The sequence below is a fragment of the Phaseolus vulgaris genome, chromosome 7 (genome assembly GCF_000499845.2).
Source record: "Phaseolus vulgaris cultivar G19833 chromosome 7, P. vulgaris v2.0, whole genome shotgun sequence".
In the NCBI taxonomy this organism is placed as follows: Eukaryota; Viridiplantae; Streptophyta; class Magnoliopsida; order Fabales; family Fabaceae; genus Phaseolus; species Phaseolus vulgaris.
The window spans coordinates 750,628-888,416 of NC_023753.2; the positions used below are offsets into that span (position 1 = coordinate 750,628).

Below are 137,789 nucleotides of genomic sequence, written 5' to 3' on the forward strand. Positions count from 1 at the left end.
AGGAGTTTGAGAGGTGTCCGAGCGAGCATACTCTATTCACCAAGATGAAAGGAGGTAAAATTCTCATTGTCAGCTTGTATGTTGATGACTTAATATTCACTGGAAATGATAGAGCTATGTGTGATGAGTTTAAGAAGTCGATGATGATGGAATTTGAGATGTCAGATTTGGGAAAAATGAAATATTTTCTTGGGGTAGAGGTGAAGCAGAGTGTTAATGGGATTTTTATTTGTCAAAAACGGTATGCTCGTGAAGTTTTAGCAAGGTTTGGAATGGAAGAAAGTAATGCTGTTAAGAATCCAATTGTGCCGGGAACGAAGCTCACAAAAGATGAGGATGGCGAGAAGGTGGATGCAACCATGTTCAAGCAATTGGTTGGGAGTCTTATGTATCTAACAGTAACCAGGCCAGATTTAATGTATGGAGTATGTCTCATAAGTCGATTCATGGCAAATCCAAGGATGTCACATTGGCTTGCTGCGAAGAGGATCTTAAGGTACTTAAAAGGTACAATGGAACTTGGAATCTTCTACAGGAAAAGTGAAAGCAGCAGTACGAGACTTATGGCATTCACGGATAGCGACTACGCCGGCGATTTGGATGATCGAAAAAGCACAACAGGCTGTGTGTTTTTGATAGGGTCTGGTGCGATTTCTTGGGCATCAAAAAAACAGCCTGTTGTTGCCCTTTCCACCACTGAGGCCGAATATATTGCTGCTGCCTTTTGTGCTTGTCAATGTGTGTGGATTAGAAGGATCTTAGAGAAGATTAGAGCTGAAGAAGAGTCTGCAACCGTCATTTATTGTGACAACAGTTCGACGATTGCTTTATCCAAACATCCAGTTCTTCATGGGAAAAGTAAGCATATTGGAGTAAGGTTTCACTATCTCAGAGAGCTGGTGAATAGCGAAACTGTTAAGCTGGAGTATTGTGCAACCAGAAACCAAGTTGCGGATATCTTTACGAAACCGTTGAAGCTGGAGCAGTTCGAGAAGCTGAGAGCATCACTTGGAATTGTTAACTTGTCTGATGTAAACTTAATTCAGGATAGTTAAGTTTAAGGGAGGGTATGTTGGAGTTTGAATTTATCTTAGTTGAATAAGTCACCTGTAGTGAAGTTTGTTTCCTAGTTTCTAGCTTTAGTGGAGTCTGTTTCCTAGTTTCTAGCTTGCTTATGTTATTTTGTTTATTTCTCCTGTAAGGCTATATAATGCCATGATCCTTGATTTAATAAATAATCACTTTCAACTTTATATTTCACATTCTTAAGGTTCTAGAATCAGATATGTGTCCCTGCCCCCCCCCCCCCCCCCCCCCCCCCCCCCTCTCTCTCATTAGCTTGAGACAGAGGGAAGAATTTTCGAGGATGTCCATAAAAAGGTTTCTTGTCTACACTTGAAACACAAATATCTCATGTAAGTTATGGATGAATGGAACATCAAATAGTAGTTGAAAATGTTGAAGATGGTTGTTGCCCCTTCAAGACATGTGTTTGATGAAGACATTTGTGTACATTTCATGTATATTTACATTTGCTTTAAGAATGTCTTAGGTAGAGTTTAGAGGTTGTTTAAGAGTAGGCTTTTTGCTGAGTAACTCACCTCTTAACCCCTGACCATGTGATAAGAGCAAGCACAAAATTTCTTAAACTGTTTTTCACATGTTTTGCAAAAAACACCTTTACTGCATAAAAATAAATATGTTCTTTTCTAAATAAACAGGTTTTTTTTAAACTGATGCTCTGGCTAAGTCTTGTGAAAATCAGATTTTGTTCATCAAGTATTTTGACTAAGTCTTCTCTCTTTCAAAACGACTGTGTTTCAATAGTTAAGTGTTTTCTGTTATCGTTTTGAAAAATAAATCTGTTCATTTGTAAATGAATAGATTCATTTTTAGTCTGGTGCAATGCTTATCTTAAACGGTTTTTCGTTTTGTCCCTGTACCAGAATGGTTGACTGAGTCTCTTTCACATAACAAATTCTCTAACTGCTTTTTGAAAATAAATCTGTTCATTTTATTTTCAATCTGTTTTTTTTATAACAGTTTTAACTGTTTTTTGAAAATCTGTTATAAGTTGTTTTTCTATAAAAAAGAAACTGTTTAAGCGATTTGTTCTATTGGTTTAAGGCAGATTTCTGCATCCTCTATCAGGTGCATTCATTTCACATTTCATTTCTTGTAAAAGTGTGGTTGTAAAGTCTTCTTGATAGGGTTTCTTGAAGAGTGTGTATGCTGAAATAGTGTTTTTCAGCAAGTGTACCAAAGTTCTTGTAGGGTTCAAGAACAGTGGTGTTTGTGGTTGTTTGAATTGTGATTTATTGAATTTCACCTTGGTTTAGGTGAAGACTGGATGTAGCTCATTGGAGTGAACCGGTATAATTGCTTTATGTTCATTCTCCCTTAATCTCTGCACTCTAATTCACGCTTATCTATTAATCTGCCAGAAATTGAATCTGTTCAATTAAAAATAAATTTGTTCTTTCTGGGCTTGTTCATACCGTTCTTATTTTCTGGAAAATCAGCTTGGTTCTGTGAAGAAGATATATGATCTGTTAAATACAACTGGAACAGGTTGATTGTGATAGGTTACCCAATTGATTGTCAAGCTAATAATTGAAACTTTATCAATTGCCTATAAAATTGAAGGTCACTGATTTGTGTGTTTCATAATATACTTCTAAAATCAGTGTATCTGGAAAATCAATCTGCATAATCTCGTGATTAACTTGGCTGATATAAACGTTTTCATACATAAACAATGCCAAAATAAATATGTTCATTTTCAAATAAATCGATTTATTTTGTGTGTACTGTGATAAATATACTAATTCTGCGAGAAACTTTTAAAAGATCAATTCACCCCTTCTTGAACTTTGACACTATTAAACCCAACAGAAAATTCATGAAGTTACCATAGAAAAAAACAAATAGTCTAAAGCTCCAATTCAACACAAAAACTTGATTAACTCCATCAAATAGTAATTGGAAATTCATGAAGTTACTATAGTAGAAAACAAATAAAGTCTAAAGCTCCAATTCAACCCAAAAACTTGATTAACCCAAATGTATGGATGATTAATGAAAATGCACATTAGGCATAAAGTCAATTGATTCTTACACAAACTAAACCTCACATAATGTAAAAAAAAAGACATTCAGGAACTTACAGAGAAATTTTTGTATTTGAATATATCAGGAAACTAAGAATATATTCAGTAACTTTTGGATATGTGACACTAATTGACAATTTATTTTAATACTAAGTTGACAATTTATTTTAATAATATATATATTATTAAAATTATAACCCATTATCCATTTATAATGGATTTTCAAAATAGTTAAATTTTTTTCTCTTCCATAATATTATAATATTCGTTAAAGAAACTAAAATCTAAAAAATATCGAAACAAAATTTCCATAAGGTTAGAAAAATGATTGTAGTTAGTTTTAAGAAGTGAGTGAAATTTAAACCTAATTCAATCTTATAAAATTGATTAGATTTGTATTCACTTATATACTATAAAATATTTTTATTATTTGTAGTTGATATGACTCTAATATACTTCTCACGTCGATGCTACGAATTTGTGTTAGATACTATATAATTATGGATAATTCGATAATGGGTAATCTAATAAACTAAACAAATTTTTGTTAAGGTAAACTACATGATTCATTTATAAAGTGCATTTTAAACATAATTTAACCTCCACCAATAAATCTATAAGATAAGTTTAATTTTGCATTTATATTATGAAATATTTTTTTGTATATGATAATGGGGAGACTAAATTTTAACCACAGAGAAAGTTATGTAAAAAAAAGAGTGATTGATACGAAAAAGTAAGTATAGATGGTGAATATAAAGAGTTAGAAACGATTATGGTGTTCCATAGACTACTTTATTCATTCATATTATTTGTTTTGTTGTTCTTGGCCATGCATGCCGTTTCACTTGCTGCTGGAGTATTTAATAAGCAATGAAATAAAACCTTCATTCATTCAACATCTATATATATATATAAGAGCTGTGAGAGAGTATATATCATTATATCTAAGTTCTAACACCATGGCTTCTTCTTCTTCCTCCTCCAAATTGACTCTGAAATTAGGGTTTCACGTACTTTAATTAATAATATTTTCTTTTATGTCAACCAAATAAATGGAAATGTAGTCTTGAACTATATAATTATAATATATTTATAATTATGATCATGAAATATTCTCTTTTTTTTTTTGTGAAACTGCCGTATGCATATGATATTGAACATTTAAAATTGGTTAAGAAATAAGGATGTGGTAGTACTAAATTGAATATGTGCGTGACTTCTTGATAATGTAAAGAGTCTTCAAATAATTAATAACCATGAATAGCAGAACCCAAAGTTCTGTTTAAATTTGACAGATAAAATAATCATTATACACTGCTAAATAACCATTCAAGACGTAGAAACGATTAAATTTTGCAGACTGCATATTTTTTTTTCTCTGTTCACGGCCATGCTTGCCGTTGAAGGTCCATATCTGCATCTATATACATAATGGCTTAACATTCACATTTCAGACACAAGTTATAAGACCTGTGAGAGACCATATATCACTGTATCTATCACCATGTCATTTTCTTCTTCTTCTTCTTCTTCCTACCAATATACTATGAAATTGCTTATCGACACTAACCGTGAGAAGGTGCTCTTCGCCGAAGCATCAAAATATGCTATCGACTCTATCTTTCGCTTCCTCTACTTCCCTATCGTCACTGTCATAGGCGTTCTCAAAGAGGGTGAAATTGTTGGCGGCATAGCCAATCTCTATAAAAGTATTGAAAATCTGGATGAAACTTACATCCAACGATACAAGCACAAGGATGTTATTTTGAAGTCGTGGTTTGTCTTCTCTGTATCAGAGATCTTCGATCTTCTTCCTTCCGACGATGACAGTTCTTGCGACATCTCCGCCACCACGCTGTTCTACAGGTGCCCGAATCACTATAATCACGTCACGTGTGATAACCGCACTCCTTGTCCTGAAAACTGTGAACTAAATATGAACGCTAAATTGAGTTTAGCTGGTGGCAATCCAAACGATCGTTTTGCCCGTGGTTTTGTGAAAGAGGTGGTGACTTACATGGTGATGGATGATTTGGTGATTCAGCCAATGTCAAGCTTACTAATTCTTGGAGACACTATAAACTTTTGGGTGTTCCGTGGTGGCCAGATAGGTCTAACACAAACACTCGTTAGGATAGACTTGATACCATATTACAAAGTGGATTTTAAGTCTAACTCAATCTCATAAAATCGGCTCAAAAGGTTTAGGTTTGCATCCACTTATATAGAATGAAAGGCTCTGATCTCTAGTCAAGGTGGGATCTCCAACACTAATTGTTTTTCTCTCTTTTCTTTCTTCATTTTTCTTATCTAACTTAATACTTCTTTTAAATGACATGTCTTATGACATTATTATGGTTCTAACCAAATTTTAAAAAAAAATATATATTTACTTTTTCAAAATTCAAACTTCATTGGATAAATTGTTGTTATGATTATAAAAATAAAAAACAAATTTTTTAAACCACATTAAAAACATTTTTGTACTTAAAAAAATAATATAGAACATTAAAAAAAAAATTTAGAGATTTTACGTTTTCACTGTGCTACATAGCCTAATTGTAAATTACTCTTCATTAATTTATGTGCTTAATATAATTTTACAGGGTATGAATATTCTGAAGGCTTCTCTGCAGTCGAAGACTCACATAGGGTTTCACACAGTTTAACTATTAATTTTCTTTTATGTCAATAACCAATGCATGGAATTGTAGTCCTCCACTATATAATTAAACGTTGAGTTCTTAAAATTGTATATGTCCTACTTCCATTTTAAAATTTATGCTCTTATAAATTGAAGAGGATAAAATATATAAACGTTGAGTTCTTAAAAATGTTATACTTATTTTATTTTGATTTGTTATTGATATGGTTTATAAAAAAATATTTAATAAATATTTAGGAAATATGCGTACTTCTTTTCCACATTTCAATTTGTATCTAAAATATTTGCTTCTAAATAACTATTAATTCAAATAATTACTGATTTCGTAATTCTGTTATCTTTTGATATTAATCTATTACTACATATCTGAAATAGGACATTAAATATATATTTCAAAATTTCATTTAAATAGGTCTTTAAATTTTAAATATTTAATAAAAATATGAAATATATAAAATTTATAAAATATTCAAAATCTTAAATAAATACAAATTTATTTAATAGTTTTAAATAGGGAATTGAGCCACAAATCTTAATAGTTTTAAATAGTATATTTTATTTAATAAATTAAATTTTAATTTTAATGAAAAGAAGAAAAAAAATGGGTAAATTCCCTATCTAGCACTATTTAGACTTTTATTTCCCTAACTAGTACCCTTTTGTTTTTATTTCCCTATCTAGCACCCTTTTGTTTTTATTTCCCTATCTAGCACCCTTTTATTTTTTATTTTCCTATCTAGCACCATTTCAAAAATAAATAAATAAATAATAATTTATTTATTTTTTGATAATTTTAATTTTGAATGCATTAAAAACTAAATATTTTTAATGTTTAAAATAGTTAGAAATATAATTAATGAATAAATAAATGAGTTTTTATAAAATAAAATAAAAATGTTTAGTTTAAAATTATTTTTTTAAGAATGAAGAAAATAAAAAATTAAACCCTACAACAACATAAAAGTTGAATCTATAAACATAAATTACTATTTATTTTTATTATTATTGATGATGTAATCATGTTAATTTCAAGTAAAAAATACATGACATAATTACAAAAAAAACAAAGTCAATTAGTATTAATTAATAGTGGATACACAAATAATATTGAAGTGTCTATCCTAAATGCAAAATCCTAAAAAAAAAACTAAAGCAAATGTTATACTTAATGCTTAAAAATGAGAAGCAAAAAATGAAAAAAAAAATCTAGAAAATAAAAACAGCAACAATAAAAAAAAAGAATGGTAGAAAAAAAATAATAACTAAAAACATAAAAGATATAAAATAAAGACAAAAAAAATTAAGATAAAGATAAAATATATAAAAATAAATCCAAATAAGATAAATATAAGAGATATAAGGCAATACTAAATAAGTATATGTTGATCATAAAAATGAAAATAAATGAAAGATGATAATTCATTTAATATTTTCTTCAATGGTACATTAAATAGTTTGTGTGAAATGAAACATAATTAATGACGAGAAGTGCAGAATCCAGTAATGTTTGGACAAATTCTTTATGTGTGTCTTGGTGTTTAACAATATGAACATTTTTTTTCCGATCATGTTGTTCTTTTATGTCCATATCAGTCCTTATTTAACTTTGTTATTTTATAATTATGTCATGTATTTTTTACTTGAAATTAACATAATTACATCATCAATAATAATAAAAATAAATACTAATTTATTTTTATATATTCAACTTTTATGTTGTTGTAGAGTTTAATTTTTTATTTTATTCATTCTTAAAAAAATAATTTTTAAACTAAACATTTTAAATTTATTACTTTTTTATTTTTATTTTGTAAAAACACATTTCTTTATTCATTAATTATATTTCTAACTATTTTAAACATTAAAAATATTTAGTTTTTAATGCATTCAAAATTAAAATTATCAAAATAAAAAATTAATTATTATTTATTTATTTATTTTTTAAATGGTGTTAGATAGGGAAATAAAAAATAAAAGAGTGCTAGATAGGAAAATAAAAACAAAAAGGTGCTAGATAGGGAAATAAAAACAAAAGGTGCTAGTTAGAGAAATAAAAGTCTAAATAGTAATAGGAATTTACCAAAAAAAAAAACTGCTTATAGATTTGTGATAATTGCTTCTAAATAACTATTAATTCAAATAATTACTGATTTCGTAATTCTGTTATCTTTTGATATTAATCTATTATTACATAACATTAAATATATATTTTAAAATTTCATTTAAATAGGACTTTAAATTTAAAATATTTTAAATTTTTTATTTAAATAGGATTTTAAATATTTGGGATTTGTATTTATTTAGGATTTTGAATATTTTAAGAATTTTAAGAATTTTATATATTTATTTAAATACAACATTAAATATTTAAAACTTATATTTATTTAAGATTTAAAAAATTATATTTTAAAATTATATTTAAAGAGAACTTCAAATGAAAACACTAATTTAGAATCTGATTGATAATATTATAATTTTGTAATAAAAAAATTCTTTCTCAAATGAAAACCAAACATAAATTAGTATTCATCAATCTATTTGAATTTTCCTACAATTTATAAAAATTTTGTTAAAGAATTTATTTATTATATTATTAAAATTGGTTGTTAGAAGAGAATATGTCTGTTACGAAACGATCTTTTTTTATATTTAGATTTTTCATCAACATTTTAAAATGTTGCTATATTTATCAATTTTAAAATGAAATACGGAACAAAAACATCTCAACGATTAACGTTAAAGAAGGGATACATGTTACAAACTTTTATTTTAAATTAAGTATACATTTAAAATATTTAATTAAGTTTTAAATATATTATAAAAGTAAACATTTTCTGTTGACTTCTTATAAAAAAAATTGTTTGATTTTCCTTTCGAACTTGTTATTTCCTTCTCCATTTTCCATTTTGTTGTTTAACTGAAAAATGTGAAGATATTGAAAAAAAAGTTGATGGATGAGTTTGAAACGAAAAGATAAAAATAATAATCATGTCCTCTTATTGATAATAAATTTGTAAAAAGAATATTTAGACACAATTAAAAATATTTTAAAATACTAAATAAAGCAAACATTTTAATAAAAAACATAAACACAATTAAGAGTTGTTATGTTCAAATAATTAATAACAATGGATTGCATATTCTTTTTACAAGAAATAAATTCTTTCTCAAATGAAAACCAAACATAAATTAGTATTCATGAATCTATTTCTTTGAGTTTATCTACCATATATAAAAAGTAAAATTTTTGTTAATAAATTTATTTATTAAATTATAACAAGGGTATATTATTTATTTAAAGAATAAAGTATATATATATATATATATATATATTAAAAAGTAAAGATTATTATATATACACGTTACTTCTAAAAATATAAGTTATTTAATTATTTTAAAATAAAAAAAATCAATAATTTAATTTATTAAAAGATGAATCATCTAAATACGGTACACTTTTATTTTTTTTTACAAAAGATTACTATGACTATAATAACTATGGAAATAAAAAATTATAATTAAATTTTAAACTTTTTTATTAAAAGTAAATATAAATAAAATAATAATAATTTCAGGATCATAATTACAAATATATTACAATTATATAGTTGAAGACTACAATTCCATGCATTTAGTTGACATAAAAGAAAATATTACTAATTAAACACTATTTCGAATTATGATTTTTGATAAAAACATCTTCGACTGCAGAGAAACTTTTAGAAGATTTACACCTGTAAAAATATTTGAACCAAATTCATTAATGAAACTTGCTATACAATCACGAAAAGAAAAAAAATAGTATTAAGAAGTAAATGTAATAATAGATTAATATTTAAAATTTTAAATATTTAATGTACTATTTAAATAAAAATCTAAAATATATAATTTATTTAAAATATTTAAAATTTTAAATAAATATAAATCTTATTTTTTTTAATCAACAAACAATAAATTAAATATAGAAAAGGAAGACAGACACCCAAATCTTATTTAATGTCTTGTTTAAATCAAAATCTGAAATATATAAAATTCTTAAAATATTTTTTTTTTATGGTTCAGACAAAATCAATTAAAATCGATTATGCATCTTACTATATTCTTACTATATTGTGTAGAAAATTGCTTAAGCTTGTTTATGTAAAGAAAATCGATTATGGTGCACTTATAAACAATCCTTAACTTGTTATAAGGAAAGAAGAATATGAAGAGTTGTTTTAATAAAGTGAAAATGGAAATAGAGTTTACAATTTCTATTTGCACCCTCTAGTTATAAGTAGACTCCTGTCTTTATTAAGTCTAAAAGCCTATGCATTTACTATTAGGACCACCCAAAATTACATTCCATGGCAATTTAATGTTTCTAAACACATGGGTGAAAAATATTCCATGGCAACTTATTGACTTAAAAAAAAAAGATTAAACGTGTGATATTTAAAAAAATATCATATTTTGGACATCTTTATTGCTACATAAATAATTTACAAAAGAAAGGAAAGAGTTATTATTGTTTATTATTTTTACACTTTAGGATTTAGGAGAAAATGCTGAAAGAGTTTAAGGAAAAATGTTGAAAAAATTTGATGACATGTAAATATGATAAATAAAATATATAGGAAAACAAAATATATTTATCATAATATAATAATTTTTTTACAAATGACGACATATTGTATTATTTTACTTTATATATTTAAAACTAAACTAACACAACCTTTCTCGCTAGTATGACACACCACAATCGTCTCAATAATCATATTTAGAGACTCCGTACATCTATCATGTTGACTCTTCTTCCTATACTCAACAACAACCATTTGCTCAATCCAAATCATTGTTAGGTTATTATCAACACACTCTATTTTCTCACATTTCCTACCAACAATTTCCAACCAGTTTCACTAGTTTTGCATACCATAAAAACATGTTTTATGCAATGTCAAACATGTTTGGTACTTCCATTATAACACCTTAATAGACATTTCGTTCAACTTCATCATCGTACTGCTATCGATGCATTCACAAGGATTTGATAGTCCATCTCGCACAAATCAACCTCCACTCATAGATGATAGTCCATAACCAACTGAATATCTGTGTTTACGACAACCTCAAAAGTTGAGAAGGAGATCATCAGGTAACACATCATTCCTAATTATCCTATTTACTTTTTTTAATCAAAACAATCATTTTATTATTTTATTTATTTGAATACAATTTATTTTACCTTGCATTTTCCCCATTTCAAACAACACAAATCACAGTATAATTAAAAAATTAATGAAATTCACAAATAATATACTAAAAACCCTAAACTTAAAGATTGACTTTCATAAAAGCCTTTCAACCTTTTTCCCATAATCATAAAGTGTAAAAAAGTAATAACGAAAACAACCAACCAACTCCTTCATTTTCATTTCTCAATTCTTCTAATAAATAATATATTTTAATTTGTTTTAGATAATAATAAAGTATTTGGTCGATAAGAGAAAGACACTTTTCGTCAATCACGCACTCACCTGAAACAAAAGCCTCCTCATTTTTTAACTAATTTTCTTATAAATTTAACTTTATTTATATATTAAATCAATTATTAAAAAAAGAAGAAGCATACCAGCACTTAACGCGTGTCACTCCAACGACTCTCACAAGGGCCTCAACGTAATTTCAACGCATATGATCCAGCTGTGAACACATTTACCAACGCCACCATGGCATGGGAATTTACCAAAACACCCTCCTTTTTTTCTTTTTCCATGCATGCCATCACAATTTCACAGCACAAACTCGCTGTAATCGTATTATCATTATTCTTCTATTATTATTATTTATTTTATTCGAAACAAAACCTCAATTTTTTTTAAAAAAAAAGAAAAAGAAAAAGAAAAAACAGAAAGCGAAGAAGAAGAAGAAGAAGAAGAAGAAGAATCGAAGAAGGGTCGTAAACTTAAAAGGAAGAAATTAAGGTGTGGTACCTCTTTTTTGACCGAGTCAAACCACACGCCGCCGCCACCTCGCAACTCACAACCACCTCGACGGCGTTCAATACGACGTCGTTTCCTCAACAGAAGAGACAGAGGAGCTCGGGCTCTGAATTCTGTTCGATCTGTTTTCCAATTCTTCGTCGCAGCGAGTTAGTTGGAGGTGTTGCTGTGATCGGATATGATGGTTTCTCGGGGGCTGTTCGGGTGGTCCCCGCCGCACATACAGCCTCTCACGCCGGTCTCCGAGGTTTCGGAGCCGCCGGAGTCGCCGTCGCCGTACCTCGACCTCGGCGCCGAGACCTCCGCCTCGCAGCCGATGGAGGTCGAGGACGAGATGGAGGAGGCCGAGGAGATGGAGCCGCCGCCCGCCGCCGTTCCTTTCTCTCGCCTCTTCGCCTGCGCCGATCGCCTCGACTGGTTTCTCATGGTCGTCGGCTCCCTCGCCGCCGCGGCGCACGGCACCGCTCTCGTCGTTTACTTGCACTACTTCGCCAAGGTTCTCTGGGTTCCTCAGCTGGGTTCGCGGGATGAGCAGTTTCGGAGGTTCAAGGAGGTTCGATTTCGTTTCGTTTTCTATCGAAACCCTAGTTGTTGTTGTACGCTGCTTCTGGATTTTAATTAGCTTCTGATAATTTGATTTCGCTTAGCTTAGGCAGTGAAATTAAGTCTTGTGTACTGTGCTATTAGTTTTTGTAGCTTTAATCTCCATGGTTGCCGTGCTGTGTGAGGTAATTGAGCAATTAACTTTCATTGAAAGCTGACCTGACTCTACTAAGCATGGCATAGCCTAGTCCTTCCCTCCTTTCTCCCTTGTTAGTTTATTCCCTTTCTATAAGGGTTTATTGTACGGGTCAGAGTAGCTCGTGGATGGATCACCCAAGTCATCAGGGGCATGATGACACTCTGTTTAGGGTTCCAACTCAGCATTGGCAATTTGGCAAAAGTGTTGCGCATATCCTCGGAATTAACCCTGTGTTTCAAATATATTTTTGCCTATCTTTCTGCAGTTATAAATTTACTTTGTTTGTGGGGTTAGATATCAACGATTTCATTAGTTGAACATTTAAAGAGTGATGCTAGAACATTAGCATGAGTAAAGGTGTTAAGAAAATGAGGAGACTGGGAATATGAAGACGTTGATTTGGGTGGCGAATTAGAGCCTGGTTTGTCCACCTGATGACTGATGAGATTCTCCAGGAGCATGCCACTTACTGGTTGGATATGAGAGACCTAGGCTAGAGCTACTTACTATTTAAAAAATTTCTTCCCTCTCATCTCAAGTTTACATAAATTGTTGATATAAGTTTCTGGGGTTATGTTGAAGGCAGGGCGAATTTTGGGTATAGGAAGGGATGGATAGGATGAATTTTTGTTTCTATTTGCCAAGAAAATTAAGTCTTGGGCGAAGGGCAAAACTTGACTAAGTTGAACAATAGGTAATAAGCAGAAGATAATAAAACATGCATTTCACCTAGGGTTTCATTGCATGACAATACTGTTAGAATTCCAAGTGAGTTTGTCCCACATTGAGTGGAATGAGCCTGAAGAGCAATATATAAGAAAGAAGACTCACATGCTCATTGCCTTAAGGTTTTGGGTTGGAAGTGGTGTCTTGACTTTCTTATATGAAATGCTCATGGCTTATTGGTGCCAAATCATCCCGACGTTTTCTTACAGAAAAAACCCTACAAACTGGATCGAACACGTGAGTAGTCGAATCTTGTATTGTTAGGATTCCTTGTATTGAAAGTCTTCTTGACAAGGGGTTTCAGGTAAGCGCATGGTTTTGAGTTGGAAGTGGTGTCTTGACTTTCTTGTATGAAATGCTCATGGCTCATTAGTACCAAATCACCCCGGCGTTTTCCGACAGAAAAAACCCTACAAATACAAAGGCACACAACTTAGAAGGGAACAATTTCTTCCATTATTCATAAATTTGATTAGTCATTTCTCTTTTCAGGTGCTATAAATACAGTAGTTCTATTAAGCAGAAAAACGTTAACACTTTTTAAATAGGATGGCTATGACTTATCCTCCTTGGAAGGAATTTTTAAACAACAAGCTAAGCCTAAATTGAACCCAAGATAATTTGCAAAGTAGACCTTGCATAGAAAGTTTCAAAATTTAACAATTATTATTGCCAAGTTGGAATATTACAATTATTGTTGCAATGCAAGTAAATAATATACACACTAGAACTTAACATTTTACAATTAAATTACTTTTGTGAGAAGTTGCACTGACAATAATTATGCAGAAGAAATTACATCATTTAGCATGGTTTAACCCACATGAATGAACAGTAGGTTTATGTTTTAAACAAGTTTCAACCAAGAATCTGAAGAGTATGGCTGTTCATTTTTGCACTGGTTAATTTAGTAGTTGAACCATATGACATCATAACTAGGAATTTAAATTATTTTTTGAGGCACATAGTTTGTAAACAAGATTTGAAAAATGGACTTATATGCTTATTTACTTATGTATTTTCTGCAGCTTGCTTTAACCATTGTTTATATTGCTGGAGGAGTTTTTGCTGCTGGTTGGATTGGTAAATTAATTTCATAGAATATTTCTTATTAGATGTTAAATTTAAGTTTAGTTCAATACTAATCTTTCTTGTTTAATAGAGGTTTCATGTTGGATTCTTACTGGAGAACGGCAGACTGCTGTGATCAGATCAAAATATGTCCAAGTATTACTTAACCAAGATATGAGTTTTTTTGATACATATGGAAATAATGGAGATATTGTGAGTCAAGTATTAAGTGATGTGCTGCTCATTCAGTCTGCTCTTAGTGAAAAGGTGCGTAGTGCTCTTGTTGTGTGTATATTCAGTATTCACTCCTTTGTAAATTTGTTATTCTTTCCAGAAAAATCTCAACTCATATTTCATACCGTGTGTATTGACTTTTGATGATGCAGGTTGGGAATTATATTCATAATATGGCAACATTCTTCAGTGGTCTTGTTATTGCTTTTATCAATTGTTGGCAGATTGCGTTGATAACATTAGCTACAGGTCCATTTATTGTTGCTGCAGGAGGAATATCAAATATATTCCTCCACAGGCTTGCCGAGAATATTCAAGATGCATATGCTGAAGCAGCCAGCATTGCTGAACAGGTTATTTATAGTTAAACTTCAATTCATTCCTGCGTTGAACCATTGATTGTAATGCACACACACACACACACACACACATATATATATATATATTCAATTCAGATGTGATTTCGATTGATTTAAATTTTAATATTTTACTAAATACCAAAAGAAAGAAAGAATTTAACGTTTGAAAGTTTCTCATATCATGTATGGGATTCTGTATCTTTCATTGTAACATAATTCATCCTGTAACTGTATTTCAATTTGGGCTGTGCAGAGGTCTTTGATGTAATCAAATTTTATGTCTTTCTTTACCATGTTATGGAAATGAGACTTGCTTGAGATTGCTGTTACTCATATAGTATCCATGTTTTGATTGAAATAGAACTTGTCAGAAAGAAAAGAGAAAAAAAATACAACTAGGGGGGTTGATAAGATATTCTTCTAAAAAGAAAATTCTTTTTTTCTTTTTTTGATCAGCAATAAAAGAAAATTCTATTGCAGTAAGATTACCCAATTTTTTTTCATATCAGCAACTTCCTTCAAGCAGACACAAGCATAATGCCAAAGAGAAGTCAGGAACATATTTTAACATATTTAAAGCCACACAAACACCCTTAAATATGCCAGCATTCTGCTGCAACTAAAAAATGCAAGGCTGAAAGCTCGGTTTTTCTGACTGCATGTTGAGCATAGGTCATCCTTATTCTTTATTCCTTCAATTAGGAATTGAAAACTAGTCACAAATTTTTGAAATGGTCCTTGAAGTAAAATGCTTCTTGATTTTTGCTAGTAATTTCTTGTTTATAATTAAGAAATAGTTGTCTCTCTTAGACAATGTAGGTTTAAGCCTAACTCAACTTCACAAAATCGGCTTGCTAGGTGCGGATTACACCAGCTTAATACTATAATTTGGTCATATCTCTAATCGATATGAGATCTTAAATAATTTTTAATTGACAGATTATACCCATCTGAGTGTCATTTAGTTCATTGTGAATGAATTTTTTTTTGAGGTCTTTATTTATCTTTAAGTTTGGAGAATCAGTTCATTTATCTGTATTTTTACTTTAATGGTTTGAATTTGGTAAAGTTCTCATTATTGGATGAATCGTTTTAGCATAATCAGTTCTGAATATATATTTTCTTGTGATGCAGGCAGTTTCCTATATAAGGACCTTGTATGCATTTACAAATGAAACATTGTCTAAATATTCATATGCAACGTCACTTCAAGCTACTCTTAGATATGGTATATTAATAAGTCTTGTTCAAGGGCTTGGCCTTGGTTTTACTTATGGGCTTGCAATATGTTCTTGTGCATTACAACTCTGGGTTGGAAGGCTCCTGGTTATACATGGAAAAGCTCATGGTGGTGAAATTATAACAGCTCTGTTTGCTGTGATTCTAAGTGGCTTGTGAGCATCATAACCAACTTATATTTTTCTCTTAATTTGTTTTACTTTTTGCTTACAATTTTTTGTTAATTTGATTAAGGGGATTGAATCAAGCAGCGACAAATTTCTACTCATTTGATCAAGGGCGAATAGCTGCCTATAGACTATTTGAGATGATTAGCCGGTCATCCTCATCCTTTAATCATGATGGCAGTGCTCCAGCTTCTGTGCAAGGAAATATAGAGTTTCGGAATGTTTACTTCAGTTATCTTTCTCGCCCTGAAATCCCTATCTTGAGTGGGTTTTATCTCACTGTTCCTGCTAAAAAGACTGTGGCACTTGTTGGAAGAAATGGCTCTGGAAAAAGTAGTATTATTCCCCTTATGGAGCGTTTCTATGATCCTACTTTAGGTAATTTTTCCCCATCATTAGTGAAAATTTGTTCTAAATCACATCTAAAACATTTTATATATATTTTCATATTTAAATAAATTTACCCATCTGTGGTTCAGGGGAAGTTCTTTTAGATGGTGAAAATATAAAGAATATGAAACTGGAATGGTTAAGGAGTCAAATAGGACTGGTTACCCAGGAACCTGCTTTACTCAGTTTGAGTATAAGAGACAACATTGCTTATGGCAGAGATACCACCATGGATCAAATTGAAGAGGCTGCTAAAATAGCTCATGCACATACCTTTATCAGCTCATTAGATAAAGGTTATGACACACAGGTGAATCTTGATTGAAATGATCATATGAAACCTATGTTGTTTTGGATGATCGTATTTCAATTATATCCTTGTTGGTATTCACCTCCTAAACTAGGGTTCTGTCTTTCAGGTTGGCAGGGCCGGTCTAGCTTTAACAGAAGAACAGAAAATAAAGCTTTCTATTGCAAGAGCTGTGCTTTTAAATCCATCCATTCTTCTTCTTGATGAGGTTACTGGTGGACTTGATTTTGAGGCTGAGAGGTCTGTTCAGGAGGCTCTGGATCTGCTAATGTTGGGACGCTCAACAATAATAATTGCTCGAAGGCTTAGTCTTATAAAGAATGCTGATTATATAGCTGTCATGGAGGATGGTCAACTTGTTGAAATGGGTACTCACGATGAGTTACTGACCCTGGATGGCTTATATGCAGAGCTTCTTCGATGTGAAGAGGCCACAAAACTTCCTAAGAGGTTTGATACCGCCTCAAATCATGCTTCAACTTTTGCCGTGCACTTTTTTGTTTGTGGAGAATATAACATGACTTTTAAAATACAGATATTGTGATGGTTGAGGCGGCATAGTCTGTTAATGTTTTACTATAATAATAAACTAATAATTGTTACACAATGGTTTGAGATCAGTGTATTTTTTATAATTTGCAAGATTTCATCATTTGCATGGTGAAAAATCACTTTTTTTTGTTCATCATCCAGGATGCCTGTTCGCAACTACAAGGAGACTGCAACTTTCCAAATTGAGAAGGATTCTTCAGAAAGTCACAGCTTCAAAGAACCTTCATCTCCTAAAATGATAAAGTCACCCTCTCTTCAGAGAGTTTCTGCCATATTTCGGCCTTCGGATGGCTTCTTTAATTCACAAGAATCACCAAAAATTCGGAGCCCACCGTCTGAGAAGATGATGGAAAATGGGCAATCTTTAGATTCAGCAGATAAGGAGCCATCAATAAAAAGGCAGGATAGTTTTGAAATGAGACTACCAGAGTTACCCAGGATTGATGTTCAATGTGTGCATCGCCAAAAGTCAAATGGCTCTGACCCAGAATCCCCTGTTTCACCTCTTTTAACATCTGATCCTAAAAATGAACGCTCCCATTCGCAGACTTTTAGCAGGCCTGATAGTCATTCTGGTGATCTTTCAGTGAAAATGACCGAAACAAAGGATGCGAGGCATCGAAAACAACCCTCAATTTGGAGGCTAGCAGAACTTAGTTTTGCAGAGTGGCTTTATGCTGTGTTAGGAAGCACAGGTGCTGCTATCTTTGGTTCTTTCAATCCCCTTCTTGCTTATGTTATTGGTCTGGTGGTGACAGATTACTATAAAATTGATGAAGAACATCACTTCCAAAGGGAGATAGACAAATGGTGCTTGATCATTGCTGGCATGGGTATTGTGACAGTTGTTGCCAACTTTTTACAGCATTTCTACTTTGGTATAATGGGGGAGAAAATGACAGAAAGAGTTAGGAGAATGATGTTCTCAGGTGTGTAGATTTGAAGTATTTATTACTTTAAAAGATAAACAATTTGGACTTCTGCCCTATACTTAAATTGTTTTAATAACATTGCAGCCATGCTTCGCAATGAAACTGGATGGTTTGATGTAGAGGAAAATAGTGCTGACAATCTATCGATGCGCTTGGCCAATGATGCTACATTTGTGCGAGCGGCTTTCAGTAACCGTCTTTCTATATTTATACAGGACAGTGCTGCAGTTATTGTTGCATTTCTCATTGGTGTTTTGCTGCACTGGCGATTAGCACTTGTGGCTTTAGCAACACTTCCAGTTCTTTGTGTGTCTGCCGTTGCCCAGGTTTGCAACTGCTTTTCTTATTTTGCCATGTAATTTTGTCAGGTTGTTGGATTGAACTTGTATTTCTTTTTTGTGTCAACAGTCAGTAAAAAAATTAAGCCTCTTGCAAAATTCTTTGTTTTTGAAATTCATATTTTCCACATCTTCGTATCAACAACAGCCATGTATTTTCGCACTAAGTGGGTTGGTCTGTTATCTTTTTTCCCATTACTGTGAATTATAAGGGATGTTAGTTGAATAATTGCTAGTGATTATGACCAATTAATATAATGTGTCTCCTTTGCCTCATGAATGTCGAGAATGCAAAAACAAATCCAAAAACCATGAAATGCCTTGGAGTCTGTGTATGTGCAAGACTAGCTAATGTATAAAAGGAAAAGGCTGATTTAGGAAAAATGGCACTGTTTCACTTTGTGTATCAGTGCATATCTCGCTCTCTTTTGTATTATTTATCTGTGTATATTTCACTGTGAAGTTAAAAACAATGTTTCATTCATGTCATCAAATACTGAAAGTAAAGCATTTAATTGTGATTGCTTTAACAAATTTTATATTGAAGTTATCTGTGGCATTGCAATAATTTCAATTATAAATGTATCTTTTTGTGCTAGAGTTATCAATGGTCTGTAATTAGTGTAATTTGGCAGTGTCTTTACTAGTTTTATTCTTAAGACAGATTTAATATTTTTCCTTTGGAAATCAAAGTTTTGTTACATTTTATTCCCTTGCAGGATCAAGGGTACCATTATTGAATGCTACTTATACCTCTTCATGGGGGTTTCATTTTCATTTATGGAAATTCTTATTTATGTCAATTTATGTTTAATTCAATTACTAAAGCTAACGGACCTGCTTTTGCTAACTTTTGTGAATGACTGTTGATAATGCTGGCTATGCATAATGATGTTTTTATTAATTTGCTTTTGTGGTTAGCATGATGCATGTGTTAAACAATCTCCTTAATCTTGCAGAAATTGTGGCTTGCTGGATTTTCAAAGGGCATACAAGAAATGCACAGAAAGGCATCTTTGGTTCTTGAAGACGCAGTTAGGAATATTTACACTGTTGTTGCATTTTGTGCTGGTAATAAGGTGATGGAACTCTACCAGTTACAGTTAAATAAAATATTTAAGAAAAGCTTTCTTCATGGAGTGGCCATTGGTTTTGCATTTGGCTTTTCACAGTTTCTGCTCTTTGCATGTAATGCTCTTCTACTTTGGTACACTGCAATATGTGTAAATAAGGAATATGTGGAGATGCCTACCGCTCTCAAGGAGTACATGGTTTTCTCATTTGCTACATTTGCCCTTGTGGAGCCTTTTGGGTTGGCTCCTTACATACTTAAGCGACGTAAATCTCTCATATCAGTGTTTGAAATTATTGATCGTGTGCCTAAGATTGATCCGGATGATAGCAAAGCAACGAAGCCACCCAATGTGTATGGGAGCATTGAGTTGAAAAATGTTGATTTTTGTTATCCTTCTCGGCCAGAAGTGTTGGTATTAAGCAATTTTAGCCTCAAAGTCAACGGAGGACAAACAATTGCTGTAGTGGGAGTTTCAGGATCAGGGAAGAGTACAGTAATATCTTTGATCGAGAGATTCTATGATCCAGTTTCTGGCCAAGTTTTGCTAGATGGGAGGGATCTAAAGCAATATAATTTGAGATGGTTGAGGAGCCACCTTGGTCTAGTTCAGCAGGAACCCATTATCTTCTCAACAACCATAAGGGAAAACATCATATATGCCAGGCATAATGCCAGTGAAGCTGAAATAAAGGAGGCTGCAAGAATAGCAAATGCGCATCACTTCATCAGTAGCTTGCCTCATGGTTATGACACTCATGTTGGGATGAGAGGTGTTGACTTAACTCCCGGACAAAAACAGAGAATTGCAATTGCAAGGGTAATTCTTAAAAATGCTCCTATTTTGTTGCTGGACGAAGCTAGTTCCTCAATTGAATCTGAGTCAAGCCGAGTGGTGCAAGAGGCTCTAGACACCCTAATAATGGGAAACAAAACCACTATTTTAATAGCACACAGAGCTGCAATGATGAGGCACGTGGACAACATAGTAGTTCTAAATGGAGGAAGGATAGTTGAGGAGGGGACCCATGATTCATTGGTGGCAAAAAATGGTCTGTATGTCCGATTAATGCAACCTCATTTTGGTAAGGCTTTGCGTCAGCACCGACTTGTTTAGAATGGGAGTATCCAACGTGAGTAGTTGCAGCTAATGTTGGTTGGTTCATGAGAATTGTTTCATAAACTACTTGAGTTGAATGACTGATGATTGCAGCACCTGATGGAACTTTCCAATGTCAGGTGGAGGCTCGCCTGTAGCAAGAATGGGAGTATTGGATCAGCACTCAGGCATTAGCAGGCATAGGAAGAGGGTGCTGTGGCAGGGATAGTGTAGGATTTGAATATAGAAATCTGGAATTTGGTTGATTTGAGTATTGAAGCTGTGTATGCGTATTCTTTTGGAGGCAAGCAGTTTAGGCTGACCCAAGGTGTTGTCTCCACGGTATATTGATTTTGTTTTCCGACGAGAGGAAGGCGGCGGAATCAACACTAATTCAGCTGAGTTACTCTTGTATTCTATTGGACTTCCTTTTCACTCTTCCACTCTCTCAAGCGTGGATCATCAACTTGTTCACTCTGTACTTTTTCTTCATTTGTGAAAATTGTAGAATACAGTCTCCAGTGTTGTAAAACCTCTGTATATACATAGCCATAGTTTAGAAGCAGTTCCTTTTAGTGTTTGAATTACACGAGTTCTTGAGTTTTTTTGTCCTTAGATTATAGATGCAGATTTCCACGTGTATTTTTGCCAACTAGTTTCATACATTCTTATAGTTGTTTATCTTAATTAATTTGCTATTTTTTGTGTTGAACTAATAAACTTACAAACAGACAATTGGAAATGTGGGATTTACATAGCTTTTAAGGAACCAATCTTCTGTTCTACATTTCGTGGGAACTCATGATTCTTAATAATCATTTTTAAGGTTCTTTTCTCCCAGAAACGTGATGTTCACAATTTGTCAGATTTGGTTTTATTTCTTCTAATAATTATACAATCTAATTAGTCTAATAGTTTCCCTGACAATTTTTTTTTAACGTTATGATTTGTCACCCCAAATCCACTTGGAGAGATTTTTCATCTGGAACAGTTTCCACAGAGATCACCGGGTAACAAGAAAAATGTCATTCTGACGATGGCTTGAAAAAAAAATACAAAACAAACCACAAAAGAGGATACAAAAATGTTTCACAAAATAGGTATAGAAGGAAAAAAGGAGAACAATTCTTCCAAAGAAAAAAATTACAAACAAACAATGCATAATTATAACCATCAAATAAGCATAAAAGATGAAGAATATATTTAGAAGAAAGGTTCAGAAAAAGCCTTGATTGAAGCGCACCCTTTGCCTTCAAAATATGATTCGTTCTTCAGCTGGCTCAATCTTTATAGGAAAAGATCCTTAAACTTATTAGGGTAGCAGAATTTTAAGGAAGATAAGTCTTTTCTCCTTGTTTTTGTATGCATCATGTGTAAACCCTAAGAAAGGCTATTAACTTAACCTTCACAAAAATAGTTGGATCTGTCAAGTTGAATTCCTGAAAAGCAGGGATCACGATGATGTAGTTTTCATCTTAAAAACCATATTCGATAACAATATATTTTTTACTCCTGAATCCTAATTATAAGAGAGGAGGAACAAATTGGGTTTGTTTGCACCACCACGTAACACGTGTCCTGCTCCATTATTGGTATTAATTAATGCTATAAAGAATACAATTATTATATTTACTCTGATATACATATATTTAAAATCAAACTTCATCTGTAGGCACATTTAAACACTTCAGATGTCAAGAAGCCTGAAAGAGTCTGCTACCACTTTAAGCTCATCTCTTACTCTTTTCCATCGCCTTTCATTGGCTCCCACAATTAAAGTGTAGTACCTTCCTGCAAAAGGTCCATGTTGTTTGTTAGTTATATAACATATATACTGAACACTGATACGATACAAATACGGAGATAATCTTAAAAATGTAGGACATAAAAATATAAATATATATATTGTATAATTATAAATTATATGAATAGACAATAAAAATTTATGTGCATAAGTTATGTTTTAATTTTTTAACAGAAAGATATTTGGTTAAAAATGATTTGTTTTTTATTTTTATAATAAAAATTTATATAATAAGTTTGAGATGTTAAAAAATTAATGTATTTCTTATTTTTAAAATAATGTTAGAACTGTACTAAAATTATTAAAAATTCAATAAATATTTTTTGAATTGGATACTACACTAATACGTATCGTACTAGTGTCGTATCCGACATGGACACCCATTTAAAACACGTGTTCGAGTCTAGTCACAAATTGAGATAGTTGGTTACTTACCATTTCCTATAGCAATTGTTGCAATGGAGGCACTGGAGTAGTTTGGTGATGTAAGTATGTATTCAAAGGTATAGTAATGTTTTCCATCTATGGTTTTCTGCATTCACAAGTCAAAAATACTTGTTACTTCACTAAGACACATACTTCATACAAAAAAAACATTGTGAAAAAGTAAAGAAGAAACCTCCTCCATGCCATTTATTGTTGGTATTTGGTTTGGTGCAGCATATCTATGCTTCACCAAAAAGTATATGACCTGGTTAAGATACAAACTGGTAAGTGTAAAGCACACTACAGAGTTCAGAAAATAACATCAGAACACACTTTTGCAGCATCACCTCTTCCATAGGACCCAAATCTCTTATGTCTTTCTTCTCTGTTGGTATAAATCTCACCCTTACATTCTGTAACTGTAGGAGTTTGTCTTTGAATGCAGAATCATGAGCCAAGAAGTCAAATTCCTAGGGAGACGAGATACATTCAAACTTGTAGAAAATTAGTTTATATATAATGATTTTGTATGGTTGTGAATAGAGTTTGTGATAAGATTAACATGGTTCTTATTTCTCACCTTCCAATCTCTGGGATATACATAAGAATACCCATCTTCATAGTCCACAAAAGCTTGGTATCTGTCTGGTTTTTCTACGGAAGAAAGGGTAATGAAACTCCAAAATTTCAGAAGACCATGCTATGACTACTCTCTCAGTTTAGCATATGAACAAAGATCCTTTTGGTGAAGTGAAACTTAATAACACAAATTATTATCACATCAGCAAGTATGAATACCTCTAGCAAATGCCAAATTTGTCAGTTGTAAATTTGCAGTTAAAGCTCCAATTCCCAACAATAGTGGTCTTCTCTGGAAGTGGCCTGAAAATCATAAAAGACATTCAACAAGTCATTTCAAAATCCAGTACTACAGAAGATAATGTTCTGATTTTTCACCAAAAACAAAAAAAACTAGGAAATAGTTCAATTTTCTGAATGCAAGCTGTTTCAGTTCTACTTATATTACTGTCTCAGCCACAGTAAATTCATTTCAGAGCAAGATTTAATGAAGAATTGAAGATAGATTTATGGTTTTTGACTTGCAAGGACATTGAATTATTCCTTGTAAAGTGAAATTGATTTGAGGTCCCAGAGTGTTGATTATCATTGATTTTGGTGTGGTTGAAATTGACATAATCTGAAGCACTTTTGCACTAGGAAAGTGAGTTTAGGTGCTTACTTTCTCCAGTGGAGGTTGTCTCCAATGCACAAAAGGCAGTGTTGTTTGGAGATGAAGTTGCAGTGTTGCAAGGCAAATGGTTTGATTGTGGCAAGTTTAGCTGAAACAGTGGAAAGCAGGGTGCATGAACAGGAGTTGAGTACAGAGAAGAACATTGTGTTAGTGAAATAGAAAGAATTTGTGTGACAGACCTTAGGGGAGAAAGAGGGTGAAATCCAAGTGAAAGAGGAGGAAGAAAGTATCATAGTTGAAAGTGGTTTAGAGCTTCACTTCTGAGATAGTGTATGCTGTACCATAGAATTTAAGCCTTTTGATGTGGCTAGAAGCCTGTGACCATATATCACAACCAAACATTTTTCTCTTTTTCATTCAACATCTCATTGGATAATTCCACTTATGCCAATGGGACAATTATTTATTGGGCATTTTTTATGCACCCCCATACATTTTTTTTTTTCTGGATCTTCATAAATATGAAATTCTCATTTTTGTCATTTCCAAATTGTTCTATCTGAAGGTTAAAAGTGTTTCTAATTATGCAATCTAGAATTAATTTTTGGTTTTCAAATTATACAATATCAAACTCATTCTTTCTAAAACAAATTTTTTAGATTCTGGAATCCGAAAGTTAGCTTTGGTTTCCAAATTATACAATATCAAAGTCATTCTTTCTAAGACAAATCTTTTTGGATTCCACAATCTGAAAATTAGCTTTCGGATTGCATAACTCAATCCATCATCTTAACTTCTTTTTCAACAATATTTATTATCGAGAAGAAAATTACCACCAACATCGAACTCCTCGCTAACAACCTTGATATCTCTCTCGCTGTCGCAACTTTCAACTTAGGACGCGACTTCAACCCCTACTCACCCATTTTTCGATGAAGAAGGTCACGTGGCTTTTGGATTGTAGATATTATGTAAATAAAAAGTTAAAATTTCAAATTATGTGATATAGAAACTTTTTAGATTGAGTAATTCATAAGAAATTTTGACTTAAGAATTATACAATCACAGAAGAAAAATTGAAAATTTTCATAATTGTGGGGTGTAGAAGAAATACATGGAGGTGCAAGAAAAAATGTCTTTATATGTTTAGAGTTAAGGTGGAGTGGGCTTGCTGAGAAGACTGTTACTTCCTGCACCTCCATATCTTCTTATGCTACTTCTATACACAACATGAAAATACATTTTTATCATTCTTGTGCCACCTCCATAGAATAACTTCCGGACTATGTAATCCGGAAACGTATTTGAAAAAATACTTCCGGATTATATAATCCAGAAGTTAAAAAAGACTTCTGAATTATGTAATCCAGAAAGTAATCATGCATCTCAAAAAAGGCTTCCGGATTATATAATCCAAAAACTAATTACAAATTTGAAAAATAACTTTCGGATTATGTAATCCAGAATACTACAGAGAGGTATTTTTGGAAATACGAAAATCTATGGAGGTGCGAGAAGAAGGTATGGAGGTGCAGGAAGAAGCAGCCTGCTGAGAAATGCTCATGATCACGAAGATGAGTTTAGGGCTTCTCAAAAAAATTGGGTGCTTCTATTTGCACCTCACCTTTTGTTTTCTCGCACGTACTGTCAATATTTTTCAGAGCTTTTGACAAAACTACCCCTTTTACAGTCAAGAGTATTTTTTTTTTATATAGAAGAAGAGAAAGAGTAGATAAAATGAGTGAAGGACCCAATCACTCATATAAATATATAGAGAGATGAATGTATATATAATCACAACTCTTATTAAATGTTACATTATTTGATTATTTTTTTCAAAATTCTAAATTTAACATGAATAATTATAATGATAAGATATCATAATTTAGTTGGAATTGAAAAAAATTACACAAGTTGGTCCTTTATTTAAATAGCATATCTATAATTGAAAATGAAACTAATACGTAAACATAGAAGAAAGTCCAACCTATTAATTTGAACACACATTTAAAAATATCATTAAAGTTTAAACCAGTAACTGTTGATACGTAAACACTTTTATATTATCAACTAATTTGAAATTATGGTTCGTAATAAAGTCAACCAATTTATCATTATTTATAATCGGACAACGATTTAAAATTATTTTACACATAACTTATTTTTCTCAGGAGAAAAAGTATTATGCAGTGACATTTGACCATCATTAGTTTTAAGATTACGTGAATGATTATGGTCGATGTAAAACTTTATTATATGTGTTGTTTATCATATAAGATTAATTCTCAAGTTTCATGGTAAATTAGAACAACACAGTCACTGAGAGATCAATTATTCATGCATGCACAAAGATTAATTTTGATGAATTAATTAAACCTTAGGGAATAACACGTACCAAGAAGATGAGTGGCTATCTCATGCATGCATGCAGTTACATGTGCATGAAATCACAGCCACAAATGTGTCAAAAGTGGAACCAGTTATTGGTATGAAGTCAGAAAAAAGTGATTCCATGCAGCAAGACCCTCTTCTTCCGTTGCATAACGTGATTCTGCACAGTATTACCGGGTACAATTGGACCGTTTCCTTAGCCTTTGGTTTTGTTATTTGAAGAGCAAACAAAGCTCACACAACACAATTTCATGCACACTCTTAACCAAACTAATAAGAAAGAAGCACACACTCACAACACAACACAACACAATTCCTTAGCTAATGGCAGTGTACAGAATTGCAATTGGGTCCCCCAGAGAGGCCAGCAATCCTGCTGCCATCAAAGCAGCAGTTGCTGAGTTCTTCTCAATGCTCATTTTTGTTTTTGCAGGGCAAGGCTCTGGCATGGCCTACAGTGAGTACCTTAACTATGTGTTTTGTTTTATCCTCTTTTTTGAATCTATCATTGTTGCTGTTATACATGGATAATATGTTATGTGCAGCATATTTTTTACTTTTATAATAATCATGTTACCTGACAACAATTTTGTCTGTTAAACTTTATAGTTGTCTGGAACGTTGTGGTTTTTTTTGCAGGGTTAAGTGGTTGTTTGGAAAGTGTTCTAGTGTATGGTTATTTTAGTTTTTTTATATGGGTTTGATATGTATGTATTGTTGGTGATAGAAAAAACTTTATAATTGACATGTTTTGTGTTTGATGGATTGTGAGGATTTTAGGATTGTATGGCATGTTTGGTGAGAAGTTGTTGTGGCAGGTAAACTTACAGGGAATGGACCTGCAACTCCTGATGGTCTTGTACTTGCATCATTGTCTCATGCATTTGGGCTATTTGTGGCGGTTTCTGTGGGGGCAAACATTTCTGGTGGCCATGTGAACCCTGCAGTCACATTTGGTGCTTTCATTGGAGGAAACATAACCCTCTTGAAAAGTATTCTCTATTGGATTGCACAGTTACTTGGTTCAGTTGTTGCTTGCTTTCTTCTCAACTACACTACTGGTGGAATGGTAAATCCAATCCTATTTCATTTTCACTTTAATCCAACAAATTGGTGACACTTTCCATGATCCAAATAGATAAGTGGATGCAAATCTCACCCAAATCAGTTTTATGAGGTTGAGTTAGACTTAAATTTCATTTCTTAATATGGTATTAGAACCATTTCGAACTTATCCTACCGATTATTTGTTGAACTTATCATACCATGAGCTATAATCATTCATAATATATAGTCTCACGCACGAGTTGGTAATCTCAGTATGAAAGAATTTGTTGAAAATCTCACATTAACTAGAGATTAAAACATTTCATAATATATAAATGGATTCAAACCTTATCTTATAAATCAGTTTTATGAGATTGAGCTAAACTTAAAACTTTTTAATAATAGTATTGATTGTGTTGTGCAGGAAACAACAGGTTTTTCTCTGTCATCTGGGGTGTCAGTGTGGAATGCACTAGTTTTTGAGATTGTGATGACTTTTGGTCTGGTGTACACAGTTTATGCCACAGCAGTGGATCCAAAGAGGGGGAATGTGGGTGTTGTGGCCCCATTAGCAATTGGGCTTGTTGTGGGTGCCAACATCTTGGTTGGTGGGGCTTTTGATGGAGCATCAATGAACCCAGCAGTTTCCTTTGGGCCAGCCCTGGTTAGCTGGTCATGGACCCATCACTGGGTCTATTGGTTTGGCCCATTCATTGGTTCAGCTGCTGCTGCCATTCTCTATGATAACATCTTCATTGGTGATGATGGTCATGAACCCCTTGCAAGTAGTGATTTCTAGATTTTTCTTTTACTTCTATTTGAAGAAATAATTTTGCTTAGAATGTTTGTAGAAAACGAAATCACAAGACTCAAATTCAATCTTGTAGTTATACACTTCAAATTCTTGTGTGGATGAAAAGGACATTCCTCTGACAAAAGGGCCAAGTAGTTTCTTCACAAAATTTTAACCAAATTAAAAACGATGGAAAATTACTTGCATTCCTTTGAATCTGCAATTACTTCTCATGCACGTCTTGTAACTATTCTTAATCTCTTTCAAATTGACGATTAAAGTATGTTTAGCCTTCTCAAAATGATGATTAAATAATTTGGAACACATTAATCAATTAACAAAAATAAATATGATTCACCTTACACTGCGTGTCTCTTGCCATATGACAGGATAACCTTAAATTCTTGTACGAGAACATTTTACTCATGAAAATGTTTTATAAAGAACAGTTTCCAAAGACTAATATCCTAAAAATATAAATATGAAATAAAATAAAGTAGGTTATTATTACAATATTTATTGTATTGGTATACCGAGTATTTTCCTTAAACATTGAAAAACTTTTTTTTTAAGTGTACTTTCTGATGAATAGTCAAAATCCGATCACGAGAAGTGAAAGATCAAGGAAGAAAACATGGTCACAAACAAAAGAAATTACCAAGTCAATAAGAAATGTTAATGTCTCAACCCCCACTACAAGAAAATCATGAAATAGAAACCCATTTTTAGAGACTAAAATAATTAGTTACAATAGTAACTAAATTAGAAACCATTTTAGAAACTAAAAAAAAAATAGTTTCTAAATTAGTTTCTATTATTGTTAAATAGTTTCTAAATTGGTATCTAATTAGCAACCAAAATTTTTGCTACCAATTTTAGAAACTAAATAATTGGTAGTTAAAACCTTGGTTGCTAATTAGATACCAATTTAGAAACTATTTAACAATAATAGAAACTAAATTAGAAACCAAACTTTTGTTTAGTTTCAAAAATGGTTTTTAATTTAGTTACTATTGCAACTAATTATTTTGGTCTCTAAAAATTGGTTTCTATTTCATGATTTTCTTGTATTGCCATGTAAAAAACAAAATATAATATATTTATTATAAGTGACTATTTTTCTTTTAAAAAGAATAAAGATATATATGTTGTTGAATTGTTTGATAAGAATGAGCCCCTTTACAAGAACAACAGAATATAATATGTTTATTATGAGTGACTAAAAAAGAAAAGGTTGAAAAGAATAAAAATATATATATGTTGTTGAATTGTTTGATAAGAATGAGCAATTTGTGTTTGTCATATGATGTTGTAGATTCTAGAAAGCAGAGAGGCTCCTAAATTCACCAGACTTGTCTTGTTTGACCATATCTGTCATTATTAATTTGGTTTCAAATGCCACAGAGAAGCTCAGAATTTTTTAGTTGTGTAATTTTTACCTTCTTGAAAACCATTGACAGAAAAAGAAAATAAGCTTTATCTGAGGTTGTGGAATAAGCACATCCACACTATTTATCTTGCTCAAATCCAATTCAGTCTTATCAATTAAGACACTGAAATAGCACATAACATTAAACGCATAGGTTGACCCTTAGAACTGAATTCAACCCAAAATAAACACCAAGACAAGACCAACAGATAGATATGCATTAGACTGGAAGATAGAACTATGCATAAATATCCACATTTCATAGCAGTGACAAAACATCAGTTCTGAGTTTTCTAACCTCATAGCCACCTACCCTTTCCATTCTCATCAACTGTTGAAACATCAGTGACTCATGGAGGATTTGTTTAGCAATCTGCCAGATGAAGTTCTAAGGTCCATAGTTTCTTTTCTGCCAAATGAATCAACACTAGAAACCAGCCTCATATCTACCAGGTGGAGAGACTTGTGGAACCAAGTCCTTGTTAGGCATGGAACCACACAAGATGTAGCTGGTGTTGTTGCTGCCTTTCTGGCTCGTTTTGAAGAGCTTGATCCACTCAAATATCCACGCAAGCTTCAATTTCACTTTGCTAAAGACTCTGCACTCTTTGCATCCATTGCAACCAACAGCAAGCTTCTTCTTGACTTCCCTGCTGGGAACAAACACCTTGAGAGGAAGTATGAACTGCAGTTCATGCTCAACAAGGATAATATCATCACACACCACACTTTCTTGGTCAAAACACTCTATTTGAAATCAGTGAGTCACTTGACAAGTTTGGTGGCTTCCTCAATCGTTTCAAGTTTGGAGCATCTTGAGAAGTTGGTAATTGTTGAGTGCACTGGATTGCAGTCTTTATTCATTGAGTCTGAATCAAAGCTTCACATGTTAACCATATTAGACTGCCCCCAATTGAAGTTTCTCCATCTTAGAACTTCCAAGCTTAAAAATTTCAGATATAGTGGACCACTTCCAAGGATTTGGCCAGAATCTCATTTCAATCTCAGGTATGCCATGCTTGATTTCAGACAAGGACCAAGCTTTTCTGACTTGAAGGCTCAAGATTTCAACCAGACTCTTTTAACAATAAAAAACTGTGAAACTCTCAGTTTGTGTGAGTGGACTTTTGAGGTATGCACATGTTCTTTCTACTATTTTCCATCAACTATTGCTGGTTTAGTGTAATTATTTGTAAGGTGTTATGTTATTAGGTTGTTCTTGTTTATTTGTAAATGGATTGAATCACCTCTCTAGTTCATTTGTATATATTGTTCATGGTTGATAAAAAAAATCAAATAAAGTGCAGAACAGTGGAAATTTTTCCTTTCATTACAGTGATTTATGAATAGAACAGTTCATGATTATACCAAATCTTGAGTATACACAACCTATAACTCCGAAAGTTTTTCTTTTTCTTGCAGACATTGATTTGGCCATCGATTTCTGCAAGTGGGAACTTCATATTCTATAAGATAAGAGAGCTATGGTGGATTCACAATCATAAGGCTGAAAACAGCATCAACTCCTTAGTCTGTTTTCTGCAATTATGCCCTGCCTTGGAGCAACTTTTTGTGATGGTACCATTGAAATCAATTGATGTTCTTGTTTTGGTATAGTCTAAACTTCAATTGGTGACTCTTTTTCTTTATCACTGTTTGAATGTAGAATGATTCTACAAGTTATTCAACTCCAGAGACCAGATCAAGTTTAATAAGAGGAACTAAATGTACAAAATTGGAGCATCTAAGAGGGATAAAGTTCATGGGATTTACAAATAGTGATGATGAAATTTCAGTGGCAAAAACATTAATTGAGCTAATCAGAGAAGACCCTCCAAAGATAGAGACATCAGATGGAAGTTGCTTTGATACTTTAACTATGGAAAATCATATGAAAAGTCAGTTCCAAAGGTTGGCTTAGCTTGAAGAAAATAGATGATGATAAATACATACATAATATACATATATATACATACATAATATATATATATATATGTATATATTTCTTTTGTTCTTTCTTGCTTTGTCTCTATATATAATAAAATTGTCATTCTTCTATCTTGTGGTAATAATTAACTAATAACTAACTGAGCATTCAAAATAAAAAAAATTAAATAGTTAAATCAATAAAAATAATTAAAAGCTGATTAAATTAAAACCTCAACAAACAGCATACTTTTGAGTGTGGAAATGTTGTTTTGTCAGATTTTACTAGGAAGATTAAACCAAACAATTGCATATTATAATTACATATATTTTAATTAATTAATATTTATTGTTATATCATAACATTTAATAGCTATATTCTATGGCCCATAGTATTCTGCACCCACGTGGTGTGAAACTGTACTCTATGTAGATGGTGAAATGTTAAAAATATCTCTGATACAGATTGATAAAGCAACTCTATTTTGAATAATAATTTAAATGTATTTTGAAATGTAAAATCGAAAATATATTATTCTGTTTCAAAATATATTAATACATTCATAAATATATTTTTAAATTTAAAAATTTATTAATATATTTTTAAATTTAAAAAATTATTAATATATTTTTAAATTAAAAAATATATTAATAAATTTTCACATTCATTTTCTAGATCCAAAATACATGGAATGCATGAATATAAAGGAGTGCAGGATGTAATAGCCTATTGTATGAGGGTGTTTCTCTCTGCACCCCAACAAATGGTTTTCAGCACCCATTATTTTCAGAAAAAACCATTTTATTCATTTTAAAAATGACTTTCAAATTATTTTTTCTGAAATATTTTTGAAATATACTTTCTGGAACACAATTTATGATTTCTGGATTTAACATTCTGAAAATTAAAAAAAATGTGTTCTGAAAAGAATATTTTGAAATGGTTTTTTATCTTCCATATTTCCTATTCTGGAAACACTTTTTTGCTTACAGAATCCTATTTCGAAATCACCCAAAATTATTCTTGGTATTTCAAAAAATGTAAGGGTGCAGGAAGAGAAATGTAGGGGTGCGGGAAGAAATACCCATGATTAGTAAAGGCCCAGACAAGTAACTCCTGGGCTTTCGAAGCCCAAAAGAACAAAAACCTGGTTCAATATACCATCCGAGTTTACGGCGTCGTTTGCCGCGTCTTCCACAAAACCCTTTTGTTTGTGATTCTGTATTGAGGGTTTGAGAGTGGAGTTGCAGCCATAAGTGGGGCTGTTGAAATGGTTCTATCAAACAGGAAACTGAAGCTTAAGCTCAGAGCTAAATTGCTCCAACAAGAAAATCATACCCACCTAGTTCCTTCATCTTCCAACTCTCTCAAAACCCTTTTGGACGCTGCCACCCACACACCCAGATTGTCCAAGCGAGACAAACTCCGAAAGCTTCGATCTTCCGAACACCCTCCAAAGGAACCCAACAAGGAAACTGAAACTGAACCAAAGGGTTCCGCCAATAAGAAAAGCAAGAAGAGAAAGAGGAAGGTAGAGGACGATGACGTGGCAAATGGGGCTCCCGATACCACACCACAGAACAACAGCACGAAGAAGAAGAAGAAGAAGAAGCTGAAGAAGAACAAGAAGAAAAAACCCAAAACCGCGGAAGAGAATGGTTCTAATGGTGCAGGGGAAACGCCAGAGGCTACAGAGTTAACCAAGACCAATACAACTACCAGGTTATTATAAAATTATTGCATTATGAATAGCACTGTTTCATGTGAGTGAGATTTTTGTTTTTTAATGTTTGTGTTGTGTGATGTGTATTCAGTCAAGACAATGTTGATGTCCCTACAAAGGTTTATGTTGGAGGAATTCCTTATTATTCAACCGAGGATGATATTCGAAGTTATTTTGAAAGCTGTGGCACCATAACTGAAGTTGATTGCATGTATTTTCCTGAAACTGGCAAGTTTAGAGGAATTGCCATTATTAGTTTTAAGGTGAGTGACGAATAATGCACCATTCTTTTATTCATTTTTCTTAATTTTACTTTCACACTGCCATTATTAGTTTTGGTATTCTTCAATTCCTTATATGGTGGGATTGATTGCAACCTACGAGGCTCCGACAGCCTACTAAATGGTGTGTCCGTATCTATGATTATAAAATTAAAGAACAAATCATTTTGAATCACCATGAGAAATATCACACAAAATACTTGTGCAAATAGATCTTTATTGTCAATTTATATAATTCATAGTTATATAATATATAGATCAGTGTCTCTAGTATTGGTGTTTGTGCTACATAGATTGCAAAAGATCCCTTGACATTTGTCTTCTTCACACTATACTAGCATGATTTTTCTTCCATCACTAGATTTGTTGTTTCTTAAGTTTATACTTCACTATAACTTACTCGCATTTTTGTGGCATTGTTCCTGCAGACCGAAGCAGCAGCTAAACGGGCATTGGCTCTTGATGGAGCTGACATGTTAGTAACACTGGCAGTTTTCTTTCTTGCTTACATGATTTACTGTTTTTTAAGCATTTCTCATGAAACACTAATTGTAACAGGGGAGGACTCTTTCTTAAAATCCAACCATATAAAACAAAGCGAGCCAACAAAGCACCGGATTTTGCTCCAGAAATTTTGGAGGGGTACAATAGATTATATGTTGGGAATTTGAAATGGGATATAACAGAGGAAGAACTGAGGAAATTCTTCAGTAATTGTGAGATAACGTCCATACGATTTGGTATGGATAAGGAGACGGGACAGTTTCGAGGGTATGCTCATGTGGATTTCAGTGATAGTCAGTCACTGAAAAGAGCACTTACATTGGACCAAATTGATTTGTCTGAGAGACCTGTCAGGATAAGTTGTGCAGTTCCTCTGAAGAAAAAACCAGGAACTCATAAAAGCTCCCCAGTTGATGGAGCTGATAATGGTGATAAATCAACTTCCTTAGGAAGTGGCAAGATGAATGGAGCTGATGGTGATAAATCAAGTTCCACAGTAAGTGGCAAGATGAAGAGGAGGACGTGCTATGAATGTGGTGAGAAAGGTCATGGTTTTTCGGATTGCCCTAAGAAACAAACAGGTGCTGCAACTACAACATAAACTCTAAACTAAAAAAGGGTCACTGTTATAGTTTCTTCTCGTAGACAGTTTGATTGTAGTTTATAGAATACAATAGTGCTGCATTCATAGTTGATCTGGTTTGATTGTAATTTATAGAACACAATAGTGCTGCATTCATAGTTGATCTGGTTTTTTCAGTTTCCTACTTCCCCTTTTCAATTTTTATCATTATTTTCCCATCTTGAAATGAAAATTCTGTGTTTATTGTTGTAAGCAAAGGAAAGTAGGAGAAGATAAAAAAGTTACAAACAGTTCAAAAAACTGTTCACCGATAGATAGACAATTTGATGCGAATCAATAGCAAATTCAAGCTTTCTTTATCCTGGTTGTATTCCTCATACTTAGATTTGTCTCCATTTGTGTGTAAATCTTATCCTTGACTAGCTTTTGCTCATTATTTCTGAGAGTTGTACTTGTAAGGAAGATGAAAATTTTATAAACCGATCAGAACTGAAGCACAGAACGTGGAGGTGATAAGCCATTCATTCAGAGAGAGAAAATCGACAGAGTGGAAGTTAGAATGGAAAACATGATTGATATTTTTTTGTAATAAATATAATTTGTAGCTTCCATTAGAATTCAGTTCATGACACGATTTGTAACTAAAATTAGTTTTACACCAAAGGGTATTGCAATTATAAGAATTGTTTCCTTCTTTTCTGCATGGTCAACTTGCCTATTGCAACTTGGTATATGTTTGAGAAAACTTAATTCAGATAAAACTGTAATTGGAATATTATGCTGAAATCTGCTAGAGATACCTATTTTATGTTGCTGCCCTGCATCATCAGCTGCCTTAATGTTTGCAGAACGTAGCAATGATTGAAAGCAGAAATATCCAAATTGCACTTTCTACATTTGAAAGGTTCTATGATTCATTTCACACATATTGAAGTCTAATACAATACAAGGTTGAAACCATAAAAGGATTCTCATTTGGGCAGAAGAGATCAATGTCCCCATTCTCTGCGGGTTGGATCTAACACTGTTTAATGAGAATGAAAATAGAAAGAAATGGAATTAAGTGGCAAAGAATGAAGAGGAAGAAAATAGATAAAAAAAGATAGAGATATTTATTCTGTAATAGGCAAAACTAGTTAGAGAGCTAGCATTGGCTGGTAGCAGAAAGTTATCAGCAGTTAGTTCATTACATCATAAATGTTCAGTAAAAGTATATGTTAAAGTAACAATGTATGTAATTTTTTAATATAAATTTCCTTTTAATATTAAAAATATAAGTTTGAGGTGTTTTGAACTTTTGTATTTAAATTTACTTTTTCACTGATGAATTTTTTAATATTATATTATATCTTAAAATGTTTTCAATTAAGTTTAAAAGTAAGTAAAAAAAAATGTATACTTTAGTATATGTAACATTTTTTTGAGTGTATTGGTTAAAAATAAATTAGAATCTGACTATCATGAAGTAAGAAAATTATAATCATACAAAGAAAATTTGATTAGTCAAGTTTGGATAGCTAACAAAGATTTGTTCCCTAAATTCTCCTTGCTTCTTTGTAAGGAATCTGCTCCAAGCATTTCAGGAATTAATGACTACAAGATTGAGAAAACTGATTAGATAGTTGATTAATCTAATAAAAGAGATTGTCTCAGTACATACTTTCTTGTGATGCCATCATCACCACCTCACACACATACGAATTAGTGACATAAATATAAATGTAGCAGAAACACTGATACGATATAATTATTGACACAGAAATACGGATAATTTCTGATATATGAATAATTTCTAAAATATAAAACACTTGTTCAATATGTTTCCATTTAAAAAATTGTGTCTTAGACTCCTAGAGGGGGCCTCCCTCCAAGTTCCAGTTCTACAGAGTACCTTAAAAGAAAGTTATCAAAGCAATTATTATGCCTCCTGCTTCAATGCCTGACAATGATTCTGTGTTTGACAAGCAACTGCAGGGACATAAGAATCAACATTCTGCCATGCCAAAGACATATCATTCATTATTACACTTGAAAGATTTCAAATGAAGAATCAAAATATGAGTGAAGTCCTTGAAAAACTTACCTGATCATCATTTTTTACAATCAATTGGTTACCTGTATTGTATGCTTTCATTCAGAGAAAAATATGCAGAAAATTAATGAACAGCTTACCAAACATCTTCTCTTTCATAATAACAAATAACACACTCCTCACTCTCCTCCATGCATTTTGCTCTGTCTGCATTCTGCACTGATATTGGAACGTAGTGGTTCCACACAGTGGCCCTGTAGCCTGTTATGTGCATTGAAGGGCTCAATGCAAATGCCACAAAGTTTCTTCATTTGTTTCCAATTTATTCCCTATCACACGTAAGCTCTCATCATTCATCTCTCACCACCACCTGCTTTCAAATTCGCTTTCTGCCACTGTACCCTTTTGATTCACACGCCACTTCAGCTTCAGAGAAGAGAGAAACACCTTCAGACATAGCGTGACCAAGTGGTTTTCCTATAGAGAGATTATACTGCATAATACTAACTTTTGAGTCTTAATATTTGTTAAGAAAATCTTAACAATTTTTTCTTTTTCTCTAGATACAAATGATACTTGTAGAAGCAATAAACAAAGGAGAAACATAGAGAAAATTGTAGAAGCAATAAACAAAGGAAAAACATAGAGAAAATAGATATTTTTTTGTCTAATAAATAGAACTATCTAAAAGTTTCTTACACCATTGGAAAGAAGATATAATTTGGTCCCTTTTACTTTGTGCTTGGGAGAAAAATCAATAGCTCCTTTTGTTTTGGACTGCAAATTCCTTAATTAATCATGGTCTTTCTCTTTACAAATCAAATGGAACAAATATTATTATTTGACGAATTACAATACTCTCATAAGTTATGGGCTAAAACAACACAGTCAAAATCAGAGATTGCCTTCAAACTTCATTACAAGGTTTTGTCAGGCATAATAAACTGTTTTTTTATTGGTGCAATTTCTTTTTTCAAATAGATGAAATGGGACTGATTATAAAAAAAAAATATAACCTATGAGATGAAGTTGTGTTAACCAAACATAATTTTACCATTTTTTTTAACTAAAATTGTGTTAACGTAACACAACTTTCCTCGTCATAAATTGTGTCACATTAATACTATTCGTAATTTTTATAAAATGGGTCTGAGTGATTTTAAAAATCTACACCAATACTTTATAATAAACCCCTTATTTGACATATGTTTCACCAACAAGGAAAGTTGCTTACATAGTTATTCTAATGATAAGACTTCATTAATCTATTTGATCAAATCCTCAAATTTTTGGTTACTTAATTTACTTGGCAAAGTGAAGGCACGTACGAAATGATGCTTACAGATTCAAAATATTTTATTGATTTTTTTTCCTTCTTGGAAACTGTGACATTTTTTTGTGTGTTTTGAGAATTATCTAGAGTTAAACATCGACAGTTTCCTTATCTTCACCGCCATTGAGTTACTCAACATCATGGTTGAAGAATGCCTTGCCGTTTGATCAGTTACTAGTAGTGGTTTGAGGTTCATTGTTTTCACCAGTGTTTTAAATTTTCAATGCAAAGGAACAGTGAGTTAGCCATTTTTATAATTTTGTTTTGTGCACGAAGTTCCTCAATTCTCACTGGTTTCCGCACAATCTGCATGGTTGCCGAAACTTGTCCATTTTTTTCCCCTGAAAGCAGTGCGATGGTTTCACGGGACAACTTTTGGCTTCATATGAATAAAATGAAAAATTTGTCCTAAGCTCACTTTGGTCCGTGACCAAGTACCATGATTGATATTTCATATTCATAAGCTCCATTTGACCCTTAGCTTGCAACTATAGCACTAGCATCTCTTTAATATTATAAGCTCTTATAGACGATATCTAGTTAAAAATAAAACAATTTTTCTTTTCTATATATTATATGTTAACACTCAAATCGTTTCACTTGAGTTTGAGAATAAATGTATTACCAGATTGTTGACATGATCGAAAGGTCGAATGACTCTTCTAATTTAAACACAGATTGTAAAATTTATAATTAATTATAATTAAGCGTGTTTAATAGTAAAACATAGGGTTCTCTGGATTCTTGATCAGGCTCATATCAGCTTTGGTTCATTAAAAAAATATAAATATCAAATAAGATTTAGTGTTAAAGGTAACTTTTTTACTCTTAACTCACCTGTACCTTGTACTCAAACTAACTTGTTGATCGTTAGAGTGTCTTTGCAAGTTCCCCACTCATCTCGATGAAAAGAAGAATCATTCTGAGAACATCGCGCCTGAAGACAGAAAAACAAAAACAGAAGTATAATCTCAAACAAGAGGTTTGGCATGTTGCCGTGAAGTATATGCAATTGCATGGCATGCCACTTGGTGTGGGAACATGAAAGCTCATTATTAGCCAAATGCAAACAAGAGACACTTTCCCTCATGCTGGCCCATTTCACTATAAATGCCAACAATCTCCTGAATTTAGAGCACAATTCAACACACCCATCTTCCCATTTCAGATAATAGTACAATACCTTCTCATTCTGCACTCACAAACTTTGGCTTTCACTACCTCCATTTGCTGCTTTCTGCTTCTATTCATTAAGGGAAAAATGCTAGAAAGAGAAGCAGGTTTTGAGAGCTCCAAAATCTGCACTGAACCAAAACATCAAGCAACTGAGCTCAGAGTTCCAGTAATATACTACCTTTCCCGAAATGGCCAGCTTGAACATCCACATCTCATGGAGGTTCCAATCTCTTCTCCACGAGGAGTTCTATGTGTCAAAGGTAAATGCTACAGTACTGTAATGGAAAATAGAGATGCTAGCTACTGAATTTGAGTTATGCCCAGATAAAATTCACTGTTTCTCTTGTATGTTCACCCTGTCTTTCTGATCAGATGTGATAGATAGATTGAGTTTTCTCCGGGGACAAGGCATGACCAACATGTATTCTTGGTCTACAAAAAGGTATCTTTATTCTTTCTCTTCAGACCCAATTGCTTCACGTGTGTGTTATGATTAGATAGTTCTATTCTAAACCATAGTAGAACATAGAACATGGTATAAAGACATTATGCTAACGAGATCTTTCATTGTAGGAGTTACAAAAACGGGTTTGTGTGGCAAGATTTGTCTGAGAATGATTTGATTTACCCAAGTAGTGGTCATGAGTATGTTCTCAAAGGGACACAGATGATAGAAGCTTCTCTGAGCTTTCGATCCTGTGAGACAATATCGACATCAAGCTCCAAGAGTTCGACAGAAGCAAACAACTCTAGCATGGATGCAGATTCCCCTGCAACCATAAAGGGGAGAAGCCAATCATTGAACTCGTGTGATTACAAGTTTTATAAGGCAAAAACGTGCGAGGAGTTTGCAGGGAAAGGCACCAATGCATCAACTCAGACTGAGGAGAAGCGTAGGGAAAGGATAAAACGGGAGAAAGTTGAAGAGTGTGAAGGAAATGAAGGGTCTTCATCACGGTTTTCTAGTTCTAGTTTTGGTGCGTTGGAAGGGTCTTTGGAGGGTTACGGATCAGCAGATATCAGAAACCAGAGGGTTGAGAATGAACGTCCAAGTGGGAGGATCAAGGCTTCAGAAGTTCTCATGCAGTTCATCAGGTGTGGATGATGTCAAAGGTTCATGAATATTGTAGCTTGTAGTTACAAAAGAGGAACTATTGATCACTCTCTATGATATGATTATGCAGCTTTTATTCAGTTAGAAATGGAACAATAACTTGAGAGTTACATCTATCCCTTGTGTTGTCCTTTTAATCAAATTAGACATGTGATGAGATGAATTATTGCTCCTTGTATCTTTGTTGGCACCAAGTATTACTCCATGACCATTTGTCTAGAACAAAATTTGTTGGATTTGGTTGAAGCCAATACCCCGATGGAAAAATACTTAATCCAAGTCTTTTTGGTCTATCTGCTTTGGCTTTATTACTGTTGAAGGTAGTAAAGGAAGGGTTGGGTTGTGTAACTAAAACATCATTAGAAAGAAAACTTGTGAACTTGCAGTGAGATGTGGGTTTACAGCCCCACATTGAGAAGAATGAGTTGAGTTTACTTTAAAAAATAATTCTAAATTGTTTTAACTCCTTATGGTTTTGAATATCAGACACGTCACTAATATTATGACTAAAAAATTAGAATTAGATACTGTCATACGATAAGGCGTTCAGTGACATGCATGTTCAAAACGTGGCAAATCTATGAAATAAATATTGCTAAAAATATTAAATGGGACACTATTTTGCATAGATACGTCACGTATAATTTCAATTTTATTTCCTTTGAAAAGAGTAAAATCTGAAAATTTTAATAAGTGTATTCATTATTAATTTAAATTAAATAAGATCATTAAATATTGTAATTGAAATTAATGGTTTATTTACTTTTAATAAATCACTTAAAAATTAATATAAAGCCCGTCTAGCTCAGTTGGTAGAGCGCAAGGCTCTTAACCTTGTGGTCGTGGGTTCGAGCCCCACGGTGGGCGTTTTTTTTTATATTTATTTCTCAACTTCTATTCTGCGCAATGTGGGACTAATACTCATTCTTTAACAAAGTATTCAATTTGGCTCACAAAGGAAAAAAAAAACTAAATGAATTAATTGTTTTTTTCTGCTACATGAATTATCTATAAAAGGGTTGGTGTTGTAGCATATATGATTTTTTATATCAAGTGGATTAAAAGCAAATACTGTGTTTTCAATATCTTCCTCTCATCTCTTTCTTGTTGTGTCCCTATTTTGAAAGTTCCACTCAAATCTCTTTTCTTTTAAAACCAATTCTCTTACCATTAAAAGGTATCACAGTTTAGTTCAATGGATTTACCACATTCAAATCACAATTTTGTTTGTTTTTAAAAAAAGTACAATCTATGGCAAAATATATATTATTTAAAAAAATTCAAATTACAATCTGTTTATAATAATTTATTGATATTTTAAAAAAATCAATTTCTTATTAATATAAAAGGAAAATGATATTTATCCTTATACTTTAAATACTATATATAATAAGTGAGTTTATTCAGTGTTTCATTAAAAAGCGTGATGATCTTAAATGAATTTGTACAGGTATGTAAACTCTAAAGACAGTGACGAATATGTGAAAACAGAAATGGTCCAACAATTGTAGTAAATGAAAATGATATTTTGGAATGAATAATGGAGAGAAAATGGCAATTGGTAGAACAACCAGAGAAAGAAATTGAAGAGGAAATTTTTAGTGTAGTGATTGTGACAATAAAAAAAAATTTAGGAGAAATGTTGACATATTTTATTTTCAGTTCTTATATTTAAAAATTACCACTAGCTAAAGTGATTTAAAAAGTAAAAAAAAAATTAAAAAAAATAATTGAAAGACCACAGACGAGGAAGTTTTGAATTGTTCATGACATGTCGATTTATGAGAGCGGTCTCATCTCATTGAACTATTTTAATTTCTTTTTATAGTTTTTTTTTTTTTTTTTTTTTTTTTTTTTTACATTCTCTGATTCCCTTCACTCCACCTATATATACATATATAGATATTACACTCACGTATTCTGCTTCCTTTTTTTTTTTCTTTCATCCTTCATCCATATGCTTTACTACTTCATTCATTCATTCATTCAACTTTTCTTACTGGGAAATTTGCACACACACAAACACTTTGATTCTTGTTTGGAGGGGTTGAAATCTGTGTGGTGATTAATGGGTTTTGTTCCCCTTTTCTGATTTTGGTGTTATTTTGTGTTGTGAACAAACACTGAATGGGTTCCATCAGAGGAATCAAGAAAAGGAAGAAGGCTGATAACAAAGATGGCCAAGATGCCTCTGCCACCCCATTCGATTGGTGGCATCATTTCTCCCTCAGAATTTCAGGTACACTGCAATATCCTTTCTTCTGATTGGACATGTGTGTGTGATATTCTTTTACTTGCTTGTTGTTGTATATCAAAAAGGGTAGTTATTATTATTATGATTATCTAATGTAGGGCAAAAAGTTATGTGCTTTTTGGTAATGGGTAGGATTATAATGATTCAAGATTTGTTCTTCAAGCTTAATTCGTTAATATCTTTGTTTGCTTGACTTTCGTATTCATGTTGCTCTTATGGGACATACATCTTTGCTGAATTGCTTGATAAAGAAAGTGACCCCATGCCTTTGACCAAAATGTGTTTCTGACTAGGAATTTATTTCTTACTTAGGAACTTTAGTAGACTTCGGTTGTTATAATTTTGTTGAATCCTGATTGGTTATTGTATATCTGTTTGGCTAGTTGTTATTCTGTACCTTAACCTTCCAAATTGTGAAACTTCTACCACATAATTAGACCATTGGTGGGATTTTGTAGGTAAACACTGTGATTATTTTTGTTATCTTTACTTGCTGCAGTTTTCAGTTACATAACAATCTGGGTATGTTATGCATTGTTTTCACGTGAATTGTGCAGCTTCTTTATCTTGTTATGCATTGATGTCAGTCAACACTCATTTTGACTTTCAACCCGTTTCAAAAGATCTTTCTTCCTTTAATTTAGCTTTTCGTCTCTTAGCAATGTCTGCTTTTCGTCTCTTAGCAATGTCAGTCACATAATTTGCAATCTCATCTTTATACTAACTAATAATCAGATGCATGCACGGTGAGATTACTCAAGCCTGTTGTTAACATGGTACTTTCCAACTAATAAAACTATTTATGAAATATATTTTTTTCATGTGCCTTATTAAATTGATTGAAGATGACAAAGGTATATAGATTCTGTGGAACTTCTTTTGTTAAATGTGAGATGAACTCTGAATAAATATTAGACTGGTGTGGATGGTATAGTAAAAGATTCAATTTTATGTGTTCAAAACCTTATAATCTGATTGACAGCAGAAGAGATTTTGAAAGAAAATAAAATCTGAAAAGCAGAGGCATGAACCCTTTTTAAGTTTTTTTGAGTTGAACCCCCTTCAGTCAATTCCTTACTATACTGATTTTCTTAATCAAAATTCTGTCACATATAGCCATTAGGTTGTTCATAGTTTGTGACATTTGTGTTTTGTGACTTGAGTAGATTTCCTTGTATCAGAAAAGAAGGATTTTTCTGACAGCTTTCAGAGAAACTGACCTCAAACCATCCCAGTTACATAGAATTTGCACATATATTTCTAATTTGATTGTCCCTGTTATATAAAGAAGATTGTTTCTGCCATTGCTTCTCCTGGCATGTGGGCTAACTTCCTTTCATGTTATTTAACATGCTAAACTTACTCGTAATATATTATTGTGAAATTCAACACCCATCTTCATGATATGCTCATGCTTTATTTACCAATTTTAGGACCTTTGGCCCAATCTAAAAACATAGAGAAATTTGAGTCAGTTTTCAAGATCTCAAGGAAGACCTTCAACTATATATGTTTTCTTGTGGGAGAAGACCTGCTGGCCAGAGCCTCAAATTTTGTTGATTTAAATGGCAAACGTTTGTCTCTAAATGACCAAGTGGCTATAGCTCTTAGAAGGCTCAGCTCTGGTGAGTCATTGTCAACCATTGGCGACTCATTTCGGATGAATCAGTCCACTGTTTCCCAAGTAACATGGAAGTTTGTGGAAGCCATGGAAGAAAGAGGACTCCACCATCTTAGCTGGTCTTCAACTGAAACGGAAATGGAAGAGATAAAGTCTAAGTTTGAGAAGATAAGGGGTCTTTATAATTGTTGTGGTGCCATTGACAGCACACACATAATGATGACTCTGCCCTCTGTGGATGCTTTGAATAGTGTGTGGCTTGATCGTGACAAGAATTGCAGCATGGTCTTGCAAGCCATTGTGGATCCGGATCTGAGATTCCGTGACATAGTTACTGGATGGCCAGGAAGTATGAGTGATGAGCAAGTGCTTAGAAGTTCTTCTTTTTTCAAACTTGGGGAAGAAGGGCAAAGATTGAATGGTGGTAAGAAAGCACTTCCAGAGGGAACACTGGTAAGGGAATACATTATAGGGGACACAGGCTTCCCCCTTTTGCCATGGCTTCTCACACCTTACCAAGGTAAAGGACTCTCAAATGTTCAAGTTGAGTTTAACAAAAGGGTTGTTGAAACTCAAATGTTGGCCAAGAAAGCATTGGCTAGGCTGAAGGAGATGTGGAGGATAATCCAAGGTGTGATGTGGAAACCAGACAAGCACAAGTTACCAAGAATTATTCTTGTCTGCTGCATACTGCATAATATAGTTATTGACATGGAGGATGAAGTATTGGAAGCTATGCCCTCTTGCCACCAGCATGATTCCAGATATCAAGACCAAACTTGTGAATTTGTGGACAACACTGCCAACACTGTGAGAGAGAAGCTATCTCTCTACTTATCTGGGAAGCTGGATACTTGAAAGATCATTTCTTAGGATTGTTACAATTGAATTGGAATTATATAAAGATAGATTTATATTACCATCTTCATGTTATTGGTTGACAAGACAACTGACTTAGACACAAATAATTTTTAGCTGCCTCTGCTCTGCATCAGTATCTGCTAAAGGAGGAATATACTAATTCTAATTCTGGTTGAATGAGCTATTTTTCTTGGTAGTTCATTACCTCTTTTGAAAACAAGAAGGAGTTAACTATGGCTTTGGTTGCTCCTTTCTTCATTTTTTTGGTCTTAGAGACATCAATCTTCTACAACTTTGGTGAGTTGACTACAACTCTAATGACACAAATTATGCAAGTTTTCTACTTGCAACTTGTGAATTAAATGAAAAACTTAATAATTATTTCTCTTTATTAAATGTGATAGGCAATACCCCGTTTGGATAGTGTTATAAAAAAAAAATTATTAAATAAAAATTAATTTTAATAATCAAAATAATTAGTTATTATTAGACTATTTTATAAACTGAAAAAACTATTAATATTTAAAGTAGTTTCTATTATTAATAAAAAAATAATATTTAATCATTAGTTACTAAAATTTTAACTATTAACTACTTTAGATTTTAAATTAGTCTCTATTAATCTTAGAAATTAATTTAAAATCTAAAATATTAGTAGTTAAAATCTTAATAACTAGTTTATATACCAATTTAAAAATATTTTATAATTTTTAATTAATAATAAAAATCACTTTATATATCAATAATTTTTTAGTTTTTAAAATAATATCTAATTTAGTTAATATAGTAACTAATTGTTTTCATCTTTAAATTTAATTACTATTTAATTATTTTGTTGTAATAATATATAATAATTTTTTATTAAATGAAAGTGTAATGCAAACTAATAAAACAATAGCTCTAAAATAATAACAAAATAATATGGTGTGGTTTGATTTTCAAATTTATGCGCATGAAATAAAGTTTTAGGAAATAATACTTTTTAAAATAAATTTCAAAGCATAGAAGGATTATATATCTTGAGTTCATTCCAAAAAATAAATAATACCAAACTTATAGAAATTAATATTTTAATATTTAGAATTTACAGTATTATATCATAATGGGTCTATTTCTCTTTTTTTTTTTTATAAAAGTCAATAATGTGACCTTATTAAAATTTGTGTACATCGGAAGAGATAAACACAGACTTTATCATATGATATGTCTGGTTGAATAAACTTTAAATTCTCTTAGAAAAATAAAATAACCATTCTTTTGATAGTTTAAAATCAAGTTATATGTAAATTTAAAAAGTCAGCATTTAATTTTTATTTTATTACAAAAATGTTGGTAAAGAAGATTATGAAATTGAGAGAAGGTATTTTCAAAAGGTAACTAAGTGAAAGAAATGCACACAAGGTTAAGAATAATTTAATACATTTATAATGTTTTAAATAATTTTAAAAATAAGTATTAAATAGAATAATTATTTAGTTATTTTGGTATAAGAGCATAGCAGCAACTAGTATTTGGTCTTTCTTCTTTCATTCCAACAAATTTCTTCTAGTATTCCATCATTTTGGAAAAATATTGTTTTATCTCTTTTAAAAATAATTTTGAATTATTCTTTCTGAAACATTTTCAGAACATACTTTTTAAAACACATTTTATAAATTTTAAATTTATTATTCTAAAAGTCAAAAAAAAATTATGTTCCGAATAATATAGGGGTGCAGGAAAAAAATATAGGGGGTGCAGGAAGAAATACTCCTAGCATTTTAGACTCTTTCTTCCTACACCTCCATACCTTCTTGTACCACCCCATACTAAATGTGAAAATACTACTTTATCTTTTTTTTTCCACCCTCTTAGATTTGGAATAATAAGTCAATGGATTATGTAATCTGGAAGTCAATTTCATATTTAGAAAAGACTTCCTGATTATGTAATTCGGAAGCTAATAATACATCTGAAAAAAAAGCTTCCGGATTACATAATCCGATATCTAATCTTATGTATAGAAAAGACTTTTGGATTATGTAATCTGGAAGCTAATCACAAAAAGACTTCCGGATCATGTAATCTATAATATTGAGAAGGGTATTTTTGGAATATGAAAAACTTATGGGGGTGGCACACGAAGATATGGAGGTGCAGGAAGAAGCAGTCTTGTCTCTGAAATATTTGGGCCTTACGAAAGAAGGAAAGTGTATAATTGGGCTATCTGGGTGGCCTGTTATTGTTCAAAGAGAAGAGTTAAAAAAAAAAAAAGGTGGCGCTGTGATTGCGCATTAGGGAAGAAGAAATCGAAGCGCAGAGAGAAGGCATTGAAATTGATTTGGAAGAAGAATGGAATTGAAAAATGTGGTGAAGGAGAAGAAATTTTGGATGGCATCTTTCATCATTGCTTGGGCTGCAGCACTTCAGGTAAGCTATTTTCCTCTCTTCTCTTCTCTTCAATTCTTCAATTCTTCATCAATTCTCTTCTGTTGCATTGCGTTTTCACTTTCAGGGTCACATCTTCTGGTTGCAGCGCCAAAACTCCTTCAAACAAAAATTCGGTAACCCCCAAGATCATCCTCAAAACCCTAACTAACTCACTGCTCCACTCTCCTACACTATTCTCTTTCTATGCTTTTCTTTATTCTGTTAAATAATCTTCATCTTCTTCTGCTGTTTATCAATTATCAATTATGTCTATGTGTTGAATGTTTAGATTCCCTGTTTCAACCGTGAAACTGCTCGATAGCACATCTTAGAACTGAAATTCCCAATTATTGGCTTCAGTGTTTATATTATGATTAATATGTGTTGATATATTCAAACTAGTTGTTTTTTGTGCATCCTTATTTATAGATTATGCCTTATCAATCCCGTCCGGGATTTCCAATGAAAACTCTCATCCATGTCACCAATTTCTTCTCCAATGTTACTTCCAAATGCTTCTCCCTATGACCTAGACTCGTTCTCACGTTATGGTGCTGAGAATGGGACATGTTCTCGTGGGAGAATTTTAGTGAGAGCTTGTAGGGTAATCCTGTTAGTTCAGGGGCCTCACGTGTATTCTCCCCAGTCCCATCTTGTTCTGAACCTGAAGAAGTGACTCCTCAGCTCCTTAAGATTTTCATATGTAGATAATTATGTTTTTATTTTAATCGGCAAAAAAAAAAATTAATAGAAAAGGAGAAAAAGGGTTACACCAACCCTTATACATTTTAAGGACTCATTACATACTCTCAAAACACCCTAAGAAATGAAGAAAAACCTGCCAATACATACCGACCACTCTATCCTCACAAAATCTACGTTTTACTATCATATTAATGCAAGTATTCGAACATTGAACTCAGCATTTGGACCAGGACAAAGATTTCACTGCATCAACTTTTGCTTGGTTAAACTAAATCCCATTCCTGTGCTGATTAAGCGAGAGAGGGGGTTATGATACTCCTTTAAAGGTGTGATTTTATTGATGCGGTAGGATTACAACTATGTATAGCTGAGTAAAAGCAAGTAAAAAGAAATTCAAAATTAAAATTACGAAGCTGTCAATAGTATGTGACAGAGTGCAGAAACATCTGTTTACAGAGATATGTTGTTATCATGAGTTTGTTTCATAACGTTTGTCTCGCGTTGTTTCACCATTCCTTATCAGCTTTGCTAAGAGATGTGGAATGCATATGATTGTTGCTCCATTGTTCTGGCATGTCAGGAAAGGGTGGGGTGCACCCTTTGACATGTTTTTTTTCTCTCCTTTGACATGGCAACAACAATCGTGGTGGGTTGCCATGTTCTACAACTATTAGAGTGAGTCTAACAACATGAAGTGGTGAGACCAAAAATAACTAGTAGTCATGATTTCTGTTACTTCCCTTGGTTAAGTAGGTCTGTTGGTAGGACGAATCGTAGTCCTCCTAGTGCTGCTAAAGTCTATTAAGCATAGGTGCGTATATGTCGTTCATGGTGGTCTGGGGATCCCATGGTAGGATGGATCACAAACAACCCTCCAAGTGTGTTCTATCAATCCTAAGTAAGAAGATAATGTCCAAGAATTGATATCCAAACTTAGCAAATTACACATTAGGTTTTCTTTCTTCTACCTTTTAACAAAGAAAGGTATAAGCTCTGTTGTTGAAACGACCAGAGTTGGGTTTTATCTTTTAGGACTAGCTAGTCTAAAAATTTCATGTGTTAGGGTTTATCTGATTATATATGGTTAAAAATATTGAAGTGATATGAAAATCTAAAGGAAATAAAAGGCCTCTTCTTCTTGTACCCATGTTTTTTTCGCATCTCCATATATTTCAGGAAAAAAGTTTTTTTTGGTAGAGTTTAAGGAACGGTATTTAGCTCTCCTAATTTTACTTATTCTTTTTGAGGAAAAATATTTAACTAACATCCTAAAATCTAATTTTGTTAAACTCTAAAATTAAAATGTATTATTAATAAATTTATTTAATTAAATAAAATTTGATGTTTTTGAGTAAACCAGTAGACAAGAAAGTGGTGACAGTTGCACATTTCCAAGTTTAACCAGAGAGACCTATAGTATCTTATCTTGGCACTTAACAACCTAATGTTCAACTTACTAATACAATTAGTAACTGATCCTAATAAAATGATTAACTTGTTCAATCTCAGAAATTTTTAGAAATCTAACAAACGTGTTCCACTTCTTATATCTTTAACACAGGTTCAAGCTTTCGCTGCATTGCTCAAAGCACAGCAGCTACAACCACACCCAATTGCTTTTAGAATTTGTTGAAAATAATATTTAAGAGAGTATATTACGATTTTAGAAGAATTGAAGTAAATAAAAATTGTGTTTAAAAAATACCTTTTAAAGGATTTGGATGGTCGAAAAGTTCATTTGTTTAAATTTTGATCCAACTGATTTGAAGATGTTAAACACAACTATATTTATTAGAAACTCTATTTTAAAGGAAAATAAGAAAAAAAAGTTAATTTTGTTTCATGTAAATATAATTATATTTTGTGTGCTTCTTACCTAGAATTATATTTTGTCAAAAAAATTAGTTTTCATTTTTCTTAAAATCAATTTTACACTTTATAAAAGGTGGTCAGACTAATTTTAAACTAATATAAAATTTCGTATGGTCCATTTGAAAGAGTTTTTAACTTAATCATAATTTTTAAAGAAATTCTATTTAGTTTATATTCATTAAACAATAGTATATTAGTTGGTAAAAACTATTTCTGTATAACTTGGTTTATCTTCAAAACTAATTGAGTTTTGTTGTAATTATTAACGCAAAATGAAGTTACTTTTCAGCAAGTACACCTTTTGCATTTATGTTGCATAAATTTACACATCAAAGATATTAAAGAAGCAGATGAGTCAATTTCTTGGAGCAGTGTATAAAATTGATGGAATGAAAATACTAATTTTGTAAAATTAAGAACTATTAACTAAAAAAATCTAACTTTTGTGGTTGACTGTTTTGGTCAAACTAGACAAGTCAATTTGTGACTTTTTGTGTTTTTTTTTCTTCTTTCCAGCCTGTTGGTCTGTTACCAACCAAAAAGCAATAGCTTCTGAAAAAAAGGTGAAGTTTGACCTTTCTTAAATTAAATTTGAGTATCGTTAAAAAAAAATTCTGATTTCACAACTTATTACATTATTATTTTAATATATTATTAAAATCGGTTGTAAATTGAGAGAGTTTTATTTTATATGGTGTTAAGAATATTTTTTATTAATTTCTTTTGGCTACTTTGTATATGTATAATCAAAGAGTTGCATGTATAATTTTTTTTAAAGAAATGGTAGACAATATTTACTTATATTTAACAAAGTCTCGATATGTTTGTTAAATAAAACAACCAAAACAATACATTTTAGATAAATAGGACATTTTATAAAAATAATTTAATATTGAAGACTTTATAAGTGGTTAAAAGTGGCATTATTATACTTAAACTGGTTGTATTCAATTTGAAGACTTTGTTGCCAGATCATAAGATCTTTATAGTGATTAACTTGTGTTGATCACAGGTAAGAGATTAACTTGTAATATTTTTGACCAAGAAAGATCCAAAAAACAATAATGAAAATTAAGACCAATCTACAACTGGATCAAACTACCATTTTTCTCTTGTACACATCTGGTCTCATACTAGTATTTGTAGAAACCTTTACATGGTGAGTGAGAAAGCTGTTCAAGTCATTTTATATTTTGGTTATGCTTCTTTGTCAAACATGAGCCATGTCATGCTGAAAACCAGCCTTTCTAGAACAAAGCTGAATCTGAATATCATCTTAAAAAGCTGTAAACAAAGTTCATGTACTAATCAACCTTGATTAAACAATTAACAACACACGTACTGTGGCAAAGTAAGACTTTTTTGTTTTTCAATTGAACTAGCTAAATGACAAAATCAGCTAAAACAAAGTCTAAAATAAACACACAATACTATTAAAGAAAGGTCTTAATTATCAAATGTGGAATTGTTCAGATGTTATTTAATAAATGTAATATTTATATAGCATGATTTTTAATTTCAAGAAGAAAAAAGTACACATCACTTAAAAATATAGTTTCTAAGTTTCCTGCTAAATCCATGGAGAGATTTTTTGAAACAGAAGCATGAGATTCGTGATAATATATCAAAATAGACATTGTTTCAAACATATATTTTGAATGAATTTTCTTGATAATTAACTTTAATGAAACCACCCAAGAAAGACTTTACTTTGGTCGAGGAACTATATAATAGAAATATATTTTTTGTACGAAACCTCCCAAAGTTTCTATGGGAACATGACTAAGCAAAATGAAGGAAATTGCTACTGAGAAACTTAGACAAAAACTAAAATTATTATGACTGCAAACTGAAGTCTCTGTATGTACATCACATAGTTGGAATGTCTTGTTAACCAAGGAAAATTCTGCCACACTATGACTTGGCAATGCCAACTTGCTTATATGTCTTGTTTCCATGTTTAAGATTCATAATTACATTTTCTAGATGCATCTAATAACTTGGTGCACGTACCTATCCTAAGTTGTAGGAAATTAGTATATCATTCATGTGATTTACCATGAAATCAGGTCAAAAGTTACAATATGTCAAGTTTTACATATAATATTGTTTTTTATCAATTGAAATTGTCGTAATTTATCTGGTAGTTTATGTGATTTTTTTGAAATGTATCTTCAATACTAATAGTCTCCTTCCACACAAGATGAGGATATGTATCTCTAAAAGATGTTTCGACGTTCAAGACAGTTTTCTCTTAGATAGTTGAAAGTGATAAGTTATTAAAACATCATCTTTGTCAATCGGTGGTCGCCGATGTTGGTTTTTTTTTTTCGTTTTTTTTTTCTCTCGGGTAGGATTTTCTCACTTTAAGGTTGTTCTGCTCCAACCATAAAGAAGAGTTTCGCTTGTGGATTTTATAGGAAGTCTACTTCTGGACACTGTATATGGGTTGGGATACCCCTGAAGTATCTCCTTTAATTTTATTTATTCATTGCGGATAAAAAAAAATCATCTTTGTCAACTTATTTATAGAGTTATATTAGACCTATGTACGAATGAACCTGAATTAGTATAGATGAAGTGATTAATTTCATATTAATCAGACACTAAATATTTTAATTATACGAATATTGTTTTAAATTAATCAGACACCAAATATTTTAATTATACGAATATTGTTTTAAATTAATGGTTATATCGAGTTTCCAAAATTTATACGTTATTTCATATATAAAAATAAAGTTTCATTTGACCTATTTTTTCCTCTAACCTAAAAAAATGCATAATAAATTTTTGTTTGTAAGATTAATTTGAACTAATAAGTAAAACAAATATTGAACCTGTAGAATTTTTTTTATGCTATATTTTGTCCATCATCTCCTCTCCCTTCCCTGTTAATTCTCCATCTCTCTTTGTTATAGTTTTATGTTGTTTTTTATAATCATTTGGATAATATTTTGGATTTATTTCAAATTGTTAAAGAAATATTATTGTTTATAACAAATTGAAGTAATCTTCCGTGCTTACTTATCTCACACTATCCATACAACTTTGGTAACTTGTCGTGCAATTTGTGGATTAGCAATGACTCAGAAGAAGGACCAAACTAAAATAAATCTCAAGAAACTTCTTAGAAGAAGGATATTTCACGTTAAAGAAAGCTTTTTGGATAGGCTTATTAAAAAATATAATTATATATTAAAAAATAATTTAAACTTAACTTAAAGTGTATAAAAATAACTTATAAAATAAAATTTACACCTACTTATATATTATAATATATAAAATATTTTTATTTCAAGCGAATCTATCATCTCCAACCATCTATAACTTTAAAATTTAAATCAAATTAATTTTTTGAAAACTCACTTTTCAAATGTCTTGTATATTATATTATACCTCTATTTTACAACAAATTCTTTTTTTTCTGATAAAAAAAATAACATAAACTCTTTCAAAGAGCCAGATCTTTTGATACTAATTATTAGTTTTTGTAATAATTAATCCTAAGAAACTCTAAAAGAGCCTAGCAATTGATGTTTTCAATTGTAAATGAAAGCATATGTTGATATATATGCCACCTATAAAATGCACTCTCTATTCCTTCTAACACTAAAAAAAATCATTAAATAAAAAATAATTTTAAAATAAAAAAAATAATTAATTATTATACAGCTAAATTTGATATTATTTTAAATACTCAAAAAATTATTGATATATAGATGAATTTTTATTAATAATAAACATTTGTAAATTAGTATCTAATTAATTATTAATTATATTAGATATTAATAACTGATTTAAATATTAATAATGTTTTTACTTTTTAAAATATTTAATTAATATAATAACTAATTATTTTGTTTTAAAAATTTATTTTTTAATAACTTTCTAATAATAAGAAGTGATATGTTAAATTTAGCATAAAACCCTAGCCTTACTCCAGCTACTAGTAGCCACTAACATTACAATAGTTAAAATTGTTGAACAGGAAGTTTGAAAAAAGAGTGAGTTTGTAGGTTCGCAGGTTGTTGCAGGATAAGGTTTTAATGGAGCCAACTGCACGCCACTGCTGTTTGGAAAATTGTTTCCTTCTAGATTGCATGACGTCCATGGAAATTGGATAATACAAAATCAATTGCACAATAATATTCCAACCTATTGTTTTTCATATTTTATCAAAAGAAATTTCGTGATTGTAATAAAATTCTGTTCTGCATTAAGCGACAGAATCAGTAAAAGTTATAGAACTCAATTACTGACAAGCAAGTATACTTGCATGAAATTCAATGTTCATTACCATTTTTTTATAAAGTTTTCGTCTTGTAACTTGACATCTTAGCCAAGCTGACACTTCAAGTAACAACAATCATCTGTCATCATATGGAAAAAAAAATATTATTAAAAAAAAGAAAAAAGAAAGAAAATACAAAAATATGGGAGACTAGACCAAAACTCATATGTTAACACAAACTATATATAGGTAGATTATACCTATTCATAAAGAATTCTAAGAACAGACTAGCTGGGAGTCTATTATACCAATGAGATGATTCTCTATGAATAAATCCTAAATTAGCCAACTTATCAGCACACGGATTCCCTTCACGAAAAATATGAGTTACCCTAAACTCTATACCATCTTGCCAATTAGCATTATTAGGGCAAATGCTTTTTTAATAGTTATATATAAAGGAAAGTTTGGTCAATTAAAGATTTGATATTTCGTAACATCTAAATTTTTTTATGCTCGTTTTACTTATTCTTATTGATGTGTTGATTATCTTATTGATATGTTTTCGATTAAGTGAGATTTTGTAAGGTTTTTTTTATTGGTTGGATTGTTTGTCTGTAAGGTTTAAGTTGTTTGGAAGAAGTTTCGTTGAATATTGACGTGTTATGTTATGTATAAGAATTTAACCACTTTAAATGATTTATATATTTTTTTTACTTGTAATAAAAAAATATAAAAAAAAAGTTATTTAGAATAATTAGGAGCAGTGAGAGAGATCGCTTTCTATTCCCTGTTAAGAAACCCGTTTTGTGTTTGTTTTGCTTTGAGAACGTGCATCATGCATGTCTGTAACCTTTGACTTGATTAATATACAAAGATAAATCAAAGTTTTGTTTCGTGTTTTAAATTTTAAATTTGCAGTGAGTGCTTGGTTGTATGAAAACTGTTTCCACCATGAATCACGTTCTGAGATAAATTAAATGAAAGGAATTGAATTTATTATCACACCAATCTCATAATCTTATTTAATGACAACACCTAAAATGACCTAAAAATTAAACAAACTGAGTTGTATACGAAATATGCTTAGATACTGATAAATGAAATGTTACTTTAAAAGTTAGGATTCAAGAAAAGATAGGGTTGAAATCTTTCAAGTATTTTAGGGTTTTTTTTAGGTTTTGGAATAACAAGAATTAACCTGTGTTGTTAAGTCCTTAACAAGGAACCATTATTGATTTAACAAAGAGAGACAAATAACCAAAATCCATATCAAGCCTAAAATTAGCACTTGCAAGACAATTAATTAGCTTAACCTAAACTATGATAAATTTCGAAATGAACATCTCTTAGCATTATAAGAAAATCATTAAATAGAAATCAATTTTAAAGATCAAAACTAATTAAGAAAATCATTAAATAGAAATCAATTTTAAAGATCAAAACTAATTAGTCATTGTATTAATTAAATTATATACTATTTTAGAAATTAAAAAATTATTGATATTTAAAGTAATTTTTATTGTTAATAAAATTTATGAACTAGTTTTTAAATTAATATCTAATTAGATATTGATATTTTAGCTACCAATTTTAAAATATAAAGTAGGTAGTAAGTAATTAGATATCAATTTAAAAACTAATTACTTTTATCTCTAAAATTGATTTCTATTTAATGATTCTTTTATTCTGAACGCGGATATATAGTTTTTTTTTTCTCACAAACACGAATTTGTTATATATGTATGTACCAAGAACTGAACAAATATAATTTACATACAGCAAAATGAAAAAGGGAGCAAAAAGTAGTGTTGTACAGTGCAAAAATCTATTCAATTGAAGCAGTGAAGCAAAGGAGTTGGTGTTCTGATCTTCAAAATCTCCAAATCATTCTCTGATGGCGTCAGATTCAAATCAGGAAACAGAACTCTCTTCTTCTCACCCTTCTGAGGTGAACCATTATGAACTCTTCTACCACTCACCAAAGAACTGTGCATGCTTCCATTTGTTGATGATGATGTTCTATGGCGTCTCATATGTCCTCCCAAAGCTTGCCCTATGGCAAACTCCAAACCACAGATGGAACACTCATGTGTCTTAGGCTTTGGTGGTGAACCATGAAGAACTTGGTTATGGTCACTCTCTCCCATCATCAACCTAGGTTTCTTGTGACTTGCACGGTGCCCTCCCAAGGCCTGAAACGATGGGAACTGTCTCTTACATGTCTTGCACTCGAACACACGGTTGTTGGAGGAGTACTTCAAGTAGTTTCTGTTCTCAAACTCACCTCCTGCAGAGAGCAGCATCAAGTAGTTGGCCATGGTGACACTTTCAACTTCTCTTTCTCTCTTCATCATCACTCTGCTACAACTATATATCAGTTGTATTCAAATATAATGGTTTGAAGGGGTGTGAGAAGATGGATATGGTGAATGAAGAAGCAAAGGGTTCAAATGAAAGGAAAAGAAAGGTGTGGAATGTGATATGAGACTTTCTAAGAGTATGGTATGTGTGTGATATTTATAAGGGTAGGTTTTGTTTGCTAGATTTAGACTTTTAGACACTTGTTCTCATAGTTCAAGTATTATTAAATAATAACTAAATTTAGAGATAAAAATAATTAGTTAATATATTAATTTGGAGATAAAAAGATATGCATATTAATTTATATGAGTAATATTGTGTGAGGTTGTAGTATGTGAGAGACTATAGGTGTGACTTTGAATTGAATAAGTGTTACGTAAGCAAGTACGATTGATGGAGCATTTAAAAAGCAAACGATTGGAAGAGTTGAATTAGGGTTTTTCCTTTGACTTGTTGGATTGGTTTATGTTAACTCATGTTAACTCAACTAATTCAACCTACCAAAATCATTTTTAATATTTAAAATTCTTTGACTCAAAAAGTTTGAAATGATAGTAAGTAGTTTAAAAAAAGGGGTTCTAGATGGCAGCCACTATAAGATAGAATTGAAGTGCACACTCTTTTACTATTTGTGTTCTAGACTCTCTCTGACCAACGAATAAGAATATTACTCTAACGTGCAGCATCTCTCTTCCTCACCAATGTTCATACACTCATTGATTCAAGATTACAAATAAAATACTAATCATGTCTCCATTATATCACCATTTGCTCTCAAAAAATTATTGATTTATTTAGCTTGGCAATATCAATGCCTTATACATATGAGGCTCGGAACAAATAATTTAAAAGACGTCTCCATGTCATGCATATCAAAAATGGATATTTGTATTTTGTACGATATACATATAATATAATGATTAAATGTTCAATTTAAAAAATATTTATTGAATTCTAACCATTTTAACATAGTTCCAATACATTTAAAATATATATATATATATATATATTAATTTTTTAAAAATTTTAATTTATTATATAAATTTTTATTATGATTATGAAAATAAGAAACAAATCTTGAAAAACATCTTTTTTTAACAAAATGAAATATACTTGTACACATAAATCTTTATTGTCAAATTATATAATTTATAATTATATAATATATAAACGAGTGTAAATGTTGTGCTACATAGATACTACTATATACATACATATGGTATGTTGTTTGTGCTTGTACAACATCACTTTAGTGAGAATTGAATAAGAAATTATTAGCTGATTATATTGAATATGATGGTCAATGTCAAATAAGTGGGACAAGTCAACATAATACAATTCTTGCTAATTGATGTGATAATCTCCCGGTAGATGTTCTCTCTAATGTTTATGTACACTGCTTATGTGCCCTTAGTTTTTCAAGGGATGCTGCCAAAGTCAAATTCCTTAGGGATATGTGAAATGCAATTGCAGCAGGTCTTCGTGATTAGAGGTAAGAGATAGAGACAAATCAGGACAATAACAAAGTCATACCCTTTAATTGCAGGGCATTGATGTGAATGTTGTAGGAGAGGAAACACATACCTATAAAAAAAAGGATTGGAGCACCAATTTTGATTTATAATACTTTTGGTTGATAAAAAAAGGAATATTTTTCTCTAGTATTTGTTCCCTGAGGAAGTGCATCTACATCCTTGTCTTATATACAAAGCCATCAGCTTATGTCGTCACATCATTTGTCATTAGATAACCTTATCTCAAAATTTATATACATATGTAGTTAAATTTAATTAAATCTTAACAAGTACTAGTGTAAATTTGGTGCATCATTATAAAGTCTGAAGTTAGAAGAGTTTGAATGATATATCATACCAAATTGATAATTAAATTTAAAGTATAATTAAAGCATTTGATTTAATCGGGTTAATTAAAAATTTAATGATTCAGAGCTGACTTCATAAACAAATTTAATGTTTTTATGAAGTTCTGCAATTTTTTTATTTACAAATGTGTTATTAAAAAATTCAGATATTAGTTATTCTTTTATAACTATGTTTTGAATTGGAAGTAAATATTATATTCTTTTTATACTTTAAGTTTTGTAAAATATTAATATTTTTACTAATATAAATTAAAATTAACAATAAATTTAAAACATGGGCAATGTCACGAAAACAACTTTTAATCACCTTAAATAATAACAAATAACAACACCTATTATTTACTAAGAATAGTACATATTCAGAAATTATTGTATATATTGATATTAATGATAAGAATTAATAAATTATTCTTAGCAAGTAATACTAACTGATTAAATATTCAATCTTTACTTAATGAACAATACTAGACGAACAAAATAAAATACAAGATAACAAGTTAATATTTTGGGATTTATTAGGAGGGTGTGCCATGCCTATGTTTTAGTGCAACACAAGGGCGACACCTGAAGATCTCAGTAGCAAGCTACTGTTATAGGCCTTCCCCATAAAATATTAATTTAATATCGTGTGAACCATTGGTTCACATATCAGATATTAAACTGATAAGAACAGATACTACACTTGATCTTAGCCAAAAGGCCGAGAAAGGTATGCTATGTAAAGAAACTGAAGGTGGATTATATACTACAACATCAAATGATGGTTATCTATTGTAACTATGTGGGACTCAAGAGTGACTATGTATGATAGTTATCTGATGATGTACGGAATTGCGTTTCTTTTAAATATGTTTTAAACTATAACTATATATATTATATTATTTTAAACTGTAATTGTTGTCAAACATTATTTATTATGATATTTTTAAAATTAAGAATAAATTTATTAGCAATAGTAATATATATACATATACATATATATAGATATATTCAAGAAGGCTGATTAACTACCAACACAGTTTTTAAGTACTTCAAGTAATAACTTCAAGAAGGCTAATTAACTACCCAAACAATTTTTAAGTGTCTCAACTAATAACAAAACCTACTAATTAAAACTAGTTTTCTGAACTATTATTGATATTTCAAAAACACAAATAATTGTACAAAGGATTTAGAATGAATCTTTATTCTTGGATAGATAAGTACACAAATATAAATGGTTGAATAGTTTTTGAAAAATAATTCCAGCAAAATAACACTTTTTTATACAGTGATCTTACTATTTAGATATTAAATTAAAAATTAGCTGACACATCATCTTTGTTAAATCAACTATAAACCACACAAAATCAATCTTTAAAACTCAATTGAAGACAAAGAAAATCATAAGAGATGTTTTGATTCTAAAGTTTATAAAATCCTAAGAACCTATTATGAAATTAAAAAAATAATACCTCTTACATGTTTAAAAAATAATGAATATTCTAATAAAATATTTTACTTGCATTGGTAGGGTGTGCCAAGCCCATGTTTTAGTGCAACACAAGGGCGACACATGAAGATCTCAATAGCAAGCTATTGGTGTAGATCTTCCCCTTTAAAAAATTAATTTAATATCGTGTGGACCATTGGTCCACATATCAGATATTAAACTGATAAGAACAGATACTACACTTGATCTTAGCCAAAAGGCCGAGAAAGGTATGCTTTGAATCGAAACTGAAGGTAGATTATATAGTACAACATCAACTGATTTCTATCTATTATAATCTGTGTGGGACTAAGTAATTAACTCATTAACACATGCTTCTGTAGAACGAGAACTACATCAACTAAGCATTTCTGAGTGGCTGAGACAGGATATATTCCCAGATCCCTGTATCTAAGATTGTTATCTGATGATGCATTGAATTTTGTGATTGAAGAATGTGGTGCAAAAGAGACCACACCCACTTATACCCATCTGTATTCAAGCTAAAATGCACATAACAAATTCTTCATTCTCCCTGTAATTGGCTTGGACAACTTATCTCACATTTTGTGTAATTTGGTTGGAGCAAATGCCATCAAAACACATTTTTTGCTAAGATAGAGAAAATCGTCAAAGGCTTCTATTCCTGTCAAAATTAGGACATTTCACTTTTTGTCTTTACATCCAAATCAAATGATTATATGTGCATCAGGTAAAATACAAGACCCTGATGCATAAACAAGAGTAGGAAACCTATGAAAGACTATTGCAAAGGACCAATAAAATAGGGGCAACAACACAGCCATATACTCTGCTGAAACCATTGGCTGAACCATTGATACATGGTGAAATCTAAATCATAGACACGCCATTAAATGGATAGTGGCTTAAAACTGGTGTAAGACTAAAAGATGTCTCTTGCCCCTCACCTCAAATAAGTAGTTTGCCTAATTGTAGCAGTTGCATGTTGCTCATGAAGAAAATTATGTGCATAACATATCATATAACAGTTTGAATCGATTTTAGATAAACGTTCTTGAAAGAACCTGAAACTGCAACACAATTGAACTTGTAAAATGTATCTCCCGAACACCATTTTGACTGGCCACCAAACAACAAAAAGCACTTCAAATTATATGGTATAAAAGGTGAATAACAAAATTGACCAGGTTCTTCAGTTGTGGCACAAAAAACCTTTATTATTACCTAAAGACCAATACCAAATATTAATAATTTCCCCAGCTACCCTCCAATTATTGCCTTCATCACTCTGCAGAAACCATGCATCTGCTGTGTCTCAGTAAGGGAAACTGATTGGTTCTTGTTGAATGGCTTTCTGAACTAGCTCGGCCTGCTCCTTAAGGTGAACCTTGAGGAAACCAGTAGCTGTTGCTGCAGAAGGAGCACGACCAACATATTTAACATCTTCATAACCTCCCCTACCTAGAACCTTCATAGAAGTTATAAGCCGGGGTAAAATATATGTGTATCCACCCATGTTCATTGGCTCTTCTTGACACCAGACAACCTCGGCATCTAGCAGAAACACAATAAAGTATAGTGTAAAATAACTAATACAGAAGACTATATGTGTTATTAAAACTCTACCATTTCAAATGTAATAATGCTTAAAGAGAATGTTTTGCTGATTAGTTCACACTTGGTTCATCTTTCACACATCAAGAAATATCAAATACAATTCAATAATGGTCTGTTAATATGATTTCTTTGGCTTTTAACCACATTTATATGACATCTAGAAACTACACTAGCTGAGAAGTCACAAACAAGAAAAATTCCCACACTAACAACAGTAGTAGACACTCAACCTTGAATGTGACAAAAATTAAAAAAATAGAATCCTTTTCAATAGGCCATTTTGAAAAGACATACTTGGATATCGTTTAAGCTCTCGTTGGACAAGATCATAAGGGAAAGGACAAAGCTGTTCCACCCTACATATTGCAACATCCTTTGCATCTTCCTTTGTTCGTTGTTCATCAAGTTCATAGTAAACCTGCAAGGAATATAAGACATTGATAGTTATAAAAGCATATTAGAAAACAATGATAAGTCATAGATGTAAAACATATATAGTGATTGAAGCACTGGATACAGTTAACATAGAATTCACCAGCTGTCAACATAAAATCCAAACACATTTGAACAGTAGTTCCAATCAGGATCACACACCTTTCCAGAGCAAAGTACTAAACGTCTGATACCCCCTTCAACATCTGAGTGATTATTTTGGTCTTTTATGAGGCGCTTAAATCTGGTTCCCTGTTTGTCAAAACCAGGGTGTCCTTGAACATCATCAAACTCAGATAAATTTGATCTGCAAACCTTACTACGAAGCAGGTTCTTAGGGGACATTACTATAAGAGGTTTACGGAATTCTCTATGTATCTGGAAGAAAACACAACGCAACAGTGAGAAAATCAAGTACCAAGATTCAAGTGACAAAACTAACATCAATTGGATCATGGTACCAACTACTAACCTGCCGCCTTAAAACATGGAAAAAATTTGCAGGAGTTGTAACATTCACAATCTGCCAATTACACTCCTGAATTTGTTTCCGAAGAGTAGGATCCATCTCAGGAATAGTATAAGGATGGTCATCAGCCATCTGCCAATAAATTAATGAAAACGTTTGAATTCTATTAAGAGTAAAAACACATCAGATAAAAACTTCAAAAGCAAGCAACAAGAGACAATTATTATTTGTTTTAAGATAAAATGTGAGATCCTAACTACCAATCTAAATTAAACAAAAAGCTCTTTTTGATGTCCTTCCCCTTCAATGAACCTCAAAGAACACACATTCATAAAAGAGCACCTGAAGAAAGCGTTCCAGTCTTCCACTTGAATGCTCAGGTCCCTGCCCATCATAACCATGAGGAAGTAACACAACAAGTCCAGTCTGACGGAGCCACTTAGACTCACCAGAACTCAAGAAATTGTCAAATATAACTTGAGCTCCATTAGCAAAATCGCCAAATTGAGCCTCCCAGATCACCAGCGAATTAGGATTCTCCATTGAGTAACCCAATTCAAATCCAAGAACACCAAACTCAGAAAGTGAGCTGCATATTGCATGAAAGATTAATTAGTTAACAGATTCATAGAAAACTATCTATCTTTTGTTAAACATGCAGTTCACACTTTATTAAAGCTTAAGACAGAAAAGAAACACAAATAGAAAAACAATCATGTAAAACCTGGTTTATTTTCTTTTGAATCAAGATGTAATATGCGTGTGTTAAAAGCATATTACCTGTTACTAACAGTAAACATCTCTTCATTTTGATTCATTATCACATGGTCAAGGGGGCAATATCTCTCTCCAGTTGTCTGATCATGAACTACAGCATGGCGATGACTAAATGTTCCCCTTTCAACGTCTTGACCACTTAACCGAACATGGTTTCCTTCAACAATCAATGTTGCAAAAGCTAGAGCCTCTGCAAAGCCCCAATCAATATCTTCCCCTGTTTCAACCATTTGGGAACGCTGTTCATAAATTCTCTTCACTGCTTTATGAGGAGTAAAATTTTCAGGTAACAGTGTGATTGCTTTCCCTACATTTTTCAAGATCTCTGGCTTCACACTGCACATGATAGACCATAGCTTTCAGCTTCTATGCTACAACAGAGAAGATTCAAGCATCATTAATATTAATTTACCATACCCAGTGTTCCGGATGCGTGAAATTTGTTCGGGTGACTTGAAACCAGACCAATATGCTGAAAGCCAATCTCTTCTTTTCGGAACATAATCTTTGCTAGCCAAAAATTCATCATTTAGAATTGATGTGACCTTTCTATGTATCTTATCAACATCTTCTCGTGTGAGCTCCCCAGATTCCAAAAGTTTTTTTTGGTAGATCTCAAAAGCTGATGGATGGTTTCGGATGACCTGATATATCCAACAAAGTTGAAAAAACTGATGAACTAGTCAAAAGGAAACATGCACAAAGAGAAGAGCTAACCTTATACATTTTAGGCTGTGTGAAAGATGGTTCATCAATCTCGTTGTGGCCAAATCTACGGTAACACACCAAGTCAACAACCACATCCGAATGGAAAGTTTGACGCCATTCAGCTGCAAGTTCACAGACATGAACAACAGCTTCCACATCATCACCATTCACATGAAAGATGGGGGCATTTAAGGATTTGGCTACATCAGTGCAGTATTGTGAAGATCTTCCTGACTTGGGATCGGTGGTGAATGCAACTTGGTTGTTGAACACAATATGTATAGTCCCCCCAGTAGTGTAATTTGGAAGAGCACTAAGATGAAGTGTTTCATACACCACACCTTGTCCAGCAAAACTACCATCTCCATGAATCAAAACTCCCATGTTCTTCATTCTGTTCTTATCATTTGAGTAATACTGCTTTGCTCGAGTTTTTCCAACAACAAGTGGGTTCACTGCTTCCAAGTGACTAGGATTTGCCACCAAAGACAAATGTATCCTCTTCCCACCCCTTGTTGGTCGATCATAAGATGTTCCCAAGTGATATTTAACATCACCAGTTCCTGTGTAGAGTCCAACTTCATCTGCAGGTTGACCACCACTAAACTCACAGAAAATCTGGCGAAGTGGCTTCCTAACTACATTCCCCAAAACATTCAATCTTCCCCTATGTGCCATTCCCATAACAATACTCTCAACCCCAAGATCAGAAGCCCGATCAAACATTTCTTTCATACCAGGAACAATACTCTCTCCCCCTTCAAGTCCAAACCTCTTTGCAGATGTCCACTTGGTGGCCAAGAAATTTTCAAAAAGTGTACTCCAAGCAAGCCTATCAAAAATAACCTCACGACGCTCCCGATTATACTGTGTAGGTGTAAGGGTCTCAATCCTATCCCTGAGCCAATTACATTTCTCACGATCTGGTATGTGCATGTACTCATACCCAATGCTTCCACAGTAGGCTTGCTCAAGCCGTGTCAGAATGGACCTAAGAGTCTGCACAGGACGATTCTCAGACAAAAACCCAGACATCTTCCACACCCCTAAGAAGAATTCCCTGTCAAGATCAGCCTCAGTGAATCCATAAAAGGCAAGGTCTAACTCATCAGGGACTTTTCGTTCTTCCAGACCCAAAGGATCAAGCTTGGCTTTCATGTGGCCATTAACCTGGTATGCTCTCACCAGCAACAGCAATTGCATACTCTCCTGGATTGTTTGTCCAGAAATTCCAGGGGAGGTGGAAGCCTGACCCACAAAGTTCCTGAAGAAATTGTCCCAGGACTCATCAACACTGTTTGGATCAGCTTCCCAAGCCCTTTGAAGCTCCTCCAAATAGACACTACTTGTCCCATCCAAGAAGTTGTCTGTCAACTTAGAAAGGGGTACCGGGCGAGGCACACTAGCTGTTTGCTCTTTGAATTTGAAAACTGTGGTGTGGAAGTTTCTAATTCTACTTGTTGATGGAAGGATTGTGGTGGTCCTTTTCACACAATACCGTGCTCCACCTCCATAGAGATTTCTCCTAACTGCATCATGTTTTGCTATGCTGGAAGCAACTCTAAGCCATGCCATAACTCTCCCACCTCCACACTCTGCACAAGCAATCAAGAACTCTATTCACCAATAACAGTATCTCCTTAAACACTGCCTTAAGTCTTCATCACCCTTTCCTATGAATTACCAAACTAACCAAAAAAGGCACTAGTTCAACAGGAGATTGACAAGAAAGAGCAAATGATCTAAATCAGATATTCCACAAGTGTGGCAGCAAAGCAATCACTCACTCACAATGAAGATTGTTCTGAAATTTCTGTCCTGAGACTGAAGAATGCATCTTCCTAGAAAAATGTAATAATGACTGATAGTATAAAACCAAAATCACTACTGAGAAATTAAAACACGCATAGAATGAAGTGCATGAGCTATGGAAAGAGAAATACAGATGGCAGCACAATTACAGGGAGAGAAAAAGAGAGATTGAGATGAACAGTGTACATTGTTTTGTGGTGGTAACGAATGGAGTTTTGAAGTTTCAAATCAATGGCAAATTCAAAGTTTGTTTCCAGAACATGCTGATGCTCATGCTGTGCATCCATTCTTCTATATCTTCTTTCTTACTTTCTCATTTATTGGATCCTAAGTCCCACCAATATTACTTTATAATATATAATACTTTTTTTTAGAGTATTTTCTCTCACTTTCTAGAACCCGCTTTGAAATGTTGACATGTTGGAACTATTTGATAAGGTTAGATTTTCTCTCTTTTTTTTTAATTAGGTTTCAAAATACTGTAAATTTATTTCAAATATTTTCACATCCCAATACAATCTATGCAAAAAAAAACAAAAAAACTGAAGAGACAAAATAATGAACTGAATCCTTATATTAGTATATTTTGATGTTTTTATAACATATACTTAAAAATAATATCTATATTCAGTTAAAATTATAAATAAAACTCAACAATTCTCTTAATTATTTTATGAAAAGTGATTGACACCTTATGAGTAAATTATATATATTTTCCAATAAATATATTTATTAATAAAAATGTTGAGCTTAACTAATATTAATAAATATTGATTAATCTTAACATATATGGATTACTTCAAAATCTATAATCTCATTTCCAAGGACTTAGTATTCTTGATTCTTCATGCAAATAGGGATATTTAGTCTTCAAATGATAGGACTTTTTTGCATGAAAAATCTTTTATGGAGATAAGTAATTCTTTAAATTAAGAGTGATTAGTATATAAATCATCAGTTAAATAGCCTAAGAATAAATTTTAGAATTATGATACTACTAATTAAAATTAATAAATATAATTATTATAAAACATAAAACAAAATTATTATTATTAAAAAATGGTAGAAGGTTTTCTTAAATATTTACTATCAACTTGAGAAAGGTGTAAAATGTTTTAAAATAAATTATTTCATTTTTTAAACTATAAATTATTAAAGGAGAGAATTATTATTTAAATATTTTTTCTTATTAAAATATATATTATTACTGCACCAAAAACTATTCCGCTAAACAGTGTTTCTTAATACTTACTATAAAGTGGTTGACTTAATTATTTCTTAATTTTTCTTTTAACATAACACTCTACATCCTACTTACGTTCAACTATAATTAAATAATAAATAATTACATTCCAAACAATAATCAAATCTTTAGAATATAATTGCAGGGCTTTACCCCTAAGGGAGCCCTTCCAGAAATTCTCGAAGGCCTAGGCTGAACCCAGGCCTAAGAGGGGGTTTGGAAATAGTTTTCAACCAGCAATAGACGCGCCTCGGTTAGAACCTCACTAGCTGCGTCATTGCCCCAAGCGCAAAGATACTTTCAAAGGTTATTGAGAATTCTATTTATATTAAGTTCTATATACTCTATCTCATAACTTAGTCAGTGTGGGACTTTGGCCATCAACATGGTTAACCACAATTCATATTCCCTAAACTGAACTGACCAGTATTTTTCATCAACATATCAACCATCAACATTAACCATAATGCAATGATACATTCCAACCACCCATGTAAGTGAGTAGGCATCATTTTTTCCTCTTAGTGATAAACATGGTTAACCACATTCAACAGATTCATCAGCTACATATGTCTCCTTTTCCCATTGCTTAGTGCAGTGACTTTCATTCTTTTTGTCAGTATACACATCAGGAAACTGCACAAATTTTGGAACTGATAGAAAATGTAAACTCACCGTAGAAGCCAATCAGCATAATTGAATGATATCTGTGGATTTAACCAGATCTTTTTACTCTAGTTTCTCCTGCATTGTTTCTCTAGGTTTTTCCATGTAAGAATCAAACGGGTGCATTAAATAACCTTTTTTTTTTTGCTTTTAGATTGTTTGGTGATGGTTATTGAGTTATTTAGGCTATTGCTTTAATTATTGACTTTCAGTTATGTTTCATGCAAGAGTTATGGTGTTTCTTGTGACAGTAGTTGGACTTTATTCGTACCCTTGTGTATCTGATGGTCAACATTCTCTACATAGTTGTCTTTCAGACGTAACAAAATTAAAGTAAGATACACTTCAGAAGATAGGACTGAACTACTTAGATGTTTTCCATTGTGCTTCCTCAGTTGCCCTCTGAGTTTTTTTGTTACTCATAATCATATTAAAAGAACTGATATCTCAATTACAGATTTATATTATACCGTTTGGTTCTTGTTTTTATTTCTCAATGACACAAATGAAATCTCCAATTATTTGTATCATTATAATTCAAAAGCCTCCCATGTTCCAATCAATTGGGATTTAAGGTAAAGGATTTCGGTTCTAGCAATTGGGATCTAGTTGCAATCAGTAGCTTGATAATGTGAATCTTGGTTAGTTACTATATGTTCATTTTTTTGCATATATTTTGAAATTGAAATTGACATGCTTTTTCTAACATTATGTCTCTGCTGCTGAGATAATCTTTCAACAGATGCAACAAATCATCCTGCATATTTCACTTTTGGCTGTGATTCCAGGAGTTTCCTTTTGTCTACAAGTTAATTGCAAGACCTTGAGTATATTAGTTGTGGCCTCAAAACTTGAGATTTCTAAGTGGAGTTTTTTTTTACTTAGTTATTTCACGATTGGCTGAGCTAACTTGTTTTTATTTTGCTACAAACTGCTGAGTTACCTATAAAATTCTGAGGATAACCCTAACATGACCTAATATTTTCATCAATTTGGCACCATCAATTGTTGGTAACTATGGATAACTGAATACAAATATCAATTTTACTTAAATTTAAATAAATGGATCAATAATTTTTCTCTGATGAAAACAAATGGATCAACATTTTAGATTTTGTATCCAAAATTTATTTTTTAATAGAGATTTTAAAAAATATATATAGCTAAAAGTTCATTCTGACGAGCAAATTTGGTATTGGACTGCACGATTGATATTGGGAATTAAAAATCTTCCAACTGATTGCATCCATCTTATATCAAACAAAGCTCACATTGGAAAGTGATTCTTGCAAGGTACTTCAGCTATTTTTGTCGTGGTTTTTTCTGTCGTTCTAACAAAAACAAGCATAAACCACTCCTCCATTAGGGTGACTAATACAAAATTTAAAAGATTGGAGAATTAGACAATGATTTTACATTTTGCTTCCAAGTAAAAGCATTCTTATGTTTGCCTCTAGATTCCTAAGCCAGCAACAACAAAAAAACATTTGGACCGATATTTTGCAAATGATCAAGTTGTTTTTTGATAATCTATCCGCATCTAATCAAGATATCCTTTAAAAAGAGTCAAACTACAAATGAAAGAGGAAAAGTGAAGCAAATGAACTGGTCACAATAAATTCCACCAACTCATGATGAGCAAAGAATTTAAAATATTAACTCTAAAACACTGCAGCTGGGAGATACGGAGGATCAAATACACGCTCCCACTAATAATGTCATCAGAATAACATCAGCACCCACATGAGGCTATTGCAGAAACCTGCACCACTTGCTGCAGATACTGATTCTTTTCATGAACCGCAGCAAGCCGACTTTTGTGCAGGTTGGCCACCACCGTCTGCCTGGTCAGGTTGGTTAATCTTTATGGTCTGAGGCTGAATCAACAGAGAAGAGAGTATCAATGGTCAGCAATTCGGAAAAAGTCACACAACTATTCACTTATTCTGAAAGTTAGCATTAAGAAAATCCCAAATACTTCCTAACAATTATTTTTCTTCAAGTACTTGGTTGGTACACACACTGGCAAAAATGTCAGTCTTTCAGAAGAAGAGAGTACCTGCATATATCTGGCGAAAAGGAAGAACAAAGGACATAGAGAAAAGAGTTGACAAATTACCTCAGCTTTTGAATCTGTGTCTGAAAGCCTTTGCTTGATATCTCTTGCTATTGAAAAGAAAACCTCTTCCACATTCATGTTTGTTTTTGCACTCTGCATGTTTTCTTAGATATAAATGTAACGAAATTACATATAACTGTAATGAAATTGTTATTGTCACTCACAGTTTCAAAGAACTTGATACCATACTCATCAGCAAGTGCTTGACCTTTGGAAGTAGGTACAGCCTAGAGGATAAAGGAAAAACTTTTGTTTGTATCAAAATGCAGAGAAGGAGACTGATTAATCTCATATCAGTAAACAAATGCGGCTTGGACAGCATAGAGTCAAAAATGCCATAGCCTCTCAGTCAACGAATTTCAGACCCTCGCCAATTAAGAATGTAAAATGTAAATAAAAAAGTACCCCACAATGTACACACCCTTTTACTTTCATCCATATCAGCCTTGTTGCCAACAAGTATCTTGTTTACATTGTCAGAAGCATGTTGTTCAATATTGCGAATCCAATTCCTAATATCTGGATAACAATAAACAAACTACATTGAAAATCAAAAGATGGGCAGAACAAATGAAGCAAACTTAACCAAAAAGAGAGATTGTTTGACTCCCTGTTAAATGTAAATCAGAGAATGGGGAAAATACGAAATGGGGAAAATATAAAGAAAACACAATTTATTGGGTCAACTAAAGCTGAAATGAAGTCTACAATCCTCAGACACAAAAAGAATGTCATTCGTTGAAATATCTTTTAACTTCCAACACAACCAGGTCAGGGAAAGGAGATTACTATTGAAAGATGCTTCATCAGTAACATCATAGACCAGCAAGATACCCATGGCTCCTCGGTAATAAGCTGCAACAGCATGTAACATTGTAAGACAAGTCTTCCTTTCATCAAAGAAATGGAGCATGCAATATAATTTGATTTATCCATAGTATTTAAAATCAAGTAAGAATTGAACCTGACAGATTAAATCATTGTGTCCTTCTATGGAAATATAACGCAAGCCAGTGTGCACTTTACATTTATGAGTCCATGAATTAAATCACTATTCCTTCAAAACGTATAACTTCCACCCAAAAGATTTATTTTTTTATGAATAATAACTTCTCAAAACTTAATTGAGTTACTGATAATAGTTACAGAAACTATTTACCTTAAAATTTTCATTTTTATCAATCACAGCTGAAATACTTCAACTAACTTGCACATGAATGCATGCAATTTGCAAACACGACATAATTACCTACCAAGAAGACAGCTGCCAATTATGAATTCACAGCAAGGTTACACAAGACAAAATCCAAACCTGTGGTAATAGTTCGAAATCGCTCTTGACCAGCAGTATCCCAGATTTGTAACTTAATCCGTTTGCCGTCCAGTTCAATGGTTCTTATCTTAAAATCGATGCTGCCACGGATTATTATAACAAGATTTTATTTTCAACAACAAAAAGATACAGGTCTGGTTGTGTGCAAACATTTGTGTACCCAACAGCTAAAAATTGTCCATATTAAAAATGACATTCACTAAGCACTATTTTTTAAACGAGCTCAAGACATTAGGTCCCGAATTGCGATGCTTCCAAAAACCACTAAAGGAGAAACAGAAGCATTACAGACAAAATAGTCAATAGATAAATGCAAGCATCTAGAAACAAGACGACAACGTTTCACAAGGGATAAAAGAGGGGTCAAAAGATATTATACTAACCCAATGGTGGTGATGAAACTGGTTGTGAATGAACCATCAGAAAATCTCAAAAGCAGACAACTCTTCCCCACACCTGAAATTAAGAGTCAGAAAGACATTAAAAAGAAAAACTATTAGAGCAGAGGCAGCACTCCTTGTTCCATACTCAGCTATTCGAAACTATCTCCATAAAACACTGAGTCCAATTCCGAAGGAAAACTTGCAATCAGGGTTGTTAAAAGAGGTTTGCAGTGATGGAAAAGGAGAATGGGAAAGGGGGAATAACGAACCGCTGTCGCCGATAAGAAGAAGCTTGATGAGGTAATCGTAATCGGCGCGAGCTCTGGCGGGTGGTGCTGCCATGGTTGAGTGAGGAAAAAGCCCTAACGTGCAGAAGAGGGATCGGAATGGGAAATGGTTAGAAGGAGAAGGAAGCGGATCCCGTTACGTTTTGCCACCACACTTCTGCTTTCATGCTCCCGCCCACACTCTATTCTCCCCTCCGTCACTTTCTTCTCTATTCTTCTTAATATTATCTATTCATCTATATATCGACACGTGTAATAATTGATTATAGTTTTTTTACTTTTCTTATTCATAATTTATGTAACCCAGTACGAAGATAGAAATTAACACGAACACAAACATAAATACAAAATATGTGTAATTTTTAAAATATAAGACATAAAAACACGAATTTATATATTATATAATTATAAATTATATAAATTGATAATAAAGTTTATGTGAATAAGTATATTTTAGTTTTTTTAACAGAAAAAATGTTTTTCATAACTGGTTCAAAATAATTTGTTTCTTATTTTTATAATTATAATTAAAATTTATATAAGCTTGAGTTTTTAAAAAATTAATATATTTTTTTTTAAAAAAATTGTGTTAGAACTGTGTTAGAATTATTGGATATCCAACAAATATTTTTTAATTGGACATTTTATCAATACGGATCTTACGAGTGTCCTATGTCCTACCTACGAGTGTCAATGTTTCAATTCATGTGTTCAACACGGACAAATCATTTAAGAACCTCGTAATCATATTATAATTATAAATAATTAAAAAATAATATTAATATAAATAAATAAATTTATTTTATTTGTCATGTATTCAAATAATTTTACCTTTTACTTTTATTTTTTTTATTTCCTTACTTTCTTTCCCATTATCTCAACAGTACATGCTTATAAAGATTTTTTTCATATCATTATTAAATCGTGTAAAATAACATTGTTAATTTTACATTAATCATCAATTATCACAAAAGGGCAGCAACAGTATTTTATACATGATTGATACTATAAATTTCTTTTATACTAATAAGATATATACTACCAAGAATCCAACTACAGAATATGAAGTGTGACATTTTTATGCTATTCTCTGGACAGGTTTTCAGTAATAATATTACAAAGATTAGTAAATATCACAAACATTGAGTTCTAGTTTGTGATGAACTCATGAACACAAGCCCAAACAGCACACTCAAGGTAAATTCTTTGCAGATCACAGTATAAATCAACCCCCCAGATTGCAGTCTCCTGTTTGGTGGATCAAATTGTAGCTCACTGTCCCACCAACTTCCATTTTTCCACCTGCATACTCACTCCCTGCAAAAGAAACACAGTGAAGAGAGAACCAATCTTGAGGATCATCTGCTACAACAGAAATATAAATAACATAACCCCTTTCCAAATTTTAACTAGTAAAAAAAATTGATTATTTTTTTTCACAAGTGTTTACAGATAAATTGATTTATTGTTATTAAGAAGTGAATTTTAAGTCTAACTAAACTTTGTAAAACCAACTTATAAGATGGAGTTTGTCCTCACTTATATATTATCAAATGTTCTAAAGTCGATTGAGACGTTAAGACTATAACTCGTGCATGAAACTATATATTATGAGTGGTTCGATGATGGATAACCCAGATTAATAAGGTGAGGTTTGCACTCATTTATATAGTATGAAATCAAAGTTCACTTCTTAATAATTGTTGCTGATAAAGAATGAATTGAAGGAAAAAGGCACAAGATGTTACATACTTGAGTTTGACAGCACCTGGTTAAAAACAGACACATGAGTCAAATTTCTTGTGGATTTCAAACTGTCATCTGATGGGAAGATGGAGTATGGTTTGCTGGAATCAGGATTCAAGTACTGCAAGTCAGAGTAGACTTGAGGGTTCTGAAAGCACAGCTTTTCAGGTCCTATGATATGTTGGGACTGAAACTCCTCAGCTTTTGTCTTCTTATCCTTAGAATCAACCTCAGTGTCCACTTCTGATTCAGTGTTGGTAGGAGCCACGTTTTGCAGTTTTCTTTTGGATCGAGCACGCCTATTCTGAAACCAATTGTACACATTTGTTTCAGAAATTTGGCCATGCTGGCCCAGTTCAGTAGTGATCTCCTTGATTTTTTCCTTGCTTGGAGTTCCATTTCCCTGATCAAATATACGTTCAAGAATCTGAAGCTGCACAGGTGTAGGTGTCCACCTTTGTCTCGATGTTATTTTGTGTCCACCAGATATCATCAATGGATCACAGTACAGGTTTCCCAATCTAACCCCTGATCAAGAAAACAAATCAAAACATCAATATTTTCTGCAGATAATGTTGGATCTTATCTAACATAAGTCATTTTCTTTTATAAAAACTTTCAGGTACAATACAACTTCACATCTCAACTAGACTAACATCAAGAACTTAAGTCATTTTTTAAATTTTAATAAGAGTTAATTTAATTGGATGAGATTCAGAAACACTTGCTGTTCCATCCAACAATATTATTAGTGATCATTCCCTCTTATTTAAAAAATTTACTGCACAACTTGAAGACTATACTTTAGCAGCAGAAGAAGTTGCCAAAGCAAAATGCAAGGAAAAGATTGATATTCAGAAATTTCCTCTATTCAAATGTTTGTCACTTCAAAAGATCTCTACTACATGTGATGAGATAATATTACCGGAATGAACTGAAAATACAAGAAAAAACTAATTACTAGTTGCTTAAAGTGAAGCATGTAAGTGTAACATATCATTCAATCATTTCTAGAAATACTAAATGCAAAAAATGCATGTAATATCTTAAAGCATGAAAGGTATGGTTACTGGTTATGATTACAAATTTCAAATCCAATGTGCCCTGATGTAGGGGGAAAAGGTATGGTTGGTATTTGTCCCTGTCATTTTCTACTTTGTTGGAACAGGCTGGCTTAAATAGTAGAAAGTGGAAACACCTAATATCAATAATAAAAACAATATCATTTTGCATCCACTTATATCTCGACTTATATCTTATGAATTGTGATAATATCTAGTAAGATTTTCAACACACCTCCTCGTACGAGGTACGAGAATGATAACTCATGCATAAGTAAAACTATATATTATGGATAGTCTAATAACAATAATAGGTGGTATAATGAACCTAACTGAGACTTTATATCATATTAAAAAACCGATTTTAAGTCAATTTTATAAAATTGAATTAGACTTAAACTACACGTATATAATTTTACTTGATTCTTGATTTAACAGTCAAAAGGGTAAGAAACAAGATACCATAAGAATTTGCCTATAGAGGAGACAACATGGTTCATAATTACTACACAAACTAAAGAAATAATGGTAAAAAAGAAGAGGGACCTGCAAGATCCTGTTGGGCTGAGAGTGTTCTGTGCATCTCAATGAGTTGATCACAGATGGTACCATAAACAGCAATTTGTTTCCTGAGAGTTTCCAACTGTTCGTCAGTCATGACTTGGACATACATGAGTTCTCCGTTGGCATCGACATTGACATTATTGTTCCCACTCTGCTGCCACCTCTGCAGCTGATTCTGCAACTCCACCACGTTCACCATCTCTTCTGCTTTGTCCCTCTCTCTGCGACGATGATTGCGCTCTGAATTATGATGATGTTGTCGATTTGATGAAGAGAGAGAAGGAGAAAGAGAAGTCCACAAAGGTTGTCAGAAAAGCAGAAAGTGAGAGAAACAGACAAAACACACAAACATTTTAAACCAGAAATTTGATCCTCTTTAACGCTGTGCCACATGTGACTCCTTCCTCATTCTTTATATTATTTTTGCGGTGCCTACTTATTACAACATCTTCTGTAATAAATAAAAAAATGACATGAATAACATTATCAACAGAGGTAAAAATCTAGTATGTAGAAACAACGTTATTCAAATCAAATTCCACGTTCAGACCTAAATTATGTAGCTTTTGTTTGGACCACTTCATGAGTGTCCAACAATCTGCAATTTTATTTAAGCACTTTTCCAAATATGGTTATATTTTTTTATTATTTGAGTTTGTTCAGATATTATAGCCTGATGAGTTTCTCTGACTTGTAAATTTATAAAAAGTATTAAATTTAATTTTTAGTATTATTTTGTAGAGTAACTATGATCAATGTCAATAAACTTAACATGATATTTGATGGCATACAAAAAAAAATTATACTGATAAAGAAAAATCTTTTAGACATAATTGGAATGAGTTTTTTAAGTTTATTTTTATAAAAGTTAACAAACTATTATACGTAACTGGTGAGTAGATGATAGTGTTAAGATTAAAAAAAATAAAAATATTTAACTTTTAATTTTTAATTTATAGAAATGCATAGTTATAATCTTAGTCGTTACTTTTATTGTGTTAAATCATACGTGACACATAAGAACTAAAAAAAACACCATCTTTATAAGAATTAGAGATTTAATGAAAATTAAAAAAGTAAATTTATTAATTTTTGGAACCAAAGTATATTTAAATTGAAAATAAAACATTTAAATAATTAAGCTTTGAAACTTAAATCAAATGTTTGATAAATAAAAACACATTGTCTAGTTTAAAGAATATCATATAATTTATTCAAATACCAAGTCAATTGGTTGATATATTTAAAATAATTTGCGAGGAGTGGTTCCCGGCGCAATGACCGGCATATTATTGTTCCCAATTTTTATTTTATTAAAAACAGATAAACAGTTATCACAAATGGGTCCATAGCTCAGTGGTAGAGCATTTGACTGCAGATCAAGAGGTCACCGGTTCGAACCCGGTTGGGCCCTTTCATTTTGTACATTTTATAAATTAATTTATTTTGAATTATAATTTTTATTAATTAAAATTTTAAAATAATCATTTATTTCAATTATAGTTTTTTATTTTTTTTTACAAATTATTATTTAAATATATATAACCTTTTTCTATTACATCAATCAAATCAACTATAATATAACTCCTACTGGTGAGATACCATAGAATACTCTAACATTGTTGTGATAATCTTTCGTTTCTTGACTGACTATAAAAGACATGTATTGAAACATTTGAGACATCGATCAGTAAAATAATAGATAAAGGGGTCGATTATCTCAATCAAATTCTTTCATTCATCAGAATCCTACACATGAACAACCTTTCCTCCTCTCTAATAATTAAAGTAATGTATTGTTCAAATTCTTTTAAACAAAGCATGAACTGTCGCTGCAATTTTGCTGCATAGCATCATTTGAAGAAGTTTTAGTAGCTTTTCTTAGGAAAGTGAAAAAGGGGGGCATACGAAACAAATTATTCGTGTTTGAGAACAAGATTTGGTCACACCCTTATACTATTCCTGAAGTCTATCCACTCTCCTGAGGAACTAATTGATTTCGCTGTTAATGTAGATATTGAGTGCAGCACAATCAACAACATCAAATTGCATGTGGATATATCCAACTTAAGGTTCACTCGTAGGGCAAAAATACTTGAAGCCGCCACGAGAAAGCCTCTGAATTTGGAAGTTCACTCTTTATTTTTAGGGCATATTGCTCCAACGTATGTGCATACTCGTTTATGGTATCACTAGATATTGTATCTTCAGCTAATCTCACAGCTGCCATGTGAGATAATTGAAAGTTTTCCCCCATTATCTGTAGCTTCCTACATGTTTCGCCCTCGCCAAACATCATGAGGGAAACCAACAAAGATTTCAGTTCCCGTCTAGCTTCCACTGTTAGGGACATGCCTTTCAAATGCTCCACCAAGGCCATCTCCTCATCAGGACTACAATAAGGTATAAGAATAAAAAACTATTACTTCACAAGAACTCATGATTAACACAAATCAATAGTAGAGCAAGAATGGCAGAAGGAAACATTAAATTATCGTATCAAGATACCTCCCAGGACGGATTTTTCCTCTTTTCTTCTGTCGTCTGGCGTCTCTTGCCTTGCTGGTAGCAGTTGAGCTAAATGAAGCAGCAGAACTTTTCCTGGTCCTGTTGATGAAATGAGGCACAATGAAACTTCACACACCCAAAGAACAACCTTTGCTAATTTATTTATTTTTGTGAAAAGGAAAGTATGGTTCAATCTTGTCATTTTTACAATTCACTTTTAAGAAATTGAGTCGTAAAGAGAAACTCAATCATGGACATAACTGGTGTCCAGACAAATAAATGTAGCATTACAAAGAGAGTTTAGAACCATAAATGTGGTAAGATGGATAAAAATGTGCTTGAATGTGATAATAATTCTGTTACCCCCGGGATGGGGTGGGAAATGAAATGTCCGACTTTTCTCCGAAACAACAATGAGTTTCACTTATATGTCATTATACATGAAGACACAATAAATAGTTATCACAAATTTTATGAGGTAGAGACTACAGTTGTAAAAATCATAATACCACACTGCTAGATTTTGTAGCAGTTTTGTAAACAGTATATTCATTTAATGCAAGGAAGATTAATTGAGTATCATGGCTTAGTGGTTATGTCCGTTTTAACGTGTTAAAAGGCCAAAATGGTAAAATCCATCCTAAAAGTCAAGGAAAACTGACTCGGAGTATATGCCAAAAGCACATCAAATTAACATTCTGAAGCTGGGAAATTATAAAGATATATGCGACCAAGGAAAATACATACCCTGTGGTGTATGCACTCATTCCACTAAAATTACTGCTAGCTTCAGAAGCAGCATCATCCTCGATATCACTTGCTGCACGCTCCTCTGACTGGAGCTTTGCTGCAAGAAGTAGTCTTCTTTGTCGAACAGCAAGGTAACGAGCCAAGTACTTCCCCACTTTCTCTAAGCTTTCCTCGTATTCACCAGTAAGTGTGCTTGCACATTCCAAAGATGCATTCTTCACCATTTCAATTAAGTCCTGTCTTCTGTGCATAAAAACAACCCTCAAAGCCTCCTCCCAGTCCCTTGCAGTAACCAACAAATTAACACCAGTGTTAACATCTCCACAGTACTCCAGGGCAATTTTGGCAGCCTCCCCAGGTTTACCAAGTGCTTGAAGTTCTTCACAGAGCTCATTGGCAATACACAGTATCTGATCCTTTCCCAGATTAAGTAACCCAGCAACTGTAAGAACCCCGCTCCAGTTACTGATAGCTCGATAGGACTTCATAGCTTTATCCAGATTGAAACAGGATAAGTAAATTGTCGCGGCATCTTCAAAGCGTTTTTCATCACTAAGATAATCCCCCCATGCCTCAAGGAATTGCATCTTCTCAGTGTGGCCAGTAAAAAGTTGAAGAGCCAATGGAAAAAGTTGAGGATTTTCCTTCACAAGTGTCATACAATCATCATAATAACAATCACCAGCAGAAGCAAGGTGTCTGAGAGCCTTTTCAAACCTTTTCAGCTTAAGGTCAATATTATATTGCATTATTTGAGTAGGCATACGCTCCAATACCTGTAAGAATGGAAGAAACTCTTTTGGATCTTTCTGAGCATTTAATGCCACAATAGCTGCAAGATTTAAATCATAAAGACCCAAAGCAGCTTCATAGACAGCATCGGAATCAGCTAACCACAAAAGATGCTTCAAAGCTTCTTCAGCAGAAGGGTGAGACATTCTACCCTGGTCATCAGTTTGAGACAATTCCTTTTCACGGATCACTTTTATTCTCTTTAAAGCATCTTCAAGTAATGGAGGATCACTCCGAGCTAAAGTGGTCAAAATGCAAAGCTCCCTTGCTGGGCTTTCTGTTATGTGCTCCTCAATAGCTTTTCTTACAGCCATCAGAACAGAAGAAACCTTGTTACCGGCAGGACAATTCTGGGGGGGACCAACTAACGTATCATTAAGAACCTTTGGATAAGGGACAGAAACATAATTTTTGTAGAGTTTCTCCATAATATTTCCATTCTTTACAGAACAAACAAACTCGGTTATATAACCCAGATTGTTAACCTGCCTGACTACTTCAGAAGCTGACTGGGAAAATGCTTGCCAGCCACAATAATCAACAATTACATTGAAATCTATTCTTTGCCTTCTAACCATAAGCAATGCATCTTTAAAGCGGTTTTGAACCAATGCATTAATAATGGAAACCAAAACCAACTTTCTAGGGTATATACATTCTAGGTTCCCTCGTGTAGTTTGCAGTATAATGGCAGCTTCATCCCCATGTAAAACTCCAACAATTTTAGCACCTCTCTCCCATATATTTATGTAGCTTTCATTTTCCTCTTTTTTTCTATTGCTAATCCGAACAAAATTACTATATTTCAAATCTAATTCCCCATTAAATATATCAGCAATGTCAACAATAAAAAGCAAATCATGTTTAGTTGCAAGAACTAGATGTGTGATAACTTGGTCGGCCAAATTTGAGTAAAATGAGAAGGTGCTGCAGTTGTTGCAAACTATACCCCCATTAACATGTAGTCTGCCAAACTCATCCAGTCCAAAAAGCACTTGCTTTGATAGGCCAGCACTGCCAACTAGCACTACACTCATCCAAGGGCAAGCCGCAGAAAAACCTAGTTGTTCTTGAACTAGAGATCCTTTACTAATCCCAATTTCAGATACATATTCTTGGATTTCCCCCCTAGAAAACTGAATGTATGCAGCGTGCTTATTAGCAGGACATGAAGCGATGCCAAGAACCGGCTCTTCAAGGGTTTGTCGTTTTGAAACTGTTGTGTGCCATCCCGAACACGTCAGCAATCCTGGAATAACATCCTCAGAACATTCAAGTTCCATTTCATGCAAATAGAAGCCTTGAAGTCCATCATCAGTTGATGTTTGAAATGAGTCACTACTGTGACTGAAACCATAATGTGAAACGGTTAATAGCTTATGGGAATCCAACCATTCAAGATGTAAAAGAGATCCAAACACCAATTCTGTATGAGAGGCTTCAACGTTGAACTCTTTTCCCTCTAGTTCTTCCCAGGTTTCAATTGACGGAAGCTCCACAACACACAAGCTACCGTCTGAAAGAAATGCTGCTAACTGGTTCTTAGAGTTTTTACAATATACAGCCATACCCCGGACATGAGAAGAAAAATTCAGGCTAAATAAAAACATAGGAGGTGGCATCAAGGACAATGACAGCGGGGTTACACGAATATTGGAGCCATCAACGACTAGTGCAACAGAATTCTCCATAACAACAGCCGTAATCCAAACAAAGTTTAAAACCGTGACCTGACCACCAAGAGTCCAACAAATTAACTGCAGAGGCTTTGTCGGATTCCAAATGAATCTGACTTTATCTCGCTTCAAGAATCTAATTTCCTGCTTCAGGTACCAATGGTTATTGCTAAAACTCCATATCCTTACAGCGTCATAATTTTTGCATTCAACAACACCGGCAAGAAGATCAGAACTGCAATTCCACTTCAGAAACTTTACTTTTGCGTCAACACTAAACCTGCTTCTCTCTAATCCGTTCCTCTCAAAGAAAACAATAGAGGAACACTCATTTTCATCTTTCCCATGACAAACAGTTGCAACTTTAGCACCACTGGGCATCCACTCCAAAACTGCCCCGGCAAAATTTCTTGGTTCCGAAAAGGCAAGCAAATCCCCCGAATCTCGATCCCAAACCTTGATTTTTTTAAGCATAGAACCAGAGTCGGACACATCACTCATGGTAGCAAAGTATTTCCCATCTCCTCGCCAAGACACAGGAAGAAAGTTCCCTTCACCTGAAAACACACAATATTCACCATCCTAAACTAAACATCAAACAATCAAATTCACAAATCATGATATAAGTATCAAATTCATTCTCTCTCTCTCTCTCTCATCTCACTCACCATATTTGTCTCACTATCTCACTCTATTCGCTTCAACTACACAATTTGCCACATCTATAACTTTCTCTATATATACCTTTCTTCTTTCCAGCCTTCCATCCCAAAACATAAAATCTTCCAAACAACACCGATACAATACAAAACAGAGATAGAAGGCATTGAAACTAAAATAGGGTTTCAGTGTCCTTACTTACGTGACAGTCGTCAGGAACATCGTCGTGAAGTGGTGCTTCATACAACACGTCCCAATCGTGACTCATCACCAAGAGCTGCGAGAAGCCGGTGGTGACGGCAATTAGTTCTCCGTCGGGACTGAGAGACACAGCATTGACACCGCCGTCGAGCTGGCCAACGACTTGCGTTGCGCGAGAGCCGTCGTCGACATTGCAAAGCAAGAGAAGGCCGTTGGAAGTTCCAAGAAGAAGCGCTTCCTTCTCCATGAGATAGTCAAAGGAAGTAACGGAATCTCCGGGCTCCAGGTCGACGGTAACGGACTCCGCCGGTAGCGAAGCGTTACGGCTCCAAACACCGTTTTCCTGCACAAAACACAACACAACAATAATCAGAATGAAGGAATGAATGAGTGAGTAAATGAAAATGGTGAATGGTGTTGAAAACGGACATGGAAAGAGGAGAGATGGGAAGTGTAAATGAGATTGTGAGAAGAGAGGAAGAAGATGCGGTTGCGTTCGATGTCGATGGTGGAGAATCGAAGGGTTTCGTCGTTGGAATGAAGACGAAGTCCCAAAGGAACTTCATAGAAGAGTTTCAAGTTCTTCATTGCTCAAACCCTTCGCCGCTACTTTTCACTTCAGAATATAGGGTTTAACATAGTTTCTGCAATCCCCTGTTTATGCCTTCTTCATAAAAATGTTATTTTATCCAACTAAATCTATGTTGAAAATAATTAAATAAATAAAGTTATTATTATAGTTATGTAATTATGTCTACAAGGTGATGGTTTATTAATAAAATTAACTTTATGTATTTAAATTACAAATATTAAAAACTTTTTAGATAGAAGTATTTTAAATATGTTTGTAATACCAACACATCCAGATATACAAAATTATATATTATATATTATATATTTATAAATTATATAAATTAGAAAAAAAATTATGTTTATAAAGATGTTTTTCATGGGTCATACAATAAATTTAAGTTTTTAGAAAATTAATGTATTTATTCATTTTAAGATTGTGTTAGAAATTTAGAATCATTTTATAATTGTCAAAAATTCAATAATTTTTATTTAAATTAAACATTTAACCGATACATATCTTACGATTACAAGTATCATATGAATATCGATCAATGTCCGATATATATGTCTGATACATATATCCTCTTATTACAAATATAAGATTTATAAATTTTGTTTATTAATTTTTTTTATTCTTTCAAATTGTAATTTTCTTTTTCTAATTCTCTTTATTTTATTTTCATTGTAATTTTCATATTTTAAAAAAATAATAGATGATATAACAAGTTGAACTTGATAATAAGTATCTATTTTATGTTCTTTCAAACAAAAATTGTAAACATTTAAATTTAATATTGGTTATGTTAGTTGAGAAAAAATATTGTTCCCAGTAATTTAATTCTTGACTCAATTTTTTTATATTTTTTAAATCACTGCTTTTAATTCAAGACTTTATTTTAAGATGTGTAGATACGTAGGATCTTAAAATAGATAGATGAAATATATGTAGTTTAGAATTACAAGGTGAATTTTTCTCCATGCATAACTAATCAGTAATATATAATACTAAATATAAAAATATTCATTTTTAGTTTAAAGAGAGGAAAAGTGTATATAGATCAAAATTAAAACTCGCTTATAATAATAACTTAATGTATAAGAATTATGCTTATTAATTTCTTTTTTACCTTTTTTCATTGTTTTTTTCAAGTGTATTTTTTTTTTCTATAACTCTCGTTTTCTTTTACCTTTCTTTGTTACTATAATTCTCATATATATTTTTTTTTTTAAATCAAATCCTACTTACATAAGGTGATGTGTCCAAATAAAAAATATTTTGAACATATTTCACTCATAATAAATATCTTTTTATTGTGAAAATATTTTTTTATTTTTTACTTTTTAAAGTATTTTAGTTAAATACTAGTTGGATTAGTTGATAAAAGTGATAAATAAGTTAATGTAATTGAGTTAGGTTTAAAAGTTTAGTTAAATATAAAATTGAACAAACTAAGTTATTCATGTATGAAATTAAGAAGTTGGTAATAACTTTGTAATGTTTTATTGTGATGATTGGTTTAATCATAATTTAGTGCATGTTGAAAATAAGAAGTATTTTCTTCTCTTTTTTTTCATTGTGTTTTGTTTCTTATTCTTTTATAAAGATATAAAGTGTAAGTTGTTCTTTCTATTTCTTATTATCTTTTATTTTTTTGAGATTTCTACTCCAACTCTCATTTTTTTAAATCAAATCCTACTTTATAATAGGTAATGGTGATGTGCCAAGGATCAAATGTTCTTTTAAATCAGATACGAGAACACACATATACATGTTTATCTAATTCTCATTCCTACCTTATTTGGTTAATTTCATCTGAAAATTCTTTTTTTTTTTTAATAAAAATTTTCACTTTCTTTTTTATTTGTTTGACTCATTCAATCAATTAATTTCACTTTAGTTTTTAAAGTATTTTCTTATAAGAATAATTTCATTATACATCTCATTTTACTCATTTTGTGTAATTCTGTTTAAACAATTTAAGGAAACATAAATGTCAATTTTATATAATTCATAGGAAGATATTTTGATAATTTTTTTATTTTTTTAAGGTGAGGATGTATGATTATATATATATATATATATATATTGATTTAAAGTTAAACTTGTTAATTGTGTGTCAATTTGTGAAAATATATTTAAGATGCCAAATTTATGTTGAAAAAATGAAATAAGGTTATTATGTAATTATGTATATAAGGTGATGGTCTATTAATAAAATTAACTCAATGTATTTAAATTACAAACATTAAAAAACTATTAGATAGAAATATTTTGAATAGCTACAAATAACTAGTTAAGGTTGAGAAATATAATTTTTATTTTACATAAAAGAAAAGTGGTTTTAATTAATAAATCGAAAGACTTGGGGTGAAATTAATAATATATAATTTTCTTACTCTGTTTTCTCTGTGTGATTTGTTGAAAATTTAGGGAACACTGAAGCTAATGCTATCCGTTGGAAGGGATGGGCATGGCACGAGGAACCCTGTGAATGAAGAACCAGTGAAACCTCAGAATCTGAAGCCATGGCACTGAGAATAAACTGCTCCATTCAAAACACCCTCTCTCTCCTTAACCCTCCTCTCTCTTCCCTCCGTTACAGAGCTTCTCCCCTGAAGCTGAAACCCCAGTTCCGTTTTGGTCAAAACCTCTCTCGAGGAGCTTTGTTCTGTACCTACGCCACCACAGATATCACTCCCTCAAATGCTGAACCCTTTGTCCTCACCACTCCTCTCTACTACGTCAATGCCCCTCCTCACATGGGTAGCGCTTACACCACCATCGCCGCCGATGCCATTGCTCGCTTCCAGGTGAATTTCCTTACCCTCTTCGATTTTAGTTTAAATTATGTAACTTTGGCCCAATTCCTGAAATGGGTCGAGTTTGGAAATTGGGATAAACTGGTGTAAGATTAGACATATCTGTGTGATGGATTTAAAGCAAGTTGGTGTTTTAACTGTTCATTGTTTCCTATTACATAATGTAAGGTTTGCGTATTTGACAGCGGCTATTGGGAAAAAAGGTTATATTTATTACTGGCACGGATGAGCACGGGGAGAAAATTGCAACTGCTGCCATGGCTCAGGGTTCAACGCCTCCTGACCATTGCAATCTCATATCTCAATCTTACAAGACGCTTTGGAAAGATGTAATTTGATTATTAGTTTTTCCTGGAATTTTGTCATTTTTTGTGTGTTTATTTTGTTGGATATTTATAAATATTTTTCATTTTTTCGTGATATTCTTTTATTATTGCTTGATTGCAGTTAGATATTTCTTATGACAAGTTCATCAGAACAACTGATAGCAAGCATGAAGCAATTGTGAAGGAATTCTATTCAAGAGTGCTTGACAATGGTGACATCTATCGAGCTGATTATGGCGGACTTTATTGTGTTAACTGTGAGGAATATAAGGTGATAGTTTGAACTTGTAAGTTGTAGTTCTGGTTAGCAACGTTTTATGTTTAGTTTCTGTTGGCTCTTTATGTTGAAGGGTCTGTGTATGCCATGTGCAACTGCTAGCACTCTTTCTGCTAACCATCATTTAATAACCAGGAAAATAGACAGCTTTCTCTGATGATGGAAAACTTTGATTGAGCTTCTTGCCTTCCAAAGATTTACCATCTTAATTTCACGACTTTACCTTAAGAATGTACTGGCATTTGGTGCAGGATGAGAAGGAACTGCTTGATAATAGCTGTTGTCCAGTGCACCTAAAGCCTTGTGTTTCAAGGAAAGAGGACAATTACTTCTTTGCACTATCAAAATATCAGAAGGCATTGGAGGAAACACTAGATAAAAATCCTAATTTTGTGCAACCATCATTCCGTTTAAATGAGGTAAGGCGATGGGGAGTTTGTTTTTCTCTTTGTCTTGTATTTCTGTCTGTTACCTTTTGAGTATAGTGCACTCAGTTGCTGGCCGTGTCCAATTTTGTTTTCAGAGCATACCTGATACATTCACTTGAGAAGATTCAGAATGGACTTATATGGTCTTAAGATTCACATTGATAGGATGGATCAGTTATGGTGTACTTGAACCTTTTTTAGATTTCTCTAGTATTGGAGTTTGAGTTGATAACATGCCCAGCCTATTAACACTCCAAAGTCCTGGCATGATTATATGTTATATTGGAGTTTGAGTTTATATGTTATATGTTTTTAAGGTCATGTGACTATATAGTTCACTAAAGTGATTTTGTAGTTATGGATCTTATTCCATTTAAAAGATCATAACATAACAACAAATACATTGTTAAAAAATGCAAATACCAAGCTGTTTGATCTGGCTTGTTAATACAATACAACCCACCCTTCATACTGCCCTACATGGTCCCCATAAACAGTGTAATAACGCTTTATAGCACTATGAGATGTAGGTATCTAATGAACTGCAAATTATCTCGTTTTGGAGGACATAAGATTGATTTTCTTTTATGATATTGTGCTTAAAAATTAATTTCGTCTACAAACTTCCAAGGTTCAAGGTTGGATCAAAAGTGGCTTGAGGGACTTTTCCATTTCCCGAGCAGCAGTTGATTGGGGCATTCCTGTTCCTGATGACAAGAGCCAGACTATATATGTTTGGTTTGATGCTTTACTAGGGTAAGAATATATATTTTATAGTTTGTGCATGCTTCTCTAATTTCCCCTGGCTCTATTCTATATTCTTGTCGTTTATGTCTATCACAATCAATAATTGTTATTTTGTGTATTGTTGGAAATACATTGCTGAAATGCATGAAAGTTCAATTTATGCACAAGTATTTGTATGACAAAAAAGATGAAGAAAAGTTTGGGTTTTTGCTATTCTGCCAAATATTCTTTAATTAAAAAGTTGCTAATTATCTTTCTAAACTTTTATTGAATATATTTTCTTTTCTCTTTTTCATATTTGCAGATATATATCTGCATTATCTGATGATCAAGAACAACCTGATTTACTAAAAGCTGTTTCTTCAGGTTGGCCAGCTTCATTGCACTTGATTGGCAAGGTATGTCACCTGTGTTCCTTCTATTTTTTTAGTTAATTTTAATTTATTGAAAACAATTTCATCTACTTATTGAAAACATTTTGTACTCTAAGCTTTCCTTTTATGCATCTTTCTCTTATTTTTGTGTTTGTGAGAGAGGCTGCACAATTTGTTCCAACTTACATTTAGTTAGTTGTCTTTTGATGAGATGCTACTTTTTTTGCATGGTTTTATCACTTTCTGGAAAACAGTCTCGTAAAATTGGAAACTTTTGATTTAAGTATTTGTTCGCTTTTATCTGTTTTAATTTTTTTGCCAAAAAATGCAACATGTCAAATTTTTTTTCTTAAACATTTTAATTTCTACCTAAGCATTTGTATTCTTGCGATGTTTTTTGCAACCTTTGATATATGTTAATTAATGATTTTCTTATAATTATTAAAAGAGATGAAAAAATAGCCAAAACATTGAGTTTTTATATATTTTTAATATTTGTTCACTCTGTAGGATATTCTACGCTTTCATGCTGTTTATTGGCCAGCTATGCTAATGTCTGCTGGACTAAGCCTTCCTAAAAGGGTATTTGGCCATGGATTCTTGACAAAGGTATTTGTAGTTTAACTTATTTGCTATCTTATGTTTCGTCTTGAGGTAACTTTAATGGTACAGTTTCATCAGCCTTGAGGACAAGGCTATTCATTTCCTGGCGAGCATTGATAGACCTAGGAAGGTTTTTGTGAGAAGACTCAATAGATCTAATGAACTATCAGTGTCTGTACAGTATTTGTGTCCTTAGGTAGTTACGGATCTGAATTGTTATTGTTTTTGAAGCAGTTGTGCTTTTAGTAAGTTATGGATTTGTGGGGCAGTTGTAGTGTTATATATTTTTGGTTAAACATATAATTTACTCCCTATATGTGTCATGTATTCTTAATTTGACCCCTTTATATACATAAAAATTTATTAAATTGGTCCCTATATGAGTTGGCGTTACTGGTTTGATCCCTACTGTCATGTTGATCGTTAAACCGCTTATAAACCGCTTATACATTCTTAATTTTGCCATTATACATATAGCACATTCTTAATTTGGTCCTAAGAATATGCTACATGTATTTGGGCTGGATTAAGAATGTGTAAGTGGGGTAGCACCAAAGTGGTAACATTTACGTGTAGAGGGATCAATCTAATTAGTTTTACATGCAAGGAACAAACATAGAATCCATAACTCGTATAAGGACTAAATTATTATGTTTCGTCTGTATTTTTTGTGACATATCCATATAATAGGAGGTAGCCATTGTGTCAGTTTTCTGTTTATGCTTTTTTGACAGAGGAAACTCCTTGTTTGGGGGGAACCTTGTGTGATACTTATGTACTGTTCTTCAAACTTGGTGTATAACTGAGTTGTAAGAGGCTAGCTAGACACAACCCTGCATATCTAAGGACTCTCCCTGCCCAGAACATTGTATTCTGGTCATAACTTTTTTACTATCTCCTTGTTCAATTCTTGAGTCTAATACATTCAATTCAATTCAAATTTGAATAAATTTACAATCATTAGTTAAGTAAAGTATAGGTATTAGCAAAAGGTCGGAAACTAAGTTTGGCAATTTGAGACACTGTAAAATTTCATAAATCTGTTTCTTATATTTAATTTAAATTTCATGCAGCAATGCTTTTTTATTTTGAAATGTTAGGATGGCATGAAAATGGGCAAGTCACTTGGGAATACACTTGAACCAAACGATTTGGTTAATAAATTTGGGGCAGATGCAGTTAGATACTTCTTCCTCAGAGAGGTGGAATTTGGCAGTGATGGAGATTACTCAGAGGAACGCTTCATCAATATTGTCAATGCGCATCTTGCCAATACAGTTGGTATTTCAAGCTTGCTTTATTACTAGTAACTTTCAGAAACCAATTGATTTTTCTTCTTTTTATTATGACCATAATGCAAAATGTGATATGTATTTCCTTCCTTCACTATTTTGGCAGGAAATCTTCTTAATCGAACACTAGGGCTTCTAAAAAAGAACTGCCAATCAATTCTGGTAGTGGATTCCTCTACCGCTGCTGAAGGAAATGCATTCAAGGACAATGTAGAGAATCTGGTAAGACCTCTTATAAACTATGTTTCTAAATCTATATATTCAATTTGTAATTTTAAACTATGTCATATTCAGCAGTTTAAGGTAATGCTGCCTGTGACTTAAAGGTTAAGGAATGTTTATTATATCTGTAGGTTGATAAAGCTCGCATTCACTATGAAAATCTCTCCTTGTCATCAGCTTGTGAGGCTGTTCTGGAGATTGGTAATGTTGGTAATTCCTATATGGATCAACGTGCACCATGGTCTCTCTTTAAGCAAGGAGATACTGCTGCTGAAGCAGCTGCTAAGGTAATTTGCTGGATCCTTTAGATTGGTAAAAGTCTAAACATGATACATTGTTTTCTGTTAAATATCAAACTTCAAATGCTATCAGGAAACAGAACAATGGGTTTGATTTGTTTAGTCCCTTCAAGTTAGACAATGTTCAACTTTAGTCCCTAAAAAATAATTGTCTCCTTTTGGTCCCTTATTTATGAAAATGTATTAGATGTGATCCGTTTCTCCTACACAAAAAAAATGTTTCCTTTAATTTCTCTCATTTATTGATAAAAGGGTTCCATCATACAGGGTCAATTTGAATAAACTTTTCAGTAAGTATTCACAGGAGCAGAAAATAAGAAGCTAAAACAAATTAAACTTCTCTCACAAGTTAAAATTAACTTTGCACATCTCAACTTCTGAAAAAACTACACAAGAAAGCTTTATCAAGCGCACAAGTTTATTGCATTGTAACTTATAACAGCAATTTAGTTCATTTTACCTTTAATTTCTTTTTCAAGTACTTAGTCAGAGATTTACTTCAGTTCATTGACATTCAAACTCCTTAACTGACAATAATCAATTTTTTGAACTTTGTTTTTCCTTCTTCAACAAGTATAATAAGCTTAATCAACGTGTTGCTCAATGATAAAAAGAAAATAAATTCAGTTAGTTTTGCTGCTGTTAAAGATAAGCAAATGCCTAAAGATTTTTTCATTTATGATGTTGGAGCAGGACCTTGTAATTATATTAGAGACGATGAGGATTATTGCTATTGCTCTATTTCCTGTTACACCAAGCTTGAGTTGGAGAATATATGCACAACTTGGCTATTCCCGGGACCAATTTGATGCAGCAACCTGGGTCTCTCCTCTCTCTCTCTCTCTCTTTCATACACATGCACACTCAAACCTTTTTTTTTTTCACACACATACATATAAACTATGAGGCTCAGACACTCCTCTTAAATGGTGTGTCCGTATCGGACACTGACACACATATCGCTGAAGTGTTTAATTCAAAAAATATTTATTGGATTTCTAACAATTATAGCACAGTTCTAACACAATTTTAAAAAGGAGAAATGCATTAATTTTATAAAAACTCAAACTTATTGTATAAATTTTTATTATGATTGTAAAAATAAGGAACAAATCATTTTGAACCAGTCATGAGAAATATCTTCCTGCTACAAAAAAAATTGAAACATACTTGTTCACATAAATCTTTATTGTCAATTTATATAATTCATAATTATATAATATATAAATTCATGTCACCGTGTTCTACATTTTAGAGATTATATATATATTTCTGTGTCTATGTCGTATCAGAGTGTCTGTCCGTTAAGTGTCTCTGCTACATAGCATATAAATATATATGTATGTATGTGTGTGTATAATACACACTCGTGAGGTATTCATGGGTTTGAACTAATATGTTCTGCTACCTATCTGATTTAAGTTGTTTGACTTTGTAGAGAGACACCAAGTGGGGTGGACTTAAGGGTGGCCAAGTGATGGCTGAACCTAAACCAATCTTTGGTAGGATTGAAAACCAAACTGAAGTGGAAGACAAAGGCAAAGGGGTTGTTGCAGTTGGTAAGACTGTGAAAAGCAAAGGAAAGTTGAAACAAGCTCAAGAAGTCGCAGGAGCTTAGATACCATGTTTCATGCTTTTCCCCTTTCTAAATTGTTAATTGTTTTCTCTAACTTAGCTTCATGTAAAAACCAATTCTTTTGCTTATTTATGTACACAAAAATATTTAGATACATACATGTGCAAGAAGGTAGCATGAGCACCAGGCACATGCATGTATATGAATTTTGAACAAATTTTTATTTTAGAAACAAAGTTGGAGTGCATAACTTTTCATGCTCCATGTGCATCCTCGTCATTCATCAACTACAGGTTTCAGCTAAGTTCACCTTCCAGGTTCTGTTCCTGTCACAGGTTAAAGTTTTAAAAGTACTTTTGCTTGCAAATTTCATTTCATTATTAACACGAGGCTCAGACACGTCTTTTAAAAGATGTGTTACATATCGGATACTGACACTTTGACACTTGTAGGATAGTGAAGTGTCTAATTAAAAAAATATTTGTTTGATTTCTGATAATCAACACAATTTTAAAAATGATAAATTTATAATTATATGATATATAGATCTGTGTTTTTTTTGTCATGTATTTTAGAGATTATATGTATTTTTGTGTCGGTGTCATATAATGTCATATAAGTGTTTATGTGAGGTAGTAGTTATTAACAGATTTTAGTACATCTAATGAAGAAGGAAAAAATATTGTTTCTAAATTCAAAATAATTTCTTGGTGGTTAACTATATATTTTTTTACTTTCTATATTAACTGTAATGAAAATGGAACTGGACATAAAAAAGCAAAGTTCATTCACTTTGACATAAAAAATTATTATTATTTTATTGTAATATAATATAATATTTTATTTAAAAAAATGGGTTGTAAAGTGGTTGTTTTTTAATATTAAAGTGTGAAATTAATTTTATTTATATATTAACATGAGTGCATGACACGTGGGCTGGAAAAAAAGCATTAACCGCGTGTCGATGTGGGCCGCGTGGTTAAGTATAAGTTTGATTAAGATTGCAATTAATCGTTAGGCCCACGTACGCCACAGTGAGGTATAAAATAAATGTAGAAGCAGATCAAAGAGTTGGTTTCATTTCATCATGGGAGAAAACTCAGAAGAAAACTACCAGGTAACCTAATTTCTCTCTTCCACTCGCTCGCGCTACCAATGCTAGATTTCCGATTCCATCGCTTTGTAGATTTATGTGCATGCCGTAGTTATGTCTTGATCTTCATTCTCTTTCGTCTTCGCCATTCTAGCCTTCGTATGCCGTTTAGTTTTTTCCTTTATTTTTTACTTTCCTTGGAATAATTGAGTTATGCGAGGGATTTTTTTGTCGCTTTCGCTTCGTAGATCTGCATGACCATATTCATCTCAATGTTGCGGCTGTTCTTCAAATTTTTATTTCATAACTTTCGTGTAACGATCGCATAGCGGAGTGGATATCGCGTTAGACTCCGAATCTAAAGGTCGTGGGTTCGAATCCCACTGCGATCGCTTTTTTTATTTATTTTACGTTGAAATTTTAAAGCCTATATTTGTTCTGTTCCTGATAATTCTGAAATAGTTCGCCATTTTTATGATGTACAAACTTTTTCCTCACAAATAATTTCCGCACAAAAAGCTTGTTGAGTTATTAGAGCTAATGATCTTGTTTTTTTGCACGGCTTATAAAATATTGGCCTGTTACTCGGCTCATTTATGAATATCCTGTATATGCCTATATGCATTGCATAACTGTGAAATGATTCAACTGGGAAGAATTGAAAGACTGCAAAAGGTGGACCAAGGTTTGCTCGTTTAAGTAAGGTGTAAGGAAATTTTTGGTTGCCAAATATTGTTGGTGACTCTTTTACTCTTTATAGTTGTAGATGGTGAATTCTGAATGTAAGCCTTAATGTTTTCGTGCTCCACTTGGATGATGTGACCCTTAAATAATTAAATTTGTGGTTTGTTGGTATTAGGACTTCATGTTAAGAAATCATTTGGATAAAACTTAGACATAGTTCCTTAAATGCTTTTGGTTCTCTTCTCCCATTAGTTGGTGTTTCACCTGTAATAAAGGTTTGCATTAAATATCTGTTTTAATCACACACATTTCATGAAAAATAAAATAAAAATTATATTTAATTTTCAATTCATTTTAATCATAGGACAAATATTGTAATTTTATAATCTTATAAATTAAATTCCTTTATTAATCACAATTATATGTTACTATGTTACCGAAGTGGTACTTTAATTCTAGTATACGAATAACTCCAAGAGCATATGATAAACTGTTTCTGACTTTTGTCAAGATCAAAAGATCTTGTGAAGAAGCATCTTGTTGAACTATTTCTCTATATTAAGTTGGATCAAGCATGCTAAACAATGTTGTAGAATTTTGCGGCTAGTTGATGTCTTCAATTTTCATTTATGTGCTTGTTGGCTTATGATAAAAACTACAGATTATGAATTTTGGTTTATAGTTAGCTAAAGTAATAGATGTGATGCTTCTTTATGCGCATCTTCTCCCTATCTTATGGAGCTTGCATGTCTTTTTATTAAGTACTGTTTATATGAGGTCATTCAACTGCAAGGTTACAAAATGATGACTCTAAATATCTTGAAATAGCGAACATCCTTATCAGAGGTTTGATGACCATTGCGTAATTTTCCTTTGGCCTTGCCATACGTCGGGTGACTCTAAAAAGTTCTTGCAACATGGGGTGCCAGTATGTGGATATGCATAATAGTTAGTGTTTTTGTCGTGTTAGGTAGAGTAATGATCTTGATGTGGTGTTAGTGAAAGTCTAGAAAACATCTCCTGAAAATGTCCTGATATAGCAGTGGATCATTCCAGTATTTGCATTGTGATAGATAATACTAGTGAGCATCTATCATGCTTCATTAGTTAGGTGTTTACTGATAATGTTGGAAGATAAGAAGAGTCTTTTCCATGAAATTGTACACTGAGGTCCAACTTGAATGGTCGAAGAGTGTAGTATACTAGCAATCAAGCTCAATCAGGACCGTGTTTGTTCAAGTATTTATTAGTGCTCAGTTGTAAATTTTGGAACTTTGCTTTTGCGAGTTCCGGTGCTTAACAAAAACATAGTCTTGCTTTGGATTGCGAGCTTTTAGGGAAAATGGGCAAGCCCATGGCATGGATATATTTGGATGCCATCGTTATAATTGTTGTTTTGGCGTTTAGCCACCTCTAAAACGTAAGTTTGGCATTTAGTAGCTCAGTTTTAAAGTTTGTTGCCGAAAACTGGCCTTATATAATAGTTCAAATGGAAGGGGTTTGGATTTTTTTTTTATTTGGGTTTGATTTCAAAATTTTAGTATGTAAAGGAAATAATATTAGGAGAATTTTTTTCTTAATGACTTCCTGAGTGAGGATGATTTGGAAATAAAATACAACTTCAATCTGGTCTCGTCTATAAGCATCTTAATGTTCTACCACTAATGTTAGTGGGAGAATATGATGCAATCAAGTCAATGATGTTTTTTGTACAGTGATTGTTACCATGCCATGCTTGATGGAGAAGCACGATTAAGTATCAATTTCTGGTGGTCCCATGCAGCAACAAACATCCCTTGTTTTGTTCTAAAGTTGATGTAAACGGGAAATGATGAGTTTAAAAATAAATAAATATATATATAATAAATAACAAATTTGTAATTAAATGATATAAAAAATATTAAAATAATAATATTAAAAATTGTAATGGGGTTATATTGAAAATATAATAAATTTGTAATTAAATGATATAAAAAATATTAAAAGTTGTAATGGGGTTGTATAAAAAATTGGATTATGAATGTATTTCGATATAAATATGCACAGTTTAGGTCACTTATCTTAATTATAACTATACATGGAAAATATAAAATAATTCTACTTTATCATCCAATCGTAAATTACTATTATGACATATTGATTAATTTTTACAGTGAATACTTTAAATTAGATCTAACGTGATTTTTGTACATGAATATTTACCTCATTTTATTTCGCATAAACTTCTAAACTAAATAAACAAATAGCAGTTGGATACTGCAATTTTAAATCTACCCGTAAGACCCTGTAAAAGATTATGTTCTTTTTATCATGTTTGTGTGTAGTTTATATCAATAAATATAAAATTATGCTTTATATAAATTCAGTGTTTGGCTTGGTTCTAGGAGGCGGGGGAACCCAGACATGAATTTAGGATTATAAAGATTTGTTGGAATTGTAATTGTTACATTACTTTTGTGAATTTTAATATAAAAAATAAATAAGATTTTTTTTTTCTTTTAGAAATAAAGATATTAATGATTTTTTTTTACTAGAATCCAAATATATTTTTTATAATTAAGATGATATTCGTATAAATTATTCATAGTCATAAACAATGATTAATATTATCGAAAATTCCGAGTTCACAAAATGCGGTTATATATTAAAGTACCCAAAGCTTAAGTACTTTCTTTGAGCGGGTTTTATTCTATGTGAAAGATGACATGGGGGGAATTTAAATCCTAAATTGCTAGCATGTGAAGTTGGTCGAATATTCTCTAAATAATTATGGGGGAAAATCTTTTATTTTAACCTAAAATCAGCTTTGTCCATAATACAAGTACGAAGTAGATTTTAGACTCGTAATTTAATTTATTTACATATTTATATACAGAGAGAGGGGAAAACAAGTCTTGAATTTATAAGAAATTATTATTATGAAAATAAAAAACTTATGACTAGAGAGTATATAGTTTGTGACTCAAAAAATAAAAAATAAAAAATAATTATTGCACTATAAAAATATAAAATAAGCGAAGGTGTTATTAAGATTTGTTAAAAATAATGAAGATACATATTATGAAATAGAAACTAATGTATGGAAAAAAAAAAAAAAATTGGTCTGTACACAGTCCCAGCAAAAGAGGCTCTTGTACTTGAATTACTTACTTTTAATAAATAATTTTGATACAAAGGGCTTTGTGTTTTGGAGAACAGTGAAAAGAAAACCCGGCCCCACCCAAAATATTCGTTTATGGCTGGTTTCCTCTGTGTCGTTCCCACGCAAAACCAAACTCAGAGATGGAAACGGGAACCGTTGATTATGAAACAGACCACGCGGAACCCCGTTAGGAGCGAGGTCAACCCTAGGAACACAAACGCCGCGTATCCCAACGCTATGGCTATGTCCATTTGCACGCAGAACGCATTGCTCGCCCTACACGTGTCCATCTCCTTCAGCGTCCTCGCCATCGTCGTCCCCGCCGCGTTCGCCGACAACAGCAGGTACGCGAACACCTGCACCGCCACCACATCACATCACATCACTCCTCCCCACACACAATTCAGACTGAAACAATTAACAACAGAGAGTATGGAATTTGTTGAATCTTATTTTGACTATGACCTGGTCATGTCCGAAGTCGAACCATATCTGCAACACTTCGGGGAACAGTGTTACGCCTCGTGAAATTTCCCACACCGACGCGCCCATTTCGAACACGGAGTACACCGCCACTATCGCATTCGCCGCGAGAACGAACCTGGACGGATTTCGGTAACTTAATATTCAATTTCCGACACGAATTTTGAAACAAACGGATAGATTATATAAATTAGGTTTGAAATAGAAAGAAAGTAGTTGTAAGAAGAGTACCTGAAGGTGTCGTAGTGGTACCAGTGAGGAGAATCGGAGCCGCGAGTATTGGTGAGCACGAAGACGGAGGAGGCGAGGGAGAAGGAGAAGGAGACGAGGCGTAAAACGAGGATGAGGGAGTTGAAACGGCGCAGTTTGTGTTCCGCCACCGTGGAGTGGAAGCGAGGGTTGTGAGACGGTGAACAACTGTTATCACCGCCGTTGCGAAGCGGCTGAGGGGATCGCATGCTTGGATTACTAAGGTTGGAAGTCTATTTCGTTGTTTGGATTTTCATGTTGGTTATTATGGCGAGGGAGTCACGGGAGAGAGCGAGAGTTTGATGAATCGAGAGAGAGGGATGTGTGCAGTGTGTAGTGTGAGTGTTGGTTTTAGCTTTTAATTTATTGGTGAGAAAAGAAACTGCGTGGAATGTGTTCGATAAAAGTTGTTCGAGACAGAAAGCGTGCTAACAGCAGGCATGGCCGTGACAAGGTGTGGTCTCTCCTAATCTCCTGTCCTTTCATTTTCTTCTTCTTCCATCTTTTCTTTCTTTCCTTTTTTCCCTTTCAATTTCTTAAATTAAATCACGTCATAGGGCTATGCTCATTTTCTTTTCTTATCACCAAATATTGATTGATGGGTAGAAAATGTTTTCTTATATAATCAAACTCTTTATTACATACTCACAACTGTCCGAAAACTTCTCTTAAATTTTGTATTTGTATTCGTTGACACGGATAGTTGCATTGTGTTTTGTGTTATCGTGTTTTACATTGAAAGATAGTATGTGATTTTATACTAATATTCGTTTCGTGTCGTATCAGTGTTCAGATTGTATGTGATTTTATACTAATATTCGTTTCGTGTCATATCAGTATTCATATTTATTGTTCGTGTTGGTATCTTGTATTTAGTGTTCGTGTCGGTATCTCTTCTACATAGGACATGAGTTTTTTCATTTTCCTTTTTCTTTTCCAAAGTTTTATGTCACACCAAATTGTGAAATGTTAATGCTCATTACCTATCTGTTGTCATCCTTATCTTCTAGTAAAGAATCATTATTGTGTCTATGAACATTTTTCAGTGGGGTTGCTAATACGAATAATCAATGGGGATTGGTTACTTCTTCCAATTGCTTGACAAAACCATTGCTTTAAAGGTATGTAATATATATTTCATTTTATTTTAATTTTGTAAAGTATATGATGATAAATTTGACTGATTAAATATTTAAAGATAATATTTTGTACTTTTATTGAATATGGAAGTTATTAATTGATTTTTTATGTTGCTATATCGAAGAGGTGACAACCTGTCCTAGTTCTTATTTAACAGCATTATTTATGTGATTTGTGATTGTGTGTGTATTATTTTGATTTTCTGTCCCATTCTCATTGACCATAATTGGTATCCAGGCGTCATTTTCTATTCCCAACAAAACAAACTGCTTTGACTTTTATTACTATGTCAACAAATAGAAATATGCATTTATAAGTTGTCTAGTGGGACCATTTTCAAATGTTCCTTTCATATGCTGTGGTTATATTCCTTCAGACTTTTGAGGACTTACCCTTGTATTACCTTATTCAAATGTCACTTTTCAGGACTTACCCCTCTATTAACCTAATTCAACATTTGACGTTGGTCAGGGTGGTCCACTGTATCAAATGCTTTATGCTGGATATATTTTAATAATAACCACATGATTTTTTACTATAATAATAAACTGTTGAAATGAGCCTCAAACAACCTTCTTTGCAGTTATTATTTGTTATTTTTCTACTGCAACATAAATATTGTATACATTCAATCCTTTTTTTTTTCAAGAAACCTCATAAAGGACTTATCATAATCACCTTTAAACCGTTGATGCAAATAACACAGCACATCTTTTTAAAAGAATGGCTCCTTGTGTGATTAGCAATTGCTTGATAAAAATATAATGCTATATTTTATAAAATTCCTTTATACAAATAAATAAGTAAGTGCATATTTATTCTTTGGTAAAATATTGAGAATATGATACCTACTTAAGGTAATTGGACCAAGTCACCTTTGTAATGGAAAAACTCAAATATATTCGAAAATTTATTTATGTAAAAAAACAGTCAAATATTTGATAACTATTTTATTGGATATTTCACCAAACCTAAATATTTTCTTGGAAGTATTCATTAAATTTTATCCACTAACTTAAATACTATCAATTATAAAAGTTATTGGAAGTATTCATTAAATCTTATCAACTTTATATTAATATTGTGAAAAAAAGTGTTGAATGAATCAATTGATTGATAAGTAACCAGTAATACCTTCATTCTTTTTTTGAAGAGGTGACAGTGTTTTAAATGATATTTGTAGATCGCATACTCATGATCTTAGGATGTTTGCGTTTGACCCACATATTGAACCAAGTCGAGTATTTTTGTTGGTCCTCAAGATTAGCATAGTTCATAATTTGTTGCACATCCATAACCACTTTTTCTTGAATGTTTTGTGTTGTTAGACCTATATTCTCAACTGGTTTAAGAGGAAGGAATCACAGGATGTGATTTGACTTCTTGCTCTATATGTTATTGTAGACGTTGTTTGAATTGGTGGGTGGTCCAATCTTGGTATAGTGTGTGATTTGCTAATGAAGAACGTGCATCTCATCATGATGTTGATTTCGCAAAAGCTCCATATCCTTGTCAAACTTGTGTTGCATGCGAGTAATGACATTTTGGACACTCATTTCATTCTTTTAGATAATGGTTTCCATATGAGTTTTAAGCGCTTCAAGCGAAGATGATTTGATCTTGCAATATGATGTCATTAATGGGGTCGAAAATGAAAGGTGGTTGTGAAGGCTCCACTAGCGACGATGGTTAATCATCACTTCATCGCAACTCAAGCTTAATGAAGACGAAAATGAAAGGTGGTTGTGAAGACTCCATTAGCGACAATGGTTAATCATCATTTCATTGCAACTCAAGCTTAATGTGAACGAAAATGAAAGGTGGTTGTGAAGGCTCCACTAGCGACGATCGTTAATCATCACTTTATCGCAACTCAAGCTTAATGGGGACGAAAATGAAATGTTTATGACTAAGAAGGTACATGTCAAGTAAGACCAAGTACCTTAATAGGAAACATAAGGATAAGTTATCTTCCATCTTGAGTTTTGAGTACCATTAGGTGCTCAACAAAGTGAATTCATATGCCTTCGAGTATGTCTTGAAGGGATGAGTTGAAGAGTTTCCAAAATTCTTCTACTTGTATAATAACCAAAATGATATTGAGCTTCTTTTTATTAAGGAATACTTATCTTGCTTTCGTGTATGAATGTTTATTTAAGGACTTATATGTTTTGTTTTTCCTATCCATTGTTGAGTGTAGAATGTTAACTATGATGACCCAACTTAATATGGTTACTATGCATGGGTTTCTAAGAACGTGTCTAATACGATAAGATTATCCTCCATTAATAAATTTCAAAATCTTTTAAAACAAAATCTTTAAAATGAAATCCTCAAAATGATATAAATAGGAGTATGTTATTGTATGATTACAAAATTTCTCCATTTCATTTTTATTTTAAAAGATCATATTTTCCTTATCTAATATATATATATATATTCTAATTTTCAAAATTTAATAGAATATTGTTTTAATTATATTTGAAAAATAGACTGTACTTGATAATAAATAAAATTAACGAGATAAAATAGCTTAGGATAAAAAGAGTCATTTAATCAGTTGAATAGTGATAATTTTACATTTATAATCTCGTTTATGCTTTTTAAACCTTTTTATCTCTAGAAGTTCACATACGTTACACAATGAAAAGAAGTGATGTGATTTATGTAATAGAAAATAATATAAGTGGTATATATATACTTGAAACGTTCACTTTACAGGTAATACTTAAACAAATTCTCCCAAGTTATCATATCTACTCTTTTCAGCAAGGCTAAGGACCCACGATGTGGGCCTATCTTGTGAATGATTAACTCAAAGGTTCCACCAATATATTATTGGTCTTTTTTTCCTTCATATCAAATTTCTTCTTGCACCATATTATTTAACTCAAATCACCAAATGCAACATCTAATTCACCCTCATTCAAAAAAGTTCCTTTTATAATATATTTTAAAAATTTATTCTAGAGAACACATTCCTAAAGGAAAGTTTATTTGAGAAATCTTCCAAAAAATATTTTCTGAAAAGATGTTTTTCTAAAAAACGATTTTTGAAAATTCTATTTTAATTTCTTTTCATAATATATTTCATGAATTCTAAAAAGTATGTTCTATGATTTTTTTTTTTGAAAAAGATAATCTAGAAATCATTTTAAAAAGAGGAAAACATTTTCTTTTTGTTCTCGAATGAGGTTGGAACTAAGAGAACGATTCAAACTACTCATTCGACCAGTCGGTCTATAGCTCACTCTTTCTTTCTCGGCTAAACTTTCACACTCGCTCTTCCACTCCTCCTCCTTGTTAGGTCTGGGCTGAAATGGTACCTGTAAAAAATACTCTGACGTTCAAGTCAGATTTCAACACTCGACACTCATTGTTTAGGATTAGATGATTACGTATCTCATTCTTTGAAATATATACTAATTTATATAAATATTGTGGATATTTTATTGTTAATGAACCTAATAAAAGGAGATTGGGTCTTGCGGGTGTGATGAAATTCATGCGATGCAAGATTGATAACCATGATGTATTATTAGGTTATAAATGACGCTTTATTCCAAAATAGTAATTCTTAAGACAACTTAGTGGGAAAAAAAGAAGACACTTTTCACATTCTATTCTAAACCATTGTGTTACTTATTAGAAGCATTGCATTCTAGGACTATTTTAGTAATACAGGGAACAAATATAATATAATCCAACCACATCAGAATCATATAAATAAATATATCAACCAAAACAAAAATATGTCATTATTATATATTAAATATTAAATATTTAAAATCCCTATTACAAATATTCTCTAAACTAAAAAATCAGAAGAAAAACAGAAATGAAGAACAAAATGAAAGAAAAGAAGCCCTCAACAAAATAACAGTAACCAATGTTTCATACGAATAAAGTGATAAAAAAGAAACAAAAAAGTAGCGAAAAAGTTAAAGTAAAAAAAAGAGAGAGGTGAAGATGCTTAGTTTAGTGGAAATGATGCAGAAGCAAAAGTAAGTAAGAAGAATGAGATAGCTTTAACCCTCCGCTAACCGCTGCACTTCTTCTGCACACGACACGCGCTACCTCATTATTATAAACCAAAACCACCGCACCACACCGCCTATTTATACTCACATACCTTAATCTTTCCATCATTTAATTAATTATCATTAACCCAAGGTCAAGGAACATCATATCTATTACTATTAATCTCCATTTCTTTATTTTAAATTAAATATTATTTGACATTACAAGAATTTATTTCAAAATAATAAACATTAATACGCATCAGTGTAAAATTTCATCTCTCAATACACTGACATATTAAGTAACAACAATTATATATCACCATATAAAAAAATATTATTAAAAAAAATACAAATAAATATGAGAATATTAGACTTTAACTCATATATTAACAAAAACGATACATAGATAGTCCGTCTATACCTGTTAATCAAGAATGTAGAAAAAACACTATATAAAAGTCTAGTGTACCAATGAAAACACAACAAATATTAATTATATATTGGAGATTTCATATTGAAAATGTTATCGAACAAGATTCGAACCAAGAGAATGATTTAAACTACTTTTCGGTTAGTCGAGCTGCATCTTGCTCCTTCTCCTCAGTTGAACTCTCACATTCTCTCTTCTTCCTCAACCTACCGAAACGTCTTTTAAGGATAAAACCGTGACAGAACACCAACCTCCAAAGCGAACAATACTTTTGATGTGATGATTGACCCTAACAATACTATCTCTCGAACTCGAAATCGGAATTGATTCAAGACATTTTATAACTACATTACAGTTGAATTAAATTTAAAATTATTCGTTTGTATTAAAATAAAATTATATCACTTTCTCAAGAGTTTAAATTTTCTATGAATTTTAAGCTGATAATTAATATAATGAAGTTGAAGAATTTTTCATACTTATACAGTATAAAACTATTTAGATACATAATCTCTTAATCATATACTTAAACATGGGACGACTTTGTATTTTGGTATAAAACAAGTAGCCAAAAACCTATGATGAACAAAACCATGAATAATTGTAGCTGACCTATGTAATAAAAAATTAGCAGGGTCCAAAGTCAGAACTAATGCAAGAAGTTATTCTTATAAAACAAGAATCCAGGTTTAGGATTTGCATTATTTTATGAAGAGGTCGGTGGCAACATATATCACTGTGTGCAATATATATACATATATATATAGATAGATACAGCTTCTGTTAAGCATCATGGTCACTGATAACAACAGATACCTGCACACCAGAATCGTCACAGAGAGGGTTTCATTTGGGGTATTGGATTAATTGCAGAATGAATTGTTTTGTGGTTTGTCACTCCCCTTTGTGGGTAGTGACCATTGTGTTCTACACGTGCGTTTTCATCCCACTGATGCAACTCAAGAGAAGCATCATGGTCTTCTTCTCTTCTGAGACAAAAGGGGTGCCCACAGACATGGACTTCCCACAAACACCTTCTCTGCATGTGGGAAGGTACCAGGACTTAAAGGGCCATGAGGGTGATGGAGAAAGAGAAGAAAGTTGCTCCATTTGCTTGGTGGAGTATGAAGAAGAAGATGCAGTAAGCAAATTGGGAATGTGTGGGCATGTGTTTCATTTCAATTGCATTCATCAATGGATTCTTCGCAATCAATTTTCTTGTCCACTTTGTAGGTCTTTTTTGTTTTCTCATCATCATCATCATGTAGAAGCCCAGAATCAGATATAGAACTGTGTTCTGTGATTGAATTTTGTGTTGTGACAGAACATAATTGAAATGTGTGTAGGCTAATTTAGTCATATGATTTATACATGAAGAATGATACTTTGAGGAATCTTAAAATTATATCTAACTCTAACAACTCTTAGAATTATATATAATTAATATATATAATAAAAAGTAAATTTATAATTAAATAATATTAAAAATATTAAAAGTTATATAAAAAATTATGGATTATTAATATATCATCACTATTTTAACATAAGGTGTTACTTTTCCTTAGTAATGTTGATCGTTCCCTATAGAATAATGAAAATGAAAGATTTTTTGAAAAATTTAACACTTTAATTAAATTTAAGAAAAAATAACACACGTTTTCATTTAAATAATAAAATATAAATAAAGGAAAAAATATATATTGTTTTCTTACAAAGGAAAAAAGAGAGTGGAAGGAAAAAAAGAGAGTGGAGTAATCAATATTCAACCTCATAAAACTGGCTTAAAAATTCTTCTTAATATGATATAAAGTTATTTCTAGCATATTTTAGTGATGGTTTAAACTTATTAAATCATCCGCTATTAAATCATTACCTACCGAATCACTTATAAATGGCGTGTCGATGTTGGATACTCATATCGAACATCGACACTCGTATGACACTTGTATGACACATATCCGTGAAGTAATTGTTGAATTTCTGACAATTATAGTACGATTCTAACACAATTTTAAAAAGAAAAAATACATTAATTTTCTAAAAACTCAAATTTATTGTATAATTTTTTATTATGATTATAAAAATAAGAAACAAATCCTTTTGAACCAGTCATGAAAAACATTTTTCTGCTCCAAAAAATAATCTGAAAAATACTTGTGCACATAAATTTTTATTGTCAATTTATATAATATAGATCTCATGTCCCCGTATCCTACATTTTGGATCGGTGTTTGTGTCCGTGTCTCATCAGTGTCCGCATCAGTATTTAAACGCACGAGTTAATAACTTTTACGTGGAGGGTATGTTGAAGATTACACTTGAAATTAAAATATTTAATAATATATAATAAATCGAATTTTATGAATTTGAGTTGTTTTTTAATAAAATTAAAAAAAGGAAATGAATAAGGGATTCGAAAATTGATGAGAAAGCGAAAAAGTGAAAAGATGGAGAAGAAGGAGTGCAGAAGCAAAGTGGGTTGAATCGAATTGCAATGAGCAATGAGATAGCAATGAGATAGAAGAGAGATAAATCGTTGAATCGAATTGAAAAGCAATTGAAGGAAATGAGATGGAGGGAATGTGGGAGAACATCCTTCGAAATCATCAGAACTCGCTCAAATCCTTATTCCACCGCAACAAGCCTTCTTCGCCGGACGCCGACGCCGCCGCCGATGGTTCCGACAATTCCCCCAAACCCATCCCTCAGCTCTCTCCTCTCGCCAACTCCGTCGTCTCCCGCTGCTCCAAGTTATTCTCCTCACTCTCTCTCTCTTTTCCTTCATTTCGTTTTCATTTTCATTTCATTACCAATGCATTTGGTTGTGTGCGCAGGATCCTTGGAATGTCCGCGCAGGAATTGCAATACTGCTTCGATTCGGAACTCCCTCTCGGCGTCAAGGAGCTTCTCACCTACGCTAGACAGCTCTTGGAGTTCTGTTCCTACAAAGCGCTTCAAAAACTCAGTCAAAACTCCGATTTTCTAAACGACAAGGAGTTTCGTCGTTTAACCTTTGACATGATGCTTGCATGGGAGGATCCCAGCGTCAACACCCTCCCAGTTCAGTCCGTTCTCTTTTCCACACATTCATCATCATCATCATCATCATTGTTATTCAGTTCTTTTCTGCATTGCAGGAAATCCCCAGTTCAAGTAAAGAGGAAACCACCGCGGATGAGGATGACTCCTCCTTCTTTTATTCAAGTTCCACTAATATGGCTCTTCAGGTTTTCACCAACAATCCAATCCAATCCCATTATCCTAAGCAATAAAATTGAAAAGCTTTGTACTAACAATGTAAAAAGATTATATACTATCATCCAATCACAAATTGTCATGTGGGTTAAGGATTTTGCACTGCTTTTTCAGTCACACATTGTTATTTAGAATAAGTGTGTTGTTGGGTTTTTTTTTTTACAAGAATCAACTAAAAAGTCATTTTTATCATGATTTGACACTGGGAATTTTTTTACATTGATGGTACATGACAATTAAACTCTAGATTGAATAGTCATTCAAATATTAGTGTTGATGATGTGATTGCAATGAATTTTATTTAGGTTGATGAAAAGAAGACAGTTGGTCAAGAGGCTTTCTCGCGGATTGCTCCTGTGTGTGTTTCCGTTGCTGATATTGTAACTGTCCACAATCTCTTCTATGCGCTCACGAGTAGTTCCGCGCATCGGCTTCATTTTCTTGTTTATGACAAATACCTTAGATTCCTTGATAAGTACGATTATTGTTTTTTTTTTTTCCTTCCACTTCGTCACTTACGTTTTTTGTGTACTTGCTGCATTGCTGAACCTTTGGTCTTTAATAACAGCCAAATGGTGCAGTGTGGTCCATGTGGTTAAACTCATCTAATGGAATGAGGCTTTGCTGTTGTTGTAGTTGTTTGTGTTGACACAAGTTGCATGCAGGGTTATCAAGAATTCTAAGAATGTGACGTCTGCATCTATTGGAAATCTTCAGCTTGCCGACGAAGAGATTGTCCTTGATATTGATGGGACAATTCCAACTCAACCTGTTCTTCAACATATTGGAATCGCTGCATGGCCTGGTGAGTTGTTCATTGTAATACCCAAAACCGATTTTATATGTTGAAATAGTCTAGTTGTCCATGTTGATTTTAGTTCGCCAACATGTTGGAATTACTACAAGGATTATGGCAGATTCAAATAGCTTGCATAGGTGGTTACCTGCTCTCACTAGTTAACACAATCCTGCTGGAGTCATTGAGCTACCAAGAGCCCAATCAGTCACCAAGAGCTGCAATAGAATTTTTGTAGTTAATTATTTCTAGAACATTCCCTTAGTTGTATTTTTTGCACTAATTGAAGGGAAACCCTTATGCGGGTTAGTTATAACGAAGGTCTGTTTGTGTAAAAAAATTCGTGGAATAATCTCCTTTATTTATGCTCAAGGGAAGTCTTTTTAGGGCCTTAATTAAAAGATAATTGTAGAATCCAGCAAACTGGATTTAATGAAATAAATTATTTTAGATTGCCTTTCCTCGCTGCTTTGTCTCTGAGAAATGTAGTAACAAACTGACTAGGAACCCATTTTCATCTTGCTGAGTAATGAATGATCCATACATGTTTTCCACTTTACTCAGTTGAACCTCAATTTTCTGACCTTTATAGGGCGGTTGACCCTGACCAATTATGCTCTGTACTTTGAGCCGCTGGGAGTTGGAATATATGAGAAAGCTGTTCGATATGATCTGTGCTCAGATATGAAACAGGTCATAAAGCCTGATCTAACTGGACCCCTTGGTGCTCGCCTGTTTGATAAAGCTGTGATGTATAAGTCAACTTCTGTGTATGTTATCTGTTGACAAATATCATCTGACTTGTCTATATATTCCACTTGCTATCCACTCGAATTTTATGATTGTTCCCGATGTATTGACAGAGCGGAGCCTGTGTATTTTGAATTCCCTGAATTTAAAGCAAACTTGCGCCGTGACTATTGGTTGGACATTAGTCTGGAGATCTTACGTACACACAAGTTTATCAGGAAATACAACCTTAAAGATACACAAAAATCAGAAGTACTTGCCAGGGCTATTCTGGGCATTTTCCGTTATCGCGCAGTTAGAGAAGCTTTCCGGTTTTTCTCATCCCACTACAAAACTTTACTTACTTTTAACCTGGCTGAAACTCTTCCCCGGGGAGACCTAATCTTGGAAACCATGTCACATAACTTAGCAAATTTGACGGCTGTTTCTGGTAAACGTGATATTCCTGCAGCTAAAGATACAAAAGGAAATCTATCAGTGTCTCCGGTTGCAGTTATGGCACTTTTCTATCTTGGATTCAGATCAAAAGTGCTGGTTGATATTTGTGAGGGAACAAGTTTTTTTAGTGATCTCCGGGTTGGTGAGATACATCCCTTGGAAATGGCAGTGAGAAAGTCCCTTCTGGACACTGGAAAAGCTGAAGCTGCACAAGCAACTGTGGACCAAGTGAAGGTGGAGGGAATTGATACAAATGTTGCAGTAATGAAGGTTCATAATTATTTACATTCTATATTCCTTTTTTTTTGGTAAATCGAGTTGCTCTGATCATGGAAATTATAGTAAAGTTAAGAGGATTAGTCAGAAAGGAAATAATTTTGTTGTTGTTATAATATGCCGTAAATCCTAACCTAGTTAAATATGATTTTGTTGTTGTCGTTGTCATAGTATGCTGCAACTAAAATTGAAAATGCTCCTTCATCTCGTTATTTTGCTTCGTACTTGAAATGTATTTCAATTTTAAACCTTAAAGATATGTATGCTGGGTTGGCATGATTCAACTTCTCAAACTCAAACTATAAGGTTTCCCAAGAGGATGAAAGAAAAATAAAAGGAACCAATATTTTTTATATATGTTGTATGGTTAATTCTTTTCTCTTTTGTAGGAACTACTATACCCGGTCATCGTATCTGCTAACCGACTACAGCTATTAGCCTCATGGAAAGACTTTTACAAATCAGCAGCCTTTTTGCTACTCGCCTGTTATATGATTATAAGGTAATTGTTTTCTTGTAAAATCAGCATATACTGGATTTGGCCCATTAATATCCGATGTCATTTATATCTGCTGTTTCAAATTGGTGATTTCCGTATAAAAGCCAGTATCACTCTCATTTTTTGTTAGTAGGTATCTTTGATTCTCAACTCTATCACATTCTGATTTATAAAAAAATTCTTTTATTTCTGTACATTTCAAAAGGATTTTATGTTGTTTCTTATCTCAACTCTCGTCCCGTCTAGTATAAATGTCATAGTCATAACCACTTGATCTCAGTTCCTAAGATGTTTGGGTAAGACCCAACAATGGTTTCTTTAGTTTCTTAGCATTTTCCTCACACATATAAATGGACAAAGCTCAAGTTGATCACTATACGGTGTTGACTTTTAACATGTATTGATTATTGAGAAATAATTGTAAATTAAACCAGATTACAGTGCAAGAGAGTCAAGAAAAACAGAAGGCAAAGAAACAAATCAATATGGAAGGATATTAATCAAATGAACAAAATGTAGTCTTTCTATTATTTAACAAGTGCATGTCTGATGTACGTCTAATCACCACTTTGTCCTGCCTTTAATCTGTCCATAATGTTTTTCGCACCATTCTGAATACAGGGGGTGGATCCAGTACCTTCTGCCATCTATTTTTGTGTGTATTGCAGTTCTCATGCTCTGGCGAAGGTATTTCAGAAAGGGAAGATCATTAGAAGCCTTCGTAGTAACTCCACCCGCAAATCGAAATGCTGTAGAACAACTTCTCACATTACAAGAGGCCATTACACATTTTGAATCACTCATTCAAGCTGCAAATATTGTTCTCCTAAAATTGAGAGCTCTTCTACTTGCTATATTACCACAGGTGAGTGTCCTAGTCTTGCTCTATTTCTACGAAGAAAAAATTAAAACGTTGTGCATGTAGTTGGTCGAATACATTTTTTAACATGCGTACATTAATATAATGAGGTTTGTGCTGCTTTTCATAATCCAATGTGAATGAAGTAGATATGTTATTAAACATAAACGAAAAGAACTTCATCATCTGTTGGAATTTTTTTGAGTTATAGGAAGAGAGGGTGGAGGAGGACAAGGCATGCTTTGATTTGAACATATGCAAATAAACACTGAAAATTTAAACAGGCTCGAAAGGGAAAAATAGCTCTACAAATACAATCCCTCTGTATAGGCAGGTTTCTTGAAGAAACCCTGGGGAGGGTAATAAAGAGAGGCTAAATAAACAATCTTTGAAATTTTAACCGCAGCCACAAGGTGCCTTTGAGATATGGTATTCTGCTACACCAAATTTTAAAAAACATACTGCCACAACTTTTTACTTCATTACTGGTGCGACCAACACTGATCTAATAATCAAAATTCCTTCCACCCCAAACTTCATGGCAATTCATGACCTTAAACTCCATAAATGTACTATTCCAAGTATAGGTCCACAGTACAAGGTATACGAAATGCATATATTAAGAGAGAAGACTTTGTGGATTCTATTAATTATTAATACTCCTGCCCTTCTTGTAAGATTCAATCTAGAATGTCTACCACATTAATTTTTTTTACAAAATACCCTTCATTATTAATTATTTTTCTTAGTTCAAAAAATAACAAGTAAAATGCATTGTCTTAAACTATTTGTTTGTCTAGCTTTGTCTTGGATAAAGAACATTTTGGGAAATTATATTGTTAATTATAAAAGAGACTAACATGATTAAAACTAATTATTTAAAAAAAAGAATAAGTGTATTTCATTAATGCTAGGGTTAATTTTGGAAAAAACATACAAGTTCAAGACAAATTTAATGCTACTGACTATATGAAACTAATTTCTTTAATAGGATCTTATAAAAAACGTAAGGAATAGTAGTCTTATTGAATGCCATTATCTAAATGATGACTTAAGCACAGTAGGAAGCCTTGGATTTTTTCAAGATGTCCCCCCATCTTGGCCAGGAATATTGCAAGAATACTCTTTAGAAGACTAATATTTTCCATTGAGCTAGCATTTTCCATTGAGTTAAATGGTTCATTTTTAATGTATACAATAACAGCAAATTATCACCCGTTCCCTGCTGAACATATTTTTTTGTCATAAATAAGTTTATTTATCAGCATATAAATAATGGCATCCTTTGTAGCACTGCTAATTTCCTATTTTATAAAGTATCCGCTGATTGGAAAGTAAGTTTCCTGAATAGTTAACCTTTTTCTGAAGTTTAGCATTTGTTGTGCAGGCAACAGAGAAGGTTGCACTATTACTCGTATTCATAGCAGTAGTGTTTGCTTTCGTTCCACCAAAATATATATTTTTGGCGGTATTCCTTGAGTATTATACAAGGGAGATGCCATGTAGGAAGGAGAGTAGTGATAGATGGATAAGGAGGATTAGAGAATGGTGGATCAGAATACCAGCTGCTCCTGTTCAGCTCATTAAGCCTGAAGACTCCAAGAAAAGAAAATGACATCATTTTCTGGGTAACCATCATTCATTAACCATATAATCTAGTTCTTTCATTCTTTTCTTTTTTTTTTTGTCTCTTCTTGAAGTATGAATCCTTTTCGTATTTGGGAGCAAAACTTGTATATTCTTCTCTTACCTCTTTCTTCCTTCTTATGCTGCTGAGGTTGTTTGGATCTTTTGTACGGCATCATAGTAATGTGCTACAGAAATATGACCGGTGAATTTTGACAAGATTAAAGAGGATCCCAACAAAACAAGCTTCTTTTCAATGTCATCTCCTTAATTCAGTATATATAATAATCCATTCATTGATGTAATAGAATTTGTTCTAGGCATGACTAAATACTTCTGATTTTGTTTAAAAAAATGTAAATACCCAAAGTTGATCCTACAAAAACGTACTCAAATTCAATTTATTCTCTAGGAAGCATCAAATAATCCTAAAAATTGTACACAACACATCCTAGTCTTTCTTTGACGTTCAGTAAGTAATTTTAAGGTTCAATTTTGCTCGTTAATAGTTTCTTTATAGACTAATTAATACGCATGTATCTTTTTTAAGAACCGATTATATACTAAAATTAGAAATAAAATAAGTAATGGAACAAAGAATTTTGTGTTTATAATCTTGAAAACATTTGATGATTTATTATTTCTTTAAGAATCAAGTCGGTTTTCAAGAAAAAAATTGGATGTTTCATAAAGAACATGTTCAGTACAGCTAAAATGTTTGTTAGAAAGGGACCAAAAAAGTAAAACATTGTCTAGGGAGATCCATATTACCAAGGTCACATACAGGGTACCCCAGACAAACAAGAGAAATTTGCCCCTAAATGAAATATTAGTACAATGCTTACAATGCTTCTTCCTCCACCCCTTTTACATATTTCTCATGATAATGTGAATAATATTTGCACCTAATTCCTCGTTCCTTTGCACAAGTGTTCTGAAATCTTCACAAGTTCTTCTGACAGAGTATGGACTACTTGATTCTCTTTTATACATTATCTGGCCAGAACTCTCTGAAAAAAGCGCGTTCAAATTCCTTCTCTTGCATCTTCTTTTCAAACTCCTGCATCTTTCTCATCCGTTTAGAAAATGTTTTGCTTTTCTTTTTAGGTAAATGATCCTGAAATTATTTGCAGTCAATGAAAAACAGGACATCATTAACTTGTAAATCTTGTATTCATGTCAACATGGCTAAAAAATGCAAAAATTTAAAAATACAGTAAGTTCAAAATGATCTCAACACTGTGTACTGCTGTAGTACATGAGTTTTGCCACACTGTTGGAACAAATTACTATTATCATGCATCTTCTTCGTCTCATTTTCTAACTTGGTGGTTTCAGCATTTCTTTTTACTTTGAAAGGAAGAGGAAAAAAACTTCCCAAAATAACCCTATAATAAACTTGAATGCAACAAATTTTCAAAGCATATTTCCAGTAACATGAAAAAATCTAGTCCCATGTTAAAGAAACCAGAATTGGTTCCTCTCGTCGTGACACATGTTCTAATATAAAATTTTATAACAGGTTAATTTGGTCACATCCCAATTATATTCAACAGTTCAACTACATTTGGTTAGTGTTCCTTCAACTCCATTTTCTTGAAGAATAAGTCTATTTCAATCAATTAAACTTGGAACCAGCATTCTCTAAGTAATAAACCTTTGCTGATCATCCTCCAACTCCAAACAAAAAGTAGTATTTGCATGGTTATGTCATGCTTCTGGATATGTCAAGCCAAAGTTCTTTCTACCATTTAAATTTGTTTAGGTAAATTTTTACATAAAAGATGCAAACAAATAAATTGTATAAAAACCCTAGGCAATCTCAAGAAAATATTACCTGTTGACTGGTCTCTTTAGAGGAATCACTACGATCTGGTTTTACTTTCAAGGCCTTTTTCTTCACTTGTTCTGCTCCCAAACCTCTTTTATTATTCTTTATATAAGTTTCCACAGGTTCTAATCTACCCTGTTTCCATAATCAATTATTCTTCAAAATCCTTGCAATTATCACAATGATTATACATTGTTTTCTATAATCAAAGTAGATTACAAATTTTGAGAGCAAATTCCATCATTCAGTTAGAAAAAAAAAGAGAGTAAGAAAGAAAACCTGTTCAGATACTCCAAGACCAGTCCCTTCTTTCCAACCTTGTTTCTTCAGTAGCTGCATAAAACAGCACCCCAAATTATATTTTCAAGAACCCAGAGAAAAGGAACTATAGAACCAAAAATAAAAATCACAGCACATGAAATAAAATAAAGATAAGAAAGAAAGTACCTGAAATCCAATATTGGAAGAGTTTATTGCTGTTACTGAACTCGACATATCTTCTTCCATGGCTTTCCGACCTTAATCTGCATACCCAATTAAACAACAAACATTCATACGCTGGAAAAACATGATCAAATCAAACCATTTCAAGTTCCAAATATTCTTTCTGAAAAATTGATCATTTTTTTCATTCCAAAACCCCTTTTCCCGTTTCAATCACGACTTTAAAACCGTCAATAAAACCGCATCCTCAATCCTTAAACACCAACAATACTAATCGAAAGAATTGAGTATGAATTTGGAGTCTGTTGCTTCCTACCTCGGAGCTGGTCAGAATTTAGGAGAAAAAAATTGTCGCGTTTTTCTTTTATTTTTCCCCCTTCTTGTTCTGCTCTTTTTTTTCTTGGTTTTCAATTTTATTTTCTAGTTTTAAGTTATTAAAAACACTGGCCCAATAAATTCTATAAGTGACAAAATTTTAGTTTTACTTCTTGCACCCCTGTGTTCTGAACCTGCACTCCCATAATTTTCAAAAGAACTATTCTACATTTCTTTAAAGTGATTTCTAGACAACTTGTTCTGGAAATTCTTCTATAAAAAACTTTTTCAAAATTCATGAAAAACATTCTAAAACAGATTTGTTGGAACGGGAAAAGATTTTCAGAATAAATTTTTTGGAATAAACTTTTCAAATAAACTTTCCAACATATACAATACTTTTCTGGAAAGAGTTTTCTATACGAAATTTCTTTTACTCTTCTTTTAACTACATTGTTCTTCTTCTCTAACAGTGATGGTGTAGTGGGGATGACCTAGGGGGCAATTTGGCCATTTCACTTAATTGTGGGTGCAGGAAGTAAAAGCCTGAAACTTTTGAATTTTAACCTATAGTGAACTTAGGCCCATGTTCATATACCCATATGCCTTCTTCTCTAACAGTGATGGTGTAGCGGAGAAGAGGGAAAACATGGAGGTGAGGAAGAATTAAGTTTAAAGATTAAATAATATCTTAAAGGCAATTTCTCCTTGCACCACATCATTCCAGACATGCATCCAATTTAAAATTTAAAACTCAACATTGCTTTTGACTTTATTTTTGTTACGGATATAGAAATTCGAAAGTGATAGTTATATACTTTGAATTTAGATATGTGGAAAGTCATTTTCGTGTTTTATTTAAGTTTTCAAACGACCATATACATAAGTGAGTTATGAGTTCTAGAATTATGTTTTATAAGTGGTGTTGAGGATCAGAATTTGAAACTCATTTATGTTTGCTTTCAGATCTTGACATTCAGAAGGTCATTTATGTTATTCAGATAAACTTTCATAGTGACATATTAGTTTCAGACTTGCATATTCAAAACTTTAATTTGAAAGTCAAAATCTTTTAAATTATTAAGGGCAATGAGGATGAGCCGTATCTAAAAAGTATTTCAGTGTATTTGTTGTTAATATGGGGTGCAGGAAGCAAAAACCTTCTGTTCGCACCCCTTTGTTCTCTCTCCATTATCTTTCACCGCCAACTCAAATCCTCTCTGTGGAAGCAAACACAAAATTTGGAAACAGAGTGGATTAGGGGAACGTGAAGCATAGCTTAGCTTGGCAAGCCACCTCACCATTCCTCTTTCAACTATAAACCCTTTTTTCTGCATTTTTCAGTTTCACTGTAGATTCAACTTTCTGTCACACTTTCATTTCAATTCAACTCAACTTTTTCATTCTTTCCTTTTTACAGAACTTTGAATCAAGAAATGGCGCTGCCACATTCCATCACTCTGCCCTTCCCCTCTATCGTTACATCTAGGGTTACAAAACAGAGCTCCATTTCATGTTTTCTTCCTTCCAATGCCCTTTTCAATTTTACCCTTCCCTTAAACCTGGCAAGTACATCAATCTCTTCTCCATGCAATTTTTCTACCACCCTTTTTGTAAAAAAGTAAACTTCTTCATCAGAGAAGAAGAAAATAAGAAGGCAAAAGGACATGACTTGAGATTCTCCCATAACTTCCTACCTTAGCTTTTTAACAAATTAGATGGAATATTTTCTGTAAAAGTTAAGGACTTTAGTTGTTTTAGTTCATTTTCATCTCCTTGTGTTCTTTTTCTCCAAAGTGTTTATGGAGAAATTTATTCAATTAAGGTCTAAGTAGAGTACTATCTCCTATACAGTTTGATAAACTCTTATATTTCTCTCAAACAGGATGGTAATAGCAGAACAATAAGACTCACAAGCAGAGTCCAAGCACTCAAATCCGATGGTGGTAAATGGAAGAGAGGGAAAGAAGCATCTAGTGACTCCGATGATGATGATGATAATGATGATGACAAGTATGCACCAACTGGGTCTGCTAATAATGACCCTTACCTTATGAGTCCCGAGGAGAGACTGGAATGGAGGAGAGCAATTAGACAGGTGTTGGTTAAGAAACCTGATGTGGAAGAGGAAATAGACCCTGAGGAAAAGAAGAAAAAAATGCAGAAGCTTATGGAGGATTACCCTCTTGTTGTGGAAGAGGATGATCCAAACTGGCCTGAAGATGCTGATGGAAGGGGATTCAGCATGGGTCAGTTTTTTGACAAAATTACCATTAAGAACGAGAAAAAGGATGATGACAATGACGATGATGTTGACCATCCGGAAATAGTGTGGCAAGATGATAATTACATTCGTCCTATCAAAGACATAAAGACTGCAGAATGGGAGGAGACAGTATTCAAAGACATAAGTCCCTTGATTGTTCTCGTGCACAATCGATATAGAAGGTTTGCTCTAACATATTTCTGATGTTTATTTTGTACATCCTGTGTTTAAGCCCAATAATTGCTTGAGTATTCTTAAGTAAGTACCTAAATGCTGGTTGTTCTGCTGTTGTCAATGCTACAGAGTTAATATGTATGTTACCATTATTAACAATTGTTGGCATTTTAGAGAACTCAACTCAGAGTAGTCTGATGTTTGGAATTGGTTGGTTTTGACAACTTAAGGTTTAGTGCAGTTGGATATACTAATTACTCACCTGGTTTTTATTTCTTTTCCAACTCCTTACTATGAGGATTCCTTTCCTAGATTTAGTTTTCCTGCAGAATACTTCGTTTGCACATGAGTATGAATGTTTTGTATCTTTGGACAATGGTAACAAGTTCCCTTAGGGTATTGGTTAGGAAATCAAAAGTAAACCATTTTTATAGAAAAGTGCTATCAACGCATCCCTGTTCCAATTTCTAATAAAACCTTTATACTTATGGGTTCTTTAACCAGTCCTTTTTATCTTTTGGAATGGAGCTCTGATGGGGGCTTTTTCAGACTTCCAACCTTTTGTTTAGTTACCCTCAGAATGTAGCTAATGTACTTTAAGGGAATTTTATTTAATTGGTCTGATACATCACATTTATATTTATGAAATTCTAGTGCTCCATATCACATTTAGAATAAAATAAAAGTAAAAGTTCTTAATTTTATTTGTAGGCCAAAGGAGAATGAAAAAATTCGGGATGAACTGGAGAAGGCTGTGCACATCATATGGAACTGCAGATTGCCATCACCAAGAGTAAGTACTCAGTAAAATCATACGCTTATTGCCTTTGGTTCCTGCTACTTTAGCATGAGATGGTTTTTTTGTTGTCTCACATTCTGGTACATCTCTTATTAAAGTGTGTTGCAATTGATGCTGTTGTTGAGACTGAACTGGTAGATGCACTTCAAGTATCAGTATTCCCAGAGATTATCTTCACAAAAGCTGGCAAGATTTTATTCCGTGACAAAGGTATTGCTCTATATTACCCCCAAAATATTTTAAAAAGAAAAGAAATATGTGTTTCCCATCATTTCTTTGCTCTTTTCCTTCTGACTTTGCTTAACTTCCATTTGGTGGTCTCTCAGACATTCGCACTGCAGAAGAGTGGTCAAAAGTCATGGCTTACTTTTACTATGGAGCAGCTAAACCACCCTGTTTGAATAATATGACATTTTCCCAAGAAAATATTCCTTCTATTGTCACTTAATAATCCAGTGTCCTGAAAAATGAAGGGTCCAAATTTTGAGTCCATCCTACTGAAATATTAAAATGTAGAGATGCCTCTGACATTCTGCCTTTGTATAACCAATGCATGGGGAATGTATAGCTCTATTGACTGCACATAATATGATAAAATAACTTGCATAAAAAGGCAAGAAAATTGTTAGCCATGGAAGCCATCAGAGGAAATGAGCATCAGAGTTAGCTTGTTGGGATGAAAGAAAAACTGAACATGGAAGATGAAAATTCAAGACCAGATTACTAGTTTGCTACTGAGTCAAAACTCCATGTATACTTGGGGCCCTATGCATATTTAGAAGGTTCATTGAGTCATTTTTGGTATAGATGAGAGTTATTTGTAATAGATATTAAAGGGTGTTAGGAAGTAGTATTGGCTAACAATACTGTATGCGATTTTGATAGTTAGACTTTGATAGACAATAGAGTATGGTGGCAAGTAGTATTTATGATTGCATAAAATAATTCATTTTTCTCCGTTAAATCCAAGTAACGTGGTGGAAAAAGCAAGTAGTATTTAATGTGTTTTGAAAACTGTTTCTGATGTTGAAGTAATCTATTCAAACAAATTACAAAATAAATCACAATACTGGGGAATAACTAATTTATAGAAATTACAAAATCAACTTGAACAAGAACATTAAAAAAGGTCAAAATTTGACTTAAACAAATATTTAATGATATTTTTTTTCTTAAAAAGTAAAAAGAGTCTAAAATATTTATCGTAAGTAATAAGTATTACTTGAATTTTAATTTAAATATAATATTTTATTTCAATTTGTATATGTACTTTAAATATGTATAAATTTATAGGAGTGTTTTATTTTAGTTTTAACTTCATTGAGTTATGAAGTATATTTTTAGTAATATTTGATATCTTATTTATTTACTATAATAATTTTATTGAACTTGAAACTGGTAACTTGAATAGTTTGTTTAAAAACATACACTCCCCTCGATTTGATGCATTTTAGGAAGAATTTCTAATTTTTTTTATTAAGATATTTTAGTTTTTATAAAAAGTTAACTCTATTTATCGATGCATTTGTAATACTATTAGACGAAACAAGAATTATTTATTGAGCAACAGAAGACTATAAACATTTGATATGAATTATTACAATGAGAGTCAACTAGAATTTTGTAGGAAAACAAAACGTGAGCCTTTTTTTCTTTCCTTTTTTCATCTTGCGAGAAATTTTCATGTTCCAGCCACGATATTGAGCTCTTGGCTGTTTTAAAATATAGCAAGATATCCTAATAACTCCATTTAAATAGATACATTTTTATAATAATTAAACAATAAAATCATTCTCACTAAAAAAATTAAATATAAAATATCCTGCGACCCAATGTTATGAAATTAGGATCAGTCCTTTATAAGCAAAGCACAACAAGTAATACATGACCATCAATGTCCAATCATTAAATCACTATAATTTTACAATAAATTCAAACAATTTGCACCAATTTATAAGAAATATGGAACGCCTGTCCTGGGCCCTCTCATCTGATTGTTCTCTGTTTCAGTGAAAAATTTAACTTCTCTTTCCTGTCACAAAGGAGAATCTACAAGTTATAGCAATTTTACATGCCTATTCATACTTGCCACATTTTCACTTTTATTCTATTCCAAGTATATCTCCTTTATTTCAATCAAATTCCTTAGTATGTCAGATATTAAACTAATAAATAGTAAAACCTAGAATAAAGTTTTTATTTATAATCATGCAAAAAAAAAAACTTATAACTTGTTAACATGATCTGATTGATGAAAGTATTGAATAACATGTCTAATAAAAAAACATTACATAAACAAACAAATTTAGTTATATTACCCTGGTCAACCAACTGCACTAAACTCACTTCACATATAAGATTTATTATCCATTCCTGACACACTCATCGCATCACAGCAAATTTAGCAGTACTAAATTGAAAATTTCATGCCAGGTAAAATAAAAGATGAAATTTCATCATGATTTCATTGAAGTTCAACAGTGACCACCGGATAGCATATAAAACCACAAGGCAAACACGAAGCATAAATGTTCATGCCATCACAGCGCCCTCCATATCATCACAATGGAGTCGTTATAGAATAAGTAGTATTTGATGCATCAAGGGAAAAGAAAAGCACCATGATACCACAAATTCAAAATGAAGTGACCGAGATTATAATAAAGGACATAGATTTAGACAAAACAAAAGGCTTCAGATGACTCACCATATTTTCATTGAAACTCAGAATAGAAGCTACATTTCCACATCGGTAACAGTAATTAGGTGCAGACCATACCTGCAAATTTCCAAGGGAATCACTGTTAACCACTTAATATTTATGGGTCTGAAACTATATTTGAAAATTTTAGGGCAAATAAAATTTAATGTAATTCATATAAGAAACATACAGTTACAAGGCCTTTATCTTGGAACATATACTTGAGGCCTTCTTGAACAAGTTGATGTGCTCGACAAACAAGATCGAGATTATTTACGTGATTGAACTACATTAAAAAAATGCACTGGTGAGATTAAAGCATAATATTCAATTCTAAAATCGATAAGAAATATCGATTTTAAAGCATTACCTCAGAAGTCACCCTTGATCCAAATAGCCAACCTGCACCACGGGGACTGACTGCCCATGTCTCAATATCTTCAGGATCACTCCACATTAGATCACAGAAAGGACCCTCGTGAGGAATTTCACAGTTCCGATCAACGACCCTTATCTGCAATAAAAAATTCATTACTGTCTATTTAATCAAGATAGACAATGACTTTCGTTAAGACTAACAAAAACCACAACATTTATCATAATACTGATCCCAAAAACTGAGAAACAAGTGTTTTTTAGAGTGGTTATTAAAATAAAATATAAATTTTTGTCTGCTCCAAATATGTTTGACTCAAACAAAATACCAAAACGGTTAGCATTGAAGGCTTTCTGAAGTAAAAAAAAAAAAGGCACATAATTACGTTAGAATTAAAAAATTAAAAAAAAAGGAAAATATACATGTGTGAAACTGCTCATTTTCCTGCCAAAAGTCAAAATAGTATGAGAATCATTGGGAAGGACCAGCACGCAAGCTAAGTTAAAGAGACATTTCACATCATGAACGCAGAGTCAAGAACCATAAATTCAGAAACATCAAATTGCAATTTTACTCTACATGTTATATATTCACTCTTAGGAAGTGAGTTTATACTTAACTTAATCTCACAAAACAAAACCAAATAATTAGACTGCTTAAAACAACGGTGGATCCATAATTTTTTCCCCTGGGGGCAAACAATAATTTATAATATTAAAATAAAAAGGAAATATCACAAGGTTTCACAAAGTCCCTATTTAATCAAAAAAATATAAAATACTTTAGTTTCAATATCACATTATGCTTGAGCTTTGACCACAATTGTAATATTGGGGCACTATAAATTTTAACAGAGAATTTTTTTTTCATACATCAACAAATAAAATAAAAAATCTTGTAGAGGCAATTGTCCTCACAAGACATAATGTGCATCCGCCAGTGCCTGAAAACGACATGTGTGAGGAGACAGTCTATGCTATAGAAATATTGTTTGCCTAACAATTAAGGAGGGGGCTAGAGGACCTGATCGATTGTTCGAATGTCAGGAGAAAGGCCACCATGAACACAAAGCACCTGGGTCAAGCATAAGATGTAGAAGACTTAAGTTTTGAACAAGCAACATCAAACAGAAGTCAAGTTAATCCAGTAAGCTACCCCTACCAAGATGCACATAGACACATGGGAGATATATACTTGAGAGAAGAGAGTAAAAGATATTTACAGTTCCATCAATAATTGCAGAAAGTGTTAGATAGTCAAACACATCTGTACAATACCGCCATGCATTGGCATTGCCGTACTTCCTCTGGCATTCATCATAAAATCCATAGACCTATCAAAACAGAAAATTAAAAAATTAACATAAATCAGCATGATACTTTGGCATTTCTGGTCTATGGATTGGTCAGATTTTATAGTTGTTAATGTTAAGCACTTAATCAATAAATGAAGCATGGCTATTGTATTTTACACAAATTGGAAACTACTCGGTTCTTCAATCTATCCGCTTCTCTCATCTCTCTATCTTTTTTGTTCTATTCTTCCCTCTTTCCTTCTCTTAAACATGCAGGCTAAATACTTCATCATGGCCCTTGTATTATTATTTATGATTATTAAGAACTATACATTTTATAATTATGACTTCTGACAACACACTGATAAAACCTGAAAAATAGGCACCATTGTATTTTATCGTGCATAAATCCATTCCCTGATAATGATTTAGGTGATGCTACTAAAAGAGAACAAATGTAGTTACTATGTCAGAAGCAGACTAAAGACAATTGATAAACCTACGAATTTAGAGTGGCTGCCTCACCTCTACCTCACTTTGTTTCCCTACTTCCCTCTCCTTCCCACCATTCCAAATTAAGTTCACAATGCTCACTGCGGCTGGGTGTGCAAACAGAAAGTTACATGAGGTCACATCTTTAATAATGCACATAACCCCGACTGTCAGGAAATGATGATGCACATTACACACAATCTACAATAATCAAGTAAGCACAAACTAAAAAAAACAAAACTTTACACCCTTTAGTCTTTATAAGGCAAGGTAAAATATGTTACTCTGCAATATTCCAATATCAAGTAGCCAAAGCCAATAAACAAGCCCCACCAAATCCTACAAATGTCAGAAGACACATAGAAACCTGGCTATTACTTACCTCTTGAATCTCACATCCATGGAAGAAAAGATCCCTAAGGGTCATAACTTCCATTAGTTTCCCTAGCCATTTTCAAATTTCAAACAAAACAACCATCTCCAAACATTGATTACAGCTTCAGAAAATACCAAACAACTAGATTCCTCTAGCTTAGCCAATTCATGCTTAAAAATTTCAAAAGGACTAAATTTAAAATTGTCAATAATTAATTATTGGACCCAGGAAAAAAACACTGTGAACTCAACAATACTAGCAATATTGAAAAATTAAGTAGGGTAATGGAGTCATATACATATGTAATCACAATACTAAAACTTTTTAATATCATAACTAACTAGCATGCTAGACTGAGAAGATTCAGAAATATTTTATAGAGCCCTCCCAGTTGAATAATAATATATAAAATTCAGTAAGCTTGGAATGATTCACGTAAGGATTTCATTCATAAAGCGTACCTGGGTTAATTGTCTACTTTCATGATTTCCACGTAAAAGAGTAATGTTAGCTGGGTATCTATGAAATTACAGAAAAACAAAGGATCCATAAATTTTAAAAGGAAAAAAAAATAAAAGAATCACACACCAATAGCTGCTTCTCAACAAAAGACATAAATTATACAGCAAATGAAAGTTGCAATAGATCTAGCATTTGAGCTTCAAATATGACCAATGAAATCTACAAGTTTACAATCACATTTTTTGTGCCATGTTAAACTGTAGATAAAATCTTTACAAAAGAGCCAACTAATTAATATGTTAATGTTTAATTTAGTCTTCCATGCAAGAGCTTCAACAATTTCAGAAAGCTTGATCAATCTTATTCCTTCCAAGGAGAAGAAACAAGAATTGCATCCCCTTTGCTAAATCTTATCAGATACTTAAATGGTGATCACAAAACAGAGACAGAAAATAAATGCAGAAACACTTTTGCTTCCTTCCTTCCCAAATCTTACTCGCAATTTGCCTCTGAATCCCTTAACCATTACCACCTTCCTGATGCTAACTGACCCCTAGCACTACCCATGCTACATAAATGCACAAACACTTTTGCTTCCTTCCTTCCCAAACCTTACTCGCAATTTGCCTCCGAATCCCTAAACCATTACCACCTTTCTAAAATGCTAACTGACCCAAGCACTACCCATGCTACAAAAAAATTTCCTTCTTTTTTTTTTTACAGGAGACACTAACCATTATTACCCTCCTTTTCTTCCTACTGTACACCACAGCACCAAAGGTCAGATGGTCTAAATCCAAAAATCAAAACCACAACTAATGCTCCAATGTAGAATTTTAATATAATAGTAGAAGACTAAAAGTGTTATTTTGGTAAGCATTTTGGTATTAGAATTAAATAAGAATAAATCACAATGTAAATGTTATTTATATTGTCATCCAGTCATGGATTCTCGAATATTGTAAGATTATTTACTATTATAGCAATTACCTTGAAAGGTATATATCTAAGGAACTTTTTAATAAGTTAACCGTGTAAAAATCATTAAACTGACATAGTATAGTTATTAGACACTTTGATACTATGAGGGACTTAATCTTAAAACTCTTCTTAAATGCCTCCACGGCTAAGACAAAATCCAAGTGAAAATCTTATTAACAATTCAAGCAAAAGGAATAGCATGTCAAGAGTCAAGATAGGTGCAAACAAACATTAAAAGAACATACCTAGCTTTTAGAAGTAAAAGAATGGTGAAAACCTCAAGACTATTGTAACCTCGATCAACAAAGTCTCCCTGCCACACATTTACAAAAATATAAAACTCAAAAAAAGAGATACTAAATCATTGAAGTCAATGCAAAGGAAGGTGTAGCAAATACCATAAAAATATAATTAGTCTCCGGCACATGACCCCCAGTTTCGAAAAGTTTCATCAGATCATGGAATTGACCATGAATATCACCACAAACAGTTACCGGACTATTGACAGGCTGCACATTGGACTCTTCAATAAGGATCTCTTTTACCTAAGGTATTCGAAAAAACAAAACTTTTAATTATGTATTCAATAGAAACAAAAGAATATGCATGTTAATATAAAACATATTTGAGTAGTAACGCCAACGTGCACAAATGACAACTAGAACTAAAGAAAAAGTAGCCTTGAGAAGAACCACTATACAGAAACCTCTGTTATTACCAAGTTACCAACCTTGTTCCCAGAAGCATCCGCAAACAAAATATGGCTAACTTATCACAAAATAAAACAAGCATGTCCAGCAATAAGCACAAAACACAACAGAGGCAGCCCAGACCAAAACATAACTGTTTTCAGGCAGGATTTCATAATAACGCTAAAGATCCTTCGGATATTGAATTAAGTCGGCCCAGGAAATGTAACTGGAAAACAAGTTTATTTTTACTGTAATGAACTATGATATTTTGTTCAGAGGCTACTAAGAGTTCTTATAGTCCGACCGAACTCTCATTCACCGCATACGGCTCTTAATAAAAGCTTTTCAACGTAACTATGGACTTTATTGGAAAAACTTCTCTACAAACACTTTAAGGAGATAAAGTAAAACAAGATTCTCTATGAACTAAAATTGGCGTAAGCTAAAATTAGGTTACAAAGAAACTCGTTTCGCATTTTCTTTTCCAAAAAAGCAACTTACTTAGCAATGAGAAAATTAATTTGATCACTGACTTTATTAAATACCATCTTCTTTGAATTGAGCACAATACAAGGCATGAAGAGTGAGAAAGAAAGAACTTTAGGTATACAGCACTGAGAATTTTGTTGGCACAGAACAGTTCAAGGAAAAAAGGACAAAAGCGTCCATGCAGAAATAGTGCGAGAATCCGAATAATCTCGGGAACAAAGACTTGGATTGAAAAGGCAATGGGAAGAAAATGCGGAATCAAATTCCTAATTTGGAAAAAAAGGGGAAAGATAAAGAGAATAAAGGGTGAGCATGAGAGGGTTTTGAAGTACATATTCACAGAGAAGTTGAAGCTCGTCTTCGAGAAGATGCTGGCCATCTTTGACCTTCGAGATCCACTGGTCCAAATCCATCTTCTCCGGTTACGGTTGGGTTTGGGTAACGAACGGGCACAGCAAGAACCAGAACCAGAAACACGGTGAATGATTTATTAGGTTGAAAGGAGTCAACAAACTAACACTTATATTTATTAACCTTTTTCTTCTTTCATTTCTTTGGCCTTTTGCTTATATATGTTAAATTATTCTCCCCTAAATTTATGAAATTTAAAGAATATTATTACCTTTATATAGACACTAACACGGATTATAATTATGAATTATATAAATTAATAATAAAGATTTATGTACATAAATATGTTATGTATCTTGTAAATATTATATGAGTGTCGGTGTCTGAATTTCTGATACAGATATACCATTTAAGAGTTATGTCTGAGTCTTGGTAGATTATTAATTACATTAGTATTGCTTATTAATATGTTTACTTCCTTTTTCTCACTAAAGCATTCAACTTTTATACCAATTTTAAGTAAATTGACAAGTTAAAAAAAACATTACAAATTTGGAGTAGTCATATTTTTCTAACAGAGATTCATTCTTAATTTTTTAAAGTTTAAAGTCATATCTTTTGAAAGACTTTTGTTGAGATTTTTTCATGCATAAATCGAATTAGATGTACGTGACTTTAATTAAAAATTAATACATATTTAACATTTTTCATTTCTATAAGTGAAATCGTCATATATATGGATTAGTTTGTGTTTAGGGTTACTTTTTCATATAGCACGCGTGTGATATGAAAAGAATTATTATAAAATATATAAATCACTTTGAGATTTTAAAAATGTTTATTGTAATGTGTTATTGTTTGCATATGGAGTTGAGAGAGTCAAGACTACGAGTTGAATATTTTATTATTCTTTTTCGAAGGATTTTGTTTTTTCTTTTTTTATTCATTCAAATTTTGGTTATTAGGTCGATAGTGCATTTACAAAAAGTACTATGACATTCAAATAAGTGTTTATTATTCGATGTGCAATGATGACGTACATTTACTTTTGTCTAGTGTGTTTATTTATATAATTCATAATGAACTATATTATCAATGAGTCGTATTTAATGTGTATAATCATAAAAATACAATTACCTTATTTATTCTATATTCCTTTTTCCCTTTTTAAGGTTTTTACTTTAGCCAATTAAATGGTTTCTAATACCGAGTGTTACCGGATCTTCCGGTCTCGACCAATACATAATCACTCATCATTAATGATACTTTATCTATAGTTGTTAGAAAAAATATATCAAAATATGTGTTTATTCACATTAATCAATATGATCGTTTATTTTGTTATGAGACATATATTAAGTTTTAGTTAAATTAACAACTACAAGAAAACTTTAATTAATTAAATTTGGTGAATTTTTTTTTATATTTACAGTTACAAATAATAGAAATCAAGATAATTAACTTAATAAAAAAGTTAAGTCTTCCAACATGATTATGATGTCGAAAAATATTTGAGAGAAGTGATTCATCATTAACAAAGTGTACCCATGACCACCTCCACAATCTACACTAGTCATGGAAATGAGAGGGAAAATGTAACTTTCAAAAGCCAGCCAAAACTTTGTATTGTTTTAGGAAAACGGAAAGACAAATTTGCATCACATTTTCAATCAAAAACACTATTGTGGAAAGGTGAGTTGTATCACCTATACCACCTTTCACATCTAATCAACAAAATTTATCCTAAAATACAAAAAAAAAAATATAAAATACTATATCTTAGACAATTTATTCAAATTATTCATATTTGTATTTTAAAAAAATCAAAAAAATATCGATCCTCTTTAATCTTTATAAACCATTATTGATTCTGATAGAGAATATCTTACTGTTATAGTGTATAGTCAAAAGATAGTTCGATTATAAGTAGTGTATAATCAAAAGATAGTTCGATGTCTAGGTTAGTGTTCAATCTGTGATAGTTGAATGTAATATGTATTTTTGTTTAAATTAGTGTGTGTTTATTTATAAGATTGTGATTAATCATTCATGTCGAACTCAATCGGTAAAGTGTTAAATTAACCTTTAAATTTTAAATGAAATTTTATATTATAATTAAGTTATTTATTTTATATTAAATAATGTTTATAAAAAATATATCTAAAAAATATTCAATCAATAATCTTGATATTTATTTTGGATTATGTTAGGATGTGACGAAGAAGATGATGAATGGTGTCACAATTGTAGATGTGATTTAGTATTAAATATTTAGTTGGATAGGTAGAGATATAGGTGTAGTGAGATTTGTATATATCCGAAACCATGGAAATAGGTAAATCAAGGGGTTCATGAGCTTCACCACCAAATATCCAATTATCAATTCATACATACCACTACACTCACTCACCACTTCACTCTCTCTCTCTCTGTTCCAAATTCCAAGACAATTCACGAATATTTAAAACATAAAAAGAAAAAGAGAAAAAAGTGGAATATTTTCAAAATATAAAGATAAAGATTGAAAAATATTGCATCAAATGGTGCTTCAAAATCTCCGCTTAAACCTTCGTCACATTTTCTGCATTCCTCTAACCGTTTCCGTTGTTCTCTCCTCCGCCGTTCCATTTCCTCCAACCGCCGCCACCGCACCATTCTCTCACCACCGCAGTCTCGCCGCCTCCGCATCGCCGATGAATCCGTCGCCGCACTCTCACTCTCCGCCTCCTCCTGTGGCGAAGAAGGTGGAGCACGCGATGGAGATGTTCGGCGACGTCAGAATCGACAACTACTACTGGCTCCGAGACGATTCCCGCACCGATCCCGAGGTGCTGTCTTACCTCGGCCAGGAGAATGCCTACACCGATTCCGTCATGTCTGGTGCGAATCGTCTTTTTCTTATCCTCTTTCGCTTTCGCAGTTTTCTCTCTCTCTATTTCTGCTTTCGATTTATATTTTTCTTTTGAAAATACAATCCGTTTAAGCATGTAAGTGTAGCTCACTCTAAGCATGACTGTCAAGTGTAGATTTACTGAAGAAAGTCTTGGTTACAGTAGCTAAAAGGCATCGTTGGTTTAGTTTCAGTAATTGATTGCACGGACTTGTCTTCTCGGTTATGAATTTATGAAGTTTGGTTCTCGAGAACGGAATTGTAACACTGTATTTGGTGCGGTGACCGACGAGGCAAAATTGAAATAATTTGGATTTTCTCTCTCTCAGTTTTGTATTTCATCTGGAATAGTATAAAGCAACAGACCAACTTGTGACCTATGATTATTCTACAAACAACGAAAATTCCAAGCGAGTAATTAATTCAACTAATATAATTTGCTCGGAGTTGTAATTTATAATTCAACTGTGCTCAAGATAAGACGCCTCCTGAACAGTAGATCATAATGGCTATAGAAACTATGTCACCATCAGATGCATCCATGCTTTGTAAAGTTTATTGTCGAGCTGGAGGTTGTTGATGGGTTGGCTCCGGTGTAACTTGAGGAGTGCTATCAAGACACTGGTATTAATAAAAAAATATTGAAAAAAAAAACTAAAAAATTATGACAATCATTAAATAAAATTATCCACAAAATTTTGTGATTTTTAATAAGTTTTGACTCATAGTATAGTGCATTCAAAAGATTATATTGCAAAGTGTTACTAGAATTTCAGTGTTCTGTTCGCTTCCTCTGCAATATTTGGAAATGATTAATTGATAAACTGAACAAATATAAAGGGGTAAAAGGCTCCATCTAGGACTGCGGGGTGCGGCTTAGGAATTCCTTTGCTGTATCTACCCTCTTCTTTGCTACAGACACTCACTTTTGAAGGAAATTTCTTAAGATTAGCAGAGAAAGTTATCCTCATTTTCTTTAAATTTCTAGGAACTAAGGAATTTGAAGATAAGCTTTTTGCTGAGATAAGAGGAAGGATTAAGGAGGATGATATGTCTGCACCTTTACGCAAAGGGTCTTATTACTATTATGAGAGAACTTTGGAAGGGAAGGAGTATGTTCAACATTGTAGGCGCCTTATATCTGATAGCCAAAAGGTTCCATCTGTGCATGACATCATGCCCACTGGACCTGAAGCTCCTCAGGAGCACGTTATTTTGGATGAGAATGTCAAAGCACAACATCACCAATACTACAGTATTGGTACCTTTAAGGTTAGATCATAGTATTATGCCATTCTTTTTTTCACTTTCTTCTGTCTTGTTACCCGACTTCGAACTGCTTTTATTTTATCTCAAGCTACATTTATTTTCAGGTTAGCCCAAATAATAAGTTGGTAGCTTATGCAGAAGATACCAAAGGAGATGAAATATATACTGTGCATGTCATTGATGTTGAGACTCAAGCTACTATTGGAGAGCCTCTTGTTGGTGTAACCGGATACCTTGAATGGGCTGGTAATGATGCTTTAGTTTATGTCACAATGGATGAAATTCTCAGACCTGACAAGGTGGGCCATACTCCTCTGGACTCAGTATTGTTGACCCATTCAGTTCTAATAATATTTCGTTTTTTAACAATAGCAGGAGCAGCAACCAAAACCTTTTTCCTTTTAGACAGGGCCAGTTAAATATATCAAACAATACCATTGTTCTTTCTGAAATCACTTCTTCAACAAAATCATTTAATTCAAGATCTTACCAACTCTTACAACTGGAGCCTCTATTTCCATATTAACTTCAACTCAGCTAAATTTTCGCATGTCCAACTCCGAACCCATTTGATGGACATTGTAAATCCCAATCTGATTAGGAGTGAAACTAGCCAAATTTAATTTGAAGTTTAGTCTGATAAATGCTGAAAACAGGAAAATGAAATTTGTGATTTACTGTGTGATGCTGTGGTTCAATGTGGCAGTGATACTGAATGTTTTCTGCTTAATTCTTAGCCAGATGCTAAGTTCTGATTGATTAGGGCTCAGTTTGTGCTTATTAAGGGAAAATTGTTTTCTTTTTTAATTTAAAAATAATAGTTATAGTAATTAGGTATGTTTATCAAAAAGAGCTAAAAACTCAAAGTCTGGAGGAAAGAGTATATCACAATTTTCTTTTTCCAAATATGAAACAAGCAGGTCCAAGCGTTGCTCCAATATGGTATTTGGATATATTTACAATGTTTATTTTTTGCCATAAAAAAACTCCTTTTTGGTGGTCGCATTTTCTAAATTCATTACACTTGTTGTCTACTTTCTACGCTAACATCTTAAGTAATACAGGCATGGCTTCATGTGCTTGGAACAGAACAATCAAAGGATACTCTTCTTTATGTGGAAAAGGATGACATGTTTTCTCTTGATCTTGAAGCTTCTGAAAGCGAAAAATATTTGTTTGTTGCATCAGAGAGCAAAAATACAAGGTTCAATTTTTATATGGATGTTTCTAAGCCTGAAGAGGGTCTTAAAGTTTTGACTCCACGTGTTGAGGGTATTGACACAACTGTGAGCCATCGTGGAGATCATTTTTTTATTAAGAGGAGAAGTGATCAGTTTTTCAATTCGGAGGTTATAGCTTGTGCTGTCAATAACACCTCCTCAACTATAGTTCTTATTCCTCACAAGGAAAGGTAAAAAAATTATGTATCATTGGTCCATTGTTTTGTTCATTCTTGCCATAACCTTGATAAATTATATAAGACTTATCTTATGAATTCGTGTGGGCCACTGGGTGGTGCATTCATCGATGTAAAATACAGCATTAAATAAGAGTAAACAGCTTTCTGAAGAATGCGGTCACTTATTTACTAAAAAATGATGAATTGTTCTTACACGAGATATACTATTCTCCTTTTAAAAGCCATGTATTAGTTTGTGGTAGTTAAGCCTGCATTCTAATAGAAGATATATTTTGTATGATACTTTGTAAGTAACCGTTTGCGGTTTATGTAACTTTCTTTTTTTTTTCTCTCTGGTTGTTGTCTCTTCATTACTATTCAATAATTCAAAAACTGTTTTGGGCTGTTACCTTTCTAATTAAACTTTGGTGAGCTGTTCCTTGGCTGGTATTATATTCCATTGCAGTTTATAGTGAACTAATTTTCTGCCACATTATATTTATATATGATCCTTATCATCTCTCAACATCCAAAGTGATTAGCATGAATAAATGTAAACAATAGAAATTCTTGGAGCTTGTGTCTTTCTCTTTCACCAAAACTTACATTGAATTTTTTTTAGTGTTAAAATTCAGGAGATACAACTTTTTAGTGATCATCTAGTAGCATATGAGAGAGAAAATGGTCTACAAAAAATAATCGTTTATCACCTTCCTCCAGTTGGTGAACCACTAAGAAGCCTTGAAAGTGGCCAAGCAGTTAGTTTTGTTGATCCTGTATATTCAGTGGATTCTTCAGATTCAGAGTTTTCATCAAGTATTTTAAGGTTTTCATATAGCTCATTGAGGACTCCTTTCTCTGTATATGATTATGATATGAAGACAGGCATTTCTGTTTTGAAGAAGATTAACTCGGTAAGTTAAAGGGGTCCCAAATTTTTCAATTTTGCATCTGGTCTTTCTTCTGTCTTAATAGTTTGTCATGTAGATATATTTTTTTGTATGCAAGTCTTCTTTTTCTTTGGGGTGGTTTAATTATTCTGCATGGTCCTATTTTACTCAGGTTCTAGGAGGTTTTGATTCAGCACGGTATGTCACTGAAAGGCAATGGGCACCTGCTTTGGATGGAACTTTGATTCCCATTTCGATTGTTTACCGTAAAGATGTTGTGAAGCTTGATGGATCAGATCCATTACTACTTTATGGATATGGATCCTATGAGGTAAAAGCATATAACTTTACATAGATTGAGTTGCATATAACAATACCATTTTTGAATTATATGCTTTGATTTTGTACGGGATAATGGATAAAAGTTACTAGCTGCTGTTTTCCATCAGTCTTTAATGCTTGCCACTTGAAAGTAAAAGGATGCTGTACTTTTTTAAAAATATAATTGAACATTTGTACCTTTTTCTGCTGCTAAGCACTTACATTTTTGTCTAATCAGAAATAAGATCTAGTGGTATCTTTGTCTTGTATCATTTTATGAGTGCAAGATTCTTTTACGTAGAACATCCTTATTTATGTCCCCTTTTTATTGATTGTTTCAGAAATAGGTTTCTGTTCCATTGTGTCATTATTGATTCAACGTGTAAAGATAGTTATTTGTTTACTTCAATGTTTGCTCTTGTATATATGGGTTGCGGACACTATTAGTTAGCCTGTTAGTTTCTTTGGTTACAGATTTTTTCCATTTAAGAATCTGATTTTTGCACCTTTGAACATGTCTCCTTCCGTTTCATCTAGAATCCATAATTTAGTGACCTCAAATTGTCAACAGATATGCATAGATCCCAGTTTCAAATCAGCAAGGCTTTCATTGTTAGATCGGGGTTTTGTATATGCCATAGCTCATGTACGTGGAGGTGGGGAAATGGGGAGGCAGTGGTACGAGAACGGGAAGCTGTTGAAGAAAAATAACACTTTCACTGATTTTATTGCATGTGCTGAATATTTGATTGAAAAAAAATTCGGTTCTAAGGAAAAACTGTGCATTGAAGGAAGAAGTGCTGGTGGTTTGCTAATCGGTGCAGTTCTTAATATGAGACCTGATTTATTCAGGGCTGCTGTTGCTGGAGTACCTTTTGTGGATGTTGTGACAACAATGCTTGATCCAACCATTCCTCTTACTACTTCAGAATGGGAGGTAATTTTTTCCCTTGTTCTACCATTCCATATGGATATTAGAAGATATTTTGAATACTGTTTAATTGGGTTCTGGAAGAGGATTTGTAGGAGTCAAGATAGTTGGTTGAATTAATGTATTCTTGCTTAATTGATGATAATATGTCAGCTGGACTTGTTTCCTTGCTAAAATGGATGAATTTGTCTGGTCAATATAGAAACCACTTCTACACATTTTGTTTCTCATGGTATACACTCTAATCGTATTCAACCTTGTTGTGCACCCTATCATTTTCCTTGTTTTTCGTGGCTTTAACTGGGCCTTCCTTTCAATTTTGTTGCACAAATACTGTTTTCCTAATTTGATTAATACATGGTCGTGTGGTGCCCGGGGTGCCCCTCTATGTTTTATCTTTTTACTGTCTCCTTAAGCCAGTGAAATTGTTTTAGCATTCTTTTTCATCTTATTTTTCGTAAAATGTATCAGATCATAAATATGGAGTTATGTTTTTAATTGTCATACCATCATTTGTCGTTTAAACTGATGTAATAAGGGGCATTATCCTTCCATCAAAATTCTTCGACATTTTTGTAATTGTACGGGTCTTTGTTTCATATGTGCTATAAATTTTTTGAATATCATTATTCAAGCTAGTCCAGAGTGTCTATGATATGATTTCTCCTGTTTTTCTTTTTTCACAAATGAGATTGTTTCCTTTTGTTACCGCAGGAATGGGGTGATCCTAGAAAGGAGGAATTCTACTTTTACATGAAATCATATTCCCCCGTTGATAACGTGAGAACCTTATGGCTGTGTTGATTGATGCCTTGTATTCTTTCATTGGCTATCATTATTTTTCAGTCCGAGCATAATTTTTATTTTTCTCTTGTATTAAATGAATTTTATGAATAAGTTTTTTCTAAGTCTCCCATTTTACGCAGGTGAAGGCACAAAACTATCCACACATTCTTGTTACAGCTGGATTAAATGGTAAGCATATCTGATTCATGCCACTGAACTGTTTCTGTTTTGAATTTTAATGCTTAAGCCAGATCATTATTTCTGTTTTGTGATTACTGATAATTAGCTGGAAAAATATCCTTTGCTTTTACGCGTGACATGTGCTTCTATCTGCTTGTGCATGCTGTAGACCCACGGGTTCTGTATTCTGAACCTGCGAAGTTTGTTGCAAAACTGAGGGATGTGAAGACTGATGATAGCATCCTGTTGTTTAAATGCGAGCTTGGTGCTGGACATTTTTCTAAGTCGGGAAGGTAATCTCAGATTTCTTGTCTTTTTCTACCGGTACTTTTAAAGTTAAGAATTTTTTTGAGTAAATAATAAAATAATAAAGTATCATTGATATTAAACAATATCAAGTCACGTTTCTTAAAAGAAAGGAAATCAAATGCACTTGCTAAACCTTTTGAAGAAGTTAGACAAGAATTTATAATAATATTAAAGTATTTTAGTTTTAATTTAAAAAAATTTGATTCATTTTACCTTTTTATTGTTTTATAAATTGTTATTAAAATGTTTATCCTAACTGAAACAATACGGAGATATCTGTTTCATTTAAATTAAATGCACCGTAATCTTAACATACTAAAATTATACTTTTTCTCAGAGTATAATTTTAATATGAACAAGAGTGTAATTGGGGTCTGGACCTCGTGCTACCTATTCTGTTTTGATGTCAGATGTCATGGTCATTAATGTTTTTCTTTTACTTTTTGGAATGATAAAAAATTATAATCTTGCTCACATTTTGAAACATTAAAAAGAAAAAAATGGTTTCTGAAATGTAATGAGACAACTGTAGATTTTATTTATTTTGCTTGTTGATGTGTTCCGTGTGGATGTAGATTTGAGAAGCTCCAGGAAGATGCCTTCACTTATGCATTCATCATGAAGACTCTAAACATGATTTAGTCTTTAGCTGCATCAGGTGCGTACATTAATACATGGGCTTGAGTGAGATCAACTGAGTAAGTAAATACCATCATTCTTCTGAGTCAGAAGAGCTTACAATGTCAGACTTTTAGTCCGTCTTAATTAGGAATGATGCATTTGTGCGTAGTTGGATGTAATATAACATGCAGTTCAACGATTGGAATTCTATTATTTTCAATTTCTATGGAAAAAAACTTAACTAAAAATTAAAACCTTGAGATAGCTTAATACATCAACCCTATTAGCACTTGTTGTTGGTATGTGATGTATTAAGCTTGAGATAGCAAATTAAGAGGTCGCTAAAAAAAACAAGGTCTTCATCTAATATAGAAAAGCATTTATATTTTAATTTGTTTAAAAATTGATGTTTTTTATTTCTATTCTTAGAAAGTTTAACAAAAGGCCTTTTATGACTCTTCTATGTACATCTGCTGAATTGTAGAACATGATTTGGTAAGTAAATTTAATTAACTAAATTTGATGGACCTTACTTTAGATTAATGCAAAACAATTTTTGTCAATGATTATGAAAGAACCTCTTGTGTTGTATTTATGAACCAGATCCAAAGTTTTTTCCCAGCTTTTAGAATGTAGAACATCAACAGGTTTAAATAAACTTACAAGAAAAATAAAAGATCAAACCAATCAAAATAGATGTGTCACTAGTAGAACTATTTTACTAGAAAACTTCTAAATCTAATTGAAACAAGTTTAGATTTTATGTTGGGTTTTTAGTGTTATCACTTTATTGTGTCTTCAAAAATATATTTTAAAATATTAAAGTCAGGAAATTTTAAAGACAAGTAGAAGGACAACACTAAACATAAGAGAGAATCCAAATTTAATTGAAACATATAATATAAGTTTGATTTGTTTTATAACTTTTTTTATAAATATATATTGATTAAGTTCATTTTTTCAATCGGTTAATAATAAGAACATGTTATAAGGTACCTAAAATTCATTGCTCATTGCTTTTAAGGTTTTGGATTATGGGTTCAATATCTTAGGTGTATTTAACTCATGTCTCATCATTGAATCTACCTGTGAATCCTTCTCAAAATATCCTATAAGCATGAAGGAAAAAATTATTAAGAATCCAATCATCACTAAATTATATTGAGAAAATTATGATCATTATCAAATAATAGTGGTGAAATTAGAAATCCTAATTTAAAAATAAATAAAGAGAAGACAAAATGTCACTGAAGCTAACATCTTTAAATAAGGTAGAAATGAAAGCAAACTTAGTCATAAATTCAAACTATTTGATAAAGTGGGAAAATGAAACAAAATAATTCAATCACACCAAAAGGATGGGTCCTGAACTTTGCGCAAATCTAGAAAAGTTCAATCTTTCGTCATTTGATGTTAGTAGAATTCATAGATACCTATTTAAGATCCATCACTAACTACCTTCTAATGTTTTAGGATGACCAAAAAGGTTTAAATTGATTAAAATATTATATTGAACAAGTCTAGTATATTAGTCTGTTAATGTTAAATTTAACTTTTAAAACTAGACTTGTAGAATCGTTGTTCATTGTATAGGTAATCAATTTAGGATGTAAAAAATGAATGAAGGAATGAAGAGGAATATTTTGAGTAGTTTCACAGTTTTATAGCAGATAGCTTTTAGAATCCTAACATTTTATGAATATGATTAGAATTCCAAAGTCAGAAGCTTTGTATCTATTAGTTCTTGAAGAGACACCTGACCAAGCTTGAAGTCTCCCATTTTCCATTTCTTTGCCTCACTAATTATTTGTTATCTTTGTTTTCTTTCTCACTTTTTTGTTAGTCAATTCAATTTGACAAGCTTGAGGTGATGGATGTTGGCTATCCTCTATCGATGAATGAGTAGGCATATTCTGTTTTTTTTATCAAACACTCATCAAATCCCATCAAATATTAATAATATAAGACATTTTTTACTTTAAAATACAAAATAATTTAGGATAAATTGATAAAAAAAATTAAATATATTTTATTAGGTAAAGATTATACATATAAAAGTTTTCTTGTTTATTTATAGGAAAAAATTGTCTTGTTCATTTAAAATATGAGTTTAAAATTAATCTCACATAGAAGCTATATTATAAGTTTTATAAGATAGAATAAAGAATTTCAGAATGCCCTATTATCATCTTCCCACTAGTTATAATAATAAATCATGTGAAACTGTTTGATTAAGGTGATAAAGCAATAAAAAATATTTGTTTTTATTTGATCACTTATCTATATTATTTAGTCAAAATTTCATCGAACTTATGATACTAAAGAAATGTGTGATTGAACAAGTTGGATGACACCATAAAACCAACTCATACACTATTTAGTAAAAAATGGAGTCACCTTTTTGAGTGAAGGAGTCAAAGTTTGATAGAGATAAAAAAGAATAAACAAGCACACACAGGTCCAGAAGGATGATGAAGTAAAATTTGAAATTGGAAGATGCAAAAAATATAAGAAAAAGATAATTATTTTTGTCAAAGTTTTTGACATGTTCCCTACCTGCAGCTAATCTGTCTGTTGCAGAGAACATTTTGACAGATGATTCTGTGAGCAACCAACAGTGTGAATGAATGAATGAGTGGATGAGAATGGGAAGACCCTCTTATT

At 32.5% G+C, this 137,789-nt stretch overlaps 20 protein-coding genes, 2 long non-coding RNA genes and 6 other non-coding genes across 37 annotated transcripts; 16 read left to right on the plus strand and 12 right to left on the minus strand.

Annotated features, from left to right (window-relative positions):
• The first annotated feature begins 11,561 nt into the window (after window positions 1-11,561).
• Window positions 11,562-21,691, plus strand: LOC137829808 (ABC transporter B family member 20). 2 transcript variants are annotated; one of them, XM_068636736.1, is made up of 12 exons: window positions 11,650-12,315; window positions 14,259-14,313; window positions 14,393-14,568; window positions 14,688-14,888; window positions 16,029-16,288; window positions 16,368-16,678; window positions 16,780-17,000; window positions 17,110-17,450; window positions 17,694-18,481; window positions 18,569-18,810; window positions 19,782-21,027; window positions 21,134-21,691. In XM_068636736.1, exons 1-11 carry the CDS (start codon window positions 11,941-11,943, stop codon window positions 21,009-21,011), a joined length of 4,200 nt encoding a protein of 1,399 aa, XP_068492837.1. In that variant the 5' UTR covers window positions 11,650-11,940; the 3' UTR covers window positions 21,012-21,027; window positions 21,134-21,691. The 2 variants fall into 2 exon arrangements, with proteins under 2 accessions (XP_068492836.1, XP_068492837.1); XM_068636735.1 differs by having other exon boundaries at window positions 11,562-12,315; window positions 19,782-21,691.
• An 851-nt stretch (window positions 21,692-22,542) lies between these two features.
• On the minus strand, window positions 22,543-24,849 carry LOC137829812 (photosynthetic NDH subunit of lumenal location 1, chloroplastic). The gene is made up of 8 exons (XM_068636740.1): window positions 24,655-24,849; window positions 24,464-24,563; window positions 24,022-24,105; window positions 23,804-23,877; window positions 23,571-23,693; window positions 23,417-23,488; window positions 23,233-23,329; window positions 22,543-22,784 (listed from the first exon to the last, which is right to left on the minus strand). The coding sequence occupies exons 1-8, from the start codon at window positions 24,706-24,708 to the stop codon at window positions 22,681-22,683; spliced, it is 708 nt and encodes a 235-aa protein (XP_068492841.1). The 5' UTR covers window positions 24,709-24,849; the 3' UTR covers window positions 22,543-22,680.
• A 2,222-nt stretch (window positions 24,850-27,071) lies between these two features.
• On the plus strand, window positions 27,072-28,778 carry LOC137829810 (aquaporin TIP1-3-like). Its single transcript, XM_068636739.1, has 3 exons — window positions 27,072-27,263; window positions 27,625-27,875; window positions 28,278-28,778. Exons 1-3 carry the CDS (start codon window positions 27,131-27,133, stop codon window positions 28,650-28,652), a joined length of 759 nt encoding a protein of 252 aa, XP_068492840.1. The 5' UTR covers window positions 27,072-27,130; the 3' UTR covers window positions 28,653-28,778.
• A 1,294-nt stretch (window positions 28,779-30,072) lies between these two features.
• LOC137829809 (F-box protein At2g39490-like) lies at window positions 30,073-32,133 on the plus strand. The gene is made up of 3 exons (XM_068636737.1): window positions 30,073-31,207; window positions 31,498-31,653; window positions 31,742-32,133. The coding sequence occupies exons 1-3, from the start codon at window positions 30,428-30,430 to the stop codon at window positions 31,994-31,996; spliced, it is 1,191 nt and encodes a 396-aa protein (XP_068492838.1). The 5' UTR covers window positions 30,073-30,427; the 3' UTR covers window positions 31,997-32,133.
• Window positions 32,134-33,175: 1,042 nt separating this feature from the next.
• LOC137828228 (phragmoplastin interacting protein 1) lies at window positions 33,176-35,277 on the plus strand. The gene is made up of 4 exons (XM_068634708.1): window positions 33,176-33,724; window positions 33,817-33,988; window positions 34,435-34,481; window positions 34,565-35,277. Exons 1-4 carry the CDS (start codon window positions 33,273-33,275, stop codon window positions 35,109-35,111), a joined length of 1,218 nt encoding a protein of 405 aa, XP_068490809.1. The 5' UTR covers window positions 33,176-33,272; the 3' UTR covers window positions 35,112-35,277.
• A 4,294-nt stretch (window positions 35,278-39,571) lies between these two features.
• On the plus strand, window positions 39,572-41,027 carry LOC137829524 (protein SOSEKI 5-like). Its single transcript, XM_068636341.1, has 3 exons — window positions 39,572-39,894; window positions 40,007-40,076; window positions 40,208-41,027. The coding sequence occupies exons 1-3, from the start codon at window positions 39,720-39,722 to the stop codon at window positions 40,737-40,739; spliced, it is 777 nt and encodes a 258-aa protein (XP_068492442.1). The 5' UTR covers window positions 39,572-39,719; the 3' UTR covers window positions 40,740-41,027.
• Window positions 41,028-41,542: 515 nt separating this feature from the next.
• TRNAK-CUU (transfer RNA lysine (anticodon CUU)) lies at window positions 41,543-41,615 on the plus strand. The gene has a single exon. It is a non-coding gene; the product is annotated as a tRNA-Lys (tRNA).
• A 949-nt stretch (window positions 41,616-42,564) lies between these two features.
• On the plus strand, window positions 42,565-45,661 carry LOC137828614 (protein ALP1-like). The gene is made up of 2 exons (XM_068635260.1): window positions 42,565-42,987; window positions 44,436-45,661. The coding sequence occupies exons 1-2, from the start codon at window positions 42,876-42,878 to the stop codon at window positions 45,479-45,481; spliced, it is 1,158 nt and encodes a 385-aa protein (XP_068491361.1). The 5' UTR covers window positions 42,565-42,875; the 3' UTR covers window positions 45,482-45,661.
• Window positions 45,662-47,711: 2,050 nt separating this feature from the next.
• LOC137828714 (uncharacterized) lies at window positions 47,712-48,294 on the plus strand. Its single transcript, XM_068635395.1, has 2 exons — window positions 47,712-47,893; window positions 47,979-48,294. The coding sequence occupies exons 1-2, from the start codon at window positions 47,816-47,818 to the stop codon at window positions 48,060-48,062; spliced, it is 162 nt and encodes a 53-aa protein (XP_068491496.1). The 5' UTR covers window positions 47,712-47,815; the 3' UTR covers window positions 48,063-48,294.
• Window positions 48,295-56,510: 8,216 nt separating this feature from the next.
• On the minus strand, window positions 56,511-57,213 carry LOC137828967 (zinc finger protein ZAT11-like). Its single transcript, XM_068635754.1, has one exon. The coding sequence runs from the start codon at window positions 57,059-57,061 to the stop codon at window positions 56,537-56,539; it is 525 nt and encodes a 174-aa protein (XP_068491855.1). The 5' UTR covers window positions 57,062-57,213; the 3' UTR covers window positions 56,511-56,536.
• Window positions 57,214-59,468: 2,255 nt separating this feature from the next.
• Window positions 59,469-59,663, minus strand: LOC137830788 (U2 spliceosomal RNA). The gene has a single exon (XR_011084266.1). It is a non-coding gene; the product is annotated as a U2 spliceosomal RNA (small nuclear RNA).
• Window positions 59,664-60,456: 793 nt separating this feature from the next.
• Window positions 60,457-66,547, minus strand: LOC137828338 (uncharacterized). 5 transcript variants are annotated; one of them, XM_068634860.1, is made up of 10 exons: window positions 66,405-66,547; window positions 66,198-66,247; window positions 64,416-66,094; window positions 64,116-64,342; window positions 63,702-64,034; window positions 63,264-63,510; window positions 62,925-63,053; window positions 62,615-62,830; window positions 62,315-62,438; window positions 60,457-61,957 (listed from the first exon to the last, which is right to left on the minus strand). In XM_068634860.1, exons 3-10 carry the CDS (start codon window positions 65,979-65,981, stop codon window positions 61,719-61,721), a joined length of 3,081 nt encoding a protein of 1,026 aa, XP_068490961.1. In that variant the 5' UTR covers window positions 65,982-66,094; window positions 66,198-66,247; window positions 66,405-66,547; the 3' UTR covers window positions 60,457-61,718. The 5 variants fall into 5 exon arrangements, 4 of the variants coding, with proteins under 4 accessions (XP_068490961.1, XP_068490962.1, XP_068490963.1 ...); XR_011083860.1 differs by having other exon boundaries at window positions 60,457-61,067; window positions 61,351-61,957; window positions 64,416-66,527; XM_068634861.1 differs by lacking the exon at window positions 66,198-66,247 and having other exon boundaries at window positions 66,405-66,535.
• LOC137830766 (U2 spliceosomal RNA) lies at window positions 60,460-60,655 on the minus strand. Its single transcript, XR_011084257.1, has one exon. It is a non-coding gene; the product is annotated as a U2 spliceosomal RNA (small nuclear RNA).
• Window positions 66,548-67,606: 1,059 nt separating the features above from the next.
• On the minus strand, window positions 67,607-67,757 carry LOC137830811 (U4 spliceosomal RNA). The gene has a single exon (XR_011084283.1). It is a non-coding gene; the product is annotated as a U4 spliceosomal RNA (small nuclear RNA).
• Window positions 67,758-69,625: 1,868 nt separating this feature from the next.
• LOC137827912 (ras-related protein RABE1c) lies at window positions 69,626-72,462 on the minus strand. The gene is made up of 8 exons (XM_068634287.1): window positions 72,232-72,462; window positions 71,963-72,035; window positions 71,559-71,659; window positions 71,036-71,101; window positions 70,668-70,765; window positions 70,411-70,473; window positions 70,247-70,339; window positions 69,626-70,004 (listed from the first exon to the last, which is right to left on the minus strand). The coding sequence occupies exons 1-8, from the start codon at window positions 72,302-72,304 to the stop codon at window positions 69,921-69,923; spliced, it is 651 nt and encodes a 216-aa protein (XP_068490388.1). The 5' UTR covers window positions 72,305-72,462; the 3' UTR covers window positions 69,626-69,920.
• An 841-nt stretch (window positions 72,463-73,303) lies between these two features.
• Window positions 73,304-76,009, minus strand: LOC137827913 (WUSCHEL-related homeobox 13-like). 2 transcript variants are annotated; one of them, XM_068634289.1, is made up of 3 exons: window positions 75,603-76,009; window positions 74,018-74,523; window positions 73,304-73,566 (listed from the first exon to the last, which is right to left on the minus strand). In XM_068634289.1, the coding sequence occupies exons 1-3, from the start codon at window positions 75,817-75,819 to the stop codon at window positions 73,522-73,524; spliced, it is 768 nt and encodes a 255-aa protein (XP_068490390.1). In that variant the 5' UTR covers window positions 75,820-76,009; the 3' UTR covers window positions 73,304-73,521. The 2 variants fall into 2 exon arrangements, with proteins under 2 accessions (XP_068490390.1, XP_068490389.1); XM_068634288.1 differs by having other exon boundaries at window positions 74,002-74,523.
• Window positions 76,010-76,962: 953 nt separating this feature from the next.
• On the plus strand, window positions 76,963-77,034 carry TRNAC-GCA (transfer RNA cysteine (anticodon GCA)). The gene has a single exon. It is a non-coding gene; the product is annotated as a tRNA-Cys (tRNA).
• Window positions 77,035-77,335: 301 nt separating this feature from the next.
• Window positions 77,336-82,875, minus strand: LOC137827915 (elongator complex protein 1). 2 transcript variants are annotated; one of them, XM_068634290.1, is made up of 5 exons: window positions 82,637-82,875; window positions 82,205-82,550; window positions 78,876-81,903; window positions 78,129-78,227; window positions 77,336-78,013 (listed from the first exon to the last, which is right to left on the minus strand). In XM_068634290.1, the coding sequence occupies exons 1-5, from the start codon at window positions 82,793-82,795 to the stop codon at window positions 77,695-77,697; spliced, it is 3,951 nt and encodes a 1,316-aa protein (XP_068490391.1). In that variant the 5' UTR covers window positions 82,796-82,875; the 3' UTR covers window positions 77,336-77,694. The 2 variants fall into 2 exon arrangements, with proteins under 2 accessions (XP_068490391.1, XP_068490392.1); XM_068634291.1 differs by having other exon boundaries at window positions 82,209-82,550; window positions 82,637-82,863.
• A 2,306-nt stretch (window positions 82,876-85,181) lies between these two features.
• On the plus strand, window positions 85,182-92,006 carry LOC137827916 (methionine--tRNA ligase, chloroplastic/mitochondrial). Its single transcript, XM_068634292.1, has 12 exons — window positions 85,182-85,591; window positions 85,786-85,929; window positions 86,048-86,197; window positions 86,455-86,622; window positions 87,263-87,387; window positions 87,683-87,776; window positions 88,263-88,361; window positions 89,456-89,636; window positions 89,754-89,869; window positions 90,001-90,156; window positions 90,862-90,990; window positions 91,607-92,006. The coding sequence occupies exons 1-12, from the start codon at window positions 85,307-85,309 to the stop codon at window positions 91,784-91,786; spliced, it is 1,827 nt and encodes a 608-aa protein (XP_068490393.1). The 5' UTR covers window positions 85,182-85,306; the 3' UTR covers window positions 91,787-92,006.
• A 772-nt stretch (window positions 92,007-92,778) lies between these two features.
• LOC137827919 (uncharacterized) lies at window positions 92,779-93,695 on the plus strand. Its single transcript, XR_011083797.1, has 2 exons — window positions 92,779-92,861; window positions 93,494-93,695. It is a non-coding gene; the product is annotated as an uncharacterized lncRNA (long non-coding RNA).
• TRNAR-CCG (transfer RNA arginine (anticodon CCG)) lies at window positions 93,157-93,229 on the plus strand. Its single transcript has one exon. It is a non-coding gene; the product is annotated as a tRNA-Arg (tRNA).
• Window positions 93,696-96,525: 2,830 nt separating the features above from the next.
• On the minus strand, window positions 96,526-98,126 carry LOC137827917 (CASP-like protein 4C2). Its single transcript, XM_068634294.1, has 3 exons — window positions 97,378-98,126; window positions 97,129-97,264; window positions 96,526-97,019 (listed from the first exon to the last, which is right to left on the minus strand). The coding sequence occupies exons 1-3, from the start codon at window positions 97,602-97,604 to the stop codon at window positions 96,798-96,800; spliced, it is 585 nt and encodes a 194-aa protein (XP_068490395.1). The 5' UTR covers window positions 97,605-98,126; the 3' UTR covers window positions 96,526-96,797.
• Window positions 97,709-100,678, plus strand: LOC137827918 (uncharacterized). Its single transcript, XR_011083796.1, has 3 exons — window positions 97,709-97,849; window positions 98,442-98,516; window positions 99,940-100,678. It is a non-coding gene; the product is annotated as an uncharacterized lncRNA (long non-coding RNA).
• A 4,604-nt stretch (window positions 100,679-105,282) lies between these two features.
• LOC137828022 (uncharacterized) lies at window positions 105,283-111,748 on the plus strand. The gene is made up of 10 exons (XM_068634421.1): window positions 105,283-105,737; window positions 105,822-106,047; window positions 106,125-106,214; window positions 106,548-106,717; window positions 106,908-107,047; window positions 107,631-107,808; window positions 107,902-108,496; window positions 108,892-109,004; window positions 109,623-109,866; window positions 111,248-111,748. Exons 1-10 carry the CDS (start codon window positions 105,559-105,561, stop codon window positions 111,473-111,475), a joined length of 2,163 nt encoding a protein of 720 aa, XP_068490522.1. The 5' UTR covers window positions 105,283-105,558; the 3' UTR covers window positions 111,476-111,748.
• Window positions 111,749-112,147: 399 nt separating this feature from the next.
• Window positions 112,148-114,178, minus strand: LOC137828023 (uncharacterized). The gene is made up of 5 exons (XM_068634422.1): window positions 114,078-114,178; window positions 113,765-113,841; window positions 113,597-113,650; window positions 113,324-113,452; window positions 112,148-112,603 (listed from the first exon to the last, which is right to left on the minus strand). The coding sequence occupies exons 2-5, from the start codon at window positions 113,822-113,824 to the stop codon at window positions 112,472-112,474; spliced, it is 375 nt and encodes a 124-aa protein (XP_068490523.1). The 5' UTR covers window positions 113,825-113,841; window positions 114,078-114,178; the 3' UTR covers window positions 112,148-112,471.
• Window positions 114,179-115,370: 1,192 nt separating this feature from the next.
• LOC137828575 (thioredoxin-like fold domain-containing protein MRL7L, chloroplastic) lies at window positions 115,371-117,789 on the plus strand. The gene is given in 6 exon segments (XM_068635205.1): window positions 115,371-115,641; window positions 115,962-116,524; window positions 117,228-117,309; window positions 117,414-117,525; window positions 117,642-117,760; window positions 117,762-117,789. Coding segments are annotated over 6 exon segments (1,023 nt in total). The 5' UTR covers window positions 115,371-115,512; the 3' UTR covers window positions 117,780-117,789.
• A 1,361-nt stretch (window positions 117,790-119,150) lies between these two features.
• LOC137830384 (phytochrome-associated serine/threonine-protein phosphatase-like) lies at window positions 119,151-125,719 on the minus strand. 3 transcript variants are annotated; one of them, XM_068637677.1, is made up of 12 exons: window positions 125,511-125,684; window positions 124,396-124,542; window positions 124,243-124,310; window positions 123,016-123,073; window positions 122,463-122,517; window positions 122,212-122,345; window positions 121,615-121,725; window positions 121,416-121,466; window positions 120,387-120,530; window positions 120,207-120,302; window positions 120,023-120,094; window positions 119,151-119,347 (listed from the first exon to the last, which is right to left on the minus strand). In XM_068637677.1, exons 1-12 carry the CDS (start codon window positions 125,589-125,591, stop codon window positions 119,267-119,269), a joined length of 1,098 nt encoding a protein of 365 aa, XP_068493778.1. In that variant the 5' UTR covers window positions 125,592-125,684; the 3' UTR covers window positions 119,151-119,266. The 3 variants fall into 3 exon arrangements, with proteins under 3 accessions (XP_068493778.1, XP_068493779.1, XP_068493780.1); XM_068637678.1 differs by having other exon boundaries at window positions 122,212-122,285; window positions 125,511-125,683; XM_068637679.1 differs by lacking the exons at window positions 122,212-122,345; window positions 122,463-122,517 and having other exon boundaries at window positions 125,511-125,719.
• A 2,101-nt stretch (window positions 125,720-127,820) lies between these two features.
• LOC137830383 (uncharacterized) lies at window positions 127,821-135,379 on the plus strand. Its single transcript, XM_068637676.1, has 11 exons — window positions 127,821-128,409; window positions 129,408-129,691; window positions 129,793-129,987; window positions 130,753-131,099; window positions 131,710-132,001; window positions 132,150-132,308; window positions 132,870-133,235; window positions 133,944-134,009; window positions 134,156-134,204; window positions 134,365-134,488; window positions 135,080-135,379. The coding sequence occupies exons 1-11, from the start codon at window positions 128,070-128,072 to the stop codon at window positions 135,144-135,146; spliced, it is 2,289 nt and encodes a 762-aa protein (XP_068493777.1). The 5' UTR covers window positions 127,821-128,069; the 3' UTR covers window positions 135,147-135,379.
• The last annotated feature ends 2,410 nt before the right edge of the window (window positions 135,380-137,789 follow it).

Coding starts and splice junctions, on each gene's coding strand:
- LOC137829808 (XM_068636735.1), top strand. CDS start 11,941: ATGATGGTTTCTCGGGGGCTGTTCGGGTGGTCCCCGCCGCACATACAG. Junction 14,569..14,687: donor AGTCTGCTCTTAGTGAAAAG/GTGCGTAGTGCT, acceptor TTGATGATGCAG/GTTGGGAATTATATTCATAA. Junction 18,811..19,781: donor GTGTGTCTGCCGTTGCCCAG/GTTTGCAACTGC, acceptor TTAATCTTGCAG/AAATTGTGGCTTGCTGGATT.
- LOC137829812 (XM_068636740.1), bottom strand. CDS start 24,708: ATGATACTTTCTTCCTCCTCTTTCACTTGGATTTCACCCTCTTTCTCC. Junction 24,106..24,463: donor GACAACCTCCACTGGAGAAA/GTAAGCACCTAA, acceptor TATGATTTTCAG/GCCACTTCCAGAGAAGACCA. Junction 23,330..23,416: donor CAATAAATGGCATGGAGGAG/GTTTCTTCTTTA, acceptor TTGTGAATGCAG/AAAACCATAGATGGAAAACA.
- LOC137829810 (XM_068636739.1), top strand. CDS start 27,131: ATGGCAGTGTACAGAATTGCAATTGGGTCCCCCAGAGAGGCCAGCAAT. Junction 27,264..27,624: donor AGGCTCTGGCATGGCCTACA/GTGAGTACCTTA, acceptor TTGTTGTGGCAG/GTAAACTTACAGGGAATGGA. Junction 27,876..28,277: donor ACTACACTACTGGTGGAATG/GTAAATCCAATC, acceptor TGTGTTGTGCAG/GAAACAACAGGTTTTTCTCT.
- LOC137829809 (XM_068636737.1), top strand. CDS start 30,428: ATGGAGGATTTGTTTAGCAATCTGCCAGATGAAGTTCTAAGGTCCATA. Junction 31,208..31,497: donor TGTGTGAGTGGACTTTTGAG/GTATGCACATGT, acceptor TTTTTCTTGCAG/ACATTGATTTGGCCATCGAT. Junction 31,654..31,741: donor TGGAGCAACTTTTTGTGATG/GTACCATTGAAA, acceptor GTTTGAATGTAG/AATGATTCTACAAGTTATTC.
- LOC137828228 (XM_068634708.1), top strand. CDS start 33,273: ATGGTTCTATCAAACAGGAAACTGAAGCTTAAGCTCAGAGCTAAATTG. Junction 33,725..33,816: donor AAGACCAATACAACTACCAG/GTTATTATAAAA, acceptor ATGTGTATTCAG/TCAAGACAATGTTGATGTCC. Junction 34,482..34,564: donor GCTCTTGATGGAGCTGACAT/GTTAGTAACACT, acceptor TAATTGTAACAG/GGGAGGACTCTTTCTTAAAA.
- LOC137829524 (XM_068636341.1), top strand. CDS start 39,720: ATGCTAGAAAGAGAAGCAGGTTTTGAGAGCTCCAAAATCTGCACTGAA. Junction 39,895..40,006: donor AGGAGTTCTATGTGTCAAAG/GTAAATGCTACA, acceptor CTTTCTGATCAG/ATGTGATAGATAGATTGAGT. Junction 40,077..40,207: donor TATTCTTGGTCTACAAAAAG/GTATCTTTATTC, acceptor CTTTCATTGTAG/GAGTTACAAAAACGGGTTTG.
- LOC137828614 (XM_068635260.1), top strand. CDS start 42,876: ATGGGTTCCATCAGAGGAATCAAGAAAAGGAAGAAGGCTGATAACAAA. Junction 42,988..44,435: donor TTTCTCCCTCAGAATTTCAG/GTACACTGCAAT, acceptor TACCAATTTTAG/GACCTTTGGCCCAATCTAAA.
- LOC137828714 (XM_068635395.1), top strand. CDS start 47,816: ATGGAATTGAAAAATGTGGTGAAGGAGAAGAAATTTTGGATGGCATCT. Junction 47,894..47,978: donor CTTGGGCTGCAGCACTTCAG/GTAAGCTATTTT, acceptor TTTCACTTTCAG/GGTCACATCTTCTGGTTGCA.
- LOC137828967 (XM_068635754.1), bottom strand. CDS start 57,061: ATGATGAAGAGAGAAAGAGAAGTTGAAAGTGTCACCATGGCCAACTAC.
- LOC137828338 (XM_068634860.1), bottom strand. CDS start 65,981: ATGGCATGGCTTAGAGTTGCTTCCAGCATAGCAAAACATGATGCAGTT. Junction 64,343..64,415: donor CACAGCCTAAAATGTATAAG/GTTAGCTCTTCT, acceptor TGGATATATCAG/GTCATCCGAAACCATCCATC. Junction 63,054..63,263: donor GACTGGAACGCTTTCTTCAG/GTGCTCTTTTAT, acceptor ATTTATTGGCAG/ATGGCTGATGACCATCCTTA.
- LOC137827912 (XM_068634287.1), bottom strand. CDS start 72,304: ATGGCAGCACCACCCGCCAGAGCTCGCGCCGATTACGATTACCTCATC. Junction 71,660..71,962: donor AGTTTCATCACCACCATTGG/GTTAGTATAATA, acceptor AATCCGTGGCAG/CATCGATTTTAAGATAAGAA. Junction 70,474..70,667: donor ATATGGATGAAAGTAAAAGG/GTGTGTACATTG, acceptor TTTATCCTCTAG/GCTGTACCTACTTCCAAAGG.
- LOC137827913 (XM_068634288.1), bottom strand. CDS start 75,819: ATGGTGAACGTGGTGGAGTTGCAGAATCAGCTGCAGAGGTGGCAGCAG. Junction 74,524..75,602: donor AGCCCAACAGGATCTTGCAG/GTCCCTCTTCTT, acceptor TTTCTTGATCAG/GGGTTAGATTGGGAAACCTG. Junction 73,567..74,001: donor CCAGGTGCTGTCAAACTCAA/GTATGTAACATC, acceptor TTTCTTTTGCAG/GGAGTGAGTATGCAGGTGGA.
- LOC137827915 (XM_068634290.1), bottom strand. CDS start 82,795: ATGAAGAACTTGAAACTCTTCTATGAAGTTCCTTTGGGACTTCGTCTT. Junction 82,551..82,636: donor CCCATCTCTCCTCTTTCCAT/GTCCGTTTTCAA, acceptor TGTTTTGTGCAG/GAAAACGGTGTTTGGAGCCG. Junction 81,904..82,204: donor TCCTGACGACTGTCACGTAA/GTAAGGACACTG, acceptor GTGTGTTTTCAG/GTGAAGGGAACTTTCTTCCT.
- LOC137827916 (XM_068634292.1), top strand. CDS start 85,307: ATGGCACTGAGAATAAACTGCTCCATTCAAAACACCCTCTCTCTCCTT. Junction 87,777..88,262: donor CATTGCACTTGATTGGCAAG/GTATGTCACCTG, acceptor TTCACTCTGTAG/GATATTCTACGCTTTCATGC. Junction 90,157..90,861: donor CTGCTGAAGCAGCTGCTAAG/GTAATTTGCTGG, acceptor ATGTTGGAGCAG/GACCTTGTAATTATATTAGA.
- LOC137827917 (XM_068634294.1), bottom strand. CDS start 97,604: ATGCGATCCCCTCAGCCGCTTCGCAACGGCGGTGATAACAGTTGTTCA. Junction 97,265..97,377: donor TACCACTACGACACCTTCAG/GTACTCTTCTTA, acceptor AAATCCGTCCAG/GTTCGTTCTCGCGGCGAATG. Junction 97,020..97,128: donor TCGACTTCGGACATGACCAG/GTCATAGTCAAA, acceptor GTGGCGGTGCAG/GTGTTCGCGTACCTGCTGTT.
- LOC137828022 (XM_068634421.1), top strand. CDS start 105,559: ATGGAGGGAATGTGGGAGAACATCCTTCGAAATCATCAGAACTCGCTC. Junction 106,048..106,124: donor CCAGCGTCAACACCCTCCCA/GTTCAGTCCGTT, acceptor TCTGCATTGCAG/GAAATCCCCAGTTCAAGTAA. Junction 108,497..108,891: donor CAAATGTTGCAGTAATGAAG/GTTCATAATTAT, acceptor TCTCTTTTGTAG/GAACTACTATACCCGGTCAT.
- LOC137828023 (XM_068634422.1), bottom strand. CDS start 113,824: ATGGAAGAAGATATGTCGAGTTCAGTAACAGCAATAAACTCTTCCAAT. Junction 113,453..113,596: donor GTCTTGGAGTATCTGAACAG/GTTTTCTTTCTT, acceptor TTATGGAAACAG/GGTAGATTAGAACCTGTGGA. Junction 112,604..113,323: donor CTAAAGAGACCAGTCAACAG/GTAATATTTTCT, acceptor AAATAATTTCAG/GATCATTTACCTAAAAAGAA.
- LOC137830384 (XM_068637677.1), bottom strand. CDS start 125,591: ATGGATTTGGACCAGTGGATCTCGAAGGTCAAAGATGGCCAGCATCTT. Junction 122,518..123,015: donor AAAGTAGACAATTAACCCAG/GTACGCTTTATG, acceptor TGACATTTGTAG/GATTTGGTGGGGCTTGTTTA. Junction 120,303..120,386: donor GATCAAGGGTGACTTCTGAG/GTAATGCTTTAA, acceptor TTTTTAATGTAG/TTCAATCACGTAAATAATCT.
- LOC137830383 (XM_068637676.1), top strand. CDS start 128,070: ATGGTGCTTCAAAATCTCCGCTTAAACCTTCGTCACATTTTCTGCATT. Junction 132,002..132,149: donor TTTTGAAGAAGATTAACTCG/GTAAGTTAAAGG, acceptor TATTTTACTCAG/GTTCTAGGAGGTTTTGATTC. Junction 134,010..134,155: donor CATATTCCCCCGTTGATAAC/GTGAGAACCTTA, acceptor CATTTTACGCAG/GTGAAGGCACAAAACTATCC.